The 107,027-nt window shown below is 47.7% G+C and overlaps 13 protein-coding genes across 19 annotated transcripts; 4 read left to right on the top strand and 9 right to left on the bottom strand.

Annotated features, from left to right (window-relative positions):
• Nucleotides 1–7,489: 7,489 nt before the first annotated feature.
• On the bottom strand, nt 7,490–8,176 carry LOC117890682 (E3 ubiquitin-protein ligase TRIM68). The gene is made up of 2 exons (XM_034795665.1): nt 7,856–8,176; nt 7,490–7,794 (listed from the first exon to the last, which is right to left on the bottom strand). Exons 1-2 carry the CDS (start codon nt 8,096–8,098, stop codon nt 7,714–7,716), a joined length of 324 nt encoding a protein of 107 aa, XP_034651556.1. The 5' UTR covers nt 8,099–8,176; the 3' UTR covers nt 7,490–7,713.
• A 20,654-nt stretch (nt 8,177–28,830) lies between these two features.
• Nucleotides 28,831–30,355, bottom strand: LOC117890426 (gamma-butyrobetaine dioxygenase). The gene is made up of 2 exons (XM_034795246.1): nt 29,308–30,355; nt 28,831–29,235 (listed from the first exon to the last, which is right to left on the bottom strand). The coding sequence occupies exons 1-2, from the start codon at nt 30,213–30,215 to the stop codon at nt 28,911–28,913; spliced, it is 1,233 nt and encodes a 410-aa protein (XP_034651137.1). The 5' UTR covers nt 30,216–30,355; the 3' UTR covers nt 28,831–28,910.
• Nucleotides 30,356–42,773: 12,418 nt separating this feature from the next.
• Nucleotides 42,774–45,944, bottom strand: LOC117889711. The gene is made up of 3 exons (XM_034794131.1): nt 44,877–45,944; nt 44,385–44,811; nt 42,774–44,331 (listed from the first exon to the last, which is right to left on the bottom strand). Exons 1-3 carry the CDS (start codon nt 45,904–45,906, stop codon nt 42,774–42,776), a joined length of 3,015 nt encoding a protein of 1,004 aa, XP_034650022.1. The 5' UTR covers nt 45,907–45,944.
• Nucleotides 45,945–46,081: 137 nt separating this feature from the next.
• Nucleotides 46,082–50,440, bottom strand: LOC117891127 (formin-J). Its single transcript, XM_034796331.1, has 4 exons — nt 48,430–50,440; nt 47,331–48,303; nt 46,935–47,270; nt 46,082–46,870 (listed from the first exon to the last, which is right to left on the bottom strand). The coding sequence occupies exons 1-4, from the start codon at nt 50,357–50,359 to the stop codon at nt 46,114–46,116; spliced, it is 3,996 nt and encodes a 1,331-aa protein (XP_034652222.1). The 5' UTR covers nt 50,360–50,440; the 3' UTR covers nt 46,082–46,113.
• A 6,130-nt stretch (nt 50,441–56,570) lies between these two features.
• LOC117891128 (kunitz-type serine protease inhibitor nigrescinin-6) lies at nt 56,571–58,324 on the top strand. 2 transcript variants are annotated; one of them, XM_034796333.1, is made up of 2 exons: nt 56,571–57,074; nt 58,287–58,321. In XM_034796333.1, the coding sequence occupies exon 1, from the start codon at nt 56,700–56,702 to the stop codon at nt 57,060–57,062; it is 363 nt and encodes a 120-aa protein (XP_034652224.1). In that variant the 5' UTR covers nt 56,571–56,699; the 3' UTR covers nt 57,063–57,074; nt 58,287–58,321. The 2 variants fall into 2 exon arrangements, with proteins under 2 accessions (XP_034652224.1, XP_034652223.1); XM_034796332.1 differs by having other exon boundaries at nt 56,572–57,081; nt 58,288–58,324.
• A 2,619-nt stretch (nt 58,325–60,943) lies between these two features.
• LOC117892018 (dymeclin) lies at nt 60,944–63,723 on the bottom strand. Its single transcript, XM_034797911.1, has 5 exons — nt 63,360–63,723; nt 62,079–63,276; nt 61,524–62,021; nt 61,336–61,458; nt 60,944–61,279 (listed from the first exon to the last, which is right to left on the bottom strand). Exons 1-5 carry the CDS (start codon nt 63,500–63,502, stop codon nt 61,130–61,132), a joined length of 2,112 nt encoding a protein of 703 aa, XP_034653802.1. The 5' UTR covers nt 63,503–63,723; the 3' UTR covers nt 60,944–61,129.
• Nucleotides 63,724–63,728: 5 nt separating this feature from the next.
• Nucleotides 63,729–64,937, top strand: LOC117892023 (THAP domain-containing protein 1-like). Its single transcript, XM_034797918.1, has 2 exons — nt 63,729–64,320; nt 64,385–64,937. Exons 1-2 carry the CDS (start codon nt 63,734–63,736, stop codon nt 64,788–64,790), a joined length of 993 nt encoding a protein of 330 aa, XP_034653809.1. The 5' UTR covers nt 63,729–63,733; the 3' UTR covers nt 64,791–64,937.
• Nucleotides 64,938–65,359: 422 nt separating this feature from the next.
• LOC117892024 lies at nt 65,360–70,743 on the bottom strand. Of its 2 annotated transcripts, none has more exons than XM_034797920.1 (3): nt 70,736–70,743; nt 67,932–68,004; nt 65,360–66,269 (listed from the first exon to the last, which is right to left on the bottom strand). In XM_034797920.1, the coding sequence occupies exons 2-3, from the start codon at nt 67,980–67,982 to the stop codon at nt 66,078–66,080; spliced, it is 243 nt and encodes an 80-aa protein (XP_034653811.1). In that variant the 5' UTR covers nt 67,983–68,004; nt 70,736–70,743; the 3' UTR covers nt 65,360–66,077. The 2 variants fall into 2 exon arrangements, with proteins under 2 accessions (XP_034653811.1, XP_034653810.1); XM_034797919.1 differs by lacking the exon at nt 70,736–70,743 and adding an exon at nt 68,129–68,280.
• Nucleotides 66,887–67,925, bottom strand: LOC117892020. Its single transcript, XM_034797916.1, has one exon. It carries the CDS (start codon nt 67,786–67,788, stop codon nt 66,982–66,984), a length of 807 nt encoding a protein of 268 aa, XP_034653807.1. The 5' UTR covers nt 67,789–67,925; the 3' UTR covers nt 66,887–66,981.
• LOC117892025 (mitochondrial import receptor subunit TOM7 homolog) lies at nt 68,600–69,074 on the top strand. The gene is made up of 2 exons (XM_034797922.1): nt 68,600–68,765; nt 68,862–69,074. The coding sequence occupies exons 1-2, from the start codon at nt 68,666–68,668 to the stop codon at nt 68,924–68,926; spliced, it is 165 nt and encodes a 54-aa protein (XP_034653813.1). The 5' UTR covers nt 68,600–68,665; the 3' UTR covers nt 68,927–69,074.
• Nucleotides 70,172–82,713, top strand: LOC117892019 (TGF-beta receptor type-1). Of its 4 annotated transcripts, none has more exons than XM_034797912.1 (8): nt 70,172–70,966; nt 71,072–71,473; nt 72,368–72,485; nt 72,613–72,854; nt 79,240–79,470; nt 79,542–79,775; nt 79,837–80,360; nt 80,430–82,713. In XM_034797912.1, the coding sequence occupies exons 1-8, from the start codon at nt 70,909–70,911 to the stop codon at nt 80,610–80,612; spliced, it is 1,992 nt and encodes a 663-aa protein (XP_034653803.1). In that variant the 5' UTR covers nt 70,172–70,908; the 3' UTR covers nt 80,613–82,713. The 4 variants fall into 4 exon arrangements, with proteins under 4 accessions (XP_034653803.1, XP_034653805.1, XP_034653804.1 ...); XM_034797914.1 differs by lacking the exon at nt 72,613–72,854 and adding an exon at nt 76,774–76,904 and having other exon boundaries at nt 70,173–70,966; XM_034797913.1 differs by lacking the exon at nt 72,613–72,854 and adding an exon at nt 73,565–73,707 and having other exon boundaries at nt 70,173–70,966.
• Nucleotides 82,714–83,703: 990 nt separating this feature from the next.
• On the bottom strand, nt 83,704–88,332 carry LOC117892021 (ITG-like peptide). Its single transcript, XM_034797917.1, has 6 exons — nt 88,297–88,332; nt 85,458–85,785; nt 84,678–84,804; nt 84,378–84,606; nt 84,202–84,307; nt 83,704–84,139 (listed from the first exon to the last, which is right to left on the bottom strand). Exons 2-6 carry the CDS (start codon nt 85,737–85,739, stop codon nt 84,116–84,118), a joined length of 768 nt encoding a protein of 255 aa, XP_034653808.1. The 5' UTR covers nt 85,740–85,785; nt 88,297–88,332; the 3' UTR covers nt 83,704–84,115.
• Nucleotides 88,333–89,978: 1,646 nt separating this feature from the next.
• On the bottom strand, nt 89,979–105,312 carry LOC117891413 (serine protease filzig). Of its 2 annotated transcripts, XM_034796860.1 has the most exons (8): nt 104,805–105,310; nt 94,895–95,945; nt 91,686–94,696; nt 91,045–91,231; nt 90,801–90,985; nt 90,617–90,732; nt 90,428–90,547; nt 89,979–90,360 (listed from the first exon to the last, which is right to left on the bottom strand). In XM_034796860.1, the coding sequence occupies exons 1-8, from the start codon at nt 105,016–105,018 to the stop codon at nt 90,196–90,198; spliced, it is 5,049 nt and encodes a 1,682-aa protein (XP_034652751.1). In that variant the 5' UTR covers nt 105,019–105,310; the 3' UTR covers nt 89,979–90,195. The 2 variants fall into 2 exon arrangements, with proteins under 2 accessions (XP_034652751.1, XP_034652752.1); XM_034796861.1 differs by lacking the exons at nt 89,979–90,360; nt 90,428–90,547; nt 90,617–90,732; nt 90,801–90,985; nt 91,045–91,231 and adding an exon at nt 91,404–91,510 and having other exon boundaries at nt 104,805–105,312.
• Nucleotides 105,313–107,027: the final 1,715 nt, after the last annotated feature.

Here is a 107,027-nt window from a genome sequence, read left to right as displayed (position 1 = left end):
ATTGATAGCGATTGAGCGCTGATATGCAGCGAAAAGAACACGAAAAGGGAGAAAAAGATGAGGCAGCAAAAGAGACGAAGACAAAGGGACTTTCGGAGGGGGCCCCAAGAGCAAAGAAAGCGTCGAGGATGATGATGCGGGTACCAAGGAGGGCTCCTGATAATGACGATAACGCTGACGCTTGTTGACAGGCCCCACAGCCACGGCCCTAGCCCCAGCCCTAGCCCCATTCCCTTTCTTTAAAAAACAAATATGACCCAAACGAACAGGTTTGTGTTTTAGCCAATTTAGAAAGAAACTCTTGGATGAATGTGTGTGGGGGGGAGGGGGAGTAGCTTGGGTTTTAGCAGCAGGTCTCAGGGCCGGGACTGGGATAGAGACCATGACAAATGAAAAATGTGTCAAGCATATTAAAAGGGACACCACACCACACCGCACCACTCTCCTCCCCCAGCCCAGCACGGCGGATAAATGGCTCTGGCCAACGCATTACTTAAATTAATTTCATTTTAAAGCCACGCAAAAACAACACGGACAAAAATAAGGCGAAGGGTGGTGAAAAAAACAGCTCCTAGAGTAAATATTTAAATGAGGGACAGAAGGGGCAACGCAAGCAGAGCCACAGCTACAGTAAAGCAAATAAAGCACGGACACGTCGAACGCATTAAGCACGTGTAAATATTTGTGAAGAGCAGCGGGCGGGACGCTCTACACCAGCAACAGTCAGTCGAATTTTATATGTCAAAAGTTGTGCAAACAGAAAGGGACAGCAGTCAGATAGACAGAGAGACAGAGAGAGAGAGAGTAGGAGTGAACAAGTACAAGGAACTGCCCCTGTCATTTCTCTAATTAGCATATCCTGCAGCACGACCCACGAAGCGAGTGGTCAGGGGGCCACAAGTAGGTATTATGATTAGAATTACAATAGTTGTCTAGGATACAACTAGCAAACAGCTGACTTTACACTGGATACAGGATTCATACAGCAAAGTTGATCATAATTTTCGATCTTTTCGTAGCTCTTTAATTTGTCGTTTTTGTCTGAACAATTAAGGGACTTTGCTGTTTGGCAGAGAGGAAAATTGAAAAATCTTTTGTGGCTGCCACTAATTAAAAAAAGTGCCTGGCGATAGAGTGAAGCGGGAAAGCGGACCGAACCAGCTCTGAGCGCTGTGCATCCTTTGCAAAGCTTTGTTGCAAGCAGCCAGGGAAAAAATATGCCGCGAAGAAGGCGACACAAAATTGGTGGCATACTTTCGTGAGCACTTTTCGCAGCGCAAAGCAGCGCAGCACAGCGCATATTTTGCCACGGCATAATTAATTAAAAATATTCGCCGGGCAATAATAAATTTTGCACTGTCTGCCGAGCTGCCATCCACCCCCCTTAGTGGCCATGCGTGTGTGTGTGCGGCATGCCCCGAGGTGCAAAAGTTAGCAATAAATGAATTTTGTACCCTGCATTGGCACTGTGTAGTGTCGGAAAACATAACCGACATCATTAGCCAACTTTAATAGACTTTTGCTGCCTGCCCGCTCCCAGATGAAACGAAATAGAATATAAAACAATGGAATGGAACGGGAATTGAACGGAGAACCAAATGAAATGACACAAATCAAGTGGCCTCTCTGCGCGCTCTCTCTCTCTCTCTCTCTCTCACCATCTTTATCCTATTATCTGGCTCTCTCTGCGGCACTGGTCAAAAATTTATTTAGTAAACAATTTAAACTTTTCACATTTGTTTCGAAATATGCTGCACGGCCGGCCCCGACCCGACTCAATGGACTTGGCTTATGCAAAAGTCTGCTGCTCTCGGCCAAGTGGCTTAGATTTTTTGGCCAACACTCACACAACAAGAGACACACAGAGAGAGAGAGAGAGACAGAGGGAGAGAGGCAGGGACATAATGACAAAGTTTTACCACTGCCTGTCCAAGGTGGCAAGAACTATGTGGGATTAGACAATTTGTATGCCAACTCCAACCCACACCACACCGCCGCCATCCCAGTTCGCCGTTCGCCACAGTCTCAGCACGAACCCAGCTTGCGGTTGAACAGGCCTCCAGACCCCTAACCAGACGCAGACCAAGACCAAAGCAACCGCCGTCCGCATTAAGCCACAACTGATGTTTACATTTTTAACTACGGCCAAAGAAAAGTTTTGCCTTGCCAGCAGAAAACTCAACGCTGCCAGGCGAGACAAGGCAGACTCCCCTCTACGTCGCCCTCCCACTCTGCGGCCCACTCTCACCCTCTCTTTGGGCCAGCTCCATCCCCATTTGGGCATAAAATTTAATGCATATAATATTGGCTAATGATGTTTGCAGTTGCGGAGCTTAGGAGAGCATTAACTTGGCCAAGTCCCGGACACCTGCTGTCCCCAAAGCTGCTCCACCCTCTGCCCATTTCTTATATAAGTTACTGAGGCAATTAAATTCGCAGCGTAGTCCCAGTCGAAGGCGTGGCCATGAATCAGAGCTGAGAGTTTTCCATATCTCAGAGAAAGCTTGAAGGGATCTTCATATTGATCCAGGGAAAGATATATGTAGAGATATACGCACATATTTATGTACATAAAATGTATATGCTGGTGAGCGATGATCACATTGCAAAACTTGGATAGGCTTATATGGGTGTTTGGTCAGTTGAAATGAACTCTTATTCCGGTGTCCAAACAATTTCAAACTCATTAAAAATTGATTGACAATCACCCACCCACACACACACACACACAGAGAGAGACACACAACAAACAGCAATCTGTAGCTATGGCCAGAAATCTAATTGGAGACTTTATGGCCAACACACACATTTGGATGTCTGTCCCAGCGGGACATGGACTGATATGCGAGAGTTGACCAGGGGAGCAATTCCGCTGCATGTTTGATGACTTGCACGTTGCCAGCAACACACATGTCGCCATTGTGATGGGTTTGGCTTGGGCTGGGGTGCTGTGGGAGGGAAGACAAAGCCCGAGTGTGACATAATTAAACGCCGTTTCCTGTCGCCAGGCTAATGAGCAACAGAAAGAGACAGCTGCCCGAGAGTGAGTGAGTGAGTGAGTGAGAGCGAAAGGGCTTTTGCTCAATTTTTGGGGGTGCTGTAAAGTAGGTTAATGGGAAATTATGGAGCAGGAAGAACGGGTTGTGTATGCATTTTAAATGATTCATAAATACACAATCTGTTTAATTTGAAGCAGCAGCAACAGCAACGGCAAACGACAAGCAAGCAAGGGAAGCTTTGATTTAGCAGCAGAAATACCAGAACAGGACACGGACTGTGGCAGGAGCAGCAAAGCATCCTGACCCTAATGACAGGAAATTATGCGGTCAATCACGCACACACACACACACACACACTCTCTCTGACACACACACAGAGACACAAATAGAGACAGGCCACAAAAACAAATCATTATGGCCACAAAATCATCGTCAGGCCATCATCAACCAACAAGCTGGCAAATTGCATTGCCATTCCTATGGCCGGGCCAGAAATCATTCGGAAAACATTCGAAATTTGCTTAATTGAAAGTCAAAATGGGAGAGCACCGCAAAAACTTCAAACATTCGAATCGCAGATGAAAGCAATTAAGACTATTCGCATTTGGACGAGCACATCCTCCTGCTCTTTGGTGCTGGAATCATCTGTCTTCTGCAGGCATTTGTCTCCTTCACGCGCAGGACATAACACACGACACGACATGACATGGCATGGCACTGCATGGGTGAGACGGGTGAGCAGCAGCGCATTTAGTAAATTAAAAGTGAATTTATTGCTCACTAAATGCAGCAATTGCCATGTGCATCCTGGATATCCCTTCTTGCTGCAGCTTCTCTCTGCCACTCGAGTCCTGCCAAATGCCCCCGAGTGCGTGTTTGTTTGTCCGCTTACGTGGGTTTGCTTAATCTTTGACAAGCAGCCAGAGGTCGTTGCCATGGAGACACAGACAGAGGTAGAGTCAGAGCCGGAGTTAGAGCCACAGCCATTGGGAGTGTGCTCCAGCCGCTCGGGCAATCAGAGTAAACAATGCACGGGATGTGCGGCAGGATCTGTATGTGCAGTGGTGGCTGAGGTAACTCCAACCGGGAATAGCAATTGGCCGAACGTGTCCTGGCTGCCTGCTTGCAAAAACTAATGCAGAATCTGGCTGCCAAAGTGGAAGCCGGACAGAGCTGGCAAACTAATTAATTATATCATTACTGAAGCGAGAAAGACTTGAAAAAGTGCAGAAACTACTCCCGGGAGAATACAGTTCAAGTGTTTTATCGAACCATTTAGTGGTAGGAATACCAGAAGCAAAAGATATCCCCAACCCAAGAGATATTCCCCTGAGACCACGTGACTCCGTTCTCAATCTTCGCTGTTGTCAGTCAGCGCACGCATCCATCAGCAGCTAAGCTGAGAGCTAAGAAATGATACAACTACTTACGAAAACTCTGGCTCTGGAGTGCTGCAGTTACAAGAGCGAGACAAGCTCCTTGGCCCTTTTGGCTGCCATGAGCAGTGGGCGCCCATAAAATGGGCAAAACAGGCCAGAAGTGCACGCTGGCAAAATAAATTGGTAATTGCATGCGGCAAGGCAGGCATTTAATGAAACGAAACAGGACATGCAAATGGGAATGGCAGGCACAGATCCTGCTGGGGAGCCGCTTGCCCTGCTGCCCCGGCCCCTGCCCCAGCCCCTGCCCGGCCGGTGACATAATGAATAGGATTTTGGGTTTCTGCGGCAACGGCAAGTGCCACATCGACATGAGCTGCTTGTTGAGGCAGGACGACTCCGCTGCCAGGGCAACATTGCAATTTGCACCAGAGCCAAAAAGGATATGCAAAACGATAGCGCACAGAAGACAGTGGAGCGAGAAGGAGCAGCAGCAGGCAGGAGCAGGAGAAGGTGCATGGGGAGCAGGCGGCATGGAAACAGATGTTGCATCTTTGTTGAAAAGCAGCCAATTTGGAGCTCCACTCGCTGAAGATAGACATGGCAGAGTGACAAAAATTTAATATGGAAACCGCCCCAGAAGGAGGCGTGCAAGCGGAAAACAAACGACCCACAAAAAACAAAAAAAAACCCGAAACCGTCGTGAGAGCCGTGAGAACGCGAGAAGAGAAAGGCGAACAGAATAAACGGGAAAATAATCGGCGCACAATGCATTGGCAATGAGCCAAGGCTGCACACGGCCAGGGATCCACAAAGAGCAGGAGAAGCATATAAAAAAGAGAGAAAGAGAGAGAGAGAGAGAAGGAGAGAGATAGGGAGCGTCTGTCTGTGTCTGTGTCTGTGGCTGTGCTTGTCTTTTGTTTGCTATCGATAAAATTGTGGTCGTGACATGGGGCAGCCGATAAAGCCGCTTGCCAGCAACGAAAATGGGCGTAACAAATGAGGACAGGTGAGCTCAAGGGCGTGGCAGGTTTAATCCGTGCCAGCGGGGGGAGCGGGCGGAGTGGGTAGACATGTAAAAATTAATTAAGCCCCACACTCAGGCAACACACACTATAAAGGACGCGAGCTAATTGCGGATATGGCACAGAGTTGGGTAATTTCTAGACCCACTAGACCCCGATCCCTGCCAACTTCTATGCGAAATGCGCATTGGATTGGCTCAGTTGGAACAGTTTTCGGCATGGGGTTCTGTTTCGGCGGGCTCTCCCATCGATTGGCACACACAAACCGCATCAAAAAACGACTCTGTTTGCCTTTGTCTCCTCAAATGTCCACACAAAACTTTCAATTACAGCCTAGTGTCAGAGTTCAACAAACAAAGCAAGTTGGAGTGGAACGTTGGGGCGGTGGGGCCGTCGGGCGAACCAGTGGCCCGGGCAAACATTTCAATTTGCCTGCCGACAGCCAGCCCCAGCTGACAAAAGCCAAACAACACATAAAAAGTGGCAGCAAAGAAGCGAGAAATCGAGTGCGGATTGGCCCACAAATCGGACAAATAGTGGCACAAAAAAACCGAGCGAATGTTATGGACCAGAAAAAGGGGACAACGCGACTGCAGAGCGGAGGCCAAAAATGCGCCATTTCATATCCTGTGCGAGCGGATGTGACAGCAAGCGGCTGAGGGCCAAATCCAGGCTCCAGAAATGGCTCTCGGGTTCTGAATGTGTGGCTCTAGCAGAGTGGTTCGACGGGGCTATCCCCCAGTTATTCATACATCAGGCGGCATATTAGTTTACATCGAAATATGCAATATCCAGTTACGTTAGCAGGTGTGCCGCCCAGGCCAGGACAGGCTCAAAATACCGAGCTGTAAAAAAAGCCAAAGCCAAAGCCAATGGCTCGTCGCACGCCTCCCCGGAAACCCTCGATGACTGTCGATGGGGCAATCAAAATAACAAAATAGCAAAGCGCTTGCCATATTTGTTTTCTATCTATTCATGTGTGTGTTGTGTGTGTGTTGTGGGTGTGGTAACGGGTGTTTGCGTGTGTTTGTATCAGTGTGATTGAACTATTATAGCCATTGTGTGCAAAACAGACACGCAAAACATGGCCCAAGTGCCAAGCGAACGCAGTAAAACAACAAAAATGTACAACAAATTATAGCCTCGCTCAACTAACCAAAACACAAACCCCACTAACCCCTCTTCCAACCGAAAAATCCTAAATTTCCTCTTCCATTGAGCAGCAGGTTCGCATCACAGGTGGCTTTTAATCGAAGATAAAATAAATCAATTCAAATAAATAAATATTCTCTTCGCAAATAGAATATTTCTAAATACAACGAGCAAAAATATCGAAATAAAACTTAAAGAGATTTTCTATCATCATTGATTTGAATCAACAAAAAGAAAAGTTTCCCAGATAATCCATTTGAATCAAATACAAAGCGAATTTCGAAGGTTCTGCTCATCTGAAACTCCACAGATTGCCCCAAGACTATTAGCTGAATTTTCTTTAAAAACATTTAATTCTTTGGCATATTTGACGTTATTTTTTAAGCTCATTTTAAAATGGACAAATATTTTCTGCATTTATTGCGTTGGGCAGTTATTTTGATTTACAGCAGCAGAAAAAGAACAGAAATAAAAAGGAACACATGATAGGGGAGGATAAACCTACAAATGTACATATTTATGTACATATTTATGCATGTTTTGTGTGTATATTTTGTACTAAAATGTACGTAGCATGCAGTGTGTCTGGAATGCGCTTGTCTATGGCTGCAGCTGCCCTGCCCTGGATTCTGACTCTGACTCTCTGCTCCCAAATGCAAATATTTACTTTATAAATATTATTTCATTATTTTCATATGCATGTGCAGGAGGAGTTTTTTTTTGTGTGGGGCTTATTGGCGTAGAAAATTGAATTAAAATGTGGTCGAAATGTTAAAAGCAGCGCCCGAAATTTGCTCCAGTCATGAGCCAGAACCGCAGGGCTCATGTGTGATTTGAGGTGCAATTGCAGCAGCCAACCAGGAACCAGCAACCAGCAACCAGCTACTTGCAGCTTGAAGCTTGCCACACAATAAAGTTTTCCTGCTAAGATGTGCCACTCGGCTGGGCAGGGGGATACAGATTAATTATATGCGCCGCAAGGTGGACAAAGGATGAGGCACAATGGACAATGGACCAGGATAAAGCGCATTCCACATGGAATTTTATGGCTTTTAGATTTAATTAAAATTCACTCAACTTTGTACGCATCCTAGCCTATCGCTCCATCTACGCATAACTAATTTTGAATAGGTCTGAACATCTTACGGGGCCGGCGGTCTACCAGTAGAGCAGCAGCAAGTAGAAGGTCCCCAGGCTGAGCATCAGCAGAGGCAAGATAAGAGCAGCCAGGCTCCAGGTCTGGGGATTCGTAGAAGGTGCACAACAGAGAACAGAGAGGAGAGACTGCACTTGCACTTACGCCCTTCCAGCCGCGTGCCCCCAGATGCTCCTCCAGTGTGCGCCGACAGAGCGGACAGCGCTCGGCCACCCAGCTGCGCGCCTCGCGATAGATCTCCAGGCAGCTCCGGCAAAAGGAGTGGTTGCAGCGCAGCTTCACCGGATTCTGCAGCTGATCCAGGCAGAAGGCACACACCTCAGCCTCCACCTGTGCCTCCTCCTGCTGCTGCTGTCCGTTGTCCAGGCTGCCTTTCCGTTGCAGCATGATTGGGGGAAGTCTGTTAATGTAAATGTAAATGTCTGTCTGTGTGTGTGTGTGTCTTCTTGGGGTTCGTTTATGCTGTAGTGTGTCTGTGTGTGTTTGTGTTTGTGTTTAGATACTAAAAATTTAGAAACTCCTTTGACACGAAAGCCAGAGAGCAGGGGAGCTCCGTTTTAATTAAAATTCGCCGCCATAAATCTGAGCGAAAAACACCTTAAGCCGGGAGCAGGACTGCGACTCCTTCGAGGCAGCCCAATCAAATTTAATTACATCATCGCTGCCGCAACTCAAGCGGCAAGCATCGAATGCAATTAGTAGTAGTCTTGTACAACTCAATTAGACGCGGGGCGGGGGCGGGGCAGTCAGCAAGTGCCAGCCAGTTGGAGGGATGAGCCTGGGAGGCCAAGTGATTCGCCATGTGTCGCCGTGCAAGTGTCTTTGGCGCCTGGCAGGACAGGACAACGCTTTGCACTTTGAGGCAAACGACCGCAGAGCAGACGACAAAAATCGAACTTTGGCCAACTACTTTGGCCACATCAAGGCAAGGAGCTGCTGCTACAACAGCGAAGGCGACGATTACTCCAACAAGGTTTTTAATTAAGTTCAAACTGCACGGAGACAGGCGGCCAGCCAGTCTCAGGCACTAAAAGTCACATCTCATCCGTTGCAAGTCCATTCCAGGACACAGGCATGGGAACATGCCATCAAAGTCCGTCTAACAAGCAGCTGACAAATTGAATCACTTGCTCACACAGCTGCTGCTGCTGCAGCTGCTGCTGGCGCTTCTTTTCGTAAGTTTTCTGCTTTGTAATTTACCATCCATCTGCAGCTACTCCTCACACACACACACACACACACTCATTATTAACGCCCCAAATCCGTGTTGGCCAATTACATCACCATATAAAACGTATGCCCAAGCTGTCTCTCTTCCACTCTCTCTGCTCTCCTTTGCCCTGCATTTGCATTTGCTCAAGTTGATTAAAAAGTTGCCAATTGCATGACCATCTGCAGACCCATCCTCAGGCCCCGCCCCAGCCATTCCTGCATTGAATTCAACTTGACTTGATTGTTTATTGTTTGGCATGCAGAAATTGTTTGTGATTGTTGCTGCCTCGGTGGAAGGAGAGAGGACGGTAAGCGTGCAGCGGGTAAAGTTTTTGCTCCTTTCGGCAAGTTGTTAAATTTTCAACTTGAATTAATTTGCCAGAGTTTCTCCTTAATTATATATGTTTATAAATGCCCCAGCAAGTTCTCAGGGAACTTTTCTCGAGCCTTGAACTACTCGCAGGTGCTCGATTCTCAAAGCAAACCCAAAGACAAGCCCACCGAAAGATAAAAACAACTTGGCTTAATCGCAGGCAGAGCCCAGAGAGCTGAAGTTTTCTCTACAGATTCCGTCTGTTGTTTGTTGAAGGAATTAAAAGGGAATCGGGGCACTTTGATTATCCCTGAAATGAGTGATTGGTGGGAGGGAAAACGAAAGGAAGCGCAAACATTTGTGTTTCAAATCACTTGAAGATGGATGGACTTACAGATCAAACCACATAATTTCCACAATACTGATTAAAAATGCTGTTAAATTATTCGCAAATCATTCCCTCTGCTCCTCCTCCTCTTAGGTGTCTCCTGTGTCCTTCTGTTTCCGCTCCTTCATGCCGCTAATGAGCTCCGCTTTCCTGCCGGACACGGACCACACACCACGGAGCAGAGCTCAGCTCGTCTCATCTCTCAGCTCATTTATGCGCTAAGCTTTCGGTTCAATTTAGACCACAAAACAGCAACAATGGACAACTGGAGCTGGGATCATGGGTTGGCTGGGCCAATGGGCTAACGTGACACCAAATGAATTATGGACTGTAACTGGTTAAAACTGAGAACTGGGACAAGAGTAGAGGCAGAAGCCCTTCGTTAGTGGGTTAATATTTCACTGGTTGGGCAGAGGAGCAGCAAGGGAGCAACGGAGCAGCGGAAACGGATGTTGCCTGAGCAGATTTCCTGCCCGAAGGCGATTTTCTGCGAACAGACAAAGACAAAGGCACTCGTAATGCTTTCCATTCCAGGCGCCTAATTTAATGAGGTGCGCAATTCTCTCTATTTCTAGTTTTGTTGCTCTTTCTGCCAGCAACAACTACTGCTCCTGCTCCTGTTCGTGCTCCTTGTCGCTGTGCCACTCACCTCTGCTTATTTAGCAATTAGCTGAAGTTTTCCCTCGCTTTGCATATCCACCCACCCCTTTGGGGCATCCCCCAACTAAATGTACAACTAATTAGCAGAAAAGTCTACTAAATTGAAACGAATTATGAAAATTGCATCTGCTGCTGCGTCTCAGTTGCACAGAAGGACGTGGCACGCAGATGAAGACGATGCCGCACTCCGTTACACTCGGCTCAAGCCCCACTGGATGCGATGCTCTTAGGACACTCGACTCGCATCTCGTTGGACTGGCATTGAGTGGCCTTATTTTGGCATATAATGGCTGCCGTGCCACAACAGCAACAACAACAACAGCAGCAGCGCCTTCACATTATGGCTCTCAGACAATGGGCACAAAAGGCCATTTACTTGCCTTTGAGGCGTGCACCGAGGCCTTCACCCACTTCACCTTAGTGCAGTTCACTTCACCGGGCGACCGCACATGCATGCAGGCGCTGCAGGTGCATGCAACCCCCCAGACACATGCCACAACATCTAAGAGAGGGGCCACACCAGAAAGAAGCATGAAGGCCGTAATCCAGCTAAAATGCACTCAGCCAGCCCCACACAGGACGCTCTTTGTTGCCTGCTCGGATCCATTCTGCTGCTCTCATTGTTGATATTGTGGTTGGTCCTTGCACACAGGAGATGGCACACGGACGGGGACAGGGACAGCGTCAGGTGCGGGATAATTGGAAAGTAGGTTGCACATTTAGTTTGAGTTTGTCTAAGCCACTGGGCCGCCACGCATGCATCGACCCAGAGATGGCATAAATCATCCATCCAGTGGGCAACACTTTTCATGCCGGCAATTTGTCAGACGATTTGCAACATTAACAGGCCGTCTCGAGTCTCGAGTCTCGAGTGGAGTGGAGCAATTTGTTTAGGCCATATCGTAAATTAAGTTAATATTTTTCCGGCGGGGGCGGCGGGAGCGGCAGGAACCCGAGCAGCCCGAGCCCAGCCAAGTGGAAAGCCTGTGATATCAACGGGCGCTTTCGACAATTCAATTGAAAAACTGGCAAATACATTTGCCGATGGCCAAAACTAAAAGATTGTTGACAGCTCGTTACAGCAACAACAATGAGAGGCGAGGCAGCAGCAGAAGGAAGCCGGGCAGGACTCTGGGCAATGAAAACTATGCAAATGACATGCAATGGCTGGGAAAACTTTGAAAAGCCAGAGCCAGAGCCAGAGCCAGAGCAGCCGGAACATGCAGGGAGATGGGATGGGGAGGCTGCTGCAAGGATAGCTGAAAGGATAACTGCCACTCACTCCCTCCCTGCACGAGCACAGACGAGAAGTGTATGTAGTCTTTTGCGAGGGGGAGGTATTGGGTGCTGGGGCGACTGGCATTATGCAAAGTTGAGCGATTTGGGATTGCTTTAATGGATAAGCAATATGGCTGAGGCTGAGGCTGAGGCTGTGCCTGGGACACAAATTGGGATAAACAGATATGTAGATCGACATTTGGATAAACAGAACGAATTAGAATATGCCGCAAGGATCATCAGTGGCAAAGGATGTTCCTTGGCACTTGCTTGGCATCATTTCTACAATATTCATCGTGTAATTTATGGTATTCATATTTTAAGTCCTGCCTGGGCCACTCTGCCGTTGCAGCCACTTCAGTCGGCCGCCCCCCTCCCAGTGCAAACTTTAATCATAAAACAAGAAGAAACCACAAAACAGTTCCCAACACTTTCAGGAACTTGAGGACAGCACTGAGAATACTTCTCTCTGGACATTCTCCGCTCCGCTCAGCTCCGCTCCTTCACTCGTCTATGCATTAATTCCTACCTTTTATAATGCAAAAATGAAAGAAATAAGGTGCACTTACAGAACCGCTCCGCTCCGCACTGCACTGCCCCTCTCCCTGCCAGCATCACAGAGCAACCAAAAGGGGGAGAGCTGAGCAGGGGAAGAGCATAAAGCAAAGTAAATTCCAAGCATGCCATGGCGATGGGCGACTCCGTCAAGGACTGGCACTCGACGAGGACTAGGACGACGACGACGACGACGACGACGTCAAGAGCAGTCCCGAAAAAAGCACTAAAAAATGGCGAATTTTTTGTTTGTTCAAATTTCGTCTTGTTCTTCTTCTTCAGCTTCGCTCGGAGAAAAACAAAGACTCGGGCTGCAGGCAGCCCCTCCCACCTCCACCCTTGCAACATTTTGTTTAAAGTTGGTCTGGCATCCCCCTGCCCCTTCAGCTGCTGCCCCCCTAATTGTGGAAATGAGCGAGCGTGGATTACTCTGCTTTGCTTACAGTTGCTTATAGAATGAAGTGCCCCGGCAGCATACTACCCAGCAGCACTGTATGCCCGCACAACAATTGCCATTGCACTCGAGCAGCGAGCAGTACGTTTACTTTATTATGGCAAAGCTTTTTGCTGCTCTTGCTACGCTCCCTCTGTACTCCCCCTCTGTGGACTGTCAGCTTTGCTTTTGGCTTTTTCACTTTACTTCACATTTTTCTAGTTTTCATTTCATTGTTTGCCCCGCCCCACCCTCTGGCCCTTTCGCCATCATCCTCCATTGGTGACTGGAGCAGTTTTTCCCTCGAACAGCCAAACAAATTTTTTGATTGCAGCCGAGCAGAGGTGGAGAGAGAGAGTAGCAGCAGGACTAGCGATGGTGCAAAGAAGAGCTTAAAACGCATTCCAAATTATCAGCTAATGAGATCAAAATTCCTCAAGGCAACTCCAGCCATCTGCCTCTCATCTGCGCTGACAAATTGGATGCGACAGCAAGCAGTTTTCCCTGCATAAATACTTCCGTGAAAGCTTTTGAAGTAGGCGCACTTGTGCAGGTCCTTGGCCAAGAAAAGCGATATGCAAAAGGATATGCTGAGTTGAGTTGAGGCAGAAATTGAATTTGCCGTCGAGTGTATTTGCAATCATAACAAACGCATGAGCCAGCCAAGAGATGCAATCCAGGACACACAACTGGCAGCATTCGATTAGCGACAGCGAATTAGATTTAATAAACTCTTTAAAAAGAGTCCACGGAGGGAGTTGCTAACGAAATAAATTGCTGTATCAGCTGCTGCTGCTGCTGCTGCTGCTGCTGAAACTATGTTTGCCAAAGCCACAGCAGAGGGGAGCGGCAGTGATGCCACATTACGTACACGCCAGCGCGGCCACAGAAACTCACGCTGTGTGTGCGGTCTTGTTTGACTGCCGCCAGGTGGCACAGCCACAGCCACTACTGGAACTGCTACTCTCTTGCTCTGCAACTGCCACTGCCACTGCTGCTATTCAAGTTAATATTTTCTGCACTTGGCTGCATAATTTATGCTCGTGTGTGTGTGTGTGGGTGTGTGAATGCGTAACGTGCGCAAATCTCAGCAGAGTCGTGGGTACTCGCCCACACACATGACTGCACTTATCCCTCATCCACTGGCGCTGTCCTCTGTTCACTGGTCATCCAGTGTCTCCTTGGTGACTGCCTGACAGCCGCCGCATATGCAGATCCCCAATCGCTTGTTCAAATAGGAGCAGCAATCTGCACGGAGTCTAATTAGAAAAGGAGCCTGGCTCTCTCTTATTTTTTTGTGTATCATTAAATGTGTCCCGAAAAGCCAGCAGAAAGCTAGCTAGGATTGTGGCAATTAGAGGAGGGGAGGGAGCGGACCGGCGGGACCCTCTGCGACTCGCAGTGGAAAAAAAGTTTTCCCCTTACGCTGGGAAAACATTGGAAACAGAGGGCGAAGCGCACGAACGCACGAATAATTAACAAAATTTGCACTTTATCGCAGGATGCAGAGAACGCAGAGGACGCGCAGGACCAGCCAAGGCGAAACTTTAACGAGCATACGCGATGGTCCTTAGTCCTTACAGTCCTTGCACGAATTTTTTGTATTTTTCGCTGCCTTTTCTTCTATGCTGCCTGGCTGCCAACTGCCAGGCCGACTGCCTGCCGCTGCCTTCTCTGTTTATTTTTGCCGCTTGGCATATGACGGAAGCTGATTTGAGGCAAACACAGTAACACATTTAGCTGGCAAACATGTTGGTTGGTTGGCTGGTGGCTGAGACTCTGGGACTGCCACTGCCACTGCCACTGGGTAGCGGAAGCCGGGGAAAAACCTAGCATCGTGCATGGCTTGGAAATCGGAAAATAACTAAAACTGTCAACGGGAAGGGAAGCGGCGAACGGCAACGGCAACAGCAACGGCAACGGCAACGGGAAATGCTGAAGCAGGCAAAAGGCGCAAAATCAACAGCGCGCGTTCAGGCTTATGCCACTACACAAGTGTGCAAGTGTGTGTGTGTGTGTGGTGTGTATATGTATGTGTGCTTAAGTGTGTGGAAGTCGTTGGTGTTGTTGTTATGTGGGCATTGGTGTGTGCATCAGCAGCAGCAGCAGCAGCAGCAGCAGCAGCAGCAGCAGCAGCAGCTTGGCAACTAAAATGCAATTAAGCCAAGCTGAAACAAGACTTTTTGCTGCCTTAAACCTCAGGCTTAGACCGCTTTCCCGCACTCCCTCTCACTCTCTCTCTCTCTGACTAACAAACACATGCGAGCAGCTCCGCCGCATTACTAAGCACTTTTTGCAATTATTCACATTTTCCTTTTAATTGGAATTTAAAGTGCTGCACCAGGAGCGAGTGCAAGCAAGAGTCTGGCATTCGCATTCTCCACTGGTTCTTTGCTTGGTCCTTTCTATCTATCCTCTCGCTTTTGCCCCTGTGAACACCTGCTGAGGAATTCCCTTTGACAGCTGCATATTTTCCTTTATCTTCCTTAGCCATTTGCCATCGAAAATGGGACGCAAATAATCGGCTTTGGTTAACAAAATAAATGGAATAAATGTGTTAAAGTTATGCTAGGCATGGAATGGGATCAATTATTCACACAATTCGTTCCACAACATTCATTTATATTGATTGACATTTTATTTGCATAGTTTGCCAGTCCTTTAATTACGCATCATTTTGCAGGAATCCCATGAAATTACATTGCAATTATTTATCGACCAGCCCCACTGGACATCCAATTGATTGTGACTTGACTGTTGCAGTTTCAATTATATAATTATTTAAACATTAAGCCTTAGCTTGGTGTTATCTTAACACACAGTCGGGGCAACGAATAATCACCATGATCAGCAGAACTTTGAAATATTTATAACATTTATTTAAACGTATTTGTGTACCTACACATATTCAAATTAAAAAGCGCAAAAAGTAATATTGGTTTTTTCTATAATAACAACGCGAAAGTAAAGCCAATGGCGACAAAAAAATGACACAATTTGTTGCGCATTTCGCTGGGAGCAGGTGGCGTGGCGGCTTTTAATAATGTAAAGTGTTTGCATTGCATATAAATATTTGTGGAAATATACATATATTCGGGCTGGCAAAGGATTAATATATTTATACACATATACGATGTGAATGTTTGTGCTCTGGCTGGGACAAGAGGCAATATAAATTACATTGTTGTGGGCAGTTTTGAACGGACTGGACGTGGCGCTGTCTGCAGTTTAATTATGCGCCAGTTAGGCAATGTAATGTTTTTCATTAAAATGCTCAATTAATGCCCAGCGAGCAGGGGTATTAATGAATTTTCAACACAAATATATTTATGTACTTACCTCAGAAGTGGAGACAGAGAGCAGCAGCAGCAGCAGCAGCAGCACAAATTTGCATATTAATGATTGAATGATTTTCAATTGAATTTAATTGCGATACGTTTCAGTTTTTTTTTGCGTTGTTGTTGCTATTGTATTAATGCTTAATCAACAAAGCTTGTTCAATTGCAGTGAAATGTCATTTGAATCATTTTCAGCGAGTGCATTTGCTAATTTTTTTGCATCCTTCATGTTCGTATATTTATTACTGGCATTGCCCGTGTGTCCTTGTTATGTGTGGGTAGGTGTGTGTGTGTCCGTTGATTACATGCTGATGCGGTGCAGCAAGGTCAGCCAAATGACGCTCATATTTTTTCGTAATTGTAAATGTAATTGCTAGGTGTTGAGCTGGCATACGCATAAATAATGCATTAGCCAACGGCCACGGCAGCGGCCATAGCACAGGGAAAGCTGCAGCCCCAGTTGCAGCGTCGGAGCAACATGGTCCACAAATTATGCAAATTACCTTTTGGCAGGGAACTCTTTAAAGAGCCGCCAGTGCTTTGAAAATATATGTAGGTGTATAATTATAATTATACCAGTACTGTGGCCGTATTTCCCGTATTTCCTCTGCTAGTCTTGCCTGCATATAGGATCAGTTTGCAGCTAAAAACAGTCACAGTCACATCTACAGCTTGATGCTTCTCGATTTTTAGTCACTTTTTGACACTTTTTGTACAACTACTGATGGTTGATTTCTGCATCCCAGATATACTCCTGGCTGGTTGCTTTTCCTTTGCTTTGGCTCGGCTGTTGACGAATTTCGGTAACTGGCTGCTGGGTGGCGCTGTTGGGTACACAGGATACAAGACACACACTGGACGCAATGATTTCAACTTGTGAGCAGCGAAATGCGTTGCGGGGGTTTTTATACCGCCGTCCGCACCATCCCGAGCGATGAATTTTCCGGGTGGGGATATGCAAAAAGAAAAGAAGCGCAAGACGCACGAAACAGAATGCCTCGGCAGCGCAGAGCAGGGAAGAGCAAGCAGTGCAGAGAAGAGCAGAGCAAAGAAGAGCGGTGCGGAGCTGCCTTCGAGCACTTACACAGATGTAGAGATAAGCCCTCAGAGTGACGGTTCGGTTGCCTGCTCCCACACACAGCTAGAGGCGTCAGCGTCGTCAGCAGCAGCAGCAGCAGCATCCAACCTTGCCGAGAGGGGAACATGCATCGGCAGAGACCTGCGCACGGACTGTCCCAAAAAGCTCCTCCCAAAAGCTCAGCTTTACGTCGCTTCGTCTTTTCGTGCGTTGTCGTGTTTCTGGCCTTCGGCACACGTTCATTTACGGCAGAGTTCATTTCGTGCGAGCTTCTTGGCACTTCCCCTCCAGGCAGCCGCTGCTTGTAGGTTTTGGGCGATGCTGTGAGTGGGCGGGTGTGCGGGGTGCGGGCATTTTTCTGTCGGCGGATCCCGTTTTGTTTCGTTTCGTTTCGTTTTGGGCGCTGCTTCAATGCAGTGCAGTTATTATTATGCGCCGGCTTTGTCTCCTGCTCTCGCTCTCTGGCTCTGGCTCTGGCTCTAGCTCTAATTTACAGTTTCATTTAGTCGGGGTCGGACTATAAATAGTCGGCACTCATTTGCCGCCAGACGTGGGGCTGCCAACCATCGCGGGGCTGCTGGCTTTCCATTTCGCAGACACGCGTCCCCGACCCCACTTGGATCCACCAGCTTACCACCTTCCCACTTTGCCACCTAGCCACCACGGCCATCAAATCAAACACGAAAATCAAATTTGTTAACAGCGTTCAAGTGGCACAAAGCATACAAAAAAACGGTGGGGCACAGGATTTTCCTACCTGACATAAATTGTTTTTGTTGTTGCTGTTGCTCTTGCCATTAAAATAAACCGCTAAACGGGCAATATTTCGGCACGCTCCTGCGAGCCAAGTCGAGTGCCTCGCCAGCTTCTTTGCATACGAAAGGCCAAGAAATCGTTGAGAAATCAATGGGTGGTTGGGCTGGGGGGGGATGGTGTTGTGCCACTCGATAAGCGATAAGCGACCGGAAATGGCTGTTTGCTGGCAAATTGGTTGCACGGCTGGCTCGCAACAAAAAACGTATACAATTTTTGCACTTAGCCCGGCTCGTCCTCGTTCTTGTGCTCGCATTCGCATTTTGTATTTTGTATTTTGTATTTTGCCAACTTGCCACATTCAATTAGCCACAAAAGCGGCACAAAGCACAGTTGGGTTGCCAACAGTTGTTGGCAGCAGCAGGAGCAGCCATAAAGCGGCGATTTCTAATTTCGATCTGTCAAACGCAAAGACCCAAGATCGATGGCAGCCGATAAAAAAGTATAGAAAAATCCCAGAACGGAGTACGAGAGAGAGAGGAAGGGTTTCCCCTCCACCCAGTTACAGGCAATCGGCAAAATCTCATACAGAGTATGTCTGCCAGCGTGTGCCTGGAAATCATTTACAATTCATGTGGAAAATGTTCGTCTAGCGCATTGTGCAGGAATTTATGTTTAAATAAAAGGCAGGCAGAATGTTTGGGCTGGCCAGGGAACGAGAACTGACCTGAGCAGAACCTAATTCGGTTTTTGTATTAACTGGAAATACGTGCAGCTCTGCAAAAATGCAGCAGCCATAGGTGGTCTGACCATTAGACATAAGCTGCAATAACCAGCTCATGAGATGGAAGCAATGCTTATGTGATGAGAGCCAACAAAGCAAACTATGAAGAAGAGAATGGGCGAAGGGACAGGCACGAAGTAATGGAAGAAACTTCGAGTAAGATGTAGAAGAAATGGTTATTATATCCGCGACTGGGATGACCCAGTACACTCCGCTGGTGGGTTTTAGTGCTAATCGAATACAAAGCACCTGTGCCTAAGCAATCCCACATTGTGACTCCATCAACGCCCAAGTTCATCGACTCGGTAATCGGTTGAATAAGTCGCACCGGCAATTAGCCACAGCCAAACTTCACTTCACGTGTCTGGCCCTTGGCTGCCTGGGATCGCCGGGATCCATCATAAAATCGCAAATTCAATTTGTTTGACACAATCTAAACCAATATTTTAGCAGAGAGCACAGCAGGAGCAGCCCAACAGTGCCCCAAAAGCCCTATGGTTCGTGCAGGAATGGAATGCGTTGGCCACGGCAATGGCGAAACTCTGGCGGCATCGGCAAATTATGACCACCAAAATAAACGAGTTACGCAAAAAGGCAGAAACTGTGCAATGTGCACTATGTTCTAGCTGGCCTCAGAGTGCCTCCTGCACTGGCTTTAGCCCTCAGTCCCCTCAGTGCCCTCAGTCCTGCCTCTGGCATGGCCGTTGCATGAGGCTGTCCTCATGCTCAAAGCTATGCCATGGCCTGACAGCAGAAAACCAAAAATTTTGATTTATGGCCAGGGCATAAACTGCATTTGACGCGCTTGTCTCCATCTCTCTCTCTCTCTCTCTCTCTATCGCTTGCTCGCTCGCTCGCTCGCTCTCTGCCTGTCTTTGTCTGTGTGTGTGCGCGGAACATGACATGGAACGGTGCCTGATATGGCTACATATATAATCAAATAGTAGCAACAAATGCGAGGGATACTCCTGGCTCGTCCAGCCATATGAACGGATGACATGGCAGCCACGATATTGCAGTGAGAATGCCATTTTTCCTATGGATTTTTATCGACTGTGTGTGTCCGTGTGCGTGTGCGTGTGTGTGCTTGTGCGGAAGTGCCAAAGCAATATTGTGATTCTCACACACACACACACACACACACTCCATCCCCTGTCTATGGCTCACATATGGAGCTCTCCCGTTATAATGATGATTAAGCATTGTAATGAAATTGCAAATTGGCGCCGAGCGCGTACCCCAGCCAAGGAGCGAAAACTGAGCCGGAGAGCGTTGATTTCCAGGATTTCATGGCCAAAAGGCGTGCCACTCACTCGAATTTCTCTCTGTGTGTGTGTGTGTGTGTTTGGTGGGTGGAGTGGTGGTAATTGTAATTGTAATTGTGTTGTAGTGGAGTGCCAATAGCGTAATAAAACCACTAATAAGCCAAATGACGTGCATTTGTCATTAACTTCCGCACAGATCTTTATGCCATAGCCCATCCAATTGCAAAGTCATTATGGGCCTGAGGCTTTGGTCAGCTCTTAATTAAATTACAGAAACCCACTGACCACAATCCACACTCGGCAGGCAACACTTTAACGAAGTAAATTCTACACAAATAATTGAAAATCTCAGAGGTGAACGCAGAGCTCCAAACACTTTTCAAATCGAATGCCCATTTGTGTGGGCACTTCAAATTAATTTCCCCGACACACAATGGAAGTCATTTAATTTGTCGAGAAATACGTGAAGCCAGCACCCTGCACACGCCCAAAGTGGAGTGCTGACGTTTCGTTTTTTAATATTTTAAAAATAATTTGGACTAAAAAGCAGTAACAATAATAACAGTAAGAAGCCGCCAGGACAATGGCTGAATAATGATATTGTGGAGAGGAATGTTTGGGCAGGGATGGGCCGGGTCAGGCAGGAGTAAATGCAAACAAAACTGTCGAAAAAAGGCAGCAAAAATGTTCCATAATCAAAATAATGACTCTGATGGGGGTGCCGTGGCTGTGGGGGCATGCCTCAAAGCCACCAAATAAAAAAAAAAAGAATAAATAAAAGCAATGACAAAAGTAAATTTTCAAAATTCCAACATTGTTGTGTGGTGGGAGCTGAGAGCCCGCTTTCAGGCTAATCTCTCAAGTGGTAAATGCATTCAAATGAATGTCGTGGATATTGAGGAGCCTTCTGAGGTTGGGGCAGGGGGGATGAGGCCTCCAGATGCGGCAAGGTGAACCAGAGAAGCTGCTGATGCAGCAAGGACAGCCGCTTTCAATGGCAGCCGACGGTGGGGTGGTGTTCTCCACTCGCTGGCGGGGCTTAGCACATGCACTTGAAATTTAATATCGTCGTTGGCGTCTCCATCGACTTAGCTGCATTTTATTATAGCATACTTTCCAGCCGCCTCGCTGCTGTAGTCCTGCCTGCCAGCCAGCACAATAATCCCTCATATTTATTTTTGCAAAATTATTTGCTTTGTCTGATTGCGGATTTGCAGCTGCAACGTTTGCACAGTTACTTTGCCCGCAACGGCAGCAGCAGCGGCGGCAGCCACACACAAGAGGAAACCAGTGGCATCCATAGGGGTCGCCTCCGACAGCCCAGAGATTCGGTTCGAGGCAATGAATGAGAGTTCTCAACAGGACATGTGTGTGTGTGTTCGTTCGGGCCAGGCCAGAGCACTCATTTAATATGAAAGCAAATTGCATAAAATCACACCTGCAAGCCAACTTAGCACTCCCATCCCTGACGCCTTGTGCTCCTCCACAGTTGCCTGGCAGCCAATCCTTGGCGCTTAGCAGCAAGCAGAGCGAGCAGGACATGAGTCCGAGTCCCCAGACACAGACACAGTCCCAGTCACAGTCGGAGGACACTCAGAGAGCCGTCGCCGTGCAAATATCGACTGCATGGCTCCGATGCAAACAACATGCTGCCCATCCAGTGATGTCCCCTGCCATTCCCTCACTCTCCTCGGGCATGACAGTTGTAAAAACACGTTTATGGCCGCATCCCCTCTCTGGCTGTGTGTGTCCAAATCTTGACTGCATGCCAAAAATACTGCCACAGCCTCCGCCGAACCGAATGAAGGGAGGTCGCATGCACTTCGCTGTCACCCAGCGATTACGAGGCGGACACGGAAGTGCGCCACCAAGTGTGGGTGCCTGGAAGCCTCTCAGCCGCAAGTTTATGATGTCACACACACACACACACAAAGAGTTTGAGAGGTGAAAAGGCAGAGGCACATATAAAGTCGCGTAATGGGCCGATTACTAATTTCGTAGACATGTAAAAGTTGCATCTTGCGTCCGGGAAGTGCAATAAAATGTTCACAAAACTCAAATGGAAATGCGGAAAAAGAGCGAAAATAAATTTGTTAATGCTGAAGAGGCTATTGTTGGTTAAAGGGGGAGATCATGATCAGTATCCATTGAAGCTTGTAAGAGTTTGTTTGGCAAACAGAATCTTTTATTGCTAAATTTATATATTTGTTTAGATTCTCCATTAATTGAATGTTAAACTTCTATTGTAGACCCCAGACCTTTATCTGAAAACCATTTCTAAGCTTTAATGCCAAGTGTTCTGCAGGTTCATCGCTTTGGAAATGCTCAAGCTGGCCAAAGGGGCAACAGACTACCCGCACTGCACCCCTCTCTGGGGGCAGCATGAAGTGCGTGCGTAATGCATGCATTTAGGCGTTGGCTTCTCGGCTGGGCTGCCTGCCCCCCTCAGTGCTTATGTAGCTGTCAGGGCCACGCCTTGTCGCAGTTGGCGCTGTGCAAAACGCCCACGTTGCAGTGGCATCTTCTGTTGCTGTTGCTGCTGCCCGTTGCTGTTGTCAGCGCTTCGATTTTGCAGTTGTAGACAATAAATTTGTGCCCGCTCATTGTCAACTAAAATCAAAAACATAATTCAGAGAGCAACGCAGACACAAACGCAGAGAGCAAAGCAGAGGAGAGACCGCAGTGTTATGCAATATGTCTGGCTGTGTGTGTGTGTGTGTGTGTGTGTCGGTACTTGGCATGAAATTAACACAAATGCCAAAACAGCAGCAGCAGCAGCAGCACAGCAAGTAGGCGTGGCTGACTGGCTTTGCGAGCCTCAACTCTGGCAGGCAGAACTCTGCCACAGGCTGGACTCTGCAACGGGCTGGACTCTGGGCTGGGCCCTGTTTGTGCTTGCATTTAATGCGTTTGCAGTACCACAAATCGGCCAATCCATCTAAGCAGGCAGACACAACGACACCCAGTGCCCCCTGCCACTGCCACTGCCACTGTCACTGCCCCTCGGCACATGCAAATGACTTCCGGGTACATTCGGGTGCGTTGTGTTTGTTTAAAGTAAATAGCAAAATGGCAAGCTGGCAAACTGGCAAACTGGCAAACTGGCAAATAACGATCCAACGGCACCAACCTTTAAATATTCGAAGAGCAACACTTTGGCACATCACCCACCCACTCCAGGCACCCAATCAGCCACCCACTTTACTCTCCCACCTAACGACCCACAGGACAACCACTAATCTGCACTTGTATGGGACATTATATGGACATTTGTAATTTCCGGTCGATGCCGTTTTTATGACCCCGCTCAAAACGCATAAAAGAAAATTTGCAACAATGGAACTGCCAACAATAAGCCCGAATCGCACTGACTGCTGACCGGAAAAGGCACTAGAAGAAGGGTTCTCCAGCTTGGGTCCCACAACAAACTATTAAAGGACGGACTCCATCCTACTCCTAGCATGAAGCTCACTGCTGGTGGGGCTGGCAGCAATTCGATTCTGTTTACGAGCTCGAAATAGAGCATAAAAAGCCGAGTTTTATTCCCAGCGTCGACGTCTAATGAGGCCCATTGAAGAAAAAAGGGGTTGACAGGGGTCCTAAGTAAATATATTTGCGTGGGCGGGGGGCGCAAAATTGAGGGCATGCCACATTTGCTTAGCTTGGGAAAATGTTTCGGCTTATTGCCTTATTAAGTTCATAAAAGTGTCAAGTATTTAAAGGCACAAATGGCACACAAATGCTTATGCCAAAATTATTGCCAGCCAGCCAGCCAGTCGCACACACACACACACACACGTGTCCTAAAGGTGTAATTCCACATGTGTGTGTGTGTGTGTGTACACCTGGGTGTGTGGCTGTAAAGCAATTATCCAAATTGCGACCCAGCTCGAGGCATTTTCCAGATTTTCCATTAAAAACAAAATTTAAATTTGCAAGTTTCGTGCCCAAAAAACAATGAAGTTTGTGTTTAAGGGAGCTGCTTATGTACGGGCCATATGCCCTGATAAATATGTAAACTTTTAGGTAAAATAGTTCGAATAGTTGGAGCAATGAATACAGATGGAAGAAACATATACCAGAACTTTAGGCTTTAATTGGAATGCAGAAAATGAAACGCAGATGAATTTAATACAAATAAAAGATACAAAAATTTAATTTAGCTACCAAAATCGACAACCAATCTATAATTACTGTACAAAATAATCCTCTAATTACTGTTCCTATTTCCAACTCGTTTTAAAGTTCTTGTGCTCATTTCAGTAAGCACCAAAATAAATGAACAGCCAGTAGATAAATGCAAATTGTTAGACGGATTGCACGCTGTGCTTAGCCACCCGTATATCGGAGTTTGCCTTCATCCGGAAGATTGTTTCGAGGACCGCAAGACAAAAGGAGCTCCTTTTTTGTGTGAGGTCGAAGGTGTGGAGGGCAAACAGCATTTGAGTGCTTGCTTCATTTGGCCGGGCCCAAGGTGGAAAAGTCAATACTGCGGCTGTTGTTGGGAAATATTAACTGTCTCTGGTTTCAGGTCTGCCTGTCGAGTGTGCCCCGGAACGAGGATGCCTGGATAAAGGTAAACCTCAACTATTTGCATACAATTTGTAGAAAATAGAAAATAATCAAAGCAATGTGCATCTAGCCGTGAAGAAGGAGCCGGCCGAGTCCTGGTCCCTGGATCAGGCAGGAGCATGCATGGGCCTGGGGTTGGGGCTGGGGCTGGGGCTGCGGCTGGGGTCAGGTCGGGATGTAGGACCTACTTAGCAAACATCAACACCTGTTAAGAGTTACACTCGAGAACAAAGCTGCAAATTGGCTGGCGGTAAGTGCAGCTGTAGCCAAGGGGCGACTCTCACCAGCAGGAGGACCAGCAGCACCACAAAACCCAACAGCAGCAGCAGCAGCAACAACAACTAATCAATTTATCAGCAGGCAAGCACAGAGAGAGAGAGAGAGAGAGAGGGAGAGGGACAGGGAGGCGATGACGATGGAAATTTTGCTGACCGCAGGCAATGGCAATGTTCCGGGACCATGACGATGCTCTGGTAGCACGCAGCATGCAGCACGGGGCAAGCACGGGAGGAGCAAGGAGCAAGGAGCAAGGGTGCCTGCCTTAAACTTCATTATGAGATTTGTGTAATTGTTAACCAATTTACCGTTACGTTTTGCATGCCACAAGCCAGAGCCAGAGCAGCAACAGCAACAGAAACAGCAACAGCAAATCCATTCATTCCAACTGTGGCAGCCACTCGCCCTTCACGACGATAACACCCGTGATATATTGTCCAAATTATAATGCCGGAAATGTTATTAATGCAAAATGCTGCTCCATTTCGTGCACTTTGTTGCTGTTGCTGTTGCTGTTACTTTAGTCCTTGTAGATGTAGATGTAGATGTAGATGTACGTGTATTTGTGCATGAAGCTGTAGGCGCATTAGTAGAGGGTGTGGCGGCTGTGTTCGCATTGAGCCTGATTTCAGGCTGCAAAGTGCTCAACATGCTCGAATCGAGATAATTGGAATGAGGAATCGCATCTACCGCTGCATCTGTTGTATATTTCTCTCCAGTCTGCAAAATGAACTAAATGTTCAGGCATACAGAAGAAGTCATGCCAGCACAGGGCAGATTTTTGTTGAATAAACATTTGGAAGAGCAACAGACAAAAAAGACCAAAAATAGTTTGCCATAAACGGAATGTTGCTTACATTTTTTAATGAATAAATATACCTTGAATCAATGATTTGTTCTCTTATTTCTAGCATCAAAGAAGGTCAGATTTTATTTCTGAATGAATTCCAACAACCAAGAAATATTTCTATTTAATTTATTATTTAATGGAAAACCACTCTTTATTAATAGAAATATATGAAACATAATTTTGTGTTCTAAATCGATTTCTAGCTCATTTTCATTGTGTATTTTTGGCGAGTGCAGAAACATTTATTCGAATTATTCGCATGGCGCTGGCATTGCTCCACCGTACGCCAGCTTTAGCCTAATTAAAAATGCACAAATACCCCGCGTCTGTCCTCGTTCTCTGCCGCTGGCTTAATGCAAAATATTTGCATTGTTCCATGGCCAAATGGGGATAGTGGCACAGTTAGGACACCCCCCAATCGAGGCCTGGGTTGACCTTTAATTGTGGCCTGTGTGTGTGTGGGGGGGCGAATTTTGGTGGGAAAAGCACTTTCGCTTATTGGAAAGGATGCAACCGGAGACTCAGACGCGGACGGGGCCGAAGGCAGACGCCCGCGAGACGTGGCGAAGGTTTATTGATCGGCGGAATGCTTTTAAGACGCTCGCATAAAAACAATAATGATGCCACGGCGTGGTGTCGATGGGGGGAAGGGAAGGTGAAGGGGTGTAGGCAGGGGGGTAGGCAGCTGTATATAGAAATAAATATTTATATGGGCAACATCTATAAATTGAAAGGCAAAAGGGTTGCCCCACCGCGACACCAAAGTCAGGTGAGACAGGAAGGACTTATAAGCTTTGCCTTCTGCCTCCCCCCCCCCCCACACACACAGTCTCGTCCGTAGAGGCAGCAGCATTTGGACTTGGACATTTTTACGATGTGATTTCACATAACCACAACCGACGTGCAGACAAACCAGCGGGAAAAGCGGAGCACAGAGCAACAGCAGCAGCAACAGCAACAGCAACAGAATGTGGCAGTGGCAGAGGCAAGAAGCAGACGACATAAGTTGCAGACGCGCTTTGGTGATAAACTTTGAAATTGCCAGAGAGACAGAGAGCCCCTGGCAGAGTGTTGTGTGGGGGAGGGAAGTACGAGAATTTATTACACTCCAGCGGCATCACAGCTACAAAGATACAAAGAGAAGAAAAAACACTCCACACACACGCACACCCAAACGGATACACAAACGGATTCTAATAAGCAAAATGCGCTGCTGAGCCCGCGCTAATGTCCTGCAACGGCATCAAACGGAAACGAACGGAATTATGGGGCATTACATAACACCCACCCAGCATCATCCCATCCAATCAACCACCCAACCCATCCAACCCTGGCAATCGCTGAAGCTGCTGCTGAAGCTGCTGCTGAAGCTGAAGCTGCTGCTGTAACCTATACTTTTCACTTGATTTCAGCGCCCGGGCATGCATGACCAAGTCATTAATTTTGAAGCAAGTCGGAGGCAAAGGATTGTGATTGTGGCCATCCTTTCTTCCTTTTTTTTTTGCTGTGAGTGTCAGCAGTAACAAGGATAAGCAATGCCCTGCTGCTGCCAGTGTCGCACTTGAGTTGATTTAATTCAATTCATGGACAGACAATGATTGCGTCAATTGCCGCATGTTTATCATTCGAGACAGCCAAACTTCGGGGCCATTGTCGTGGCCGAAATCCAATGGGGGAATGGTAAATGGGAAGGCAGATACAGCCACAGCCAAGAGCGGAAATTGTGGAAATTGTGGAAATTGTACGAGTATTAGTTTGACAATTGTGCTGCCAAGCGTGGGCTGCTCCACTCTCCTGCTTCTGGCTGCGTCTTCTTTACATACGAATGGCCATTGTCTCGTGTGTGGCTGGCTCCTCGCTGACCGACCTCGTTGCCAATTAGGAGGCCCAAGCAGTGGACCCACAAAAGTGCCAGTACATCACCCAAGGGTGCGATTCAGCACAGGTTTTCAATTACACATTATGACTGTTGCATGGCGTACCCAAAACTGCAGTAAAATTCCCCCCCCACACACACACACACGCAGGCAGTGGAAATTGGATTTGCGACTGGTTTCCTTTCCTTTTTTTTGGCTATTTTTCCCGCTCCTTTTTGCATTTGCTGCCGCTTTTTATGTCTGCCCGCACTCTCGCGCCTGCACCGGCTCGTTGGCTTTTATGAACTTATAAACAAGAGCCCCCAGTCCCAGACCCAGCCCCAGATCCAGCAGCAGCAACAAGAACAATCCCTTCCCCCACCGTGCAACCCCTTTCTGCCTGTTGCTGGCACCGCCACCTCCTCCAGTGCTTATTATGTGGATTATTAGAGGGATTTACTCGCTGCCATGTACAAATTCATGTGCTCCAAGTCGGATTCCGGATACCGGATTCCGCATTACGGACTGTGGCTGCCGGCTGCCAGCTGGCATCGCTCCTTGCCGCTGCCGTGTCTTGCTGTGTGTCTCTGTGTGTGTTTTTGGTGGCACCATTGACATAAATAAAAAGATTTCGAAAGGATTTGCCTGCGGGCAACCACACTCCACTCCACACCGCACCAGAACCCCAAGCAAAACCAAAACCCACTAGTAAAAGTTGCTTCCTGTCCCTGTCCCGTAAGAATGTTTACCACACACGAGGGTTGTCGCTGGTCTCTGCGCGTGATTTACACACTCCCAGATCCCAGAGCTCAGCCCAGTCAATGCTTATTTCGGCATTGCCATAAATTGATAACCAGCTAATCACCGGCATGGCAGAGTACGCGTCGCCTCAGCTGACTCAGCACAGATCTCCGATAAGCTAATTTTGCTGCCCGGCGTAAACAATGACGTGTGCTGGACTTTCACTTCATGTCGGCTGTTTGCCACACACCACCAACCAGCAATCAGCAATTACTACGGGTACAGTTTGCCCTTCGCGTCGTACAATACCCTTTGAAAAGTGTGACACGAGAAATGGGTTCAGACTGGGGAATGTTTCTCATCACTCTAGCAACTACAATTCGTGTTGTTTATAAGCAAATTAAAGTGGAAAAGTTTCTCGTTTCAGATATGTTTAGAGGTGGAATCTCTGAAATCTAAATATGTTACTTACAGCTTCCTTATGGAGAGCATAAATTATACATTTGAAGCCAACACCAAATAGCAAATATACCCGAAAATTACCAACCAGAATTTGGCTTCAGGGCAGACAGTTTACACTGGGAAACTAATCAGCCAGATGTCCCAGTGAATGCGATTAGTTTCCATTCAACTCGCATGCTGTGGGGTAAGAGCTCAAGCCCAGCCTCTGTTTGTGGCTAATTAAATCACCTCAAAGATCAATTGCCATTTAGCTAGCGTTTAAGTGAAATTTATTATAAAATTATACACAAAGTATGAACATAATTATGTGGATATATTTGGGGACTATAATTACTAACATTGAACTTAGAACTTAGTGCTCGGTGATGATGATGATTGAGGCCACTCAGTGAGTGGGTTTGCTTGTGGCATTCCTGAGGACACGCAGGCGGGAGTAGACAATGTCCCAGTCGAGGAAGGCGCCAACGATGTGGCGCACGTTGCGGTCCGTGTCGTCGTAGCCCGTGCGTCCGTGCACCAGGCGCAGGTTGTTGAATGTGAGCACATCGCCTGGTGTGGTCTTGAAGCTGCATGCCTGCTCGTTGGCCAGACGCACGAACAGGGCCATCGCCTCGTACCAAGGACGAACCTGCTCCAGCGGCACACTGAAGTGGCTATCGCGCTGCGGAATGCTGTGGTTGATGCGCACATACCGACCCTCGGCGTCCAGGCTGCAATCAAACAGGACGAAAGGGCTTACATGAGTTTCCCGCCCGTAGTTCCTGCTCCATTCTGATACTCACTTGATGACTGGGGCACGCCAGATGTTGTGGAACTCCAGCTCTCCGTCTCGGCCAATGTCCGCCCAATCGACGGGCGTCTGGCAGAGCACCCGGAACTGTGCCGGATACCGTTCGCGCATCAGGTCCGCCACATGGTGGGCGTCCGTCAGGAGGTTCACGCCGCCCGGCGAGTCCGACTGCTCGAGCGTGTGCAGCAGCGTCACTCCCGGCTTGTACTCGAAGTAGGGCATGTCCGTGTGCAGCGGCAGGGGCGCCGCCAGATAGGCGTAGTTGCTGGCACCCGGCTGGGCGCGCACGCTGAACTCGTCGCCGTAGGTGGTGCGCCGCATGAAGCCCACGCGGTTGCACAGCCGCCGCAGCACGTCGAATTCGAGGGGCGCCTGCTTGACCAGCGCCACGCCATACACGGCCAGCTGGTGGAGCCACTGCAGCAGCTGCTCGTCGCTGGCCAGCAGCTCCTGGTACTGGAACTCGCGACGGATGTGCCCGAACTCCAGGCCGCTCCAGTGGCGCGGCGCGGGGCGGTAAAAGTCGCTCAGGTATCGCGCGCGGTTTGCCGGCGCAAAGTCGCGCTCCCGCAGCCAGGCGAAGGGGTACTGGGAGGCGTGGCCGTCGGACCACTGGATGTACAGCACCTGCTGATCCACATCCACGCTCTGCCGCTGCACACGCACACTCGTGTCCAGGTTGTTCCACAGCTGGGGCAGGCGACTCAGTGTCTGGGGCAGGTAGCACTCCCCGCAGCGGCAGTTGTCGCGCAGCCAAATGTCCGGGAACTGCATGTCCTGGAGCTGGCCAGGACTCTCAACGATCACCATGCGCAGCTGATCCTGCCTGAGCTGGTCCAGCTCTGCCTTCGGCTGGAGCCGCCCCAGGGTGCGGCTCAGTTGGGGATCCGCTTGAAACATTTTACACAACCAACAGCGAGGTCTTCTGCCAACGGAATGAGCTTGTGTCTTGGGGCCTGAGCAGCATCAGGCCATGCTCTGCCCCCGTTTGGGGCTACGTGGCCCTACTTCTGGGCTGTACGCCGCCAGATAACCAGATGGATGGCTGCTCGCGTGAGCCACGTCGAACCACATCGAGCACTTATCAATCCTTTGTCAGAGGCGCAGAATGTCGTCGCAGCAGTTTTTCATTTCATTGCCGAGTGTCTTGCCGCACAGCTCTCAGCTCTCAGCTCTCAGCACTCAGCTCCCAGACTCCGCTGCTCCTTCGAATATGTAAAATTAAAAAATGCAAAATTAATTTTGCACAAAACTGCAGGCGTTTGCAATTTTGCATAATTGTTTGTCCGCTGCAGGGACAGGCCTTTTCAGTGCACTTCTCCCTCTACCTCCCCCCAGTGCTGCCGTCCCCCCATTGATGTGCCGTCAATCATTGTTCAGCGCATTGATCACTTCGTTCGTGCCCCATCCCCATTTACATCCTTTTTTCCATTTCCCTGCGCTTCCTCCGCGCACTGCTGATTGCAACTCTCTCAGGCAGCAATGGCAGAAAAATCATAAACAATAACCATAAAGAATCAGTGGGAAAACAACGCCACGGCACGGCAGCAGCAGCAGCAACAACAACAGCAATATCTGGCATCAACTCTCGTGTATGGCGCGATTTTTAATTATCACTTTCGCATTTGGTTCAGCCTCCCCCCATCGCGTAGAGGCCTCGTTTCTATCCATCTATGGCTCGCTCGCTCGTCTCTTGTCGAGTCGCGTTTCCATTTCCATCGAACAAAGACAGCGAAGCGAACAATCCATGGAATGCTCAGCTCTTAGCTCTCACAGTGAGATGAGATTCTTCTAGGCCCCCAAAACCCCTTTCACCAGCCCACTCTATTAGTTAGGGTATGCTTGAGGGCATAACCGAAGTGGAAAGTGGGTTTGAAAATTAGAAATTATAAATGCAAAAATGCCATAAAAGCTGCTGGCAAATTAATGATTAAACGTGTTAATAAAATGGAGTCAAAATTTGTATTTAAAGTGGAAAGACCAGCACCACAAGTAATTATATGCCAAAGGAATTGATTACCTCCACAAAGAGAGCATTGGAAAATCGTTTCGACCACCTGTAATTCGAAATGGCTTTTGCTGAGCAACAGCAGAACTTTATTGTTTTCAATTAAAAACACTCACAGCCCATTCAGGCGGCGAATCCATTCGGTCTACACTGTCATTGCTGCTGTGCCGAGGACTCGGCATTCATAGGCTCGAAAGGCGGCTAAAAGGCTCGAAAAGACAGCAGCAGCAGCGTGACACAATTGCAGATGCAAGTGAAATGTAATGAGGTGTAATGAAAATGCATTCAAGTGACAGACAGCTCCACGCCCATTCCCAGTCCCCAGTCCCCATTCCCCACGTGCACTTAACAATATTCAGGAACAACAATAGTGGGGAATATCGATGCAGCGCCGACTGAGTAATGACTGAATGTCGCAAAAGCCGTAAGAGCCTGCCACGAATGATGGATATTTGAATGTTTTAAATGACAGTACAGCACTGCCGAGTCCAAAGAACCAGCTCCAATGACAGTAGCCGCAAATCCCTACAAAAACAAACCGCAAATTATGCAAACATCGATTTGGCTATGAAAGTTCAACACTTGTGAAAATGAAACAAAACCCGCAAAGCCGCAAAATTGGTCCAACGAAAACAAAAACAAAAACCCAAATCGAAATTAGTTTATTGAATTCCCCATCCCATCCCAACCCCCAACCCCCAACCCATCCACCGCTTGTCCGCCAATCAACTGGTAAATAAATCAAATTTCATGGCTTACATTTTTTTAGCTTATTCACAGCTACAGCCACAGCCGCCCGTTAAATGCGTAAATTATTTATAAGCCCAGCAGAGCGGAAGTGTCCTGTGGGGGGAGGGAGTACATTTCGACAATGCCAGCCTAACGGTGGGCACAATGGCCGCGCTTTGGGCCTAATTAGCCTCGTGGCCAGCGACGAGGACACATTTCGGAATTGAGAATTCAGATTTTGGCTACTCCGCCGCCTCCGTCGCGTATCCGTGACAATGCTGAAACGCATAATTAGGCAAGAAGCCGACTCGCTGCCTGCCACTTCAGAATGGGGCACAAATTGGACCTGGACCTGGACTTGGACCTGAACCAGGAGCTCCGCCCACACCTTGGCATTGTGTGTTTCCGCCAAGAAATCCAAAAAGTGTCGCGCAAATTGCTCGCAGAAAAAAAACCCACTCAGTGTAGGGGGAGAGAGCGTGGTGGAAAGTGCAGTAAGTAGCTGGGGCCACTGTGGGACACATAAATAAAAGTGCCCGCAAAATCCGTAAATATGATTAAGTGCCAAATTTATTTACAGCTCCCCGGTTGCCTTTAAAAAAGCAAAGCCGCCTGCGTACAAGCCACCAAAAAAGGAGAGCAACAGGGAGAGGGAGAGGAAGAAGAGAGAAGAGAAAGGAGCCCCGTGGGCAGGCGAAACAGCAAAAGCAAAACCCTTCGTGGAGTGGCCACCAACTGCCGTATGCCGCGTGCACTGCTCTGTGGTGGCTGGGTGCTGGGAGGTGGTGGGCTGGTGGGCTGGTGGGCCAGGTGGGCAACTCGATTACAATTACGTGCGCTAATTGCACTTTAAGCGCGTCCAAGCTTGTCATGGCAGCCGTTCCATCCATCCGGCAGTCCGACAGTCCATCCATCCGGCAGTCCGGCAGTCCATTCCGTTGCTTGTGCTCGCTGCCCGCACAATTCTGTTCTTCATTTTTATGGCATTTCCTTTGGCACAACTTACAACGACATAAATTTGCAAACATGACGTCCTTGCTGGAGCTACTCCTGCTGCTCCTTCTCCCCTACGACCACGACCACGAGCAAGCCCGTGACTATTCCGGCTCTCTGGCATTGTAATGCAGCGCTACGAAGTCAGCTTCACTCGCAGTTGCCGTAATTCAAAGTGGCGCTAAATTTAGTTTAATACACATGCCGCACAGTGGGGCAAGTTGCTCTTAAATGTGCAAATAATTGTAGACTGCAGAATTCGCTCTGCTTTGAGCTTACCCCAGATACTAGTACTTGCCCACTATGCCTGCCACACACACACCCACACATAAATGCGAAGCTGTCTTCTTAGGCGGCAGCAAGTGGCCCTCATAATGGGCCAAGGCGTAAGTCCATGTCTGGCTGCCTGTTCACCTGGCTGACTTTCAGCTGCAGCTCTCCTCTCGCTCCCCACTCGCTTGTCCCTTCTGTTGCTGTTGCTGTGGCAGTTGGCAGTTCTTTTGCTCATTTACACCTTTTATTACGTATGCGTGCGTCGGTGCAAAAGCAAAGTTTGCAGTTTAGTTTCCCATTAACGTGGCCATAAGCGCTATCCCTGCTGCACACCCACACGAGTCCAGGACATCTATGAATATGCAAATAGCTGTGGAGCTGCCAGCGAGGTGTGCACTGAGAGTTGTCGGAGGTGTGCCACAGAGCCACTTCCATGTTTTGCTGGCCACCCGCGCTGAATCAAAGTCTCTCGTACGCTTATGGCTCAATGCATTGCCACTGTGTGTGTGCGGCATGTGTATGCGCTGTATCTGTGTGTGTCAAAACTGAGGTTGGCATTCTTATGCCTCCTCTGCCTCGTTTATAAGTTTATGTGTGTAAGCATCGGTCGGTCGGCAGGCGGCCTGCGGGCAAAAGTTTTTAATGTGAAAAGTGCAAAGGAGAGTGCAACCCTCATGCAAGAAGGCATGTCAGAGCAGCACTCCACACCCCACTCCCACTCGCAACCCACCCACGCCATGCCACGCCCCTGTCACTGCATTTTAATTTACTGCATACCTTGAGGCGCCACTCGCCTGCGCTCGCATGCCAAGTGGCAAAGTCCAATGTGCTCCTGTGCCAGCAGCTGCAGCCGTCCGACTTGTTGCCTTCTTCTCCACACACACACACACACACACACAGACACAGGCACACATATGCCACAACTCCCCCCTCGCTATGCCAGTGACAAATTGAGGCTGGCTGCGTTTTGCATTTTACTGCAAATTAAAGGATTTCTTTTGCCTTTTCAAGTTGACAACTTAAGATACTTAGGCATAAAAAGCCTGTCATACATGTCTGCCATGCACGTCCCCCACTCTCTCCCCTCCTCTCACTCTTTCTCTCTCTCTCTGTGTGCGTAAAGAGAATTAAGTGCAGTGCGCTTTGTGGAGAATCACTCGAAACAAAGCCACACGATGCTGCGGGCTTGCAACCTACTCACCCTTCCCCTCCCGACCCATCCCAAGCCGCAGCAGTACGTCGGCTGTCATGCCGGGTCGCCTTGTCAATCCTCCACCATCGTGGGATACCCTACCCAGCCCAGCCCAGTTCGGTTCAGGATACATCCACCCCATTCTCTCGGGCTCCCAAACACCTTTTTGCCTGCGTCCATTTTATTATTTCTCTTGATTATTATTTTCCATTTGCGCAAAATTAAAATATAACAAAAATACAACAACAACAACGAAATTTTGGGTAAAATATAAGCAGAGGAAATAGAAAAAAAAATTGCAAGCTCCATTCAGCCGCAAAACTTGGTTGGGTGAGGGTCGGGGGCAGGGGGGGGCAGCGCTGCATAGAACGGAACATGGAAAGATCCTGAAGGGGTGGGTGGGGGATTGGGGATTTTGGGGGAAGACATGAATAATGTGAAACTGAAAACTTTTCATCAAAAATCAGCCAACGGCTACAACTGGACGTGAAACAGGCACAACAGAGCCCCCAATCCACAGTCTCTATCTCTCTCTCTGTCTCTCTTGGATAGCGGGACAGACTCTCGCTGACTCTGTCTGTCTGGCAGATAGGCAAAAGAACTCTGACAGGACGCCATGAAAAGCTCGCTTTGGTGTGACAAATCAAAGACTAACACTGAGCGCTTTGGTTAGAGCACAAAACGCACGCTCGGTTCGGATGAGTGGCAACAGAGTGGGACACAGAGAGATGGTGCAGGGGCACGGCCACATCTGAAAGTCGCTGACAGCTGCAGCTGCTTAATGGTCACTAGCCTCGGCTCTCACCACACACAAAAACAAAGGCCGCAAGGAAGTGACTGAAAGGAGAGCTTAATCAGGGTGCATAAAACCCAAAAGGAGATCAGATGGCAGCAGGTACAACTGTGAGGGATTTTTTTAATGGAATAAGTAATGCCAATTAATTCCAAATGTGTTTTTATATTTACTCGTTTCAGTCTGTATTTTTGTTCATGCATTTCCACAGTTCGATGGCTGGCAATTCGCATTCAAGTTGGTCCAAACTTTTACCAAATAATTCAATGAATTTCAAAGTTTTCGCTTGAATCAATCAATCCGATTGAAACATAAATAAATGTATGTATAAATAGAGTTATCCCTTCTGCCACACCAGCTCATGCAACCGAAGGAGTTATTTCACTTTTCAGTGCTTAAAGATCCGCCATGTGCCTTCCTTTGATTCCGCATTTGTGAATAAAATACAACGAAGAACACACAGCAAATACGAGCACTCGTAAAAGAGCGACTGCATACCTCTTCTTTTATATATATATTTATACTTTTTGCTGTTTTTGCTGTTGTTGTATTTTGTTTTTTGCTCTAATCAGAGCGCGCGCCTGCAAACAATGGCCGGAGTATCTCTTACCCCTAACCCAACCCAGCCGTATCCGGCTGTGTCCTGGCAGTTCCTGTCCCTCGCCCCGCTCCCTCAGGGGACTGCGACTGGTGCTGGGGCAGAGGACTGTAATGAAAAAGGAGGCAGCAACTCGTTGCTTGTTGCTTTTGGCATTGTTCTTGCTCTGGCTTTACTTTACTTTTATGCACATGCAATTCTTTATATTTTTGCCATATATTTTGCTGTGCACAAATTTATTTGCGGCTGCAATTCCAATTCCAGCCACCACCAGGGGTTGGGGTTGGTGTTGGTGTTGTGGTGCGGCTTGGGGTTGGGGTTGGGTTTTCTGCTACTACCGGTTATTGTTGCGGCTGCAACTTTGGTTAATGCTTTGGCCACCGAGCCAGCCATCCAGCCATCCAGCCAGAGCACAATTGGAGTGGAACTGCAGCTTAAAGAACATTTCTGCACTTTATCCCATTTGTCATTTGGTTGCTTTAAAATGTTTGACAGGAAGCAAAAGGCTCTTCTTGCTCTCACCCTTCAGGGCCCACCCTTCACCCTGCCCATCGACTGACTGTGTTAATTGTTTTTGTAAACTTTTTAATAACTCCAGGCAGTAGGCAGTAGGCAGCAGATGAGCGGCAGAGGTAAGGAGTGTGACGGAGCAGTTGAACTGCCATCAGTCTCATTATTTATTTGTAATTTAATAAACAACAAGCTGATGGCCTCGAAGCATTCCTTCCTGCTCCTACACTTCATCCCTCTGCCCGGCCTCGTATCAATTGCCGTTGGCCAAAACGGCAGCCAGGATGCCGGCAGCCGTCGTCAGCGCCTTCGACACGTTAACGGGTTTCCCCCCCGATGACTATTATTTGGCAGCAATTTATTTTATGTGAAAACTTTGTCAAGCTGCCTCCGAAGATTTTTATGACACGGCCGCAGGTTGAAGGTTGCCAGAGGACTCGAGGACTCTGGGACTCTGGGACTCTAGGACTGGCGGTCGCAGATCGCAGATCGCTTCAACGTTTTCCAGCGACGTCAGCTTGAATTTTATTGCCATCGTGCATATTTTAATGAGGCATTAAAGCCCTGACTCCCTGATTTACCCCCCACACACACACACACACACACACACACACACTCGTAATTTATGAGAAACTAAATATTTACAAGGGGTTGGTGGGTGGTTCTGTTTGACTTGTCCTGGCCCAGTGTTTGGCCTGCGTTTGCCGTTTTAACACTCGATTACTTTAAATGCTGCGCCCCACCCACTTTGGCCCCGTCTCGTCAGGCATTTGACTTTGCAGTCAATATTTGTTTTTGGCTTAAATAGCACACAGCGGAGCGGGGAGAGGGGAGCGGGAGCGGGAGCGTGCACTGAACCCCTCACATCAGCATATTCTTCTGCCAGCTTCCGCATGCCAGCAACTTGTGTAATGAGTATTTGGTTACACAAATCTTAGAGCCAGCTCCCAGCACCCGCTTATTGAATGAACGCTTAAATTACTAAGCAAATGACTCATTCATCAACTGCAGCACTCGGATTAGCATTGGCTGTCAGCAGTCACCATGCAGTGGAGTGGAGTGGAGTGGACAGCTGAGTGTAGTCCTGCTGTCCTGCCTGCGAAGAGATTTCATTAAAAATGATTTAAAGGATGAGCCACTGGACATGGACAGGCTATGGCTATGGCTCATGGCTGATGGAAACGCATAAATTAAAAACATTTGCCAACCGTCCGGCAATGATTTTCACAATGATGCAGCTCTCTCTGTCCTCCCAACTACCCATGCTGCCATGTCGGTCGAGGCATTCAGTTTGCTGTGGAGGCGCCACGGACACATTCTGTTCGATTAACTCGTTGACAGGCGGATAATTTCATTGCGGGACTGCTGGCCACAGCGTGTCGGGAATTAAAGGCGACATGTTTGCCACCTCACCCCAAAGAAACCAATTATGAAGGAGCAAGGCCGTAAACGGATTAAAGCTGAACGAACACACATTGATATTTTTTCGTTAAATTTACCCGAGAGATCAATACGAATTATTCAGTGCTGCTGCAGGTATAATGCCCAATGAAAGTGTTTACAGTAGCAGCAGCTCAAGCATGGTAGTAACAGTATGTTAGCACCACAGCTACAACAGACTGTTAGCACTACAGCTACAACAGACTGTTAGCACTACAGCTACAACAGACTACAGCAGCTACAACTGTTAACGTCCAGCTACGCAGACTCATGGTAGAATTACTAATAGGTAACGGATTCACCACAGTGCTTCTCATTCGAGGCCGGTAAATCTTGTCAGTCGTTTGCCAAACGTCGACGAAAGAGGTTGTGTAGCGCACGAATTTTTTCATTGTCTTCTTCTTCTTTTTCTTCATTGCTTACGAATGAAGGCGTAAGCGGAAGACAATGAAATTAAGTACTGTACATGCAAGTACTTTCTTATTTTGGATGTGTATTTTTTTATTTTTTATTATTAGAAATGAACATGTCTGCAAAATATTGTTTTCTATGCCGATCCAAAACTTTGCATGGAAGTATTTTACTAATTACGAAACAAAGACTAATTGGTCAAAAAAAATATCTACATTTTTATTATAACATACCTATTAAAATGTTATTATTTGTTTTGAACTATTTCGTTTCATTTATTATCGAACATCTTTTCTTTGCTGTCAGCAGAAACAATAAAAACGAAGAGTGCAGAACGTAAAACGTTTGCTATCTGCTAGAGAGAGATAGCTTGCCTCTCTGAGAGCTGAGAGAGCGTGGTGAATAAGCTTATGGGCCTGCACTCAGCTGACGACGTTACCTATTAGTAATTCTACCATGCGCAGACTGTTGCCTCTCGCTCTCTTGCGCTACGACTACGATCCACACGGCTCTCACGCAGCTGTGGCTTGTAAGCACAGATCACTTTTTCAACCCCCGTTTCCACTGGCCCACGAACCGCTACTCCTACGCTACGCAAACAGAACAATATTTCTCGTAGCATTATAAAATGTGTTATCAGAGCCCCAACAAATCTCTGCATCCGTCTGCACTCTGGTCGCTAGCCCCCAACTATTTCCTTCCTGCTCTCCCATTCGCGTCGAATTTATGTTTGTTTGCATTATGCGTTTAATGTCGCTTGATTTACATTTCATAGTTTGTGCAGCGGCGCAAATTGAATTTCCCGTGCTTTGTCTTGAAAATTACACAAAAACAAAAAAAAAGCACCCAAGGAAACAAACAAAAAATGCGCAGAGGAAGAAGCTTAGCAAAATGAACGTGCCCCAGGAGTGGCAGACGCAATATGCAAATAATCTGCAAATTTATAGGCTTTTCCTTAGCTGGCAGAGGCTGCAGCTGCGCCACGGATTTAGGTCCTTGAGTGGCATGCGGCAGTGGCGGGCGGCAGGCGGCAGGCGGCATGGGGCTAAGCCAGGCTATTATCTTTTATGAACTGAACTTCCTTTTGATTGGTTTAATGGAGTACCCAGCCACCCACGGATGGCCTGAGGGGCGGGGGCGATGCGGAAGAAGCCGCAAATGATTGATGCATGTGCAGAGATGTCACGGGGAAACATGAGACCAAAATCTTGACATTTCTTGTCAGGCAGCAGAAAAAATTATGTTTATGTGTTTGCAAAACCAAAATGAGGAAAAATCCAACAATCTGCCACGTCTACGATGCCCGTACTATGTGCGTGTGTGGGTTTTTTTTGTTCATTTGGAAAATCCATTAAAACACTTGAGCCTGGCTGAGGCGCGGTACGAGACGGGACGGGACGGGACACAACGCAACGCGACGCGACGCTCTCCAAACAACAGCCACAACCAGAATGCATTTCCGTTAATAGTGAAGGCGGCTTTGAAGGCTGGCGAACAACACTTAGACGCAGCACTTTTTGTTACCCTTAAACCCTTAGAGCGAGCTCTCCCTCCCCTGGGCCAGCCCCCCGCTGTGGAGTACATAAAATGTTATTGATATTGCAATTTTTAGCATTTTGTAATTGAGGCAAAAGTTGCCCGCTCAAGGCTAAGCCGGGGTATTCGTACTTATCGCAGCACCATCAATTGTCTGCCTCCAACCAAGAGGCGAAAGATATTCCAGAGCAGCATCTACCCACGGTGGCAGGCAGCCCTTTCTGGTGGGGGGCAGATAACTGTCTAAATGACACTTGAGCATGTGTTTAAACATGCCAAGCACTTGGCTCACTCAAACTATGCAACAAGCAGACGGGCAGAGGGGCAGGGAAGCAGCCAGAGCAGCAGGAGCACACGGGTTGACAGTTGCCAGCTTCAAAGTTCAGGGGAAACGGAGGGCGGCCTTGCCTCGTGCTGTCGATGCGCTGATAAGTCTGTCCCTTCCCCCAGCTCCATTCTCCTCGACCCCCCTATGTGTGTGTGTGTTCCTCTGTTCTCACCCACCGAACGCATCTTGTCTCGTTTCGTCTCGTCTCGAGCATGAAGGCGAGTGCCAATGTTGCCGATGTTGTTGGCTGAACTCATAATTGGAATTAATTATGCATTCGCACTTTGCGGCCAACTTTTCAAGTGGCTGGAGTGGTTACCAGGAGCCAGTTAGCTAAGGGTCTCTGTGTGTGTGTGTGGCTGTTGCTGCTGCTGTTGCTCCTCTAATTGTCCAAGTGAACAAGCAAGGCCGAAGCGTTGCATCCAACGCCTCGGATGAAACGCCTGCGAGCCGAGAACCCAAGAAACTGAGGCGGCCCTTCAAGCAGCGCCTCTTTGGCTGGCTGCTTGGCAAGGGTTAAGTGCAAATTGCAGTTATCGTAAGTATTTCCCATACACCATACACACACACACAGCTCCCCTGCTAGATAATAGTGGGGTTACCAAGAACAAATGCTCGCTGATTCTATTTAAGCTCCTAGGAATATTTTGGAGGTGGCTGCTCTAACACTCCGCTACTGGTTAGTAATTAAGAAGTATTTGACGCTGGAGTTGCAGTGTGTAAATCTTCCGATTATGTATTTAAATTTATTTTAATTGCAGCCAAACCAAGAAACTATTTAACACAGATTTTAGACAGACATCAGGCGAACGTGGACAACTCGTCGTTCCTCTACATTCCTCTAAACTTTCTCTATATTCGTTGCAGAGATTTCCGAGATTTATTAGAAGCCTTCTTTCAACAACTAAAAGCTATTTATAGCTTACTCTTGGAGCTATTCTAAGCCCTCTTTTGTTGCTCATTTTATTCACATTTTTGCTTAGATTTTTATTCACACTTCGAGTCGAGCGGAGACCAGGAACATCCCCATTCCCCTCTGCCATTCAGTGGCTCTCGAGTGTAGCCGCCATTCTAATATAACTTGGCCCATTTATCTTGCGTGTTTTTTCTTTGTGCTTAGCAGTCCACCGCCTCCCAGCCAGCACGGGTGGAGTCCAATTTGTTGCTCCTTTATGGCTCCATAAAGGCAGGATATACCATGTCCATGCCCACACCTGAGCTCAATAATTACCGAGCACGCTTTGTCAGAGAGGCAGCCCATTCTCTATGGCTGGTGCCCCATTGTCTCGTGGGTTTGCATTGCGGCTTGAGGTTCCCCTGCTGCTCTCCGAACGGGGGGAGCTCAGCATATTAAGGCATAAAGGAGAGTCAAGATGTTGGGAATTAATTAAAATTTGACAGCTAATAAAATGCAATCACTGCGAGTGTATGGCAACTTGTGATGGCCATCGCAATGTGCTCGTTACAAGGGCCATTTAAGTTGCGAATAGACAGACAATTGCACGCTTCATTTCGCCTGTTCGCCTTGTTTTGACAAGCCACGAGGGAGACGGGGAAATCCAGTCGGAAAATGACAAAAGACTGTCGCAAATCGCGAATGAATCGTCGTGAATCGCGACCAGCCCAGCGAGTGAACTGCCAAAAGCCGGACAATGCCAGGCAGCCGGAAATGGCCTGACTTGATGGGGCTTTGGGCCCGGCCTGGTCGCGTGTCATGAGCAAACAAGATAATGTTACAGCAGTCATCGCAAATTGAACAGAACAAGAGTCCTGTTGCGGTGGAGCAGGAGCAGAAGAAGGACGAGTAGCTGGAATGTGCGGACGCAGTTTGTTTTTCGCTTCACCATCTTGGCGATTTCTACAAAAAGAAAAAAAAATGCAAATGAAAACGTCTCAACTTACGGAATGGCAGGACAGAGCGGTCGAAAGAGAAACTGCCTTAATGAAAATTCTGCCACAGGCCACAGAAGGCGGCCCGGGAGCGGTGTCCCTTACAGCTCTCTCTCCCTTTCTCTCTGTCTTTTTGCGGGGTGTACCCGCAAACTGGAAAATGATTGATCGGCGGCATCAATTTCCGGAAAATGTTATTGCCCAACATTCGACAGTTGGCCGATTGCTGGTCGCCGAGCGCTTTAATTATGCCTGAAGGCATACGTCAGGCTGTACTTTAGCTATAAATATATACAAAAAAGAGTGTTGCATATGTTGCATGCAGTTGCTTTGAAGGTTTTCATTTATGGAAATGTCTGAAACATGTTTCGCCTGCGCAAACAGCAGGCAAGTCGCAGCGAGCGAGCTTGCAATAAAATTCCATTACAGCAGCCATGGACCCGACTTAAAAACTTGGCCGAAAAAAAAGAAAAAGCGGTAAAAAGCCGTACGAAATTTCGTTGCATGCACCCGAAGTAGTGGGGAAGCAGAAGGGAAGCGGGGAGCGCAGTGCAAGTGTATTAAAAGCCAGCAACCATTTGCCCGTTACGTGAGTGCATTGTGTGTGTGTGTGTGTGTGAGAGCAGAGTCCTTGCATATTTTATGAAACTTGCCGCAGCATTTAACACAAACACACACACCCCCAAGCGGCAGGACTGGGCGAGGCAAACTCATTACTCGAATTTATTTAGCACTTAAACAAAATGTTTCCTTCGCCTCAGCCGGCTGATTTGTGCTCCGTTTTGCAGACGAGAAGTTTCTCCACTTCAAAGGGGGCAGGAGGATTACTCTCCCATCTAGCGATCTGCGTATCTTGTGTGCTTCCTGAGGATCCCGCAGGGCGAGCAGCACATGAGTATTTCCCGCTCGTTGGGGGCTGCTGCCGGTTGTTGGCTTCGACTGCCGCCTGAATGCGCCGCAGTTGCTGCAACGGCGCCGGGCCGATGGGCAGCTGTGGGCAGGACTGGCACTTGTCGTGTATATAGCCGCAGTGTGTGCAAATATCCGCCACGGTGCTGAGCATCAACTCGTTCTTGGCGCACGCCTCAATGGAGCCCTGGGACAGGGAGAGGACACTGGCCTGTGGCGTGGGAGATGGCAGTTCGACCTTGACACCACAGCGCGGGCACTTCCCGTAGACATGCGAACATGAGTCCAGCAAGGTCTCATCGGAGCACGCGGGTTCACACTCGCAGTCTTCCGACTCTTCATGGAGGTTCTTCACGCGGCATGTCTGACGCGGCTCATAGAACAATCGTTCGGCGCTACGCAGGTTTTTCTGCTTACGTTTACTCACATGGGTCTTTGGGCATGGTTCGTGGCTCTTCAGCTTGTCCTCCGTGATGCTCCTCTGCTTCTCGAGAGCCAAAAGAACTGGGCTCTTGGCCAACGACTTAAAGTGTTGCGTGTACGTGTCCAACATTTTGCGTATGCTCTTCATAGAGTATCGCATTTCGACGTTCTGCAGGTTCTGCTCCTCTTTCGGATCGATTTCTAACAGGGACATGCTCGACGTTGAGGTGAAGCGAGCGGAGGTGCCAGAGAAGAGTTTTCTGCGCCGCTCCTCGCGCAGATTGCGTTCCATTTTCAACTCCTCATTGATTAGTTTCTTCAGCTGATCGTGGTCCATTTGCCCAGAGGCATTGGCCATTTCGTAGAGTCCGTGCTTTGAATGAACGGCGGAGATGCCCTTGAAGGGACTGTCTCCGTCACCCATGCGCCTGGTCGTATGCTCACTGAGCCACCCAATGTTCTCGGCTATTTCCGATGGCACATTGATGCTGCTGATCCTGTACTTGGATGAGGTCATGGACTTTCCCTCTGCTGCCGGATTGTTCCCATACTCGTTGACAATGGCGCGCAGGTAGTCGAGATACTTCTTGGACAGAAGCTCCACAATATCAGACCGGTCGATGTCCGTGGCCAGCAGCTCCGAGTGCAGACCCGCCAGGGTGTTCCACATATTATGCTTGCCCACAACTGACATGAGAGCTTGGACATCGATCACTTCATCCAGGACACTGTTTCTCTCGATAACGTCCTTCAGCAGGCGCTGCAATCCCCTGAACTTTGGGTCCGAGTTCAAGTCATTCAAGTGGAAGCTGTACCTTAGCTTATCCTCGCTATTCTCATCTGAAAATCGTAGACCCGCATCTGCTGGACCGGGCTCTACGGGTCTCTGCAGTCTCAGTTTGCCCGGCATAAACTGTTCGACTGGCTGCGTATCCTTTGCGACACTGCTCTTTCGCTTTCCCGTTATGGACTTTAAGGACTGCCCTCTCAGGCCGGAGGACTTTCGAGAAACTCTCTGCTTCTTGGGCGCTTTTACCAATGGTTTTGTTCCACATCCAAAGAATTCTTCTCCATCCGGAGCAGCTCCAATGTATTTAGCATAGACATTTCGCTATTTGTGGGCTCCAAATTCTTTGCATGTCTATTTTCAATTTCATGATCTCGCTCGGTTTCTTTGCTGTCCTGATCCTGCGTACTTTCAGTTGTTTCCCCACTTCCATTCTCATTTGTTTCGGATGTGAGTTTGTCCTGCACCTCCAGTCTAAAGAAATTCATCGTTGGCGGCTTATCGGCAACAAGTCGCTGCTTTTTGGTTTTTTTCACAGCTTTTAAAGTGGGTCCTATGTCAGGTAATGGTTCCGTTTTCTGTGGCAAGCCACGGCTCGCTTTACGCCTTCTTTTAGCCCCACGTTGCTTCTGTTTTGGCTTTTCCTGTGCACCAGCTCCATTGTCCCTTGTCCCATCTGCAAGTACACATTTGTGGTTTATGTTTTTTCAGATTCGAATGGTTTTAAAGATATCTTCTTACGCTTTTTGGCTGCTAACTTCCTTCCCACCACTTTGGTTTTCACGCTGACATCCTCGGGGACCGCATCCAGAGTTAGCAATTTCTTCAGATTCATTCGGGTGAGAGTTGTCGATGGACTGCGCCGTTTTGTGTGTCTCTTTTTGGACTTTGATGGTCGACCTGCCTTAATGGCCATCTGTTCCGCGTACAGCTCCTCCAGCTCATCGATTGTTGGCTTTTGGATGCGTTTCAATCTCTTCTTCTGTTTCTTCTTCAACCCCTTTGGCTTGTATGCTCCGCGCAGCTCATTGAAACTAATGTCAACAAATTCGGTCTCGGGCTCAGAGTGTTTTTTCTTCTTGATCTTCTTTGGCTTGGCAGGCATCTCTGGCACGGCGTAGATCCGATCGGAAGGCTTACGGAACTCGGTTGTCATGGGGTCTATTGGGGGACGCTTCTTGCGCAGCACTTCAATATCCCAAAAATCGGAAAACCCCTTAAGGAGACGATTACGTGGCTTCTTGCGATTGCCTTGAAGCTGGGACAGGTAGCGCCTAACCTCTTCGGCCTCCTCTTCCCAGAGGTGCGCCTGACCCTCTATGCTCGGATGGAGATGCGAAGCCCGCTTGAGGCTCTTCCTAAGCTTCAGGAAACACCTGCCCAGCAGCCGCTGCGGTGTACGATGCCTGCCCAGCTGTTTGCGCAGCAGTCGCAGCCGACGATCCAACTGGTGTTCCAGCTGTTGCTGCTGCACAATCAGCCGGCGCTGGGACAACAGCGACTTGGTCCAACTGTTCAGCCATCTCTTGTACATGGCCAGCATTCTGGCCACCTCATGCCGTGCCTGATCCCTCTGCACCTGCTCCATGTCCCTCTGCCTGCCCGCTATCGCATTGCGCACCTTCTGCAGCAGCTCGTCGCGTATCCTCCGCATCATGCGCAGCCGGCGATGGGCCAGGCGTCTATAGCTCCTCAGATGCCTGCCCTTGCGCCTCATCTGCTTCCTCAGCAGCACCATCTTGGTGCAACGATGCAGCAGTGGCAACATCATTGCGTGACATAAAATAAAGCTACTGTTGATTTCGCAAATGTAAATATAGATCAATTGAAATGCCTAAAAATAAACTAAGGTAAGGCCCAAGGGGAAACTCAAAGGTAGCTGTGGGATAAATTAATTCATTTGCATTTAACATTTTCAATTTAATTCAATAATAAAAACTCAACATAAAAAATATAAATAAACATCAAAGAAACTCGCTTAGAGCCCGACGAAGGCCCTGGCCTGCTGCTCGCCGGCCTCCTTGAACAGCTCTGCGGTCTTCACCAGCTTGATGAAGCGGGGCGATAGCTCGCTGGACCTGTGCGACTGCAGGACGTTGTCCATGTTGGTGTGACGCAGCACCTGCTGCAGCTTGGCTTCACGCTGCGTGCGCTCCACGGAGTCTGCCATCTTGCGTAGGTACATGAGATCCATGAGCAGTTCGTCGCGGAGATTGGCCGCCGCACGCTGCTCCTCCAGGGGCAGCTGCTCGTACTGGCGCAGCAGCTTCTTGACCATGCGGGAACGGGAATCAATCTTGCCGACATCGAGCAGACGCACATCCTCGCTGAAGTCATCGGCCAGGCCGCTCACCGAATTCTCGCGCTTCTCGCGGCTCTTCTTCTGCTCGTCCATGGTCTTCAGGATGAGGTCGTAGAATTCGCTGAGGTCCGGGCGCAGAGGGATGCAGGCGCGCAGCCGCACCTGCTTGTCGATGATGTCGCTAATGGCCTCCATGGTGTCCCGCACCATGCTCTCTGTGTGCTGCAGATACTGATCGTTCTTGTCGTTGCGGATCTGATAGAAGTTCTTGGGCTTCTTCTGGCAGCCCTTGCGATTGCGCTCCAGCACGGCCAGCAGGCGATCCATGCCCGGATCATTGCTGACTGCCTCGAGGACGGCCGACACAATGGCCTCCGATGTCTTGCCACTTATGAGCTTCTCCAAGCTGTCATCGCAGGGCTCGGTATTTGAACTGACGCGAAAAGATAAATGTTTAAATTCGTTTTCCTTTTACAGGATTTCCTACTGGCACTTACCATTTTGGCGATTTTCCCTTGGCGCGCACCTTGCCCCATCTGTTGTACCTTCTGTGACTGGTGTTCTCCATATCATAATCCTCAGTAGCTGCTTCGCGAGCATATCGATCCTCATTCTCCATCAAATAATCGTCGTTCTCATGGTCTGCCGCATGCGGCCAATCCAGCATCAGGTCGTCGTTGTCCATCTGATCGAAGGCTGGCTGCATGTTGATCGATCCGTTGCCATGGAACTGTTTTGTCTTTGGATCCCCGCACACGTTCGCATTGATGGACACATTCAGCTTCATGGCATCGGGACTGCTGCAGAAATCGTCGGCTGGCACAGCAGGTCCACTTCCAGGCTCAGGCCCAGGTCCTGGTTCAGGTACAGTTCCAGTTCCAGTATCAGGTCCAGAAGTTGTGCTCTCCTGCTCTGCCGCCCCCTCTGTGGTTGTGCCATTTCCAGTTGCATCTGTAGTGTTCGCCATGGATGGAATCTCCGTTGTGCTTTCACCGAGTCCCGTTGTGGTCGACTCCGTGGAAGCGTCGGGAAGCGGCGTGGTAATGGGCACGCAATTGGGATCTACAGTTATAGGCTGTGCGGGCTGTGTGGGCGCTGGCCCTGGCGTAATGCACGGATCGACTGTGCTCAAGACGTTGCTCTTTACCTGCTTGTTGAAGAAGGGACCAAAGTAACGGTGAACGGCCGATTGCTTCATCAGCGGCGGTGCCTGTACTTTCATTTGCGGTGGTTTCAGTTGGTTATGTAGCGGTGTGTGTTGCTTTTGTGGTAGATATTGCTGTTTCGGCGCATATTGCTTTTGTGGAAGGTATTGGTTTTGCTTTTGTGGAAGATATTGCTGTTGCGGAAGGTATGTACGCTGACTCGGTGACTGCGACTGTTGTTGGCGCTGCTGCTGCTGCTGCTGTTGTTGTTGCTGCTGCAGAGCTGGACGGTACTGTTGCTGCTGAGACGGACGATTCTTTTGAAGCTTCTGCAGTTCATTGAAAAAGTTTGTCAAATTGAAGGTTGCCTTGAAGGAGGGCTGCTGATGGATCTGCAGCTGCTGCGGCGTTTGCTGCTGTGGTTGCTGCTGCTGTTGTGGTTTCTGTTGAGGTGGCTGCTGTTGTGGCTGCTGCTGTTGCATTTGCAGAGGCTGTTGCGTTACCTGATAGCCTCCGTTAGCACGCTGATTCATCATTGGCACCTGAATGCTGGATCCATCATAGAGACTGGCCTCGTCCTCATCGTAGTGAGGCTCTTCTTCAAGTTCCTCCTCTTCCTTGGCATCGGGCATAAGCAGGCCGTTTCCCAAGTCACCGAAACGCAAGCGATTCCCATTGTGATCCTCAAAGTCATCCAACAGTGGAGCAGCCATGCGCTTGGCTCTCTTGTGGCATTCCGTGGGCTGTTGCTCGTCTCCCGTTGAGCGTTTGGAGCGATGCCTCTTCCTGTAAGGCATGCGATGACGTCGACGGCGATGGATGTGTCGCTTCTTGCGCTCTGTTTGACCTCTATGATGCGACATCTCTCTGGCCAGAAGCTTCACCACCGCATCAGCATCGACCAAACGGGGAGCAGCTGTTCCTGCTGCTGCTGCTGCTTCCACGCTCTCAGTCTTGGGTACAACCTCCGCTGGAATGGATGTGACGGACTCCTCCACATTCAGCTTGATGTTCTCCTGCAGCCCGGAATCTTCCACACTGGCTGCTGGCTGGGGTTTCTCCTGCACCTGTGGCTGTTCAAGCTCCAATTGTGGCATGGCAAGGCTGTTGGCATCCATCTCTGTGCTGGGCTTGGTCTCTTGACTGTTCGCCATAATAGCGGAGTCTTGTGCAGTGTCGGCCACCTCTGGCTTTGTCAAAGGGCTTGCCTCTAGAACGGAGGAATCTTTCATCATAGCAGCTTCCGTGGGCTTCACCTCAATGTCCGTTTCCACTTTCACTGGTTCAGATAGCTTCGCCTCAGCTGCACCTTGCACCTTTCCCGAATCAGCTGTTGTTTCCATGGCCTTCGTTTCGATTGGATCTTTTTCCGGCTGCTGTTGAGCATCCCGCTTGCCACCAGAGGTCACCCCATCCTGTAGCTCGACGACTTCTAGGTTGGTCTTCGGGCCTGACTCCTTCACAGCCATTTCCAGGCTCTGCTTTGGGGCGTGCTCTCGCTTGTAGCGTGCCAGATTCCCAGTGGATCTGCGATTGGACCTGACCCTGACCATGTCGGGCATCTGCCGCTGGCTGAGAGCGTGAAAGCGATCGTACGGGGGCAGGTGATAGTCGTAGCTCTGAGGCAGATCCATCGTTTGATGGTCACCGGAGGAGGCAACCTCTGGGAGCTGCATCATGTCGTTGGTCAGCGACGGACTGAAGCCATCGTACTGCGGCCCCAGTTCTGCATCATCGCTCGAGTCAATCTCCCGATTCTGTTCCTGATCCATGTCCATATCCACATCTTGATCTAGATCCTGCCGCTGTTGCTCCCGCTGCATTTTGCGCTGTCGACGCTTCATCACCTCGTCCACGTGACGGGCATGTTGGCTCTCCATCAGCGCATTGCTCGGCAGCGAGGGTCCCATGCCCTTGAGCATGAGGCGGCTGCTCGTCTTCAGCTTGATCTCGTTCATGGGATTGAAGCCGAGATGGAAGCTGCGCTTCATCAGGTCGCTGCCCTTGGGCCGAGGCGGGCGCTGGGTGTTCTCGGAGGCCTCCTGCTCGACCTTTGACAGCTTGTAGTTGGCCTCGTGCAGCAGATTGTTGGGCCGCACCTTGGGTGCATCGAGCTGCGATATCTTTTGCTCGTAGATCCCCTCGGGCACTGGGGCGTCCCCGAACTCCGGCTGATCGTCGCTGACGTCTGCCTTCTTGTGGTACTCCTTCAGCTTGGGCGGATCCTTCTTGCCGGTCTGCTCATGCTCGTTGAGTATCTGCTGCGCATGCTTCAGCTTGATGTCCAGCGAGGAGAGGCCCCCGCCATCGAACTGGAAGGGCGCACTGGTGGCCTCGAGCTGTGGCATGACGAGATCTGCTTCAGGGTCCTTGTACTTTAGCTTCACCTTGCCCATCTCGGTGTCCTGCAGATGTTTCTCGTACTTGCTCACATAGGTCTTGGCCTTGCTCTTCTGCTTGCCGACTGCCCGTGCCTTCTTCTGGCTCGCTGCCTGGAAGTCGCGGTACCAGGCATCCGCTGCCTCCGCCAAGCCAGGCTCCTCCGCAACCTCGTCGCTGGTGTGCACAAAACTGGCCAGCATATCGTCGATAGTGTGCCGCGGCGGCCGGTACAGGCTGTCCGCTCCGCCCAGATTCTGCATCTTGCCACGCGCCTCCTGAACCGCCCGATTGAAGCTGCTCAACTGCTCGCTGCTGGGCTGCTCGGAGTCGGCAGCCGGCAGCATATTTGTGCCACTCAGCAACATTAGAGTCCACCAGAATTGTAGGAAAATCATCCTCGAGGCTGGTGTCGATTCGTCAGACTCAGTTACGAAGTTTCAGCTCACACAAAAGTACAGAGAAAACTCAATTGGAAAGTTCTGCCTCCCAGCCAGCTTGATCTGAATTGGTTTTTCGGGTTTCTCAGTTTTTGGAATCACTTGCCACTGGGTGGGGGTGGCAACAGGTGTCTGGAGTGGATGCACTGGCACTGGCACTGGCACTGGCACTGGCTGCCATTGTCGCACAACTTTGACAACGTGGCGCGATAAGAGTGGCAATGTCACAGAGCCCTCTCTTAACTCTCCTCTACTCGCCTCTGGCCCTCCTGTTGGGGCCTGCATTGTGTCAAGTTTTTCCACACGTACGACGGCTGCGCCGGCGGCTTCCGACATCTGTTCAACATGAAATGTTCTTTGTTGCAACAACACACACACGCACACTTGAATGGATGTAAATGATTTTACCACAGCAGCACACTCCACTCCGCTCCCCTCCCCTCCTACCTCCACCACACAATCAGCTGCAGCATTGTTTCCTCTCCCATGTAAATCAGATTTTTGTTTTATACCAAAACTTTTGCAAGCGAAGGCGGGAAATGGAAATGAAATCGGAATGGGAATGGGTTGCGGGGGGGAGTGTGCTTTGAGCAGCGACAATAACATTTCCTATTTCCTTTTACACCTCCCCCGCCCTGCCTGTGTGTGTGTGTGTGTGTGGGTGCTATCATATCGCTTACTACACACTGGCTGCCTGCCATATTGTCAATGCCAAAGTCGGGACAATGTGCGGCTCGAAATAATTGAAAATAATCAAACATTGGGTGGGAACAACTGCATCATCATCATCATGAGCTCCATCCGCCACCAAACTAATGTAATTAGCTCGCTCCAAAACGCGTTCGTCTCTGATTAAAAGTTTTGCGGCTTGGCTGGTGGTGCGCCACCGCTCGCTAATCCATTGAACAAAACTATGAGTGAGGGAAAACGCAGCCTTATTGTGTGATTTTTAGTGTAAAGTGTCCCAAGGGGTTGTTGCTCCTTTCGTTTTTGATTTTTGGGAGTTTGGAAACAAAAATTAATTAAAACATGCTGCTTTTAATCAATAATAAATGTGTAAACACTAAATTTGAATACTGTTAATATCTTCTAATCGCGGCCAAAGCAAACTCTGCTGACTTTTCTGGGTTGGAATTCTTTCATAATTCACGCGGACGCGCTCTCAGTGTCCGTCTGTTGTTTTTCGATTATGGGGTAGCATTGTCTTGGCTTAAAGTTTTTTTGTGGAGCCCCCACCGACCAGCAGCACTGTGGCTGTTGGGTGGAAAATATTACAGCGATTCCTACTTATGCCTCGATTCGTTTGCCTTGTAAGGCAGACTGCACAAAGGGACGCCAGGGGAGGATGGGGTGGCCAGCGACATGACAAAGGAGAGCCGAGCAGAGGGAGAGATGTAGAGGCAGAAAAAAGAACAGCCAGCGCATCCTTGGACTCGTGCATCACAGGACATGACATGGCACGAGCCATTTCGTTTGTTTTTTCTATTCCCATTTTACAGCTGTCCCATGTCCAAACAAATTTCTTCTCGTTTTTTTGTTTTTTCTTTTTATTTGTATTTCTCTCTCTGCGATCTCTGAGTAAAATATTATGTTACCCGGCATTACAAAGAAAGAGAGAAACTTTTTATGCGCGTCAAACATATGCATGCAGACTGTAAGGGGTATATCTGACTACCGTCAGCAGTCGTTTCATCTGTCATAGCTGTTATGTCAACGATTAGTACTATGGGAAAATAGTTATAAAAGAATTTACCAAAGTGCTTATTTCACAATTTCATCTGGGCAGCCACTGTAATAGCACAACATCACTGTTAAAACCACATGGTGCCGCTCTTCATTAACAGTTAGTGGCGCTCTCTTTCAAAGTTCGCTCTCACGATCCACACGGCTCTCACTTGAAAGCTGGCAGGTAGCCACGAAACAATTACAGTTACTTTCATTACTTCCACTCTCCCACAATCAGTAAACAGTAATAAATCCGAGTAGCGGGTATCTTTTAGTCGCAATAATTAAGTACGACGCTCTTGGTTCCATTATTAATGCATTTTTGCCAGCGGCCAGCACGCTGAAAGATGAGCTTGGTGGGAAAGAACTTATTTAAATGCAATTTCTATAAACAAATTTGAGCTGCTTATGCATATGCAGCAAGCCGCACACAAGCAATTCATTAAGCGGCAGTCGCAAATAGAAAATTACTGACAAAATGCTGTCCGACAGTTTACGAGCCGCAGACGGCAGGGAGCAGGATGGAGTCATGGACCTGGGGGGCCACGCGGCACGAGGCAGACACGCCGAATGGCAGGAACTTATTTACAACTTTCAAACGCTTCATTTTATTGGTCTCGAAATGAACAAATGGCGCACAAGCCGCACCGAGATACATATAGAGAGACGGTTTTGGCTGGGATAAAAATTTTGCATAATTTATGAGCAGAGCGGCAGCAAACGGCGGCACCACACGAACGAAGGACTTTGCAAAAACAACGCACGAGCACACGGCCAACTGATTTAAATGCAATTGCATTGAAGTATGTTGTCCTGCCTCTGCTCGTGGTCCGGGTCCTTGTTGGGCTACGGATATATCGTAGAGACCGCCGCACGTGCTGCATCAACAGGAGCATCGATGGCCAGCCAGACTCCTTGTGCTGTCCTGCTGCTTGGCCATTTCTTTTCTTTTGCCAAGGTGTTGAGATGAGCAGACGTGAAGCTGGAAGCCAGAGCCAGCCCGGTATTCCCTTGGTCACAACTGTCGTCTATTTGCACGGCCAAAGGAGACGGCTCGAAAGGCAAACAACCAACAAATTTAGTGTATTTCGTGCATTCCTAAAATTGTCAGAATTTATGTGACACGATGCCACGCCAATTGATCAGATTAAAAAAACATGAGAACCCACGAAGGAGGATGCTCCGCACAGACAATGCAGGTGAGAGGCCATCGTAGATATTCAAATATATGGACCGAAAAGGGCAACAGTTTGGTCTTTAATCCTCAGGTGACAAAATGCTTTAATTCAGGGGGTAACCAGTTTATAAGATGCGATCACAAAGCATCTCAAATGTACACCACAGATAAGCGTAAAACTGCCCGCGGGAGGGGATAGAGAGAGAGAGAGAGAGAGAGCAAGCGAGAGACTCAATGGCAAACATCATGCATCAACGTCCTCTGGCCAATAAACAATATTGCGATAATTTTGCGGCAGCAATGTAATTAAATTACTTAGCCAGTCCCTAGTCCTGGACAGAATACGCCCCCCGGGGCAATGCATCACACAAAATCCTTTCAGCAGATCCGCGAAATGCCAAACGGCAGCCGGGCCCTGCCCTGGAGTTCGGTGGCGCTTGGCTCAGGGGCATATTTCCATAAAGCCGCAATAGCCGCTGTCAATATGCGGATTAACACATCAATTACCATGCACACGAGTATCTGGCCAGGGAGGGAGCTGCCCATGGATATTGATAGGAGTTTTGGGTTGTGTGTTGGGGCAGGGCAGGGCAGGGCGGGGACTGGGACTGGGCTACCAATTGCTCTGGCAGTGACAAAAATTTCATTTCGCCGAGTAATTTAATTATTTGCATAATTGCACAATCCAGCCGCAACTTGCTGGCGGAAAAACAATTTGAATTCCGTTCTGGCCGTCAGCAGCAGCAGCAGCAGCAACCGTCATAAGCGCCCCCCGCCTCGTCCCGTTCTAGTCGCATTCCCATTTACAGTTATGACGTGAATGAAGTGAAAATGTAACCATTTCCAGGCTCGACTCGTCCCGCTCGAAGCCGGACACTGGATAACTAAATTAATTCGATAATTGACTTCAATTCTCTTCGCCTGCCCCACGCATTCGCCCCTTCCGGCTGCGCGGCAAACTGTTGATGCTGCTGCCCCCTGGCCATGGGCTTCTCCTCTCCGCTGCCGAATGCCTCCTGGCTCTTTCTTTTTTATGGGCGGCGCACAGAGAACACATAAAAACGTCTGTTGCGTGTTGCATATGGAAAATTGCCAAAAGTTGGACGAAAAAATGCGAGCGAGCGAGCGAGTGGAGAAGTCGCAAAAGGAAATGTTGCAAAGTAGTAAAGGCTAGGCTAATGGCAATGGCATGACGACCCCTCAACAGCAAAAAAAAAAACACAAGAAAAGCACCAGAGGAAGTGGCAGACAGAAGGACAAGAAAACATGTCCAAGAGGCGGGCAAGGAGCCAAGGAGCCAGTCAGAAAGTTGTTTTTTCTTTCCTTTTTCTTTATAGTTGTGCAAGTGCATGTGATTGCTTTATGAGCCACAGATGAAGTGGCCGGCACGTCCGGGTCCAAGTTCAGGTCCGGGCTGTCATTTAGTTAATTATAAGCAATTAGCAGCGAATGTTGCCAGCCAGAAATTAAATAAAAGCCACCCGAAATGCATCCATTGCATATATTTGTTGCCTCCCACTACGAGTCACGGACGAAAGATTGTAAAAATTGCAGAACAATTACCATTACAAGTCAATATTGAGTCCGTCTGTCAGTGCTGAGAGGAACAAACACTGGCAGTAAACATAAAAGGAAGTACGAGTATATCGAGAGCCATTCAATGTCGATTCATTATGTTGTGCCCTTCGCCAACGTTTGTCAGAAATGTACGGAAATATACTCGTGGTACGAAAATCCAATTGGTGCCGCATTAAAGTTGCATTAGAAGTTTAGAATACCGCAGCAGAGTGCACAACTTTCCAGCTTGTTACACATTAATCCGCTGCATGCTGTGGGCCGTTGGGGCTGCCCCATGAGTGGAGTGGCTGCGTGGCAGGTGTGTCCTGATCCTGACTATTTATCAATTTATTACGCGGCAAAAGTTCCTTTTGTGGCCGCTGTCTCTGACAGCGTTCAATGCGCACTGGGAATTCGCTTGTCGATGCGTGCGAGCCGCTGAATTAGCCGGGCCCACAGACACGTATGGATTGCCAGGAAACGGATGCGGACTCGGCTGTTTGCCTCAGGTGGCTGGGCTGGGCTGGGCCTTGTTAACGGATTTATGCAGCGATAATAAAAGTTGCACGCTGCAAATTGATTTATGTGCAAGTGCGGGAGGGCCAACAATTGCCGAGCCAGGCCCTGACGGGGGGCCAAGGAAAACTTTTAATTTTCCAAATGTATTCGCCGACAGAGAACTTGATGTCTTCGATGGGCCACGCACATAAAGAACGTAGCCAACTAGAGGCAGAGCCGGAGAGACAGAGTCCCAGAGAGAGCCGTGGTGCAATTTAGGGGCCACGGAGCCAACGTAAAAACTGGAAAATTATGACCAAAATGAGAATTTAATCGAAATACGTGAGCGGAAAAATGAAAATTTGACTGCAACTTGGGAGAGTGCGCACCGCGCACTTGTCTGACTGGCCGAGACCTAGAGGCAGAGGCAGAGGCCGAGAGACTCCTGCAAACAGTCCGCAGGAAGCAGGCAGCAGGCAACAGGCAACAGCATAAAATGCCAAGTGCAAGCTCATGCAATTTTTATCATGGCCACAAATGTTGCTCCAACTCCAGCTTTAGCTACTGCTACTACTCCTTCGTGCAGCAGCACATCCTGGCATCATCATCAACACTGTCTTCATCTGCTTATGCGTTACCTTGAGGCCCCACGCAGACTTCTGACTGCTGACTCCAACTCCAAGTGCAGCCCGTTTCTGGTCGTGGCAATTGCACAAATTAATGCCGCCCGACGCTGACTCTTGCTTTCTTTGCAACTCCAGCATTTACCTTTGCTACTACCCAGACAGACAGACAGATAGACAATTCTCAAATGAGTCAACAGCAATAAAATTGTTTATTTTATTACCAGTCTACCCCAGCGTTGGTTCCGAGATCAGGCAAGGGACAGCGGGCTTAATACCTCTCGATCGTGATAAATATGAGAGCAGACAAAGGATAAACCTTCCAAGTTTAGCACTGAATAAAACTGGAACTGCAAAAGCTAAGCATCACTGAGTAACGGGGACTCTCAGCTAGCTCTCTCTTCTGCGTATGTCTGGCAACGCCAAAAGCTAGAGAGCAGCTTGGCTGCCAAATTGAAAGCTCCGCTTCGAGCGGCGCTCAGTGCCAGGCCCAGCCATGACGCTGCTGACGATCTGCCGGTGGCTCAGGTCACAGGCTGACGTATAAAACCAAATGCCGAACCTGCGATGCAACCAGTTGCGTGCCACAAGTCGCCAGGTGAACAAGTGAGAAAGAAACAGCGAGAGAGAGCGATCGAGAGTGAGAGATAAAGAGAGAGCTATATATCCCAGAGACTATTCAGTTCCGTTGTTGAGTTGAGCGTTAAGCGAGTGTACAATGTGCGGACAGGGCCGACTATTGAGAGCGATGGAGGTGGCCAGCGTGGTGCTGGTGCTGCTGGGACTGCTGCTGGCCGGTGCGGGAGTCAGCGAGGGCCGCCCCATGGACCTCTACGATGATGTGAGCGACTTCTTCGATGCCATTTCCTTGGACGATGTCGCCAATACCGGCCGCAATACGCATCCGGAGCAGTTCTGCCTAATGCCGGCCCGCAAGGGCGTCTGTCGCGCCCTCATACCGCGCTGGCGCTACGATCCCGAGCAGAAGAAGTGCGTGGAATTCAAGTTCGGTGGCTGCGATGGCAATGAGAACAATTTCTCCAGCTACAAGGACTGCATGTCCACCTGCGAGGGCATGTAGGGATCACCAGGATCTGAAGCTACTGCTGATCGGCCGAATCTGGCCGATGTGTTGCCAAAGGCGACTGCTTTTCTTTCGAGCTCTGCAAAGTAGCGAACCAAAGGCAGCATTTACTTTAACCCCACACACACACACACACACACATCATAATCTAATCGATTAACTCTTCTCTACTATGTAATATTTATATACTTAGTTTCTGTCATTGATCCATTTATTTTGTACTTGCGGCTAGGCGGTGTACAACACCACCGATCCGATCCACCTCGAGCTTAAGTTATTGTGATAAAACAAATCAAATTGATTCATCATGAAATAAAGAAGTTTTTATACAAAACGGAATATGAAAATGGTTTTTTTATGATATATTTTTTGATGCAAAGAACGGAGAAGGAAAGCTCTAAAGTGGAAGTGAAAATGGGGTTCGAAAACGTGAATTAAAATCCCTCAAATAACTCCACATTCGTTGCCTTTTTAGTTCGAATTTTCTCCATATTTATAAATATTTAATTTAATATTCTTCCGGCTTGCAAAATTCAAATCTCTCAAATGAAGTGCAGACTGTTAGACTTTTCTAGACTCTTCTGGCAATTGTTTAAACCAAGTTAAAGATAGAAAACCAGTTCATTGAATACTTATTTATGCCTTCACAGCCAAACATAAACAGATGCGAATTCCGTGTCGGCGGCCTCACATTTTTTGCAACTGAGAGGCGACCACTTTGCCGGGGGCAAAACTCAGTCAACGCGGCTCCACTTTCATAGATTTCACTTGGAAATGGCCCAAGTCAAGTCTCTCCTCAGTCTCTCAATGCAAAACTGGGCCCCCCATTCATGCGGCTGGCCAGCACTCAAGCGATCAATTGATCGATCGATCGATCGCTCGATCGTTCGACAACAACAAACGAACAAACAAGATCAAATAGCTGCAAAGGTCACATGGAGAGACAGATGACTAGACCACGTCAATGGGTTCCCAGTTGGGTCTAGGTAAACCACTACGATCTGCGTCAGCGGTAAAAATACGCACAGATACGGACTGGCCAGGCCAGCAACCAAACAAGCAAACATAAACAATTGAAAGGTGCGAATTTATGTTAAGCCGATTGCCAATAAACCAAAGAGAAAAAAAAGGAGAAATAACTCAAAATCGAATTCAACGAATGTGCATAATTTTTGATACAAAATCGCTGAAGCAAGACCTAAGCGAGGGCAAATGCTGGGCTCTGGAGCTGGAGCTGGAGCTGGAGCTGCAGCTGGGGCTGTGGCTTGGGCAAATTTCCAAGATATTCGCATTTTCTGCACACGTACAAACTCGTACACACAGTGTACTATTTGTTTATAGGTTCATTTTGTTATAAACAACCTATTGGATCAATGACCTAAAGCCGCTCGCTCAGCAAAACAAAACGCGAAAATGCGGGCTGTACTGATCCAAAAATGAATCGAACTGAGCGGCGTTGTTGCAACATCTAATCGCAACCGGCGGCTGGACCGGCGGCTCTCACAGCTCTAACGATGCTTTTAATACCCTAGATAGTAGGAGGAATATTCCTTCTACAAATCCAATTCCTAATCCAGGATAATTAAATTAAAGTTGTGACTAATTTCCTGCTTTTCTGCCATTAGAAAATGCGTGTCACAATGGGCCCCAGTGCATGGGCCACAGACATTTTATATCTGTTGAAATTTTCTCAGCAATTTGCGGTCTGGTCAACGTGCAAGTGAGCGGCGCATGCGCAACATTCGCTGGATGTTGGCCAAGCTTCTGGAAAATTCTGCGCTGCATGTTGGCCAACGCAGCGAACTCAATCGAATGGAATTGAAGTTCTTTGTTTTGTGGAAACAAAGTAGCAGCAAAAATGGAAATAGATGCCAGGTTGGTCACTTCCAAGTGGTTGGCAAGAGTCAATAACACTTTTTAACCTGCACCTACGCCAGTGAGTAACAGAAATTGCATCAAAGGCAGGCAGCGGCAGGCAGCGGCAGGCAGCGTGGCAAAATTAATGGCAAAATGAGCGGCAAAGAAATTTGAACAATTTTCGTTATTTGTTGTAAGCTAGAAATTAATTAAAATGCACTAGGCACTGCAACACAGCGGCAACATGCCATGAAAACTCACAATAACACATTTTCCGCGTTTCTGCAGCGGCTACCACGCCAGGCAGCAGCGAACGCATTTTATTAGCCACACTACACCGTCCAACATGAATGTTTACATTGGGTTTTGGTTTTTGCCATCTTTTATTTTGCCTTCCTGCTGTTCGAACTTATTTATTTGAGGCACGTACGCTGGAGAGCTGGACACAAAAGTGCAACGGCAACCAAGTCGGCCGACCACAATGCAAATAAAAGTGCATCAATTCAGAAAGCAGAGTTATGGTTACTCTTCCACAGTTCCAGTGAGAGGATCACGAAAGGTTTATTTAACATATTTATAAGAGTAGTAAGGGTTTTCCCTGTGCTATACCGCAAAGTAGGGCGCTTCAGAGTTACAAATAAAATAGAAACCGACCTAAGGAAATGTTAGCCTGATCGCTATCATATAGGACATGCCCTTTGCCAGAGCATCACAATATTCTCTGCGAGACCCACCCACTAGCTGCATGCCTAACCTTTCGATGGGCTTGTGTCTATGTTGAAGCGGCGACATCAACAGCGACAACGACACCAACACCGACAACATCCAAAGTCAACGAACTTTGACGTCGTGCAGGCAGTAAAAGACAGTTCTTTGTTTTTCTTGTTGTTGCGGTGCTGCTGCTGGTGCCTGCTGGTGGGGGTGATGGGAAAAATACATAGTAATAAACAAGACGGGGTGCCCCATTGTAATTGTTGGCTGCTGCTGCCGCTGCTGCTGCCGTGGATAGTGCAAATATGCATAATCAAGCGCAAACAGGCAAACGGTGGCATCGATACACCCATGAGTAATGAAATGCAGCGAAAAAGAAAAAATAAACACAGACACCCATATCAGCACAGTGGCAGGAAAAGTGAGCTTCAAATATTTGTAGGGTACACGCTGCGTATACACATTACCTATTGGTATAAACATTTATGCAGAAGGCTGCCTATTAAGTTAACCATTCCTAGATAATAATTACAGGTGTTGTATTCTATGGAAGGAGATTTACAACTATACAAATGTATCCCCAGAAATTCCGTGGAAATTCGGCTAACATTAGTCCCTCATTTATTTACGTATTAAGTAATTCTCAATTAGTTTTAAAACATTTATGTTTCCCCTATTTACTCAATATCAAGATACTATTTCAACATCACTGTGCCACAGACTTTGTAGGAACTATCCAACGTGAGGGCTGGCAGCTTTATCTGTTCATAAGCAACTGAAAATGTTCAACAATATTGAAATGTCAACCCGAAGATAAGAACATTTCGGTCACGCAATTAAGATTTGACACCCGAAAGTTATCTTATCCAAGCGATGATGGATGAATACAATGCAGAAAGACAACGCGGCACACGAGAATGATAAACTTTAGTTCGTTATTATATAATTTATCGACTTTTTCAGTTGCTAAATACAATAATATATATATCATTATTATCCATAGACTAACATACACAATGTAAATATATATTTATGTTTATGTATACATATATGTATATATATACTCTATATATTCATTTTCTTCCATATGTATATATATTTGCTTTGTTATTGAATTCGTTGCTGCCCGCCTAACTGCCATAGGTATGCTCTTCCGTTTGTTAGCGTAGCTAAATATAATCATGTGTTGTGTGGTTGCTGCCATGCAAGTATTAGCTTGAACAATTTCCGATTGATAAACATACATAATGTTAGCGCATAACTAGCTCTAGGCATTATCATCCATTTATCGTCAACGTTAGAGATGTGTCTTTCGTTTTGCTTTTGCTTTTCGTTATTTTTCGATACAACAGTGTGAGCTCTTGGCTTGAATTAGTGCATTAGGCATACAAATGGAGGTGCGGGCCAGGCTCCGTCTTAGTAGATGGCATACACATAGATCAGACATGCAGGAGAAGCGAAGACGAAGACGAAGGCGAAGACGAAGAGTGTGCGTATTAGCAGGCAATGTCCGTGGTGACGCTCTTTATGCTCTCCGAGCTGAAGTGCACGCAGCCGTACTTGCAGACCAGCGTCCAGACATATGGAATGAAGAACTCCTCGGGTGCATCCTCCTCCACGTACTTAAACTTAAGATCCGGAAACTTCTGCAAAAAAGAAGCAAATAAAATCACATGAAGCCCCTCACATGTCTCCCACTTACCCTCAGCCGATCGCTGGACCATTGGCTGGCACCCTTCGATATCACCTCGAGCACCTCGTTGACACCCAGTTCGCCGCGCTGTTCCTGCACACGCTGCAACCGCGATGAGAAGAAGCCCACCACCTGAGAGAGCAAGAGGATAATTAATTTGCTGTTTCATACGAGGATTACCAGCGAGGATGGCTAACCATGTCGATGTTCTGGACGACGTCCTGGAAGGCGTGATGACTGCGGAATCCCTCGAAGACACTGCGCTTGTACAGCAGCGTGTAGACCAGATTCGGGCAGTACACGAGCTGATTTGTAAGGCAGGAGTTGAGGATTTCCAATACCATGCGCAGCACCTCCTCCAGCACGCTCAGATCCTGGAGCATATCCTCGGCCGTGGTGGCGACATTGACGAACACAGCACTGTCGGCGGGCTCCTTCAGCTGGGCATCCAGCCGCGTGTGCTTGCGCGCCAGCGTCTCGAAGAGCGAGACCAGGCGTTGCGCCACATAGGGATGGAGGGCGCGGAAGTGTCCGGACATGTTGGCCAGAGCTGCCAGGCAATTGGTGTGCAAGTACTTGTCGCGCATCTTCAGCATGTTGTACTGTATGGTGCGGATGACGATCAGGATGAGGATGCCGCCCAGCGATATCTCCGATATGGTGCGCTCCGTATACCACGTGATGTTCTTCAGCATCTGCAAAAGAACATCAAATGGGTTGGGTTGCTGGGTTGTTGCTTTGCTCAAACTTACAATCGTGTGGACGTTTTTGTTGAAGCCCTCGTCTTCGCTCAGAATGAGGAGCACAATCAGCGACATGTAGATGTGATGGGAGTTGCTGTCGGGGGCATTGTACAGGGTCTGCAGAATGGGTATGACCAGCTGCTCGAGGTCCTGCTGCTGCATGACGAACCTGTAGAAGCGCTCGTTGCGATGGAGCAGCAGATAGAGCAGCAGCGTGGCCTGGTCAATGGTGACAATGCGGCACAATGTCTCGTAAACGGCCGAGAAGTCTATCTGGAAGGACACCGTTCCCTGCTTGGGCGAGTCTTTGGAGTCGGCGCAGCCGAAGAGACTGGCGCGATAGGCATTCTCCTGGGCCGTGCAGTGGTTTGTCAGTATGAGGATGAGCAGCAGGCTCTGGTTGGCCAGCGGATAGTGGGTGCGAAACTGCTGTGAGAGCTCGCCGCCCACGGCGTTGCTCGCCTTCAGCACATCCTGCTGCTTGCGGAACGTGAAGATGGAGAGCAGCGATTCAGCGATGCCGAAGACGAAGGAGCCCGCCGAGCTGGAGCCGAACATGGTGTGCGGCACCTCCACCATGCGCGCCACAAAGTGCAGCAGGGCCGACATCAGCACGTTGGCGTGCTGGCACTTGAAGACCGTGCGAAAGACGATCGACTTATCTGTGGGCTGCTGCGCAAACAGATGCACCGACAGCAGCGTGATCAGCATGTTGACGGCCTCCAGGTGCAGGTGGTAGGTGAACTCCTTGACGGGAATCACTACAATCAGGTTCACCAAGGCATCAATGAAGGTCTCGAACTTGGCGCCGTCCACGAAGACAGGCGCTGAGGCGGCTGCTGCAGCAGCGGTCGCTGCCTGCTCCGTGGCCTCGATGGCAATGGTGGCACTTTCCGCCGGCGTCTGTTGCTGCAGCTCAACGGCCGCCTGCACAAGCTCGGCGCTGGGCAACGCCTCGAAATGCTGCAACAACTGGAACTCGGATCCGGTCTCGTTGATGTACTTGACCAGGCTGCGAATGATGAAGAGGGCGTTGAAGGTCTGCCACACATGCATGTTGCTCTCCTGGTCGGACAGCGACAGCAGCTCGCTGGTCTTCTCCAGGAACACGGTGACCAGGGAGCCGAAATTGCCCGTCTTCAGATTGTTGCCAATGAACGACTGGCACAGCGTCTCCAGCCGGCTGTCCAGGTTCAGCTGATCCTGGCTGAAAACACACACAAAAAACATTAACCAGACCACTTGATGACGTTGACACACTTCCACAGCCCGCACGCAGCCAGTACGCACCTGTTCTCCGGCAGCACAATGTTGTAGTTGAGCAATCCATTCCAGAAGGCCTCGTCATCGTGGGCAATGTGGTGGCGCCCAACGAACCGCTGCAGCCACTCGTTGGACCCCAGGTCCGCCGTCCGGCTGACGTTGATGCCCATTCTCCTCTGTCGTGCGTGCGACCTGTCCCGTCCCTGTCCCTGTCGCCACTAGCGACAAACAATCAATTTGTGTGCTCACTGCTCGGCGAGGCTATTACTGCATTTGGTTTAGCTGGCCAACGACTGCTTGGCCCGTTCCAGTTAGCAAAATATAATAACAATTGTCGATGTTCTTGGCACGGGCACGTCACCCATTTGTGGAGTGTAGTGTTTTTTTATGGTTTTTTTCATATGGTTTTGACGTTGCGCCGGCTGCGCTTCGCAGCACTGTGCGTATACGCGCGCGTTGCCCAGCACTGCTCGCCCGCACAGCTGACGTCACGGGTGCCCAAAAGAGAGCCACTAAAAATCGCGTGGAAAATCTATTTGAACAACAAAACGAATAACTATAAAATGATTTGCGCTGTGGACGACTGCGTGAGCAACCTGAGAGGGAGCCGCCAGCGTTCGTTCAAATTTCCTGGCGATGCCGAGCTGCGTCGCCAGTGGACACGCTTCTGCCGCCGCGCGGATGGAATCAATTACCAAGCGGAGCGCGTTTGCCTGGACCACTTTGAAATGGAGGACTTCGAGAAGGAGCACACGCCCCTCAAACTAAGGCCCGAGGCTGTGCCCAGCCTGCATGCGCACCAAGACATCGATTTGGAAGTAGTTGAGGAAAATTTGGAGCTGCCAGAGGCGAAGGAGGCAACTCTGGCCAAGGACCAGCCAGAGGAGATGGACAGCGACTATGACTTTGAGGAGCTGCCTGCGGAGGAGTGTCTGCAAGTGCAGGTGGTGGACGCCGATTCCTACCTAAAGGTCTTGGAGAAGGAAAAGTATAGTCAACGCCCACACCACACATCATCTTGTGTTCCATTTTAATGTCCACTCTTCTTGCAGCACCGAACTAAAACGCGACAACTTCAAAATGAATCTGTCCATTCAGACCAGCGAGAGGGACATCGAGAGGTTGCAACGGCAGCTGGACAACTCGAATGAGCGCTACAGACAACTCGTTGGCAACTTGGAGCGGATCTTCTCCGTTTCCCAAATCGAAAGGATTCAAAACGACAGACGCATCGTGTGGCCCAGGACGGACCTAATCGAAGCGCATAGTTTGTATGCGACCAGCAGGAGTGCCTACAGCATGCTGCTAGGCAGGAACTACCCGCTGCCTTCTTTGCGGACAATGCAGTACTGGGAGGCCCGCGAGCGGAACCCCACCACAAGCAGCTCGAGGCAGAATGGCCAGCACCAAGAGTACGATTCCATTGATGCCACCAGCACGGATCACAATTACACCTAGCGCTCACCATCCAGCTCGACCTCTTCTGGTACTGTGGACACGACCAACTTGGATCACAATTACACAAAAGCAGAATTGCCATAAACGCGATCGACTTTAATCCTGCATGCAAAGCACTCGAGACTGCTGGCAAACACATTTTAAATTTTAAACATTTTTTTGGATAGCTAAATAAGTCTTGTAGAGGAAGCTTCAGCGCTGTTCATGAACAAGCGAATTTAATAGTCGCTAAGAAATTACATCCAATGAAAGGGTATTTTAATGTATTAGCAATGTTTATTGTTTGATATTTTGTATGTTGTAAGATATTTTAACGTCAACTGACGGACGCATCTCCGCTCTACTTATCATCCAATGAATGTTGTGTTTGATTGTACAAATATATCATAGGTTTAAAGAGGTTTAAGTTATATGAAATAATGCTCAAATTATATATTTAATTTATTCGCTCCCCCTGCTACACCTCGTAGGGGAATCTGCATTGGCCATCCATAGTTTTAGTTGTACAGGAAACATTATTAAACAGAACAAAGGCAACCAATAATAATAATAACAAACGAAAGATTCCATAATTTTGAGTATAATGCATTTATTAGAGTGTGGATCTAAAACTAATTTGTTGATGGGATACTGTTGCACCTGAAGCGCACACAGCCTGCGATTCAGCGATTCACTGTCCAACGATGTCACTATTTGTGTGTATCCCCCGATCATTCCTACTTAGTCGCTTCTCTGGTTTTAGTTGTTTCCGATTTGCATACAATTTGTAACTAAATATATATATAAATATACACATACATAATGTAAAAACTAAAGGGGTAAATCAAATGGTAAACGGAAATTCCGAAATTCTCTATTCTCCTCAATCGAACAATCCTTTTGCTTCCTTGCTTTGCTTTCTTGCTTGCTTGCTGTGTGTTGCATTCATCATACACGATTATCACAAATTGTATTCCTTTTAGTTGGCGCTGCATGCGAGTGAGTACTCGCTGCGAGTCGGGGTGAACAGGGGTGAATATGTGTAATGGCTACAATCTTAGGTGCAGCATTTAAAAACAAAACTTGATACATAATAAACGCCCTCGCCTGTGCCCATGCCTGCTTTCTGAGTGACTTAACTTAACAAATGTACAGTGTGAATGTGTGAATAATGATAATGGATAATAATGTGTAAAATATAATGGCAGAATGCATGATGACTACAGGGCATGGGGGCAGAGCTCATCACTTCTCCGTAGCTTCTGATGTTAGCCCAGCATCGCTGCGGTGGCGATTGCTCCTCCACATTTACAGCTTGCGCAGAGCATTGTGCTTGCTGTGCTTCTTGGCCAGCAGCTGCTTCAGGCTGAACGAGGAGAGGGCGATGCCGAAGAGCGCCAGCATGGTGGCCGAGCGTGTCACCACACGGTTGGAGCTGGATGAGTTTGTGGTGTAGGCATGGCTGCAGTTCGTCGAGGCCTGCGCAGATAGCGGCGGCGCCTGCAAGAGATTAGAAAAAGCAAAACAACAAAATTAGAAATGCTATCTGCAAAGGCTCTCGAAATATTGTAGGTACGGCGAGTATTTTTAGAAGGCCAAACAAACAATTGTCGCTATATAATTGGCACAGTGCCCAGCCCAGCGGAGCGCAGACCAGCCGAGTGTCTGTCTGTTAACTACGCAGCAAAGAAAATGCGACCGGGCGGTTGTCAACCGGTTCAAGTGTCCCCAACGATTACCCCACACACGGCCCCACACGTTCAGTGAACTGATTAAACGAGAGTGCCCTGGAGTGGCCTGGGGTCGATGTAATAGCTGATTAGATTGGGAAGCCCGCTCAGCAGTCGCTGGATACCTGTTGATTGAGGAGCGGATGTCGTTGAGCAATCGCTGTCGGTCTTGTGACGTCAAGCATTCCACTGATAAGCCTCCGATACAGCTTCCAATTCAGAGCCACTCTCTATGACGCACTCAGCCACACTCAGTCCTCGTTGGCGGCAAAGTTCAGAGCTCTTCGGCATCGTTGCTCTGATTCTCTGCACGCTCGAACATGCGCTAGACGCGTGCCGCACACATCCGTAATCTTCAGATCGCCACACAAAATAAAGACAAAGCGATTTTGTTTATAAATAAACGAACTTGATTTCGTTTCGTATTCGCATATGCATAATTCCATTCGCAAATTTATTCAAACAAAAAGAATTGCAAATTGTCATGGCTGCTCCTGCCGCTGCTTGAGCAGCTGCATCACCGTCTGCGTTCGCAACGTTGTGCCCGCTCCAGTTCTGACCACTGGGCGTCTGCGGGTCGTCTTTGAGTTGCGGACTGGCGCAGCATTAAGGCTCTTTATGGCGTCCAGAAACGGATTTTCCTTGGTGGCAATTTCCTTCTTTTCGGGCGCTTTTGTTGTGGCCGCCTTCAAGGGCACTGGACAAAGTTTGGGCTCTTTCCGTGGCAGAGTGGATGCCTTGCGGGGCGGAGTTGCGAAGGGATCGCTCCTTGGGCTAGCTCTGGGACTTTGTGACGGCAAAGTGTCGAAGGTTTCAGTCTTGGGACTAAGCACAGGCTCAGGCAGCTGCGGAATTTCCACTGTGGCTCTCTTGTCGGGTATTTTTGGCTCCAGCCAGCTTAAATCTAGCTCTGTGCAAGCCTCTGGTTCAGTGAGAGGGCCAGAAAGCAGATCCGGCATGGAGATGAGATTCAAATCAGACTCTGGCTGGGTGGCTGGCTCCTCGCCTGCCCCCAGTTCCTCCAGCAGCTGCAGGATAAACTCATCGCCCTCGTCTGGAGCAGCAGAGATTTCATTTGGCGACGCTTGGATGGGAATTGCTTCTCCAAAGTCGAACTCCTCGTCAGAGGAGGAAACCTCATCGTTGTGTGGCCAGAGGCAGCTGCGGGACTCGCACTTAAGCAGCTGCTCCTCGAGGCTGATGTAAAAGTAGCGGAGTTTGTGCTCCAGGCCCTGGGCACGGCACTCCCGACACGGGTCGCCCGACTGCAGTTTCTCCAGTTCCGCCATGCGTGCGCGCTAGTGTGTGTGTGTGTGTGTGTGTGTTACCCTAGCGCCATCGTTCACTCATTTGCATTTTGTTCTTGTGGACGTGGGCCGTGCATTTTCTACAATTGCTTCCCGTTTTTCTGGTTTCATTTGCGACTTCTTACCTGTCCAAAGGCTAAGCGAAAAGCATACAGGCCGAGATTAGTTGTTTTCATGGTCCGTTCAAGCAATGAGCGGCTGCAAAGACACACAGAAATTGTCGTTAAATGAATGCCAAGCAGCTTACATAATACAGAATTGATTTTTCACTGCCTACTCGGTGCAGGGCGACGCGTCAGAGGCTGCGGTTCTTATCACTTACTTGTGAGGTGCGACTAAAACTGAACGAAGCTCTCTACTGCGACGTGCAATCCGCGGTGGTCTGCGTTGAGAATAATTAATTTAGTTGGTGAGACAAAATGAAAACCAAAATAAAAATTCTCTAAAACGCATTCCACATGTCAAGAGAGTAAGTCATCTGTTCAGTGTGACCGCGGAATGGTCAGACGTTTCCATTTTGGAAATATACCGTAAGAATACCGATGAAAAAACCAAATAAACGTTCTTGAAGGTAAAATGTCATAAAGAATAACTATATATGTCTAAAAGATAATTAAATATGATTTGATCGGGTCATTATTATAGCCAGAATTAACCATAAATGTTTTGTGCATCGTGAGTGCTATGGCGGAAAATAATTTAAGTATCGAAAAATTTATTCAGAATACCGTAATATACCGAAAATTGTGTAAAATATACTATTATTCCCGTTTACCAACATTGGCTTTGTATCTTGCTATTTCAGCATTTCATAATCATTAAAGTTTAAATTATCCCATAAAACTAAATAATATAAATTATGGAGCTATCTGAGGGAGTTAAGGATCGTTTGGGAGCTGTCGTCGGCGTGGTCCAGACAACATTCCACTGGGGATTCGTGCCAATGGTGCTGTATCTGGGTATGTTTTTGTTTTTTTTTTCGGCAGCACGCGGTGCCTGCTGGAAGGAAACAGTTAGTGAATTATTCCGTATTGATGTTTTCAATGCAATTGCAGGTTTCTCCAAGGGAGCCGAGCCCGGCATGCCACCATTGTCCATCCTGAGCCTGTTGTGGCAGTAGGAAAAAATTAGCTGAGCACACACCCTAGACCGAGGCATGCCGTGGAAATTCCAATACACCGGTGTGTGCCATAATTTTAGCACCAATTGGAGTTCCTGGCATTTCCGTTATACATAAAGTTATCGCAAATACATTTTTGTTTGTAAAAGTTGTGCGTCTATTAGAATGTGCCGAAACTTAAAATAGAAATATAAGCTATGGACGGGCAGAGAGTGACAACCTTTTGCATATGTATGTACATATGTATGTAAATACAAAACACAGTTTCAGTTTTGGCGCTAAAAGGAAAAGTGCATGTTCCTGGCTTTTTAGGCTCGTTTTTCAGTTTCGTATTCGCAAAACCTGGACAACTGTGTAATCTTCAGGCTTATCTGCTGGTTGCTGCTATCCGATTGGGGGTTGCCGGGGCGGGATTGGCGTGAGATTTCGTTTTGGGCAGCGTCATTTGTTAGGAGCTTGCGTCTGTGCATATGCTGCATCCCCTTCGTAGCTTGGCTTACCGAGAAATTATTCTTCTTAACATAATTCAAAGTTTGCAGTTTAGCGGATTCAATCATCGATAGTAAAACGCAAAGGGTACTCAAACCATTTTTAATAGATCGTTATAAATCATCGTCTTATTAATGTCCCCGTAAATGCTCCCCTCGAGAATCATCACAACATCCATCCATTCCATTCCCCCTAACGTTGTTTACCGTTGACACAATTTAGTACACTTGGACAGAAAAATATGCCCTAATTTGAGGCTCCAATCTCAGTCTCCAATATCCAAATGTATATAAATAAAAAACATAGAAAATGTAAACATGATGTCATTCTAAGATAAAGTCATTATTAAAGCCTTGAAAACGAAATTTTAATTTTAAATAATGAAAATAGGGTAACAAGGCTTCGGTTGACAAGCTACCAGTTGGCAAACCGTAACATTTCAGTCCGACTCACGTAACGTTGACTACTTTGCTTTTGCTTGAACTTCTTAGTTTGATCCTTATTATGTAGACAATGCAATAAAAAGCAGTCATGAAAACTTGACAATCTTATGCCGAATTGATTTAGCAATCGTATAAAATTATAGTATTAACGCTGAGTATGCTAAATAGTTTGTAATATTAAGCAGAATATCAAAATCGAGAAAAATACAAGTGGATATCCGGTATATTAAAAGTATATTTTAAAAATGTAAAGGTAGATTTCGGTATATTTCTGAGAGGCTGGCGGTATACTTTTTCGATAAATCCGCGGTCACACTGCTGCACACACATACGCGAATTTTTCGCTGCACAAATTTCGACATTTAACATAAAAATAACAGCAATTAATAAAAAACAACCAGGTGCACAATACGCTTACTAGTGCCGGCCGCAATTGTAAATAAGGAATTGTTGCAAACCCGTTCGCGATAGTGCGCAAATCACGTGATGAAAATACGACTGAAAATCGCCCTCGTCCGTGAAATGTGATATAGTTTTCATCCAATTGGGTGGGAAAGTTGCTGAATATTAGACTGTAACTGCCGAATCGAGTGCCGCGCCAGTGTTGTGATCAGTGGAACACCCCAATCCACAAGCCATGCAGCGGCAAAATGTGAACCTGTTTGGACGTACACAGTGCGAGTCCTACGCAATAAATGCGCAGTTTAGGGGAAATTAGAGGCCGTCTGCAGAGGACGCCTTCCTCCGGCCCACCCCACTCGCACGGGCACGGCCCAATCGCTCCTGCTCCCGCTCCAGCTCCACCTATTCCTGGGATACGGGCAACAAGAAGCAAATAAATTGCATCCAAAATCCATTCCAGACTTTGAACTTGCACTTGTGTGCGTGCGCGTGTGTGTCTGCCCGCATGTGCATGTGTGAGTGTGTGTACGGAAAACAAAAGAAAAGCCAGTAAAGTGATAGGCGCAGGGAAAGAAACGGCGAAAGCAAGCGAAAATCAGCACCGTTCCCGTGCCCCTGCCCCTGCAAAGTTATCAACACAAAGACAAGATGTTCTCCCCGCCCTGGCTGCTCCTCCTGGGCGCTTTGCTGACCAGCTCCAGTTGCGGTAAGTCGGGCGGTTCCCGTGTTGATGGGAGGATGGCGCTCGGGGCCGGCCCTCGTGCGCTTGCCTCAGGTGCGAAACTAACCTAATTTTCGCCTCACCTTGCAGCCACCCCAATTGAATTGGGCATGAATAGCAGTTCCTCGATTGGGGCCACCAACGCCGAGGCGAGCAAGTGGCAGCCGCCACCACCAGAGGCAGCAGTAACGACGACGACAACGACAAGGGCGCCAATAGTGAAAGCAAACGAAACAGCTGGCCAGGCTTATCTAACAAAATCGCCGTCGCAAACGACGTTGTCCGCTGATAACAGCAGGAGCCATGACAGCAACAGCAACAACAAAAGCAGCCTCAACAATAGCAACAATGGCCACGGCTACGGCAACAACAGTGCAGTGGCTATGCTGATGCCGCAAGACGGCGATGGAGGAGCAGGCGCCTCCCCACAGCTGCACGCCACACCGTTGCCACCCTACGTGCCGCAACAGCAGAGCAGCAAGAAGCGCGACAGTAAGTCCAAAGGCAGTAGGGGATCAGATCATATCAGATATGGACAGACCAGGCCAGGCCAAGCCAGACGAAGGCGCTTAATGAATGGAGAGCAGCAGTCGCAGTGGCAGTGGCAGTGGCAGTGGCAGTGGCAGTGGCAGTGTCAGCAGCCAGGCCACCTCGCGTGACTGTAACACCTCAAAGACTTTGAATGGAGCTAGAAAGCCCACCGGCCGTCTGGGTCGTCTCCATTACGACTCAAACTCCCCGCTCAAGCTGCGACTCTGTCTCCAGCTCTGTCTGGCCTCGTGACGTCAGCGCGTTGGTGTCAATGAGCTGCAGCCGCTAGCCAGACAACTCTCGTGCCCCACTCCCACGGAATTCCGCAACCAGACACCCCCATTTGCTGCCATTCACTGCAGTGCATTGCCTGCATTGCATGCACTTGCAACGGCCTGCACTCGACTCGGAAGCGGCAGTGGCAGAGAGGCAGAGAAAAACCCCCGGCACGGGTAGCTGGCAAGCAAGCTGGGAGGAGTGGCAAAAAAAACTGGTCGCTTTGTCTGGCCCTCCACTTTACACTTGTCTTCTTCCCATCGTCTGCTTTTGTTAATGCTAAATGCTTTTGTTTTTGTTTTATCACGCTCTGCCTTTGCCTATGACTTTGCCTCTGGCTTTGGCTTTGCCTTTGCCTTTGCCACTGCGGTGCGTTAGCTTGTGTTTCGCCTGCCAGCCGCCCTCTTGGCATGGTTATGGGCAACTCGCCCTGCGGCCCTACGCCGAAGGAGTTCTAATTGGGACTAGCAAATGATTTATGGTTAATTTTCCAATTAGAGTATATTTCACATAGAGTTTATATTTTATATTCTATCTATCTTTGCTCTAATTAATTCCCATCTCTCTTTCTGCCGCTAGAAACTGTGAAATGCCACTGCGACATCTGCAAGGAGACGAATCACATCTGCGAGACGGACGGCTACTGCTTCACGTCGGTGGAGAAGAATGCTGACAATAAGATCATCTTCAGTTTCAGGTAAGTCTGAGACTGCCCCAGTCCGGCCCACCTCCCCACTGGTTAGATCATATGTATGTAGCTCTCGCACATAATCCGATAATTGAATATGGAAATACATATAATCGAGCGGCATCACCCGGTCCAGATGCCTGAACATGTCGCAGAGCTTTCCGCCGGGCCGATTCATCTGGTGCAACGAGGGTCGCCATGGCGGACCCACGGCACGGCCGGCAGCACGCAGAGGCGGACACGCCTGTTGCAATGATCGCGACTTTTGCAACCGGCAGCTGCGGCCCGTCATCAAGTACTATGCGCTGGCCACGCCCACATGGGAGGACGATGACAGTGGTGGTGCCATACGGCAGCAGCCGTCGGTCAACTTCGAAGGTGCGTGCGTGTGTGCACGTGTTTCTCTCTCCCGCCCCAACTCCCACTCCCCGCTCCCACTTACTCTCTTGCTCTCTCTCTCTCTCTGTCACTCTGTCGCACGCCGTTCAAGAGTTCCATCGTTCGTTCGTTCTTTGGACTGTATTTTCTTGCCTCGAATGCTCGTTGAGTTCAAGTTCCTGAAATGATCTCATAACCCCCAACTGCAGAGCACTACTAATATATAAAAAAAAAACCCTAAAAAAACAAACAAAAACAAAATACTAGAGAAACAGAAGCAGAAGCCGCAAAAGGGAGAATCAACCTGCAACTTGAGTTTTATATGCAAATTGTTTTTGCCTATAATTATAATGTTTTTATTGCTACTAACCAGACCGAAATTTCCATTAGCAACAAGCGACGAAAGACAGCAGCAGCAGCAAAGCAGCAAAAGCTGCCGCTACATCATCATCGACAAAAAAGCAACAACACATTGCCAGGCAATACTAATTTGTTTTAACTGTTATATTTTCTCTCTCTCTCTTTCTCTTTATCCGTTCTCTCACCGTTGTCGAATGTTTTTGCCCCTCGCCTCGCCTTTGAACATCCTCGCTCGCTCGCTCGCCTCTCGTTTTCGCTCCTTCCATGATTACTGAATTTGGTAACTGTGTTACTGTACACATGTACCTGTACCTATACGCGTTACTGCACACTGACTGGGCACACATTAGTTGCCTCGAATTGAAATACGAACTGCACCGGGAGCCGCTGGAGTGCCTCACCAGCCGCATCAAATATGATTCGTATAGGATAAAATGTTGTAGGGAAGACTTCTGCAATAAGAATGAGATTATGAAAAGGATATTTGAAACAGGTACAGCCCACAACAAAAACAACAACAACAAAGTAACCCCACAAAAACAAAATCAATCAATCAATCAAAAACAAATACAATACAATTTCTCTCTTTAGTTTTTGCACACACTCTCTCTCTGTCTCTGTCTCTTACCTTTGCTATTGCTCTCTGTTATTTACTATTTGCCTAATTATGCACTGCAACAAACAAACAAACAAACAAAAAACTAAGACAGCAACACTAGCAACCAAAAAATATTCCAACACGTAACCAATCCAATAATCTGTAATAATTATTTTAGTTTTGGTCTAGCACTATTATGATTATGATTATGATTTTTTTATTTTTGTTATAATTTCCTATAGGTTTGCACAGCAATTTTGTTTATTAATATTTGGTTTTCCTTTCTTCTATTTGCACTTTGTTTGCTTTTCGGGTTCTCTGGCCCCCAATGTTGTTTTTAGCACCTTCCTCTCTCTCTTTTTATTTTGCTCTCTGTCTCTTTCTATCTTTGTCTATACACACAATATATAGTACACACATACAGTATACGTATACGGAATTCAGCTTAAACCTCCTTATCTTAATGAATTACACTTAACTTTTGCATGCAAATTCGAATCTTGTTTGTAGTTTGTAGATATCTACTTCACTTTCCAGCCATTTCACGCGATTCTTCCTTGTGGATTGTGGAAGGTGATTTTTCAATAATATTTGAACTATTTATATTTGGAACGGGTTTGCTTTTGGTTCTTCCCGTAGAGCTCTCTGGCTTCCCTTGCCCATGGAGATCTGTTTCAGCTGGTCTACAAGCAGGAACTAGTAATGCATGTTTAGAGCTAGTTCTTACTCTGGAATGTATTGTAAATATAACTTCCGGAGATAGGGATTTTAAAGAAAAGACATCCGTCATTTCTGATATAATTTTATTGAATGATCTTTTGTATGTTTCTTAAATTCTACTTGGCTGAGGGCCAGCGTAGCTGCGCCGCCAGCAACGCCGGCAGCGGAGCGGCCGCATTTATATGTTTGTTATATATGCCCAGCGCTGTTGATAGCGGGGGGCGCGAGGGGAAGATCCACATGCTTGTGTGGATCATATTCAAGTGCCGTCGGCTATGCTATACATGCCGACGCTGCACTAATGTAGTACCAGGCATATATGTGTGATCGTATTTCGTCGCACTGAATATGCCTGGGAATGTTTATTGCATAAACACTGCAACAAAGTGTTACAGTGTGTTCCCTTTTAAGTACTCTTGGTACAGTGGGTATTGGCTATATATATGCATACTACATCTCCCTCCTTTTGAAAAATAACGTAATATTTATGAAGTTATTTTATAATTTTAATATGATAGTTATTTAGAAAAATATCGGTTGGACAAGCCTCCAGAGCCTCCTGTAGGCTTGGCTTGTCCCTTTGCTCGAGGGGAGCAGCGTTTATTAAATCTGATTCCAGATTGGCATCCACCGGTGGCGTAAGGGGCGTTAGGCCTCTCACGCGAATTTATTTTTCGGCTGCTGATGTCCTGGGCCTCTGGGCTCAGGCGGTTCCGGTGCCGGTCATCGCACAGGTATTCGTCGTACGCTCTATGTAGCGCTGTCGGTGCCTTTTCAGGTCTTTATCTTCTTTTATGTCAGCACGCTTCTTTGTTTTTTTTTTTTTTTATGAAAATCCAGTAATTTATTAGAGGCAATTTAAACGTGAAATTTGGATACGCAGGATTATTTTTGGGTCTCACTGTTCACGGTCATTTGGAAGTGTATTTTAAATGCACATTTTCTTTTGTTTTTATTGGAAAACCGTTTTTGCAGAATTATTTTTTTTTTTTTTCTCCTTGTCACGGTCGCCATGTAAATATAACTTCCGGAGATAGGGATTTTAAAGAAAAGACATCCGTCATTTCTGATATAATTTTATTGAATGATCTTTTGTATGTTTCTTAAATTCTACTTGGCTGAGGGCCAGCGTAGCTGCGCCGCCAGCAACGCCGGCAGCGGAGCGGCCGCATTTATATGTTTGTTATATATGCCCAGCGCTGTTGATAGCGGGGGGCGCGAGGGGAAGATCCACATGCTTGTGTGGATCATATTCAAGTGCCGTCGGCTATGCTATACATGCCGACGCTGCACTAATGTAGTACCAGGCATATATGTGTGATCGTATTTCGTCGCACTGAATATGCCTGGGAATGTTTATTGCATAAACACTGCAACAAAGTGTTACAGTGTGTTCCCTTTTAAGTACTCTTGGTACAGTGGGTATTGGCTATATATATGCATACTACAGTATGCGAGTTAATTTGCTTTTGGGTTCAGTTCTTAAACTTCGTAACACTCTTCTGCACAATCCATTGAGAATCGAATTGTTGAAAGATCTTCCTCCACCAAAAGATAATCGATTGACCCAGACTCTGCGGTTTTTGGCCACAGATGATTCTTCTACTGATTGCGAGAATTATATAGATCGAGGAGTCCTGTTATGTAAGATTTCCATTAGGGTTAGGGTTAAAGATTCCCTCCACCAGCTTTCTCCATCGGTTCTCTCTGAAATTATCCTAGTTCCACCTTCTCCTTTCCCTTGGTATTTTTGTGGAAAAACTTGTATTGCTTTTTGCCAGTGCACCCCTTCTCCCCCACGCACAGCCCCCTGCCTGACGCTGACGCTGCCGCTGAGTAACCCCACTCTAACCCAAAACCCGCTCCTGGCTCCTTGGCGTATGTAATAATTCCCCGCTCCCAACCGTTCCCAACCGCCTTTAGACGCACACAACGATGCTCTCGCAACATGAACAAATAAACAAACAAACAGGTGCTCTCAATTTAGCTTAGTAAGTGGTAACAACAACAAAACAACAACAAAAGCTGCTTCGCAACTGCACCACCAAGCAATATCTACAGCCGCAACTACAAAAACCTTTTACAATTCTAATCTATAACTATAACTATGCTAAACTAACCCGCAAAGCCGTATTAGTATTAGTTTTAAGTACTAACGCAACAACTTGAAGCAGAACAACAACACAAAGCAACCTTACATACGTATGACTACTACAAGAATACTAAATATTATGTATGTAGATGCCTGCCCCCCGACCAATTACCACCCCAAGATCCGTCCACCTGTAAATTCCGAACATCGAATGTCTCGTCACAATGTTGTCCCGACGATTTTTGCAATACGCGTGCGAATTACAGTGGGCCGATACCAGGTGAGAGTTGCACATCCACCAGTCCACCACCCACCAGTCCACCCACCAACAACCACAACCACCATGACCAGCCCATGCCCATGCAGTCTTAAACCCATCGCCGACCCTTCCATCCACCATCCACCATCCTCCATCCTCCACCCCACCCTCAAAGCAGCCCACGCTGTATCCCTTCCATTGCACCACATCATTGCGTTGTTTGCCAACAATTACCATATCCAAAAACTGTATCGCATTTGAGAAAGCTTGCAGGAACAGACACATACATACTTATGTGTGTGTATTTATGTATTCACTTGTACATGTACGTAAATATGTATGTATACAGTTGCGGTTAAAATAATAGGAGCGCTCTGAAAAAGATAATAGATACTGAATACCTATTTCAATTTGTCTCATGGCAAGACGGCATCATGTACAACTGAACTCATTTGTATTCATATTTGTATCACTCCTATTCTTGTGACCACAGCTATACATTCACTCACTCATGTGTATACCTGTCTAACAAGCACACGCACAAACGCATACTCACGCTTCAAGCTCCAAGCCACTCCCCGCCCTCCAACCACATATCCGCCGCACATATCCCTACTGTTGTTCGCCTTTTGAGGGAAGAGAAGAAGATACAAGGAACAAAATATTTTGCTCGTTTTTAATTCGCGCGTTTGTCCTTGTTCATTCGTTGACTTGTACATTTGCATATATTTAAATATGTATACATATGTATGTAAATGCATATATACATACTCGTACTTACATATCACTTTGTTATTTTATTGAATGTTTTGTGGCCTCGGCCACGGTCCTACCTCACCCACCGTCAACTTTCGCAACAGCGACCTTTCAACTGTCAAACTGTGTCTGCGCGATATTTTCCCAGCATTTTGTTCTGCTTTTTAGTCATCATCATGCATATTGAATTATTAAAAACGCATACAACAAAGAGGATATTTGATTCAATCTTGTTGGAATTCATTAATGTACATTCCTAAACGTTATTTTTGTATCGCTGAGGTGTGCCATTCTTTGATGCGTTGCCAACCTTCTACTCAAAACGCATTCAAAAAGGAAGTCAAGTCAGCAAAAGCAGACTGCAACAAGAACAAACATGTCTCAAGGGCTTTGCTTCAGCAGCAACAACAAGTACAGAACCAGAAGTAAAAGAAGGAGAAGAAGAGTGAAGAAGCCGTCACAGTTCCAGTTGCGAGCTTTATATCAACTCCTCTCTCTTATCCACCCACAAACAGTCTGTGCCAATGTCGGTATGCATGTGTGTGTGCGAGTGTGTCGACTGTCTGTCTAGGTGTTCTCTTTTCGTTTATGCAGTTTGCTCATTCATTCATGTGCATTGCAGCGCCGACAAAGCGGCAGTTGCAGTCTGCGCCGACGTCTCAGTCGCAGTCGCAGTCGCAGTCAAAGCTCGCTCATTTCATTCATTAATGGTGGCCGCATTTTTGTCTCGTCTGCTGTTTTTTGTCTATCTTCATCTTTATACCCTTAAAGAAGTAGTGTTCTTAGTTGAGACGATCATGATAAATTTACATACATAAATACATATTTACATGCATATATGTATGTACATATGTACATTGTATGTACGAATACAATTCATGTAATAATAGAACCAGCAAAGTATTAACAACATTTTAGATAAATGTCTCTTAGTATGTATTTCCTTGAACAGCTTCTTAAAGGGTATTTAGGTTTTGTTGCAGTGAAATATGCACTACCCTTTCGTTCTTGTTCTCGTTCATCAAAATGTTCGTAGTTGTTGTATGTTTTTTCTCATTTACATCGCACTTTTGTGAATGTTCAGTCGGGGTTTTATGTGTGTGTGCGTTTGTCTGTTGATTTGGGTTCAGCTTCGGTTCGGCTCTAGCCTCTTTTTCTATTTAGTGGAAATCCGGAAAACTCGAATCATTATTTTCGCTTCTGGAATTTGTGTTTAGTAATGTACTTGGAGTAGATAAACTTATTAAAACTGCGCTGAAACGTGTAGGGGTTTTTGTAAATAACTCAAGAAGTTCATGTGCAGGTATTTATGTAAATCGTATAACTAACTTTAACTAATCAATTACACATTACGCTAATCAATGCCTGCACTTTGATTTGGTTATTGGGTTTTCTTTGTTCTCTTTCGTTCTTTTTCGTTTTGCACCTCGTTTTGCTGTTACGTTTATCATGCACATCTAACGGTAAATGGCTTTTTGCATGCCCCCTTTCTGCATACTCTCCGTATCCGTATTTATTTCGCATTGATTTCACACACCCAACGCTCTCTACTTTCCTTCTTGCGCTCCGCTAACACTCTACTCCATTTGATTTCGATCAGATTTTGTACCGGAACGCACTCTGAGCAGCTGGGAACTAGTCGGTATCATTGTGGGTGTGACCCTCGTCATTTGTGTGACGGGTACGACCTCCTGGTACTACTACCAGCGACGCAAGCGCCAGGCTACCGGCAGACCCTTCGCCAAGGAGGACTCTGTCTACGATCCCATACTGAATGGCAACACCACCATACACGACATCATTGAGATGACCACATCGGGGTCCGGTTCGGGTGAGTTCCAAGCACTCCACACTGTAAAACGCTCCGTACTCACTGCTTATATCTTGTACCTCCATCTCCAGCTGGCCTGCCGCTTTTAGTCCAGCGCTCCATCGCACGCCAGGTTCAGCTTTGCCACGTGATTGGCAAGGGACGCTTCGGAGAGGTCTGGCGTGGACGCTGGCGTGGTGAGAATGTGGCCGTAAAGATATTCTCCAGTCGCGAGGAGTGCTCCTGGTTCCGCGAGGCCGAAATTTATCAGACGGTAATGCTCCGACACGAGAACATTCTGGGTTTCATTGCAGCGGACAACAAGGGTGAGCCTTTGAGTAAGAGTCATGGGAAATTCTAATTCTTCTTCTAAATTTTTCCCCATAGACAACGGCACCTGGACCCAGCTTTGGCTGGTCACGGACTACCACGAGAACGGATCGCTCTTCGACTATCTGACTACGCACACGGTGGACACCAACACAATGCTGAACATGTCCCTGAGCATCGCCACTGGCTTGGCCCATCTACACATGGACATTGTGGGCACGCGCGGCAAGCCCGCCATTGCACATCGCGATCTCAAGTCCAAGAATATACTGGTGAAGTCCAATCTAAGCTGCGCCATCGGTGACCTGGGCCTCGCCGTGCGCCACGTGGAGAAGGACGATTCGGTGGATATACCCTCTACACATCGGGTTGGAACTAAGCGCTACATGGCCCCAGAGGTGCTGGATGAGAGCATGAATGCCCAGCACTTTGACTCGTACAAGCGGGCCGATGTGTACGCCTTTGGCCTGATCCTCTGGGAGATTGCACGGCGCTGCAACATGGGCATGATCTACGATGAGTACCAGTTGCCGTATTACGATGCCGTGCAACCGGATCCCAGCATTGAGGAGATGAAGAAGGTAACTTCGCTTTTTATCTTAAATTTACTTTGAATTAAAGATTAATCGAGTATCTGGACTCCCCTGCAGGTCGTTTGTATTGAGAAGAGTCGCCCTAACATACCGAATCGTTGGCACGCCTCCGACGTGCTCCACAACATGGCCAAGGTAATGAAGGAGTGCTGGTATCCGAATCCCGTGGCACGTCTCACGGCGCTCCGAATCAAGAAGACCCTCGCCAGCATCAGTGTGGAGGACAAGGTCAAGAACTGATTGTGGCTCTAGTTCCAGTCGCTTCAGTTGCCCGCCCAGTGGCGAGAGAGTCTGTACATACTAATGCGTGAGTGCGTGTGCGAGTGTGTGTGTGTGTGTGTTTGTGTGTGTGTGTGTCTACTCCATGCAGCAGTAACCTGTAACCTGTAACCTGGCCCCGCGTGACCTTAAATGTCGTGGCAGCGCCTGCGAAGCAGATCCAGCAACCCGTTAAAAGAACAGAAATACAAAGAAAGCTGTAAATATTAAGTGCTAACTAATCCTGAGGGTATTCATTGCTTTGCTTTGTTTTTGCCCACAATGAGCTCGTGTTATTCGTTTTGAGTTTTACCAACCAACCAACCACCCGCCCACCATCCTCGACACTTGTACATAGCCTACGTTGACATTTCCGCTGAGATTTACTTATGTTGCGGCAGCGTGAGCAAAGCGGCGCCCCAGAGCAAACTGCCGCACTGCCAATGGTGCCACCAATTAGGGACTAGTTATACATACATACCCACAATATACCCCACAAAAGATACAAACAACGTAAATATATTTTTTATAGACCTTGTTTCAGAAACGAGACGACACAACAAACGAACGAAAAAATACAGTAAAAGACTTTGCCAAGACTGAACAGCAGTGGAAGATATACACATATTATTAATGTGAATTGAATACAAGACAACAAAAAATACAGTAGATCCGAATTGCATGCACTTTTGGACTTCACCTTATCAAATGAATATACAAAGAATCGACAACGATGACAGAAAATGCGTTTGGGGTGGGGAGAAATCTACCAGTTTAGGTATAGACCAACAGAATCGTTGACCAAACTCAGGAAATCTTAAAGTAAATGTAAAATTTAAACATACAAATCGGCGCGCCGCTTGCTCACGCTTAGCCTGCCACGCCCCAAATGCTATTGCTTTGCTGCAAGCTAATTGTATCACGCATACATATAAATCGCTGGCTGAACTTGTATCCAAAAACTCACGATCACGGCAAAACACTCAGATGGGTTGCCTCTTCATCCACACCTCATGGTCATTCATTTTGTTGCATCATCTCTGCACCACATTTACACTAGAAGCATTAACATTATCGTACCCCTTTTACTATAGTCTTTTTGATTTCTTTTTCTGTTATAACCAAAGCTTGTTCTTCCTATTTTTCCGTAGTCACATAGAGATAAAGCAAAGTAAACAAAGCAAAACTATATGCTTATTAAAAGAGTATACAGTAAACTTTATGTATACAATATTTACACATATAAATTACAAATATAAACTGTAAATTGTAAGAAACTCGATGTTTCATGAACAAACAAACCTAAGCCCATAGTTTAAGTCAGTGAACAGAAGAGTTTTGCCTGTTCTAGAATATGTTTAACATGTCCGAGCGTTTTATTTGCCCCCCATAAAATGCCATAAAGCTGAACGAGTCCATTACCAAATCTATGAGAATGCAATAGTAGTTTCTACATACCAAAATATTCCTGAAACCCCCGCCCCACACACAGTCCACACAGATGGCCACACAAGCTGAGAGATTAACGTAATCATTAATTTAAACAATTAATTTCGATGTAAGCTAAGCTACCACTAAGCATTTTTACGAGCCTTGCATGCAAGATTGTAACTAGAATTATGATTCTATTTTAGAAACTACTCGTAAATATTAAACTATGTATTGTTACACTTTTGGCCTGCGAAATTTCATTTCCTATATTAGTTTCCTGTGCGAACGAACCAGTCTAAACAACATACATATTTCAAGCCTTTATACAAAACGCGTGCATACGTATACATTATACATACATATATAGACCATTTATATATATTTAGTTTATAAAACTATTCCTGTAATTGTATAATCTGTAAATAGTCCGTGGAGTGGAGCGTCTGTGCGTGCGAGTCAAACACATAAAACGAGAAAAACATTCAATGGATCGTGTTAAATGCTAAATGTTTAACTGTGTTCTAAGCTAAGTTTAGGCCGAGACTTGTTTTCAAAAGACAAATCCATAAGATAACAAACCTCCGATGGAGGTTCTTCCTACCGTCTACCACCTACCGTTTAACCCCCCCTAACCTTTGATCCAAACCAAAAACCCAACAATTTTCATTGAACTGAGTTGAAGATTCAATTAAAATCGAAAGGAAAACCTACACAAAAGACTTGAACCATGCGCAAAAATGTGAAACAAAATGACGAAAATAAAACTAAAAAATATATCCTATTTTGCTTGCAAAAAGAAAATTAATTTTTGGTAAATATTATCATTGAATGATTTCGAGAACTAAAACGGAAAACCTTTACGTTGTGCGATTTTAGTTTAGGCTCAAGTAAGCGAAAATTGTCTCAGCCATTAATTAATGAGCGTTTGTAATGTGTGTTTATCGTCATTGATCTGGATCGTGAGAGATATAGAAAGAGAGAATGAGAGATTGGAGGATGGATTTACTTGGGTGTAATGTTAAAAACAAAAGCGTTGAAAGTGTAAACAGAGTCTAACTTTTAGCTTTAAGCTGCGTTTTTACTGGCACTTTAAATAAAATACAAAACATAAATAAAACAATCTGAAAATATTTGTAAAAGAACAGCAAACGTTTTTCACTCATTCAATTTTCCCACCCCCCCCAGCGTGTATATTGAATTAATTATTATTTTTTTGAGCGTTCTCCAAAGTGGGCGCCTCCTCCCGTTGAGCCTTCGGCCGTCGGTTGCTGTGAGTGATTTGCATATGAAAATATCTCAGCGAAAAAGAGAGAATTTATTTGCGTAAACGCTTGTTTGTGGGGGAAGTGCCTGCAGTATTCATGACCTCCCACTCAGCTCTAATTCAAATTGTAGCCTGGAATGTCGCAAACCCTTGGAGCGCGTTGTCTACGAGTCGCGTCAGGTGGGTGTATGAAACCAAAATGTGTAGGCACTTTAGGAGCAACTCTTAAAGTGAGTTGATTATTTAATACTCATTTAATAATAATTCCAGCTCGAAATTGATGTCCTACCGGGTAATAGAGACTCGTTCTAGTCTAGGGATTGATCAAGTTGATGCTTATGGACTTTTACAGTAAATCATTTATTGCGTTAAATTTACATTTAGATGTCAAATAATTGGTAATTAATTAGTTAATTGTTGGTTAAATATTTTAAACATTGATTTGCAATATTTTTGCTGTTTTATTAACATTGAATGCCTCAGTCAGTATATTTGGAGATTCTACGAAAAACACATCTAGATTTCTAGGATCGTTGCGAGTTAAGTAACTGGATATGGTTACCGAGTTTCAAGGTGCACAAAGAGAATAAATATTCATATACGCAGAAATCGTCACTAGGCTACGTCAACTTGAGTAGTGATATGTATTTGTTTAACACTTTGATATGTTTCAATAATATTTGCAAGTATATTTAGGTACTTCTTCGTGTGTGTCATTTAGCTGGGTCTCTGACGTCATTTTAATTACCATTTCCACCTGTACCTTCATACTTCCAGCTCGTGGGGAGCTTTAATAGCGGCGATGCTGTAGATGCTGTTGGATTGCAATTAGTTAGGGGGAAATTAACCTTCAATCGTGCTTCGTTGATGACTCACCTCTGACCCAGCCATGTCCACACAGTCGAAGGCATCCCGAAAGTAGCCGCAGCTGCGCTTGGTGCCAGCCCGATGGTGCAGTCGCTGCTGCTGGCAGCACATTCCACTGAAAAATGAAGAGATGACACATGCCAGATGAAGCTCAAGTACAGAGGAAGTTTCTTCTCGAAACTTACTTGACAATCTGGCAATCGCTGCTGCTGTTGCAATCGCTGCCCAGCGGCTGCTTCTGCCTCAGCCCGAACATCTCCTCCAGCAGCGAGGGGGCAGCGCTCGACTCCGGCTCGGTCTCGCAGCGCCAGATGCCCTCTTGGGCGACCAGCATGCACACACTGCCCGCGGCACAGTCCCCGTGGCGCTGGCACAGGTCACGCTGATGTCCAAACACATACACGCATTTGCCCTCTGCAAGACAAACCAAAGGAATCTCAGGGGGAGAGTGAAAGGCGAATAAATGCACAACGACTCCCGCTTACCGCCATTGGTGGTGACACAGACCCCTGTGGGGCAGCAGTCCTCGCTGATCAGGCAGGGGCGGTCGGCGCAGGGTGTGTCTTCAATCAGCGGCTCAACAATCCCATAGACCTCGGTCTGCTGGCGCAGCTGTGGGAGTCAGAAGGAGGAGGAAGCAATTAGCGGAGCACTTTTCTGGCCTGTCAAACGCTGCGTGTGCGTAATATTCGGCCCCAAAACACGATTTACCCTCTGCTCTCGCCGTGTATCAATACAAATGATACTCCATGGCCCGTTAATTAATTTGAGCATCGTCCTGAACTCTGAACTTTCCCCTCTATTGATGCAAACAAAAACCGCACACACACGCCCCCAGTTTCAATTTGCTGGCCACACAGCTTCAATTTCCAGCGGCGTTCTATGGAATGGCATTCTACGGTATCCGTGTTGCAGTTTTTCGCACAGCGTGGTACTTTAGTTATTAACTGGTTGTGGGGTTGGGAATGAGATTTCCACACAATTTCTAAACGTTCCCAGAAACCCATCCATAGCGCGGACTATGAACTGATATTTAACAAACGCCTGAGCAAAAATTCATATTTTGTGTCTATTTAAATGCAAATCAGTCTCGAAATTGAGTGGGGAGCGTAACGTGAAAAGTTTTTTAAGTGAATTAAACGTTTGAAACTTTCTGCGTATTTAAGGTGGGTCAAGAAATATTCGAACTCCAACTTCACACCCTGTCTGGTCTGAGATCTGCGGCTCCCGTGGCTGTAATAATTTTCCATTACGCCCACACTCACCTGTTGGGGCTGCTGTTGCGGCCGATGTGCCATCCGCGGCTCCTGCTCAATGGGATAGGGGCCAAATATTTGCTTGTATTCCTTGTAGCCCCCCATGTCGGGGCCTCCATCGTAGCTGGCGCTGCCATCGCCATCGCTGCGGCGCATCAAATGGCGCGAATCACGGCCGAAGAGGTCGCGCTGCCAGGCCGCGCCGTAGGCGGACGAGGCCACCGAGGGCTCCAGCTGCATGGCCACGCCGAGAAGCAGCAGTAGCGCCGCCCACAGCGGAATGTTTCTCATTTTGGTCACGTTAGTAAACCATTGTCCGGGCCAGAATTTCTAGTTGCTGCGAGTAGTCAAAAATGTAACTTGTAGACATCCCATTTCCCCTGTCAGCAGCCACCAAAATTATATTCAATCAGGCGTGCAGCTTATGCTCGTAAGGATTCTCCTGCGAGAGACCAGGATACAACATGAGCTGCTCCTTTAACGGCAAAAGGAAACATCTAGCTGTGGGCCGCTGTCAGGCAACTCATTAAAATTGTCGGCTCGCTTTTAGTGTTACTGCCGGCTGTGACTTAATTTATGTGTAACGCACTCCCTCCCACCCACTCACTCCCCGAGCACCGTTTTTATTGCCGGATGAAAGGTGCACATAAATCGTAATATACAAGACACAATATACATACACAGACACATTCGTTGGTGTGCGGATTGGTCGGCGGATTGTTGCACGGTAAATACATTCATCAACTGCTGACAATGCCGCCTCATTGTGCGTAATCGCGTTAGCACACTCTGAAAGGCTAAGCGGCAATTGAAAGAGTTCCAATTAAGCAACAGCAAGCCTCCAGGTCATTTTGGTAATTATTAATCAAAGCTTTTGTGGTTTCAAATCATGAATATTCAAATATACTTCACTGTGGAGAACATTTCTCTGAAGAGAGCCACAGACCCTTTGCCGCAACATCAAAGCTCTTGCTAGCTTTAATGCAAAGGCTTTAAATTGGGACAGCTCTTCCCCCAAGCCAAAATATATGTTTGCCATTTTCGCATTTCCCTACCAAGGGCAAAAGTCGGTGTGGGTGGAAGGAAGCAGCAAAGTATTTGGGATGGCTGGTAGCTGCCTGCGGGAATTTAAAAACTCACAGAATCTTTTTTTCGTGAATTAGAATTTAAAGGAGTCCCTCAGGTGGTGTAATTAAATAAAAATAAGTAATCTACTATTTTTTCTGTATAATTTATGCAAAATTTAGTAGCGCAAATGTGCAATATTCTTATGAGTTTTTAGCCAGACAAAATATTCGAATAACAGGGAGCGTTGCCCACTTTTTGGGAAACTTTCTTAGCTCGATGTTGGCGACTAGGCCGTGTGTCGGCTAAATGTGGACCATGGACAACAGTTGTGGCCGCTCTTTTATAAATAAATTAGAGCACAGCCAGAAGTATTTAAATATAGAGCTCTTGACACAGTTGGCGACGTCACATTACATGACAAAGACAAAGCCAAAGGCAATGACAGCTTTCTCAGCTTGTCGCCGTGTAAACATACACACATACATACGCCAATATATGTTTATGTATGTGTTGGGACACGGAAGATGGTCGTGGGAGTGCAATTTCATTAATGGGTAGGCTCCCCTTCCGCCTTGACCAGAACATTCCCAGGAAGCGGGAGTGGGAGTGGAAGTGGGTGAAAATCATTGCCGGTCTGCTTTTAGCATTTTGTTAATTACTTTTTTCCACTTTTCTTGGCCGGTGCCTCTTGTTCCTTTTATAACTTTCTGTCCAACTTTGAGGGACTGTTGCCTGGATACTTTCAGGCTGCTCGCTGGGCGTCTTTCAGCGGGTCTACTAATTACCATCAGCCATCCATTACCGGTTATCAAATCTCAGCTCGAGAGGTGTGAGCTATGCGCTGGTGAGCGGGTTGCCTGGCGAGAAATCGTAATTGATCTATTGCGCCGTTAGGCAGTTGGGGGAAGATGGCCTAATTGTGGTCATTATTCAGGTATTCCGTTCTGTTAATTAACCAAAGTGTTGGCTGACGCATCTACAAAGGGGTCCTTAACTGGCTCAAAGGAGTCACAAACTGCCATTACAACTGCAAGACCCTTTTTGTCCCGCGTTCGTGTGCCCCTCTCTCCGGCTACGTAGGAAACTAACTTAAATGTGACTAATTGCTGCTGGGGCTGGCAATTGTGAAAGTTTTGCAATTATTAAGTTTCCGTTCACATATTTTACAGCATCGAACCAAGTTTGCCAATACCGATGAGCCAATGGGTCAAGTTCTGAAGTGCTGGGCAGCTGACAAAAGTTTTTCCAACGCACTGTGCAGGTGTGGAAAACGAAAACTCGTTGGCAAACGAATTAAGTTTGAATCATGGGGAATCATTTTAAGTAAAGAAGAACGAAGAAAGTTCACTTCAAAAAGTTCAGCTGCATAAATGGTAAAAGAATCTCTAGGAGTGTGGAATTCCCAACTCAACAGCCAAGGCCAGTGTTTACTTATCATCTAGGAGATTTGTATGAAAGTTTCACCTATTGTTTACTCTGGAAACGTGATTCTATTCGGCTATCTACTGTCCCTACACACTACTTACTGACACATCCACAAAAGTTCAATTATCTACTGACACACTGACAAAGGTCACTGTTAATTATGACACCCACACACAAATTCACACACCACAAACACTGGGCAGAGGAAATTGTGCATTTCCGTTTCTATTAGTTGCATCAACAGCCGCACCTTTCACCTATTGTAAGATTCAATTCGTAGCACACAAGTGTCCAGAAATTACTTGCTTCACAGTCGGAATTAGGGGGGTTTCTGCACTCTGCACTCTGCACGTACCTGCTGGCTGCTCGTCCTTTCGGCGACTAACTGAATGGCAGCGAAAGGCAACACCTGTCGGCTGGCTGCCGCACAAAAAGCTTTCCATCCGACAAGCTTTTCTTGGAATTTATGAATTAAATGTTTGTTTTTTGTTGTTGTGGCAGACACGCAAAGCTTTGGCTCTTAACGTATGTGTGAGTGCGTGTGTCTGCGAATAAGTCATGGGAATCAATATCAATGGAGACGATGAGTGCATCTTTATGTACGGGTATTTATTTATGTACATCTGTACATCTACTTGTCTGGATGTACATATCTAAATGTACTTGGGCAATGACGTCACGAACAATTTGGTCATATTCTGTTTTCCATGCAACCTTGAACATTTAATGAGCATGTAAATGCGACCACACAAAGCCACGTCCCGGCATGGCGGAATTGGCCTGCAGCTAAATCTGTTCAAGAAAGAAAACACACACAACTTTGTTTTTCGGTTGCGGTTAAATTAGATGAAAAGTGCTTCTGCTGCCGTGAGTGCTTTGGGGAAAGGCAGCAACTGCACGACCTTCAGGACATTGTGTGCATTCGGATGCTGTACAGCCTTCAGCCGCCCAATCACTTAGCGCATTTCTGCCACAGTCGAACGGATGAGCAACGATAATTTATTCAGTGAGGCGAAATAGATAAATTTAACACTGATGTTCCTAGCTGGATTTTGACTGATTTTTCGACTAATATTTTGAGTTGTTGCTTCCATTTATTTACAAAATCATGTTAAATATTTAGTTTCCTCCAGTATGCTTGTAAATGTTGGTGCATTTTCAATGCAAATACCTGTTGAGGGGTTTCTCTTTTAGCTTGCTGCGTGGCTGGCTTTTGTAGCACTTCAACTAACAAAAATAGCACTGCACGCGGGGGAGTCCGAGCTGGGAAGGAACTTCTATGGCCACAGAACATTGAATATTCTGGGAAAAGAATGCAGGTGGCACTTCCGTTTGATGCTGCCTCCTACTACAAATATTAAAATGAGTTTTGCAGCATTCTGAGGCATTTGCTCCTTCCTCCTGCCTCCCACGGCTCCTTGCCTGTTGATTGCTTTTTGGTATTGTTGCTGAATATTATTGGCACTGCTCTCCCTCGAGTGCAAAGTAGAAAAGAAAATAACTCTCGCAATGGAGGAGTTTCTCCGTGGATTAAGCAAACTTCTGCAATATTTTCTAATAATATTTATTTTGTTTTTATTGGGTTTTTGTGGGTTTCCTTTTCGCATCGATTTGTTCGTTCGCTTAACAATTAACATAAAACGTAAAGAGATAAAAAAAGTAATCGTATAATTAGATAAATTAGTAAATTCAATTGAACTAAAAACACTTGCTCTCTCTCAATCTCAATCTCTTTCTCTTGTCTTTTACTTTAACATAACAACAATTTGCCTATGAAAATTAACAATTTATTTTTAGTTGAATCAAAACGGAACTCGTCGCGATATTCGGGGTTTAATCGTACAAATAAATAAATAAATAAATAAATAGACTTAGAACTAGAATAAATATTTTCTTAGCGTACGGCCACGGCTTGCAACTAATAAAATATACGAGTAATTCTCATTCAGACTCTACAAGTGTCAGGCACAGAAAGAATCTGCAACACGCTCCTCGACGTATCTGAATCTTTGAATCTCACTCTCGAGTATTTCGCTGTCGCTGTCGTTTCTCGTTTCAACTCTAAACTAATGGAATGAGGATAGAAGATGCACAGAGAAGGAGACGGGGGATAGAATGGTGAATGCGACGTGGGTGCTTAACAGTCTGAGTCACGCGTTTGTCCACAAAACTCTTTAAACTCTACTTTCTATTTACACTTGCTGATGCTGCTGCCCCCTAATGTTGCTGTAGCTGCTGCTCCCCTGGCAGCTCCTTACTTGACTCCTGTTATGCTGCGCAGCCAGGGCTTGTAGAAGGTCGTACGCATGTACACACCGGGCAGATATGGCGCCGCGCACTTGATGCCGTGCGAAACGGTGCCAGCCAGCTCGTAGCGCCCGTCGGGACGCTGCAGCACCAACGGACCGCCACTGTCACCCTGTCAGCAGAAAGTCAGAGCAAAGAATTAGCAAACACTCTTTCCCATACAAGTTAGGATATCTCACCTCGCAGGAGTCCTTCTGGCCGTTGGCGTAGCCGGCGCACAGGAACGAGTTGAGAATCTTCTTGTTGTGGCCCGCGGTGTGGAACATCTCCTGGCACACGCTGTTCTCGATAACCGGCACCTGTTGTTGTCATCAAAAGATGCATTTAAAGTGTGGTTCATGTTGCTTGTTCGTGGCAGCTTCACTCACCTGCACTTCCTGCAGCACGGAGGGCACTCCGCCGCCGTACTTGAGTCGCCCCCAGCCGGTAACGGTTGCCATGCGTCCCGTAAAGTCCGCCGCATCGTTGGGCATGCAAATGGGAACTGCAGGGAGAAGAAAAGTGAAAGGTTTAAGTGGTTTTCCCTGTACAAAGCAGAGATGGCTCACTCACCTATGTGGGTGTCAAACTGCACAGGACTGTCCATCTCGAGGAGAGCCAAGTCGTTCTCGAACGTGGCAGGATCGTATTGGCGATGGACAATGACGCGCTTCACGTTCTTGGTCACAGAACGTTTGCTCTCCAAGTCGCCAGAGATATCGAACTCACCCATGACGGCCACCAGCGAGGCCAAGAAGCTGTGGAGATCAATTGGAGTCAGGCAATGAGCGGATGGGGAAGGGGAGGGACGACTTACCCAGGCTGACAATGGGCAGCGGTGACGACGTAGCGACTGTTGATCAGGACACCGCCGCACTTGTTCTTTGTGAACAGGCCCAGCCAGGTGGATTCGCGGACCAGCACCTGCCAGGGGAAGGCGCCAAAGGAGGAGCCCTTGCCGCCCACAATGCGGCCGGACTTGACATGTGGTCGGACGCCGCACTCTGTAGATGGGGAGTGAAATGCGAGGTTAGGAGTGGGGAGTGTTCAGAGCAAGACAGACAGATGGATGCAGAGATTCACAGAGAGAGCGGAAGAGAACGAGAGCGATCGAGAGATGGAGCGTTACAGAGAAAGCATCGAACGACGTGTATTGCTATATAAATGTCTAGGAGTATTACATGGATCGGGAATGGATGAGGGACAACTAGAACTAGGTGGGGGGGGGGATTTGGTGGATATTTAAGCGGGTTTTGGGTTTCTTCTTTTGTTCTTGCGACGCGCTAAAAAAGTTTGGGAACAATTGTAAATGCCATGGGGTGTGGGGTGGGAGGATTGGTTTGGGGTTTGGAAGCGATTTGGAAGGATTTGGTTATAGGCATGAGCGAGAGAAGACAAGAAAGAGAGAGAGAAAGAGACAGTTGTTTCGGGTCCATGCTACAGTCACTCAACACTTACGGATCTTGCGGCCATTCGCTCCGCCGTAGGAGCTGAGCGTCGATCCCTGATCGATTTCGTTGTCGCTGGGATTCGGATTGACATCCTCCTCGTCCTCCTCGTCCACAATCTCATCGTCGGCGGGCCGAGCCGAGCTCACGGTGGTCGTCTTTACGGTGCTGCTGACGCGTCGCGTGGGCTTCTTCGAGGCTGCCGGCTTCCGGGTGCTGACAGTCGTCTTGGGTGGTGCCACAGTGGTGCGGCGGGTGCCCGGCTTGCGGGTGGTGCTGCTGGCCGAGGCCTTCTTGTTGGGCGCCTTGGTGGAGACTCGTGTCACGGGCTTCTTGGTGGTCGCCTTGGGCTTGGCCGTGGATGCCACTCGCACGGGCTTACGCGTGGGCTTGCGGGTGGCAATGGTTGCTCCGCCAGCTCCAGCTCCAGCTCCAGCTCCCGCCTGATAGGTGGCTGCCGAACTGTTGCCCGTTGGCTCATCAATCATGTCGGCCAGAGCCTCAAAGTTGCCCTGGAGCGAGGCCACCAGCTTGTGGACCAGCGTGTGCATCTTGTCCTTCAGCACCACATCCTCGACAAAGGCGGGCGTGGAGAGATCCACGTCGCTGGTCACAGCGCTGGAGGCGGCGGACATGTTCAGATTCGGATTGCGCACCGGCGGGAAGTTGACAAAGTCGTTCGGCGAGGTGTACGTCTCCTCCATCGCACTGGGGCCCACCTTCTCTCCGGGCACCGAGAAGGCAGGATACGAAGGCGTGGGCCCAAAGTAGCCCGGGAAGGCGGGCTTGTCGTCGGAGGGTGCGGGGTAGGGAGACTCCGACGCTGTGGACTGCGTGAAGGACACGTGCGCGGGGCTGCCGCCAAAGTAGCCGGGATCCTCGAAGTCATTGGAGCTAACCGGAGCACCTGCCGGTCGTCGGGTCACTATCTGATTGTACACGAAGGAGGTAGAGCCCGAGGGCTTGGGCGTGATCAGCACCGTGGGACGTGGCGGTCTCGGTGTGCCATTGATCTGCACGAAAGTGGGCTTCTTGTGGCCTCCGTAGCTGCCTGCTCCGCTGCTGCTGGTGGGGCGATGTGCGTAGGCGGGCGTCGATGCGGTGGCCACCAGCGGGGGCTGATAGTTGCCAGGCGTGGAGCCCACAATGTTCTCGGCTGTGCTCTGGATGAATGCGTCCAACTTGTCGTCGGCCATGAACAGCGGCGGCACATTGTCGTAGTGGTAGTCGACGGTGGCGGGCGGACGGGGCGTGCTGGGCCCCGTCACATAGCTCGTGGCCACGGGCTTCGATGTGGAGGGCTGGCGACCCGGCGAACTGGCCACCGACTGCTCATTGTAGCTCAGGGCTGGCTGCGGCTGTGGCTGATCGAATTGTGTGAGTGGAGCCTCTGGTTGGATCTGGCCGTAGCTGGACGTCTCGGGCTGATCGTAGCTGGAGCTGGAGGCCGGAGCCGAGGGTGGATCTGGCTGATCATAATTGTTGCCAGGACGTGCCGAGGAGCTGCTTCCTGCGACTGCTGGCCTCGGGTAGCCAGACTGTTCCGTCTCCTGCTCCTTGTTGTAGCTGGAGGATGGCTTCTTGATCTGAATGTGCGTAATGGGTGACTCCTCGGCATCGTAGCTGCCCTGTGGCAGTGGCTTCTTTTTGGTACTCTCCTGGCTGATGGGTCGCTTCACGCCCGGTCGCTTTGTGCTTGGCTTGGGGCGAGGTCTGGGACTGGCCGTGATCAGCACGGGTCGCTCCGAGGAGGCATCTTCCAGGACCTCATCGTACTGCGGTCGCTGTGCCACAGGTGTCGTCGTTTGCGGCTGATGGCCGTGCGAGGTCTCGTCATACTGCTCCTGCACCTTGGTGGTGTGCGAGGACACAGACACCTCGGCGGGCACCTGGGGCTGCAATTGGGATTGGGATTGGTATTGATCGCCCAGCGATGCCTGCTGCTGCTGTTGGTTGTAGTGCTGCATGGTCACCATGCCAATGTACGAGGCAACGGGACGGTTCGGCTTGTTGGCATTTGTCGTGGGGCGCACGTAGGTGGGCACGGGCTGAGGCTGCGGCTGTGGCTGCTCCGTCTCTGCGGTGGAGAGCTTCTGGTAGTTGGACTCGGTGTTGGCCTCGTAGGAGCCGCTGCTCTGCTGTCCGTAGCCAGCTGGAGCATCGTTCTCCTCCTCCTCCAGGTAGGACATGTCCACGGGATAGGCAATGCCCACAACCGGCACGGGCATCTTGTTGAACTCTGAAGTCTGGTGCGCCCCATCAGCCATGGCATCGTGGTAGCCATTGGCGGGCATCGTGTGATCCTCAAACACCGCCGAGGTGTCCTCCCCGTAGGCGGGACTCGCTGTGGGCGACTCGGCAGACTGGCTGGCAGCAGCGGAGGCATCCTGCTCATCGGACACCTTGTCGTAGGTGGCATCGTAGCTGACTGTGCTCGTGTAGCCGTAGTCCTGACCCTTCTCCGCCTCACTGGCTTCGCTCTCCTGGTAGTAGCTGGCTGGCGGCGGCTGTGCGGTGATTGCCTCGGCTGTAGCCTCGTTCTGGGCCTGGCCTGGATAGTCGCCATACGAGGGCGTCTGCTGGCTGACCACATTGTAGCTGGGTCCGTGGCTGGTGTTGTTCAGCTGCAGGATGATCGACTCTATGGAGTCCACGTGTGTGGTGATCGAGGAAACGGTGGTGCCCTGACTTTGAGTCTGACCTGCTGCCGCTGGTCGCTTGGAGATGTAACTCTGCTCCTCCGACTGTTGCTGTTGCTGCTGATGTTGCTGCTGTTGATGTTGCTGCTGTTGCTGCTGATGTTGCTGCTGCTGCTGTGGCGGGTCTGCGTATACAGGCTGTGGTCCGTAGCCGGTGGAGAATTGCAGATCCTCGACGAGATCGGCATCGGCACCCGGATGGGTAATGTCGCTGTGGGTGAACTCTCCGCCATCCAGGATCAAATGATTGTGGTGGTGCGCATTCGCAGGCTTCGGCTTAGGCTTCGATTGAGGTTTCGCTGTCTGCTGTTGCTGCTGTTGTTGCTGGTGATGTTGCTGTTGCTGCTGTTGTTCCTGTTGATGTTGCTGCTGTTGCTGATGTTGCTGGTGTTGCTGCTGCTGCTGCAGTTGCTGCTGTTGCTGGTGATGTAGCTGCTGTTGCTGCTGCTGTTGTTCCTGGTGATGTTGCTGCAGTTGCTGCAGTTGCTGCTGTTGCTGTTGCTGTTGCTGCAGCTGCTGAATGGGTCGCTTCATCGTCTCCGCCAATTGCGGCACAGGTTTCGGCTTGGGCTTGGCCTTTGGCTTCTCTGTGGGCTTCTTTACGGCTGGCGGCGTGGATGGGGTCTCCTCGAAGGAGTTGGACTCCGAGCTGGTCTGCTCCTGCAGGCCGCTGGCAATCTTCATGGGCACCTCCGTCGTGAAGAAGATGCGATGATCGTCGGCATGCTCGGGGGGCAATGTGCTGAGCACCTGCATCACAAAATCATCGTTTTGGGGCGGCGACGAGGGCGAGTTGATGGTCACCGAGTGCTTGTGCACATGAACATTGGGCGGCAGAATGGGCTGCTGTTGCTCTTCCTGTTGCTGCTGTTGCTGGTGCACCTTCTGGGCATTGTTAGCGTTCGAGATGATCTCATCGTTAGCTGGCGACTGTTGAACAGTTGGCTCCTGCTCAAACTCTATGCTAGAGGACGAGGATTGCGACAGTGTGGATCCCTCTGTGGAGGTGCTGCTGCCATAGACAAGCTCGTTCTGGGGATGCTCCGGCTCTGGCTCTGGCTCTGGGTCCTGCTGCAGCTCCACGCTGTAGCTGTTGCTGGGTGGGCTGCTGGGGCTGGTGCTGCTCGGACTGCTGCTGCTGCTGCTGCCCAACTGCTGATAGACCTTGTTGAGGTTCTGTTCATCGTAGATATTCTGAGAGGGCTGCGTTGCCGTTTGCTCTGCGCTGTTCAGCGACTGCTGGTGCTGCTCATAGGAGGACTCTGCCGCCTGTTGCAGCTTCTGGTGCTGGTGCTGCTGCTGCTGCTGGTGTTGGTGCTGCTGGAAGTAGGCGTTCTGCGCCTCATTGATCAGCGTGCTGGCCAGCTCGTGTGTGGCTGGAATCTGGCAGCAAGCGCCAAACAGGAAGCCGTCCATGCAGGCACCCACCACCTCGCCGCCCCGCTGGGCGCACTCGTGATTGAACATGCAGATGGTGGGGCCATTCGATCGGGGATCGGAGCTGGGCAGCGTCTTGGTGGCACGGCAGTGCTTGGGTGTGATGCGGTAGCCACCAAACAGCTTTCGTCCAGCTGCAAAGAGACAAAAGTTGCAAAGGATTAGCAAAAAGGGTAACCAGAAATAAAGAGAAATTTATTAAGGTAGATTCCCATTCGTGGGTTCTGTTATTCGAAAGTCGCTGACAATTTGTATCCCGATTTTTGTATTGCCAAAAATCTGTAATCCCCCGTGGCCAAAGTTTAATTAAGATGCCACTCAGCCCCAGCTCAGTTCAGGTCTCTCTCTGCTGGCTACTCAACTGTACTTGATTGGATTATAATAGCTGGCGGTCATAGTGAAAATGATGGGCATGTGTAATTTCCGCAACGAAAGTGACAATCTTAAGCATTTCCTATTGGTTTATGGTATGCATATACACAAATTTCTGGCCATAACTGCTGCTTTCAGTGCCAATTATGACAAACAGCCGCCTCGGGCAGCAAACAAACGAAAAAATGTATAAACTCTACGAGCATTAACAGCGACAGCATTTTCCCTGTTCTGTGGGCAACCTGAAAGCCAGCAATCAGCTACCAGTAACCACATGGAACGATGCAAAAGCCAAGTGAAAGTGGCTCCAGTCCAGGCACCAAGTTTCGAGTACCGAGTACAGAGTACTAACTGGTAACCAAACCGCGAGTGCCAGCCAAGCCACTTGCCAGTCAAAGTTCAGCCCCTGGCCCAGGTGTGGGCCGGTGCAATGCACTTCAAAGTTTTTCCAGCTCATTTGCCAAAACTAGAGAGTGAAGGAGTGTAAGGGCTCGCTGGGGCTCGACGAAGTGTCAAATACTCTCTGTTGGAATGTCTGCTGTGCATTTCAGCGGAAAGGAAAGGGTATTTGTTCTAGTTGGCTATGTGGACGCGGGCTCTTGACATTTGGGCCGAAATTGATTTTCGACAGCAATTAAACCAGCAGCTAAAAAAGCAGAAACTGCCGTCCCGTACACTTGTGACGGACGGGTTTATGCTGACAAATTAACACCTCGCAGACGCTCCAGTTGCGGCTGTTGTGGCCCCAATCCGCTCCGCGGACTGTGTCAATGTTTGGTCGTTAAACTGGAGCAAAGTCCTCAATGCAAACGCACACAAGTAGCGGGATAGTTGGCATCAATTAGTTCTGTGCTAATTCAAAGGAAATCAGCAGGTAACGAAAATGAAATCACAGGAAGCTGCTGCTGCTGCTGCTGCTGCTGCGACTAACTATTCGATGTGGAAGCCAGCTTGAGCTCGGCATGAGTCAAACCCCGCATATGCTGGGCACGTAGAGCGGCGCAGCGCAGCGCCAACGTCGTGGGTCGTGTCGCACCGAATTCGAGTGAAAGTAAAGACAAGTGTACGAGAGTATTAAGCAAAAAAGTAGTGCAAAAAAATCTCCATTAGAATAACAGTCCAAATTGTATGCATGTACATAATAGAGAAAAAAGTGATAGTGTTTTTGTTTCTGTTTCTGTTTCTGCTCCGTTTCTTTTTTTGGGCTTTTTATTTTCTTTTCTCTCTTATTCTTTCTCTGTTTATTCATCTCTGAAAACGATTTCGTTTTTGTGCGTTTTTCTTCTCCGGCGCGCGCGTCTCGGCGTCTACTAATAAAATAATAATCATCTTTCTTGCAGCTTTATTATTTGCAGACATTTCGCATTTTTTTTATGATTAGACACTCAAGTGCTCTTAAGTATTCTTCCGCAAATCGTTAAAACCGAGAGACACAGAGGCTAGGCAGAAGAGAAGAGACGTGGGAAACAGCCGCAGGCCACAACAAAAGCTCAGCCCACCACCACCGCATAGACAATATTAACAGAGATCTGTAGCTTTACAGAGACGGTGCTAGCAGCGCGCGAGAGAGAGAGCGCGTGCGACATGAGAGAGAGCCTCCACCGTTAGAGCTAACAGAGACGCAGAGCCGCAGAGCAGCGGACTTAATTATAGATTTGATTTAATGAAGGATGAATGGATGTGAACACGGCCACGATAAAACAGCCATAATTATGCAGTTTACCATAATTTACTTGAAATGTTTGTAACTGAAACAAATTGAAAATGTACACGCAGAGAAAATGCACTGAAGATGTAGAATTTAAGCTGAGTTTTAAAATGTAAACAGAAAGTGTCTTCTTTTGGTTTTTTCTTTTTCTCTGCGTGTATAGATGAGTAGTTCCCTTAAACAGGAATAAATGGAAGAATATTGGGGAAACAATAACTCGAGACATGTTCAACAAACACTGGAACTCAAACGCAAATAATGTTAATAGGCACTCGGGCACAATACCCCAAAAACTCGAGTAAGCAGTGGATCAGGATTGTACGTGCCATCCGGTGCTCAGATGCTACTTAACATACTTAACAGCCTGCCCATGCTAAGCGATCCTTGGAAGGATGCCTCTGGCCCTAATTAATGGATAAAGAATGCTTAGCATTATCGTAATAGTAGCGGGCGATGCATGCTAAATAGGTTACAGCATCGCTGCCTCGGCCGCCACACCTGAGAGTCGAATACAAAAAGCCGGCTGACACGCACACACACAGGCAACAGCAACAGCAACAGCAGCTCTTGGCCGGGGGAACGAAAGTGTGTCAAACGCCTGAATAATTTTGCGTCGCTTTAAAACATTTTTTCGGTGCTTAAAAGCGAATGAAGGAAGCAGCTGCAAAATGAGATAACAAGTTTGTCTTCCCATCGGGAAGCAAGCGAAGAGAAGACCCATCTTGGTGGTGGCAATGTCATTAATCATGCAAGGAAATTGGCTCAATAGCCGAAATTCTGTTGCATGCATCAGGTGAGCAAGAGACACTTGCTCAGTGTGTCACCGGGTGCCCTGGGGCCAGTGGATGCTCCTCATTTGGCCAACGGAACAGTGCGTCGGTTCGCTCTCTGCTTGGACTGCACTGCAAAATGGAAATTAATTAAATCATGAATATGCTGCTGCACACCGTAGACAAGGCAAGAGAAGGGAAGGGAAGGGAAGGGAAGGAAAGAGGCGACTGAAACCAAAAGAAGAAAAGAGAGCTCCGATTCGATTCGATGCGATCCGATCGGTTCCGATCTGCTCTGAGATTTCGTAGAACTTGTTTTCTGGCCGAGGCATTCGACATGCCGAGCCGAGGCACTTCAAGAATGTAAACGAACGAGGCGCTTCAACGGTAAAATGGAAAATTATTATCGATCAATTAGCCCAAGACTGCAAAAAAAACACACGCTCAAAAAAAAGAAGTAAAGTAAAGAAAAAACAGAACAGAGAAGAAAACTTTCGTACCGCAGTAAACATGCAACACCACGTGGTGTTGTTGTTGTTGCTGTTGTTGTGGTGTATCGACATCGACTGAGACCTGATCTTGGGCAGTTTTGCATTTAACATATGAATCTTGCTCTAATTGCGTTGTGAAAGTGTTAAATATTCCCGGGGCCAAGTTTACACGAATTATTAACCGATTCAGGATCGTGGCACAGAACTGGGTCAAGTGAAATCGAACAGTTCGATGCTGGAAATCAATGTTTAGCATTCAAATTCCTACACAGTGCGAGTAAGCACAAGTGGAAGAGTAATTTTCCCATCCAATAACTCATCAGAGAAACTTAGTGTCCACTCTAACGACTTATTGACTATTGGAATGTGCCATCTTAATGGCCAACGAAAGGCTGGACAGAGGAGAAATATAACCAAATGTCACTTTTCATGGAATTAGCATAAAACATCTCTCAGGCTGAATGGCCAGGCTAATTTCACTTTTCTTAGACAAAAGCCAAAGAAAAACTGTTTACTTTTCATGAATCGCTTGATTTAGGCTACTAATTATCTTCGGATCGGTAGAGTCTCAGGCCCCACAGCCACATTCAGCTATAGCTATGGCGAGAGTGCAGTTTCTCGGACCACATAACAGATTTGTTTCTTTTTTGTGTATTTTTTGCTGTTGTTTTATGATGATTTTTTTTTATATTTTTATTAAATTTAATGGCCTTTACGTGCGGATATCTGTCTGTGGGTCTGTGCGTTAGGTGGATCTTTCTCATGGTCATTTTGCGGTGTCATCACGCAAGAAGTTTTCCCATTTTGCGTGAGAGAAATGGAAAGTTTCGCGCTCTTGGCTGACCTTTGCGGGCATACATTTTGGGGCGTACAATTTAACTAAATTTGTGCTGCTTTGATGTATCCGATGTGGCGCTGGCATTCCACTCCACATGACAGCTGATCCGCAGCAAAACATTTCTATTAATCACATTGTAATTGAATTGTTGAACAACAACAGCAGCAGAGGCAGCAATTCAGTAGCAGCAGCTGCAGCAGCAGCAGCAGCGGCACACGGCATATCATCAGCATAAACATAACCCGCTCCATGCTCTACTAGTCTCTCTGCGAATTGGACTGTGGCATGCGCTATATAACCAACTCTAGCTCCAACTATAAGCGATTTGCACGCGAGCTTGCTGCTCCGAGGAAGGAACTGGGAAGGCGAGCGCCCACCTTGAATTACAATTACATAAAATTTGATTTGAAAGTCGCAAACTGCTCGATACACAGAACAGCATTGCCCAGTCCAGTGCCCAGTCCCCAGATGTACGTCTACAGTTTCTGCTCTGATCTGCTGCAACTTGTGGGTCGCTGGCATCGGGTGTCGCTCCACAATTTGGCACACCATCTCGGGCACAGCCTCCGAGCTTGAGCGACCCGTTCCCCCCACCAACTGGTCAGCGCAGCTACACCTGGCTTCCCTACCCCGACCATCGGTGTAAATTGTAACAGTGACCCAAATAAAATGCGGCAACGACGACAGCGACTGCTGCGACCGAAAAGACCGGTAAGTTAACAGTGAATGGTGCAAGCGCCCCGAGACCAGCCGGTCTGCAATGCATGTACATACTCGTACTCTCACACACGTAAACATACTCGTACATACTCCTATATGTAGTGCAGATTTAGCTGAATGCAGAGGGGAGACTCTACGCTTCCATTTCTGATAGCAACTACCATTATCTTCCTGCCGCCCTTGGCCAAACCAGAACTGAATGGAAATCAGGGATGAGCAAGAGATAAAATATAAAACTTCTAAAAGGCAAATTCTAATTCAATGTTAACGCTTTGTTAATTTATAGAATCTTAAACTCCACTTTGTGGTATTTTGTGTTCGAGTGCGGTTTGGTGCTCATACAGCAAGTAAATCATTTTGTTTGTGGTTGAGCTCTACGCAACAGCAATAATCGAGTGTGGATATTGTCGGGTCAGTTATGCGAACAAAATATGTACTTCCATTTCTCACGTGAGCATCTCTATGACTTGCGGTAATTGGAATGATAATCACACAGTGTCAGCCAGCACCAACCAACACCAACAACAGGTTGTTTGGGCTGTCTTCTGGCATTAGGAAAGAACAGAGAGACCCACTCTTACGACGGGCTTTGGGATACATAAAACTTGTACAATGTTTGCATGTCGCTCCGAGGCAGTTCCATTTGTTGGCACCGTCTCTCTGTAGACTCCACTGTCTGCTGTTATGCACAAAACGAATTCGTTTTGTTTTGTTTTCATTACAATTATTATTATTATTATTATTATTATTCTTCCGTGGTCACTTTTTGCCAGCTCATGCTCTAGGCTCTGGGCACGGATTTCCGCTGGCAGACAGACAATAATGCAACAATGCAACAAAGGGAACGGGGGAAAGGGAAATAAAATTGAATTTATGGAAAATTCATCACAATCTGAAATCTATTGGGCGCCCCCATTCGATTGAGATGATAAATCAAATTAGGGGCCCATAAAATGGAAACGTTTTGGCAACCAATTTGAATATATCCCATCAAATGCGACGAGGGGGAAATATAAATAAAAAATCGGTGTGAATGAGCAGTGAAAGTTGCGCTTGGCCGCAATAAGTGACATCATTTTTGATATATTTTTTTGGAATTCCAATCGATATCCAAAGCAATGAGAACGAAGAGCAGCAGGCCTGGGAAAATCCCTGCAGAATTGCAATGACAAAAATCGTACAGTAAATGTAATGCAATCTCTTGATTTCCATGCGAGTCAAGCCCAAACCCCAAAGCCAAAGAATTTGTGCTGTCATGCGGCGGAAGCACACAGCACGGAGGCAGTCGGAATCGTCTGTGGAGCGCAGTGAGAAGAAGCCCACAGAGAATTTCACTTTCACCGCCAAACATGTCAAAACAAAATTCAAAGTCTACCGTGTATTTCCTGTTAGACAACGCATCCATAACACACCACTCGAAGTTGTCTGTCTGTCTGTCTGTCTGTCCGTCCGTTGTGTGTCTCTGCTAACAGAGCCGATAATTTGTAACTGCTCCGTGTCGATGGTGGTGTAAAGCGAGCAAACCAAACGGTGGCACAGCCTCATCGGCAATAGACTCTGCAATAATACGAATGCGAGTACGAATGCGAGGGGAGTACGAGGCACTTGAAACAATGCTGATGAGCTTAAAAGATAAACCAGAAGACAACAAATGAGTGTGTGCGTGTTGGAGCCTCTGCCTCTATTTCCACTTTTGTATTTCCACTTCTGTTTCTGTTTCTGTTTTGTTCACATGCACTAATAGTTTCATCGGGGGCTGGGACTGGCACTGGGTCTGGCTCTGGCTCTGTGATTGCTGCTGCGGCTGGGGGGTGTAGGAAGTGCAATCCATATGTAAGGTGAAATGCTCTCTTGCCACTCGATGCGGTGCTCGTGATCTGTGATCTGTCACAGTTTTAATGCGATTGTCTTAAGTTTTATGATGTGTAAAATGGCTGTGGGAAAATCATTTCCACAACGATGGGGGGTTTCAGGGACAGGGACAGCGACAGCGACGGACCCCCTCGAAAGCACAGAAGAAAGTCCAAATGTCGCTTTCACATTAATTGCATGTAGAAGAGGGGAGGGACAGTGAGAGAGGGGGCTGTGAAATTATGGAATTCATAATTTGCATAAGCTCAGAATTCCTGTGGGTGTTTTTATACGAACGAGGAGATCAGAGATTTCGCCATCAAAAGGTCTACGTATGTGGAACAGAAATTGGTCAAGTCGATGATCGGACAGCGGTAAAAACGTGCTCCTGAAATTATCTGACTGGCTGGCTGAGCGCTGTCCATCGCACAGATCACTGGCTGACTGAATGCTGCCTGCAGCCTCCAGAGCAGAGCAACTGCCACTGCCACTGCCACTGCAGCATCAAGTCTTTCATTCACAACAGCTTCCTGCCCCCAGGCCTGTTCGCTTCGGTTTGGGCCGTTGCCGTTGCCGATGCCGATCCGGTCCGGGCCAGGCCAAGTCTCAAACTACCGCAAAGTCAACTGCAGGCCGACAAGTGCTGCAGAAACCACAGCCACAGCCACAAACTGGCACACGCTTCAATCAGAATCTGTGACTGTTGCTGCGGCTGCGGCTTTGGCTGCTGACTGCTGGCTGCTGGCCAAGACATTTTCATTTCGCACGCGTTTTCTTTTATCGATCGAACTGCTTTTCAGTCTTTGCTTCCAAATAGAAATTGAAAATTGTTTTGCGATTGTTTTACACCGTGCGATCGGCTGGATGCATCTGTAACTGTGTGTGGATGACTCCGATGATTGCCATTCGCCTCACTTCCACACTTCCTCACCAAACTGACGCAGCAGAGTTCTTTGTTGTGGCAAACGGAAGCATTGATTTTCTTTTCTAGGGACAAGAAGCATTCAGAAATCAAATATGAACAGTCATTGATCGGATAATGCTTGGATCATTCTATACTATTTAATTGTTCCCATGTCCATGCTGAGAGTAATGTCGGGAATTCACTAATCGAATAAACGGAATTTAAAATATTTCTTTAGCTTTTTTCAGAAACAGATATTCAGCGAAAAATATTCCATTTCCCTTAACCATTTCCATAAACATTACTTCGTTGCCTTTCATCTGTTTTGTTTGAAGGGTTTGCCGAGTGATAAAAGTTTCATTGGATGGCATTATGATTGTTTATTGTTTTGATTTCACCTCATAAAGATTATCTTTTGTTCTCATTTATAAAGTACAAGAAATGGTAATGATGTGTGAAATTTTACTGGTAAGAGCAGCAGAATGCTCACAGATTTGATTTGATTCATTTCGGTTGAGGGTAGGCCACAGCAGTGCTTCTTATTATGACAATAAGATTTTTTATTTGCTGCCAAGTCTGTAGAGTGTTTTTACTTGAGCTCAATCCACTCAATCTGATTGGGCTGGGTCTGTGCCAGTGGCTTCGATTTAAGCTAATAGCCCTGACACTCTAGAAAATTTGTTTCACTTTTTAAATCGACAAAATGACTTGAGCAATTAACACGAAGAGCAGCTGAAGAGCAGGTGAAGAGCAGCGCGCTCAAAACGCAAACACACTAAAAACTGTCATAAGGAAAGTCGATGTCTGTGTCTATGCCGCTCTCTGTATGAATGAGCAGAGTGCGGTGCGGTGCGGTGTGTTGTGGGGCTCATCTGTAGGTCTTTTGTGTGTCGGTTGGGTCTGCTTTGTGGCCGTAATGTAGCATAAAACGAACCAAATAATTGTGGAACCAAGTGCGTGGAGTGTGGAAAGCCATTCGAAAGAGCAAAACAGTTTTCTGTGCCAAAGTTTTTCTGATTCATTTATTGGCACAAAGGCATAGTTTATGTTGTGCTGTGCTGTGCTGTGCATTGTCAACTCAAGACCAGGCCGGGGCCAGACCGGGGCCAGGCTTTCACTCAATGGAGTGATGTGGAAGCCACTGACACGATTCGATTTGTCAGCGGTAGAGGCAGCCACAGACACAGCCACAGCCACACACAACGACATGAGCTTGCAATTTGGCCAAATTGATTTTCTTTTGCCATAATTCTACATTTTTATTGTGTGCTAAACTTTCTTTCGATGCGATTCGACGCGATTCGATTCCATTCAATAAAGCAAATTGTCTGTCACTTACCGCCGTTCGTTTCAATTGATCTAAATCCACTTGTTGTCGGCACAAATGATGCGGCTATTATTATTAAACTTGTTAAAGCGATGGAAAGTAGTTGTGGTTTTGTTGTTCTTGCAGTTGTGCTTGACGCTGACGCTGTTCTGGTTGTCGCTGCCGTTGTTGCTGTTCTTGTGCGGGACAATGTCGCCGCTGTGGCCGGCGTAACCCACTTAAACATGTTTGTTGGTGGCTCGCTGGCTCGCTAGCTGGCTGGACACTGGCTGCTCGGGGAGTTCTGGCCTAGAACGCTTCTGGCCTATTATATGTACTATTCGCTTGGAATATTTCGAAATGGGAGTGCGAAAACACACACACAAACACACACAATTGTGTCGTAACAGCGCGCCCTCAATGAACCGCTAAGCTAAACAAACGACTTGGGCAACGAACGCGTTCTCCGCACCGAACCGATTCGCGAATCGAGAACTTATCAATTATTATGTATTTTATGTTTTATTTATGTTTTCGAAGCACTTTGTTTGAGTAAAGCTTTCGGTCGGACTTGGCGAATTTACAGTTGCTCGAGCACACACAACGCGACTCTATATAGTATAGTCTCTTCTTTACGGGGGGAATCTCTTTCACAGCAGTTTCTCGAACATGGCTAGCCGTGTGCGTCCGGTCAACTGAACGCTCCGCGTGTGTCTGATTGGGAGTTAGTGCGGCCGTCGCCGAGCAGCGGCCAAGATAACGGACCTTCGCCACTTTTGTGTATAAAACTTTCACTTTAACTCAGCCGCAGAGCAGAGCAGGAAGAGAAAGAGCGAGAGAGCGAGCGAGCGGGCGAGCGAACGATCGCAAGAGACTGAGACTGAGACTGAGAGAGCGACGCGTACGTGAGAGTATTTCTATTAAGCGACGCTTAAATGGTAAACATTTCTAATTCGGCGTCTGCTTATTTAGCTGCTGCTGCTGTTGCTACCGATTCCTGTTTTCGTCGCTTGCTTTCTTTCTTTCTTTGCCAAGGCAGGCAGGCAGGTCTCTCTCTCTCTCGTCTGCACGCGTGCGCGTTTCGAACTCAACTGAAACGGTTTACCGCGCGGCCTTGCGGTTAAGAGCGCTCCGCTAACAGAGCGCTAACAGTGTCGCTCGCTGTTATCGCACCTCTGAAGATGGCCACAGAGCTTTCGCCTAACTGATGTTTGATTTGTGATTTGTGATACTGCGAATACTACTGACAGAGCAGAGCAGGGTTATCGGCCCCCGATATGAGCCTGGGCCTGCGCTTGAGCCTGCCAATTAGCGCTTCACAAAATGACCGGCAAAGAGTTAAGTGCTAATAACGGTGATCTGGCCATGTGCCAACCAGCCAGGAGGTCCAACCTGTCGTTTGGCATTTCCTTGACCCAAATTTCACTCGAAGCGGCCTTTGTCAACACATGTACTCGCGTACCACATGCACCACAGCTGGAAAATCCGGCGCTGCTCGTGGCTGGGCCTGGCTCTGGCTATGGCTAGGCCGGGGCATATTATAATGGTCGTTGGTGCGACGCTCGGCCAAAAGGCTGGCACTTGGCTGGCCAAGCGTGGACACGGCTCCACCATCACGATCTTTTTTTTTTGTCTGTCTGTAGAATTTCACTTTCGTTATTGTTGTCGCTCTTGGCAGTTTTTTTTAACGTTTTTTTCTGTACGCTGTACTTTTTTTTCGGTTTATTTTATGTTCAGTTTTTATTTATTTTCTTGTGGTCAAGCCCATTGAAATGGAAAACGTTTCGAGAGCGCCACAATCGGGCATGCCGGGCACGTGGGCGTGGGTGGCTTGGCCAGAACCAGCTGGGGGTAGCAGGCGATGGCTTTCTCATGGGCAGAAGAGAATGTCTCTTGGGCCATGATTAATTCAAATGAATATTACGCCACTCTCTGGAGCTCTCGGAACCCACGAATGCTGTGTATTATGAACGATTTTAAATGAGTTTAGCATAATCAACGGTATGATATCTAAGACAAAGACACACCAAAGCGATGACGACCGTCGTCCAACACTTTCACTCCACTCGGGGCAGGCAAGACCCCAACCCAAACCCAGACCGAGTACCAGTCGCAGTCCTAGCCCCATCTACAGACAATAAAACTCGCAGAAGAAGGTGCCAAAACAAAGAATAACAAAGACCCGAGGGTCGAACTTTAAACAAACGCCAAGAGCTGTGCAAACGATCCGCGCAAAATGATGATATATTCAAAACC

The sequence above is a fragment of the Drosophila subobscura genome, chromosome E, assembly GCF_008121235.1.
Source record: "Drosophila subobscura isolate 14011-0131.10 chromosome E, UCBerk_Dsub_1.0, whole genome shotgun sequence".
Taxonomy (NCBI): Eukaryota; Metazoa; Arthropoda; class Insecta; order Diptera; family Drosophilidae; genus Drosophila; species Drosophila subobscura.
The sequence above is the reverse complement of the archived record's forward strand: the minus strand, read 5'-3'. Positions and strand labels throughout refer to the sequence as shown.

Bases quoted from the DNA above. Each gene is read 5' to 3' on its own strand.
- LOC117890682 (XM_034795665.1), bottom strand. From the start codon at position 8,098: ATGCTGCAACGGAAAGGCAGCCTGGACAACGGACAGCAGCAGCAGGAG. The intron at 7,795-7,855 runs GTAAGTGCAAGT...ACGAATCCCCAG, and splicing joins GGGCACGCGGCTGGAAGGGC to ACCTGGAGCCTGGCTGCTCT.
- LOC117890426 (XM_034795246.1), bottom strand. From the start codon at position 30,215: ATGTTTCAAGCGGATCCCCAACTGAGCCGCACCCTGGGGCGGCTCCAG. The intron at 29,236-29,307 runs GTGAGTATCAGA...GTTTGATTGCAG, and splicing joins TGGCGTGCCCCAGTCATCAA to CCTGGACGCCGAGGGTCGGT.
- LOC117889711 (XM_034794131.1), bottom strand. From the start codon at position 45,906: ATGATGTTGCCACTGCTGCATCGTTGCACCAAGATGGTGCTGCTGAGG. The intron at 44,812-44,876 runs GTAAGAAGATAT...GTGTACTTGCAG, and splicing joins GAAGTTAGCAGCCAAAAAGC to ATGGGACAAGGGACAATGGA. The intron at 44,332-44,384 runs GTAAAAGCGCCC...CGGCCTGAGAGG, and splicing joins GATGTGGAACAAAACCATTG to GCAGTCCTTAAAGTCCATAA.
- LOC117891127 (XM_034796331.1), bottom strand. From the start codon at position 50,359: ATGATTTTCCTACAATTCTGGTGGACTCTAATGTTGCTGAGTGGCACA. The intron at 48,304-48,429 runs GTCAAACAGAGC...GCCACAAGAGAG, and splicing joins AGAGATGTCGCATCATAGAG to CCAAGCGCATGGCTGCTCCA. The intron at 47,271-47,330 runs TGGACCTGATAC...TGAGCCTGGAAG, and splicing joins GAGCAGGAGAGCACAACTTC to TGGACCTGCTGTGCCAGCCG.
- LOC117891128 (XM_034796332.1), top strand. From the start codon at position 56,700: ATGTGCGGACAGGGCCGACTATTGAGAGCGATGGAGGTGGCCAGCGTG.
- LOC117892018 (XM_034797911.1), bottom strand. From the start codon at position 63,502: ATGGGCATCAACGTCAGCCGGACGGCGGACCTGGGGTCCAACGAGTGG. The intron at 63,277-63,359 runs GTGCGTACTGGC...GTGTGTTTTCAG, and splicing joins ATTGTGCTGCCGGAGAACAG to CCAGGATCAGCTGAACCTGG. The intron at 61,459-61,523 runs GTTAGCCATCCT...TTGCTCTCTCAG, and splicing joins TCGTCCAGAACATCGACATG to GTGGTGGGCTTCTTCTCATC.
- LOC117892023 (XM_034797918.1), top strand. From the start codon at position 63,734: ATGGTTTTGACGTTGCGCCGGCTGCGCTTCGCAGCACTGTGCGTATAC. The intron at 64,321-64,384 runs GTATAGTCAACG...CTCTTCTTGCAG, and splicing joins AAGGTCTTGGAGAAGGAAAA to CACCGAACTAAAACGCGACA.
- LOC117892020 (XM_034797916.1), bottom strand. From the start codon at position 67,788: ATGGCGGAACTGGAGAAACTGCAGTCGGGCGACCCGTGTCGGGAGTGC.
- LOC117892024 (XM_034797920.1), bottom strand. From the start codon at position 67,982: ATGAAAACAACTAATCTCGGCCTGTATGCTTTTCGCTTAGCCTTTGGA. The intron at 66,270-67,931 runs GTAAGAAGTCGC...AATCTCTTGCAG, and splicing joins TTCGCTTAGCCTTTGGACAG to GCGCCGCCGCTATCTGCGCA.
- LOC117892025 (XM_034797922.1), top strand. From the start codon at position 68,666: ATGGAGCTATCTGAGGGAGTTAAGGATCGTTTGGGAGCTGTCGTCGGC. The intron at 68,766-68,861 runs GTATGTTTTTGT...ATGCAATTGCAG, and splicing joins GCCAATGGTGCTGTATCTGG to GTTTCTCCAAGGGAGCCGAG.
- LOC117892019 (XM_034797912.1), top strand. From the start codon at position 70,909: ATGTTCTCCCCGCCCTGGCTGCTCCTCCTGGGCGCTTTGCTGACCAGC. The intron at 71,474-72,367 runs GTAAGTCCAAAG...TTCTGCCGCTAG, and splicing joins GAGCAGCAAGAAGCGCGACA to AAACTGTGAAATGCCACTGC. The intron at 79,776-79,836 runs GTGAGCCTTTGA...TTTTCCCCATAG, and splicing joins CATTGCAGCGGACAACAAGG to ACAACGGCACCTGGACCCAG.
- LOC117892021 (XM_034797917.1), bottom strand. From the start codon at position 85,739: ATGAGAAACATTCCGCTGTGGGCGGCGCTACTGCTGCTTCTCGGCGTG. The intron at 84,805-85,457 runs GTGAGTGTGGGC...TGACTCCCACAG, and splicing joins CGCAACAGCAGCCCCAACAG to CTGCGCCAGCAGACCGAGGT. The intron at 84,607-84,677 runs GTAAGCGGGAGT...TTTGTCTTGCAG, and splicing joins CTGTGTCACCACCAATGGCG to AGGGCAAATGCGTGTATGTG.
- LOC117891413 (XM_034796860.1), bottom strand. From the start codon at position 105,018: ATGTTTAAGTGGGTTACGCCGGCCACAGCGGCGACATTGTCCCGCACA. The intron at 91,232-91,685 runs GTAAGTGTTGAG...CCCCATCTACAG, and splicing joins AGCGAATGGCCGCAAGATCC to AGTGCGGCGTCCGACCACAT. The intron at 90,986-91,044 runs GTAAGTCGTCCC...TGATCTCCACAG, and splicing joins GCTGCCCATTGTCAGCCTGG to CTTCTTGGCCTCGCTGGTGG.